At 40.6% G+C, this 144,179-nt stretch overlaps 1 protein-coding gene across 3 annotated transcripts; it reads right to left on the bottom strand.

Moving 5' to 3' along the window:
- Positions 1–55,073: 55,073 nt before the first annotated feature.
- Positions 55,074–100,839, bottom strand: LOC138803564 (intracellular hyaluronan-binding protein 4-like). Of its 3 annotated transcripts, XR_011364971.1 has the most exons (4): positions 100,656–100,839; positions 91,523–91,616; positions 88,933–89,095; positions 81,465–81,601 (listed from the first exon to the last, which is right to left on the bottom strand). XR_011364971.1 is itself a non-coding variant. In XM_069987637.1 (3 exons), the coding sequence occupies exons 1-3, from the start codon at positions 100,708–100,710 to the stop codon at positions 81,529–81,531; spliced, it is 291 nt and encodes a 96-aa protein (XP_069843738.1). In that variant the 5' UTR covers positions 100,711–100,839; the 3' UTR covers positions 81,465–81,528. The 3 variants fall into 3 exon arrangements, 1 of the variants encoding a protein (XP_069843738.1); XR_011364970.1 differs by lacking the exons at positions 81,465–81,601; positions 88,933–89,095; positions 91,523–91,616 and adding exons at positions 55,074–56,708; positions 58,723–58,905; XM_069987637.1 differs by lacking the exon at positions 91,523–91,616.
- Positions 100,840–144,179: the final 43,340 nt, after the last annotated feature.

The following is a 144,179-nucleotide window of genomic DNA, read 5'->3' as shown; positions in this document are numbered from 1 at the left end:
CCACCCAATTGGGAATAGGGAGGGAGCCTACGACTATCAAGGGGACCTGAGTCAGAGGGGGTAACTTTCACCCTCGTTTTGACTTCCACTGTGCATGTCTCAGTGCATTCTCCCTCCAATTTGACCCATTCCTTTTCCTTCTCAATTCCCAAGTCCTACTTTACTCCTTCTAGGCCTAATGTTGCCTCCTCCTCCTTCTTCTGTGAGATAGCATTACCCATAGTAAGGGTTTCACTTACCCTGAGAGACTGTTTTGCCTTGACCGGTGTCTTTTCCTTTTGTGCCCTACTTGTGGCGCCAGATGTCGGATATTCCTCTGTCCCACAAAAGACGGACGGGGTCCAAGGAATGGTAAGTCCCCCACTAGCTGGTTCTCCAGCCTCCCTTAGCTCGGGAGACAATCAGACACAGCAAGGAGTCAACTCAAGTGAGGAAACCTCGTTTATTAACACAGAGCAAGCAGTTTTTAAAGCAAAAAAGACCAGGTGGCATGGGAGGGGAGGAAGAGGAACCAATCACTGTCAAGGTCATACCCTATCATGCACCTAAGCTTCCACAGGCTGGTTACGCACAGAACATAAAGCAAATTGGGCTCTGCCCACCAACTCCCTCTCAGTGCCATCTTTGCTGCCCATGTGCTCTACAATTAGTAATTGTATATATGGCACGATCAGGATTAGTTTGAGAGATCACATGCCAGAAATGATAGTGAGAATAGGATTAAGGATTAGTAAATAGGCAGATACTATCATTTGTGACCGTTACTCCTGTACACCAAACCACAGCCTCATGTTACCGCTGATAGTCTCTGGCTTATTCTTAAACCCAGTTCTCCTCCACTCCTAAAAGTTGGTCTAAACCTTCCAGCAACACGAAATGATTGAGAATGTTAGAGGAATCTTGTGTTTGGGAAGTAGAACCAATTTTTGCTTAAGGTAAGAAAAGCTAAAAATATTTCCCCCTTCCTGTGACTTTCTGCATCTTCTCATTAGGACTTGTCAGAGTTGACGAGGTCTGTCCTTTGAGGAGGTTAATTCCTTTTCATGGGGTGCCCCCCTTCCAACACTGGTAGGCTTCATTTCTACAAATACAGAAAAAGCACACACTACCATAATATGTACAACTGTCTGTAGTCACAAGGTCGTGTACAATCATGTATGTACTCAATCAAGGAGCACTAAGAAGGCTAACAAGGCAGGAGCAGAAAAGACACACCTGTAGGAGAAACAACACAGAATACCAAAATAAAATTGCAATATAAGAAGACTCCAGGCAGACACACAATTCACAACATCACTAGAATTGTTACCATGCTCATGTTACAGCTGGGCAAAGTGAATAAATTCACATGGGTTAACAACAGAATCCCTTGGTCATGGAGTTTAAACAAAGCTCTTGGCTCTCTTAGTCTGGAGAACCATTCTTTTCAGTTGTCTGCATGCACATAGTCTACTGGCAATGCAAACTCATGAACTGCAAATCATTAACCCCAGAAAGGAGTAACACATGGAGTGTAGACTCAGGTCCTACACCCATCTTAGGGTTCTCACCTCACATTATTTCCAGAGCCTGAGATTCCTTCAAGTTACAGTTGTCAAGGTCCCCTGAAGACTGGCTGGGCACCTGCCTCGCTACTCCAACTATGAAGTGCAAAACTGTACTTCATAGCATTTCCAGCAGCAACGAGGGAAAGAAACGAATTTACAGAGTGAAAACAATGGTGGGTGAAGAGGCGCACCCCATACTTCCAAAAAAAAATCCCAACCCTTTCAAAGCATCTGTGCTTCAATGGACACTACAATTCCCACAATGTGATAGGCTACCCTAGAGGAAGTTGGTCTTACATAGGTTGGACCAGTGTCAGACTCTAAGTCTGAGGAGTTCCTTGATGCATAGGGAAATTTATCTCCTAACTGTGTCAGCTAACGTGAGTTTCTACTTTAAAATCACCATTTGCCTCTTGAAACATTGTGAGACCAATCAGATAATGGAAATATATTGGGGAGAATTACATAATTTCACATTTTAATTCTTAGTTATGATAATGTAATTGTGGTTATGAGATTACATTGCTTTTGCTTCTGTTTTTGCTTACCAGGTATGATTTGCTGACTGTAAATTGCTCTGTTTTTTTTTTTCCTTAAAATTTAGAATATCTTCCATCGCATCTTCAAAAGGTTTACTGACACTAAACTGATTCCTTGACCAATTTCACCTGTTCTAATATATACATATATATATATATATATATATATTGAACTCAGTTATTGAACATAATAATTGTAGTTAATTCTTGTAATTTTCTAAATAAAAAATAAGGTGAGGTTTGGGAGCCAGTGGTTGCTGCCTGTAATCTTCACTGCTCAGGAGGCTGATTTCTGAGGATTGCAGTTGGAAGCCAGTCCCTGCAAAGAAGTATATGAGACTCCTGAGACTCTTACTCCCGTTAACCATAAAAAAACCAGGGGTGGAGCTGCAGTTCAAGGGGTAGAAATCTAGCTTTGAGTAAAAAGCTCAGGGACAGAACACAATCCCTGGGTTCTAGGTCCAGGATGACATAAATAAAAGATAATGTTATCTTCACAAAAGATAATTACACTCTTTCCTATTGACACAGAAATGGACATTTCTATTGTCAAATTGATTTTCCTTGCAACTCCATTTCCTTCAACTTACAAGTGGTAACAGTAGATAAGGATATCTTGTTGCTGATTTTAGGAGATTAGTATAGGAATTTTCACCATTAGGTAGGATATTGGTTATCAACTGTTCTTTTTGAAAAACAGATATTTTCATTAACATATTTTCAGTACACAGGGTAGCCTCGTGGTCACAGTTTAATGCAAGAATATAATTTATTTCATTGACCTCACTCAATCATACTTCCTCATCCACTCTCCTTCCTAATATAATTTTAACCTACTTCATTATATTGTTTTTGTAAATGCTTTTAAAGAATTTTGAATGAAGAGAATAAACATGGTCAACATTGTTACTTGTATGAGAATAAAACAATGAAACATGTCCAAACTATTTTACATCATGATGAAGGGAGGGAGATGTACCAAATAGAATACATTATAAGCATATATGAAAATGTCATATACGAAATCCTACATATATAATTGTTAACACTTTCTTTTGTTCCTGTTTGAAGTGTCTTTTACCTTTTTTCCCCCCCTCTGGAGTTGCTCTCTACCACTTAATTCCATTATTTTGATCACTTTATTAGAGATTATTTTGGATTTTACTATCCAGCTTGATTTTAATCCCTGGTCTTCAGATCCTATCCTACTGACAAGCTAGTATTACAAGCATGAGCCACCAGCATATGAGTCTACATGAACTTTATAAATGTACATTTTAAACCATTTTCTCTCCCTCTGCCACTGGGGTTATCTTCCAATAGCTCTATTTCCTGTTTAGTAGTAGTAGCAGTAGTAGAAGTAGTAGTAGTAGTACTAGTAGTAGTACTACTAGTAGTAGTATAGTCCTTAAAATCTGTCTATTAAATCTGAAATCGGGCTTCTCTCCCAATAGATATACATTTCCATTGTGGTCACACTTACTGACTATTTGCATATCTCATCATTGTTAATAAAATAGAACCTGTAAAGTAACAAAGAATAACAACTGTGGACAGAACTCATTTATTTCTCTGGTTCCACTAAGTTAGACTATTATAGAAAAGTTTACTTTTCTACAGAGCTGTTCCAAGGACCAAACATGAGTATGTCCACAGGCTTTTCAGGGTTTGCCTAGCAAGGTGCTGCTTCTTTGGCCTTCAGCACACTGAGAATTTCCACTAATATTAGCTTATTGTTGTCTTGTTTATGAGAGAAATATGGGAGCCTAAGATGAGAGATACTTGTTCCCAACCTTGGAAGGCAGAAATATGTACAATTATAACTAAACGGACGAGAGGCCTCTGTGCCTCTCTCCAACTGCTCTGTGGAATTTCTGTCCTTTGAAGAGGGAGGATATACGTGTTGTGTTTTTAAAAATTATGTTCTTTAAACATAAACATAAAAGCTCTCTAAAAACTCAGATATCTTACTAACCTTTAGTATTTTCTTCATTTGCTGTCTATCCTTAGGTTACTTCCAGACTATAATTGGTAGTTGTTGTATTTTTTAAACATTGGGGTATGCTGCATGCATTTTATCACAATCACCACTACTAAACCACTGCTGCACTCTTTCTTTCTACCCTAACTCAGATGTGCAGGTTTGAGTCACTCCAGGGACAACAAGTCTGAGTAGAACATGTCTGATTTTGGAATTTCATATGCCAGAGAACGTATAATGGTCCCTTAACTTTTGCTATTGTGAGATAAGCTCCATGGCCTATTTCTTAAATGTATTTTCGGTCCTCTAATCCTACAATACTACATGACACTGAATGGAAGATTTCTTCATATTGGATGAGAAAATATTTGAAATGATATTGCTTAAGTGGAAACTTACAGGGTCTAGTGGAAATGGAGATAGGACTGATACAATGGTTTTCTAAGGTCCCAATGGAATATTCTGTTTTATATTCAATTTTTTTCCAATTAAAGTACACACACACACACAATAGTCTAAAAGTGAAAAAAAAACAAGAATGATAAACGATACGTGGGTTGTGAGAGAACAAGGAAGGTAAATTTGGAGGTAAATGAAGTTAGCAACTGTGATGGTTAATCTTGAGGATAAACTTAATTGAGATTGATTTGATTGTGTTTAGATGCACCCACCTAACTCTGGGTGTGTTTGGGGGGTTTCCAAGCAGACTAACTGAAGCAGATACACCTCCTGCACATGGGTGGCACAGTCCCATAAGCTGGCTTTCCATATGGAATTAAAGAGGAGAAAAGAGAATCCTCCCATGGAAGCACTCCTTCTCCCTCTCTTACTCCTTCCCCTTCTCCATGTCCACCATATTCTGCTCTGCCATGACTGCCTGAAATCTATGACACTGAGCAAAATAAATTCCTAAGATATTTCTGTCAAGTATTTTGTCATAGCAAAAAAAAATTCATGATTAACACACAACCGAATTTTCCACTTCTACTTCTTGATTGATTGATTGATTGATTGAGCCCTGCCTAGAACTGGAGCTCAGTTGTAAGCACTGTCCCTGAGCCTAATTTGCTCAGTCAAGGGTAGTGCTCTACCCCTTGAGGAACAATGCCATTTCTAGCTTTTTCTAAGTACTTTATCAGACTTAAGAGTCTCATACACTTTCCTGGCCAGACTGGGTTAATCCACCATCCACAAACCTTAGCCTCCTAAGTAGCTAGGATTACAGGCTTGAGCTGCTTGTGCCTGACCACATTCCACCCCTTCTTCCTTCTTCTTGGTTCTTCCTCCTCTCCCCTCACAACCTTCCTCCTCTACACCATGCTAAATAAGTATAGGCTTTACCACTGAACTGGACAACCAGACATAGGCTGCCATCTTTACTCAATGAAATAAAGAGTTGACGTCAATGGGTTGCTGACTGTATGCTAGGCACCAACCCACCTTTTTCTTTGTGAACTTGGTAATAAACCTATGAGATAGGTAATCATTATCTTAGTCTTACAAACCAGGACACTGGAAGAGAACTAATGATTTGCCAGGGCCAGCATCACAAAACTTAAATCCTGGTCAAACAAACATTTCAATCCAATTTCAGTAGTGAAGATCAGACTCAGACCCAGGCACTCTCCTCACTAGACAGCCATGTACTTAGTCACACCTCTGGGCATTCTTGATTCCTTGTTACAGGAATGTGAGGGTAGGGGATAACAAAAGCCACACACTAATGGAGTATTATTTGAAGGTGAGTTTTGCAATTGGAAAGTCCAGGAGAAAAGTCCCAGCTCCAGCATTTACTAACGTTTGACATCACATACAAGTAATTTCAAATTGTTTCCTGTGTTTCTGTATCTGGAAAATGGAGATAATCAGAACCCCTTCATTCATGAAGGAGCAATTCACAGCAATGTGTAATTGGCTCAGCTGCAATCCTAAGTACTAAAGAGGCTGAGATCAGAGGATCAAGGTTCAAGCAGTCTGAGCAGTAAAGTCTGTGAAACTTTATTTCCAATTAATCACCAGAAAACCAAAAGTAGTGTAGTAATTCAAACTGGTAGAATGCTAGCCTTAAGCAGAAGAACTGAGGTACAGTGCTTGGGCCCTAAGTTCTAGCCTGACAACCAAAACCAACAACAACAAAGAGCAAGTTCCAATCATTTGTTTAACATAGTACATTGAGGCTGAAATCTGAGGATTGAAGTTCAAAGCCAGCCTAGGCAGCTAAATCTGAGAGTTTTATCTCCAATTAACGTACAAAAGCCAGAAGTACAGATGTGGCTGAAATGATAGAGCACCAGTGACAGACAGCCACTCACTGCTTTTTCTTCAACCTGGCATAAGTCCAGCACAAATGGCCCAACAGCAGATGTTTGTTGGTGAGAAACAGAATGAGTGAACACTAAAAGAGGCCTCGCCTCCTCCCATCTTTTCATGTCCAGGCCCCCTCTGGCTGCACTGTTATCTGTTCTCTCATCCTGGGAAAATAACCAGAGCATAAAATGTGTCATATGAACCAGTTATAATTGTACACTTCAGTAGCTTTAAGTTTATTCACATTTTCATGCAGCCTCACTGATACCAACCTCTAGAACTTTCTCAGAATCCAACCTGAAATTAAGCACTTATTAAACAGCACCATCCATCAATCCATTTCCCCAGTCTCAGGAAACCTACCATTCTACTTCCTTTCTCACAATTTGACTGTTGCAGATCTCCTGTGAGTGGAGTCATGATATTCTAATGATAGTGATGGTCATGGTGTGTATGTCTATGTGCGTGTGTGTGTGTGTGTGTGTGTGTGTGTGTGTGTGTGTGTGTGTGTGTGTGTGTGTGTGTGTTCATGCTCATGCACACCCCAGTGTTATTGCTTGTACTCAGGTCCTGGGCAATATCCCTGGCATCTTTTGCCATTTCTACCATAAATTCTCATTAGTTTTCTAAGGTAGTTAATTGGAAATGAGTCTCATAAAACTTCAATCCTCAGCTCTAAACTTCTTGAATAGCTAGAATTACAGCCTTGAGCCAACAACACATGGCTAGAGACGGTCTATTTTAACACATTATTTCTGCTAGCATGTAGTGCTTCATTTTTTAGTAAAACATTAGTGTAAATATTGCTATGAAAATATTTTTGAAGGTGATTACCATTTTAATCACATGGGTAAATATAAACAGATAGATTTAAATAATTTTTAACGTTGAGTAAAGAAGATTTATTACGGGCTGGGAATGTGGCTTAGTGTTAGAGTGCTTGCCTAGCATGCATGAAGCCCTGGGTTTGATTCCTCACAACCACATGAACAAAAAGCTAGAAGTGACGCTGTGGCTCAAGTGGTAGAGCACTGTCCTGGAGCCAAAGAAGCTCATTGACAGTGACCAGGCCCTGAGTTCACCCTCCAGGACTGCCAAAAACCAAAACCAAAACAAAGCAAAGCAAAAATGATGATTACCCTTCCTAAATAGAATGGACTTTATCCAATGATTTGATGAATTTCAGAATTTGAGCATACTCAAATTCTGCCACTTAGCTGCAGTATAGAAATTCTGAGTCTCCATCTACAGGCTGAATGATGCAAAATTTTTCTCTTGCTTGAGCTATCAGGCCTGATATCCCCCAATCAGCATATACACATGTATGTATACTTTCATGCATGTGTATATATGTGTGGACACATTATATATACATATACATATACGTATACATATACATATACACACAAGTTTATAGTGGGGAGGGGTTGAAATTAAAGTGTAGACACTTTCCCCTAGCTTATTCTGCTTGAGACTAGTACTGTACCTCTTGAGCCACACCTTCGGGTCTTCGTTTTTTTTTGGTGTGTGGGAGATAGTCTTAGGTGATGGTTATGAGCCATTTTTATTGTTGTTGTTTGGTGCCAGTACTTGAGCTTGAACTCAAGATCTGGGCACTATCCCTTAGCTCTTTCACTCAAAAGTAGCACTCTACAACTTGTCCTACAGCTCCATTGCAGGCATTTTAGTGGTTAATCAGAGATCATGGCTGTAAACCGTGATCCTCAGACCTCAGCCTACTAAGTAACTAAGATTACAAGCAAGAGATACCAGCACCTGCCTCAGATAGTATTCTTATCGTCATACTATTTTGATTTTGAGCTGTGTGGCTCTAGTCAGTGGCTTAATCTCTCTGAATACCATTTTCTGATATGTGAAATGAAGATTAAGTAAGCACATTAATAATAATAAATACTCTATGGGGAGGGTATGGACATTTGATGGGGTAAAAATAAAATAAATGTAACCTTCATCTCTCAATACAACAGTTGTTAGTAATCAATATTTATTATTTGTCATTATTATTTGGCCCGACCTTGATTTGAGAATCCTTATAAGGTACAGGACACAGAGAGAAGTCCCAAGGCAGCCTCATCCCTGCCCCTATCTCACTGGCTCCCTTTGAGGTCACCAGAGGCCCCCAGCAATGAAAAATGTTCTAGCTCTACATGTTATGAGTTGCTCCCAGATTTGATTTTGACTTTAATCATTGGTGCTCTGGCTGTGATTTTAAGGAAAATGGCTAAATACTATTGGTGCCAATGGGGACATAGCAGCCCATTCTATCTATACTCGGTCTTTGAAGGTTCCCCCAGAAAATAGAACGAGAGAGAGAGGGGGGGTTGGTCCACAAAGTTGTTTAGTCTACTAATCACGGTTCTGGCAGAGTCTGTGCTGGACTAGGACTGGCAAATGGGGTAGAGAGACCCACCTATAGCCATTGAGGGAGTTTCCTTTCTTTTCCTGGTGATTTAGGTGATTTTTACATCTTTCCAGGCTACCAGAAGATAATAGGATAGGAGAAGGATCAGAGTGGGCATGTCACACAAAGGATCAGATTCCAGTGAATGGATACCCATGTCTTCTTCTTCTTGCTATGAGAGGTCCTTGATGTCCTTGGTTTCCTAGTCTTTACAAGTGAAGCAAAGGCTAGCTCTTCCTTCCCACGGCCCAGGGAGCATTCAATAGGCCTGAACTAAAGCGCAGGATGGGCTCTGTAGGGGGACTCTCATCTTTAGCACCAGCCAAGGATGTGTTGTTAAAAAACTGTGCCTCCTGGTTCTCTGTAGGTTCCCAGATACCTAGCAGATTTTATTTCACTCAACTCTTGAACTAGTTCATTCCTTCCCTCCCTTTTTTCCTCCCTTTCCCCTTCTATCCTCTCCCTCTCTTTTTTGTCAGTCTTTGTTATTGAATACAGGGCCTGTCCCTGAGCTTTTTGCTCAAAGCTAGCTCTCTACTATTTTGAGATACAGTTCCACTACTGGTTTTCTTGCTAGGATTACATAACTGAGCCACTAATTCCATAATTCTTCCCTCCCTCCTTCTTTCTCCTCCTGCCCCCACTCCTTTTCTTTTTTCTTTCTCTTTCTTTCATTTTGTGTTTGTCCTAGGGACTGCACTGAGTACCTGGACACTGTTTTTGAGCTCTTCATTCAAGGCTAAAATTCTACCACTTGGGCCATAGTCCCACTTCTAGAGTCTTACAGTCTTTCCTGCCCATGCTGACTTTGAACCACAGTCCTCAGATCTCAGCCTCTTCACCAGCTAGGATTAAAGGTGTGAGTCACCAACACCTGGCTTAGTTGTCCTTCTCAAGAACTTTCATCTCAGGCAGAGCAGGAATTGCTGTACTGAAACACCAGCCAGACACTGTAATAAGGACAATATATGTCTCAACTGGCCTAGGATCAAACATTATTGAAACTAATTCATACTGAGGAAAACTAGGTAAGACAGGTTTACCCATAAGGGTGAAGAATCCATGCCTGATGCCAATGGTTCACATGTAGACTCCTAGATACTGAGAAGGCTGTGATCTAAGGACCATGATTCAAAGCCAGCCTGGGCATAAAAGTCTGTGAGACTCTTATCTTCAATGAAAAACTAACAACCACGAAATGGAGCTGTGGCTCAAGTGGTATAGTGTGCCAAACTTGAGAATAAAAGCTAAGGGACAGCACCCAGACTCAAAGTTCAAACCCTAGGATTGGTGTGTGCATGCACGCACGCACGTGCACATACACACACACACACACACACACACACACACACCACAGAATGCATGTAGCCTGTCTTTTGGGCCACAGGTTTTTTTTCCAATGAAAGGTACTGAGGCAGGGGATTGGATTTAGGGTCTGGTGTCACTGATTCTCCAGGAATTTTCTTCCTCTGTAATATGGAAATAAGGATAACTGAGGGATATGGTTGTTCGGAGCATTAGACGAGCTAATAATAAGTGGTATATGTGTGTTTGTGTGTGTGTGTGTGTGTGTGTGTGTGTGTGTGTGTGTGTGTGTGTGTGTGTGTGTCTGTGTCTGTGTCTGTGTCTGTGTCTGTGTGTGTGTGTACCATTCCTAGGGCTGTCCCTGAGCTTTTTTGCTCAAGGCAGGCACACTACCACTTGGGACACTGGTCCAATTCCAGATTTTTTGATGTTTAATTGGAGTGCTGGCATTGAACCACAACCATCAGGTTGCTAGCCTCCTGAGTAGCTAGGATTACACATATGAACCACTGGCTTCAAACTATAATAAGGTTTTCATGAAGGGGAGTTGGAGGTATTCTTCAGTTACTATTTCATGGTGACCTCCTCTGAGGCCCCCAAAATGCAACCAGATGGGGCTCTGCCTTCAAGGAACCAGGATGAGTCAAAACCAGCCAAGTAACGCTGCATTAACAAACAGCCCAGCAGTATTTCTACTCACAACATGAGTTTAAGTTGAGTCAGTAGGAGCTTCCTTTCTTCCTGTGAAGGACACTCTGCTCTGACAAACTTCTAAGATCACTGGCAAAGGAAATCAACTTAAGCTTCACTCTGATGTAGTTTCTACATATGTTGTAATCATGTGATTGTACCTAACCTTTTTTTGTTGTTGTTGTTGATTGTGGGGCTTGATCTCTGGGCCTGAGCGCTGTCCCTCAGCTCTTCAGCTCAAGGCGAGCGCTCTACCACTTGAGCTACAGTGCCACTTCCGGTTTTCTGTTGGTTTATTGGAGATAGGAGTCTCACGGTTTCTCCTGCCCGGGCTAGCTTTGAACCGCGATCCTCAGACCTCAGCCTCCTGAGTAGCTAGGATTACAGGCGTGAGCCACCAGCGCCGGCTAGATTGTACCTAACCTTGAAATGAACAGAAATGTTTAAGTCTATCATGTTGCATGTGTCCCATGGTGTAGGAAGGCAGGCGTGTATGTCAGCAACTACTCACAAGTGTTTTAGTCCCATAGAAGATAAGTTCCTTTATCATTTTTTAATATTTTTAACCTGGTAGTGCAGAGTGGGACTTGAACTCAGGGGCTGGACCCTGTCCCTTCGCTATTTTTACTCAAGGCTTGGATTTTACCACTTGAGCCACAGCTCGATTTCTGGTATTTTGGGCGGTTAATTGGTTAGCATTCTCACATATTTACCTGCTCAGGCTGGCTTGAACCATAATCCCCAGCTTCTAGCCTCCTGAGTAGCTAGTATTACAAATATCAGCCAACAGTGCCCAGCTGACACTTATAAGTCTTTTGTTTATTGGCCTAGGAAGGTGGCTCCATGATAGAGTGCTTGCTTCTCATGCATGAGAAGCATATCCATATCGTGGAGTTCCTTTCAATGTGTATACTATTTTAGATAAATATGAAGAGGCACTTAAACACCTTATCTTTTATGTAGGTAAGAGTTGTGTTTTTCTGGGATGAAAGTCTTTAACTTACCTTATGTAATGGTATGTGTGAGTCATCACCAAATGGTTTCTACATCTTTGTCATTCTCCTGAAATTTGCCTTGGGTTCTTAGCAATGTTCAATGATCAGGCCATGTCAACAGACACATTTGGCATTTGTCAAAAATGACAAATCCAAGGGAGGTACTGGTGGCTCACAGCTATAATTCAGTCATGAGGTTTGAGATGAGAGGATTGCACTTCCAAGCCAGCCTGGGTAAGCAAATCTGAGTCTCTTATCATTAATTAACAAGGAAAAAGAGAAAAACAAAACATGGAAGGAGCCCGGCACCAGTGGCTCATGCCTGTAATTCTAACTACTCAGGAGGCTGAGATCAAAGGACCACGGTACAAAGCCAGCCAGGGCAGGAAAATCCATGAAACTCTAATCTCCAATAAATCAGGAGAAAACCAGAAGTGGCACTGTGGATCAAGCAGTGAAGTGCTCGCTTTGAGCTGAAGAGCACAGGGACAGTGCCCAAGCTGAGAGTTCAAGCCCCATGCCCAACCAAAAAAACAGAAAACTGAAAAAACAAAACAAAAATATCCACAAAGAGAGATGTGGCTCACGAAAAAGAGCACCAATTGTGAGCAAAAACCAGCCAATCAATAATATGAGCTGGGTTTAAGGATTTAGCTCAGGGAGGAGCATTTCCCTGGCAAGTACAAGGTCCTGAGTTCCATCCTGCCTACTCAGGATGAAGAGATCTCAGAATCTTGTTTCTAAAGCATCCCTTGCAGGAAAGTCTGTACGACATTTTTTTTTTTGTTTTTTTTTTTTGGGGGGGGGGTCCGGTCGAGAGGCCTGAACTCTGGGTCTGGGCGCTGTCCCTCAGCTCTTCAGCTCAGGGCTAGCGCTCTACCACTTGAGCCACAGTGCCACTTCCGGCTTTTTTCCTTTTTTTTTGCTTATGTGGTGCTGAGGAATCAAACCCACGGCATCAGGCATGCAAGGCAAGCGCTCTACCACTGAGCCACCTTCCCAGCCCACTCTACAACTCTTAACTCCGATGAATCATCAAAATGCCAGAAGTAGAGCTGTGGATCACGTGGTAGAGCACTGGCCAAGAGTGAAAACTAAAAGACAGAACACAGGCCCTGAGTTTAAGACCAAAGATCTGAACACATACCTACACACACACAGACACACAGACACACACACAGACACACAGACACACACACACACACACACACACACACACACACACACACACACACACACACAAAGAAATATTGATAATTTAGTCCAAATGCACATAAACATATTCAGGTACATGAGTAAGTTTTAAAGAGGCAGAAACAAATATGATCACAGTTTGGAATATAAAAAAATGTCACGTGCCATCGGTTCATAGCAGGGAAGGAAGGCATGTGTCATTTCACCCTCAGGGAAATCCTCTAGGGGATATTTTGGGCAATCTCTCCACCAGGATATGTCTGTACTACTGGAGAGTCAAAGGTGGCAAGTTCCTCAAGAACCAGAAATTCACATTTCACCCCATCCAAGGGACCTACATTTCCAAGAGGATCTTTGCACTCACTCCCCAAGGAATCAACAATACCTAAAAAACAGATAGGATGGATAACAGTGAATTGGGAGAATGAGCGGGGAATCCTGGGGTCCCTGTGCAAATGGTTAAATGGGAAAGGGACTGACCTGAGTAGAGACACAAGGATAAGTAGGTGGAGGTGAGGCAGGGAAGCAGAGATGATGAGGGCACTAGTCCTACAGGAGGCATCACATCCTGGGACACAGGCATGTGCAGACAGGGTACTCCCCAGAAAGAGAATGCTGGATGAGGTCAGGGGACAGGAGAGGGCAACAGAAAGAACTGATTGTAAAGTATGAAAAGTAGAAACAAGGGTCCCATACTGGGGCACCAAGGGGCCTGGGTTCTATTTCTGACTCTACTGAGTGGACAAATCCCTATGCTCACAACCTCAATTGACCCCACCTGGGAGAAAAGTAGGAAGAAGCACAGACTGCTCAGGTGCTGCCACTGAGGACACCTACCAGATGAGGAGGAAGGAGAAGGAGTCACAGGTTTGGAGTAAACCCACACCAGGGTGGGAGACTGGGGTGCAACATTCTGTCTGCACCATACCTAGGCACTCAGCTGTCTGGCTCCCGGCCCCTCAGGGTTCCATCAGGCTGCAGCCTACAGTGCAGAGCCCACAGCCCCACATTGGGCAGGATGACCAGAGCCACCAGTAATGGAGCCACCGCCTGCACAAAACACTTCTCCTTCTGCTTCTTCAGAGCCAGTCAGCCCACAGTTCAAGCAGCCTTGCTCCAAGCCCTGGCATATCCAAATGGTGGTAGCAGCAACAACTCAGCAAAAGGGAGTTGCCCAGGCCCAACCCCAATGCATCCCCCCTTCACGTCTGCTGTTCATAGGCTAGCAAACCAGATGCTACCACTTAGTCACCACAGCAGGGGGTAGTCGCTGCCACCAATCCCAAAGTAGTCGTCAGACCCAATATTCCCCCTTCTACACTTGTTAGAGAATGACTCTATCTGTCGACCTTGGCCTTCTTCTGGAGAGTTCTAGTCTATTCAGGTGAGATCTGTGGATCTGATATCAGATATCCCCCTCCTCAACCAAAATGGTGCATCCTGCTACTCCATAGCTCCCTCACCTTCCCACCCAAGTGTGGTGAGAAAGAGCTAGAAATGAGTTGTTGAGCTATAAGTGGTACCTGCTTGGTGCTAGTGAGCATGTAAATTTTGGTAGTTGAAGTGTACGCCAGAGATCGATTCCTCCTCACAACCTCCTCTGAGGGTGTGAGCTATCCTGGGGGAGTCGAGCTTGTCAGGCTTTGCAGATACTGCTGGAGCCCTGGCATTGCTTTATGCTCAAGGCTAACACTTTATCATTTTGAGACACAGCTTTGCTTGTGGGGTTTTGTTGCTGGTGCTGCTGTTGCTGTTGTTGTTGTTGTTTGTAGATAATTGGAGATAAGAATCTCAGGGACTTTCCTGCCCAAGCTGGCTTCCAATCTTGATCCTCAGCTATCAGCCTTCTGAAGAGCTTGGATAAAAGCTGTGAGCCATTGGTGCCTGGTTAATCTCTTTTGTTAAATTTGATAATTTTTGCTTTCTTCTGATTTCATAGTCTATCAAAATATGTGTGGAATACCTTTTTCTGCATACTGTCACCGTGATCCTTGATTCTTTACTGGGGGCTGTCCGCAGAAGTGCCGTCAACCCTTATGAACTCTATGAGGGGACTCTATGGCAGCTGAGTGTCCAGGGCAAAGTTGGCAGAGGAGGCAGTGGCACCCGCGGGGATTTGGCAGAGTAAGGGAGGACACAGAAGAAAATGAGCACTGCTTATATGGGCAGCCTGAGTGGGCAGCCCCGGGAGTTGATGGTGTGGGTGCCCCTAGGCAGCTGAGGATGGCCTGGAGGCAGCGGTGCTTCTGCTGCAGCTCCGTGGCTTCCATCACTGCCATTGCCTCTGCAGAGCAGGTGCATTGGCTCTGCCTTGAGCCTGGGGTTATAGGGCAGCTGCTGGCCGGCCAGGACTTGCTTCCGGGCCTCTGGCTCATCCTGCGGCTGCCTGAAATTCATGTAGGCCTGGTGGAGGAGGTAGGGCATGAGCACAGTCACTGGCTGTCTCCCTGAGGCCCTTGACCTGGTGGAGAAACCAGTCCAGGGGTGCTCAGCTGCTGGAGCTCAGCTGGCAGTGTGGGACTCAGGCTGCTGATGAGCAGCATCTGGTGCTCACAGATGCTGAGCAGGGTCCATGGGCCAGTCCACAGGAGACGTCAGCAGGGGCGAGGCATGGGACAGTGGGCCAAGGCTCCTGGGTCCCTGAGGCTTCGCCATCCCAGTCTCTGCTGCTGCTGGCGCCTGAGCCCAAGGAGCACCCACTGCTAGTTGGAGGTTCACAGCATGTTAGCTACCCCTGCCGGCGCGGGGCTTCCCAATGACTCAAGCCTGAGATGGGTGCTGGGCACCAGAGGCCTCAGGTGCAGCCTGCCACCCTTTCAACTGCAGCACAATTGTGTACCACAACAAGCTGTACTGACTTGGCTCCACTCTGCAGCTTCGGTGCTGGAAAGGCTGTGCCCCACAGACCCTCATAGCAGCTGCATTGAAGCCCAGGAGGCAGTGTCCTTGGTGCCCCATCTTGGAAAAAGGACCCAGCGTGGTGGTGGCGGCTGGGCTGGAGTGGCCTTGAAAATGATTTAAGTACACTTTATTTGGGAGTTTACTGTCTTCTTAGTGTGTGTAAAGCATTAGTTTTGTTAGGTGACTAGTTGGACATGTCTACATTCTGACCAGGTTGGTCTAATTGAACATTTTTCATTAATTTACTTTATTGGTATTATAAAGAACATGTACAGAGGGATTACAATTAAATGAGTCAGGTAATAAATACATTTCTGTTTGTACAGTGTCTTCTGTTCCCTCACTCTTTCCCAGCACCTTCCTTCCATTAATTAAACATTTAGGGAATTCCCTGAAGGAAATATAGACTAATGTAAAATAAAATCATGTCAGTAGAGACTTAACCCAATCACATTTATTTTTTTGTAGAATAGACAAATCTATTTTCTGCAATGATGAAACAGCCATGAGGTATCCTTGGAGACTGGAGGGAAGTTGCTGAGCTACCTAACCTGGGCACTAAGGAGAAGATCAATTGGCCTGAAAGGATGCCTGAAAGAAGACAGAACTGCAGCTACGTGAGATGATCAAGCAGGTCCAAGCATTATAGAGGTGACATTAACTTACTTCTCTGCACACCATACTTAGTTTTATTTGCTGTATAAAAGAAAGGAAAGTTTAGAAAATTCATTATTGTGAATTTTCCAATGAAAAGGCAAGCCTTACGAACATTTATGTTTTGCTCATTAATAATACAGAATGGAAAAAGGTTCAATGTTGAGTATATAAATACTTTAAGTACTGTGAAGATATTCTTTGATGAGTCATGAAATTTGGTCCATGGAGCACAAATCTAACTTTTATTTTGAATTTTAATTTTTTGTGAACATACTGTACAGAGGGGTTACAATTACATGGGCAAGATAATGAGTACATTTCTTATCAAGCATTACAGCCTCCTCCTTTGTTTACCCTTCACATCCCTTCCCAGCCTCCCTCCGCCCGCCCACCCATTCCCCCCCTGCCCCTCCACACCAAAGTTGTAAAGTTTGTTTTTGACATGACAACTTGTACTTCTCATAGTTGCATATGGTCAAACTGTATCCTTAAACGACTCGTTTTTTCCCATCTCCTCCACAAATTATACCGACATCAAATACAGTGAAAGCAGAGGTTATACTGGGGGGGAGAGACATACAAAGCTACAAAGAAATAATCTTATAAATGCATTAGAAACAAATGCATTAAAGAAAATACATTTAAATACATATCTAAGGGTTCGTTTTCCTAACATCACATTATCTAACCTTTTCTGCTTGAAATACATATACTAGATATTGCAAACAAGGGAAACCATGGGACCTATGTTTCTTTGGGCCTGGCTTACTTCACTTAATATAATTTTTTCCAAGCCTTTCCATTTCCTAACAAATGGGGAAATGTCATTCTTTCTGATGGAAGCATAGAATTCCATTGTGTATATATACCACATTATCTTGATCCATTCATATACTGATGGGCATCTGGGTTGGTCCAATATCTTAGCTATCATAAATAATGCCGCAATAAACATAGTTGTGCTGGTAGCTTTAGTGTGGTCTTGTTTGTAAAGATTTGGGTAAAGGCCCAAAAGTGGGAATGGTGGGTCATAGGGGAGGTCTATGTGAATTCTTTTGAGGAACCTCCATACTACTTTCCAAAGTGGTTGAACAAGTTTACACTCCCACAAACAATGAAGTAAGGATCCCTTCTGTTCACATCTTCTACAGCATCTGTTGTTGTTAGAATGCATGATTATAGCCATTCTAAATGGCGTGAGGTGGTATCTCAATGTTGTTTTGATTTGCATTTCTTTTATGGCTAGGAACGTTGAGCATTTCTTCATGTGTCTATTGGCCATCCTTCTTTCTTCTTCAGAGAAGTTTCTCTTCAAGTCTTTAGCCCACTTATTTATTGGGCAGTTGTTTCTTTGAGGATTTGTTGTTGGGGGATTTAATTTTTTGAGTTCCACGTATATGTTAGATATGAGACCCTTGTCCATTGTATGGCTAGTAAAGATCTTCTCCCAATCTGTGGGCTTTCTATTGATCTTGCTAGCTATGTCGTTTGCCATGCAGAAGCTCTGCAACTTCATGCAATCCCATTTGTCCAACTTTTCTTTGTTGGTTGTGTTTCCAGGTCTCTAAACAGAAAATTTCGGACTGAGCCAAGGAGACCTAGGTTTTCTCATATTCCATAATGTAATGTTTTCAGAGTGTCTGCTTTGACTTCGAGGGCTTTGATCCATTTGGAGTTGATTCTGGTGCAGGGTGATATATAAGGATCTAGCTTTAGTTTTCTACATGTAGTTAACCAATTTTGCCAGCACCATTTACTGAAGAGGCTCTCTTTCCTCCATTCTATTGTTTTAGCTCCATTATCAAAGATTAAATGGCGATAGGTCTGTGGGTTCATTTCTGGGTTTTCAATTCTATTCCATTGGTCCTGGGGTCTGTTCTTGTCGCTACCGCCTCGACCAGCAAGGAAGACGCGCCACCGAACTCTTCTCTCTGCAGTTTATTCAGGGCCTTTGAGTAATCTTCTGACCCCCAACCCCGGGGAGAATTCCCCACAGCCTTAAGTACCCGCTGGGTAGCCAACCCTGATACGCCACGTGGGAACCACCAATAGGTTCAGTCGCGTGGAAGCAAGCCAGATTCTTTGCCTTAGCCATATAAGGAGTTGTTTACCACAGAGAGCACTCACCATCGGGAAGGCGGAGGGCGGAAGCCGGCGCCATCTTCCAGGTGCGGCCTCTCGTAGCTCTCTACAGTTCCCCATTTTTTGTTTAAAGAACACAGATAAGAACAGAGGTCTGATCCCTTTTGTGCAATGCAAGGACTGCATACAAGCCTTCTCCCAGAGGGTACCTTCTCTAGGGATGACTCAGCCTGTCCATTGATTCGTTTTTCACAAGGACAGGAAAAGGCGAATTGAACCCGTGTGCAATCAAACATGCTCTCCTCGAGGGCAAAACTCATGCCTCTCGACTGCAGTACTTTGGCTTTGCAATCTGTGTTCATTGTTTTAGGGTGGCAAGCCACGCTTGGGGGAACTGACCTGCTCCAATGACTGTAAAGGCTTGGATAATCATGGCTGCACTGCGACGCTGAGAACCTCTAATTTGGCAAATGCACCACAGACAAGGAGGCTAACACCAGAAGGCCTGTCAGGGCTCCTAAACCCGCCCATTCCTTAAGATGATTCATAGCAGCGGAGATCCATGAAGATAACCCCTCCACCAATCCGGCATCCACTCGGGTCGAGTTCACCATGACGATGGCAACCCTGAGCTGTTCCATCAGGCTGTTGAACTCCCCAGTTCAATTACTTAAAAGATAACTAGACAACTGTTTAGACAAATTTGCAGCGTTTTTTAAATAGGTTTTTTCCTGGGCCTGAACTCTGGGCCTGGGCACTGTCCCTCAGCTCTTCAGCTCAAGGCCAGCGCTCTACCACTTGAGCCACAGCACCACTTCTGGCTTTTTTCTTTTTGCTTATGTGGTGATGAGGAATCGAACCCAGCGCCTCATGCATGCAAGGCAAGTGCTCTACCACTGAGCCACCTTCCCAGCCCCGCTTCTTCTGGGTTAATTGCACCACAGCAGCAGCTAATCCAGCATTAGTTAGTGGTCCACCCAGCTCTCTGCACACTTTCATCCATGCTTCTATTCCCCTATTCCTATATGTGGTTATGGCGGCTCTGCATTCCTTAGTGCACTGCTCGTAAACAAGCTGTTTAATTAATGGCATGGCTGCGTCTGGGCACCAAAAATTCTGCCATCGTCCTCGACCATACGGGCAACAAAGTCCGAAAACGGCTCCATAGAGCCCTGCAGGATTTTGGTGAGATTGCCAGTCACCTCGCCTTTATTTGGTAAGGCCTTCCATGCCTTTATGCCAATTTTATTGATTTGTTCATAAACTTGAACCGGGTAGCCTATCTGCTGATTGGCGAATCTCCCTTGTCCAAGCAGCATATCTCTGTCCCAAGCTGGGTTTCCCCCAGCCTGATTGGCCGTAGCCTCTTCACTAGCAAATTCAATCAAAAAGGCCTTCCAATCTAAATACTGACCTGGGCTCAAGCAAGCTTGTGCGAGCCCACTCCAATCACCGGGTGTCATGCAATGTCTGTTTAGGGCCTCCACCTGGGCTACAGTAATGGAGGCTGTGATTCCGTATGTCCACACAGACTCAGCTAAAGATATTATAACCTTAAAATCTAAGGGTTCATGATACCGCTGTCCCTGTGGATCCTGAAATATTGGACAGGCTAGATGTAACTCGGTTCTGACCGCTTTCCACACGCCTGGGCTGAAAGAACAGCTGGGGCTGCCACTTCCGGAGTCCTCCGCATAGAGCGGAGGGGCCGAAGGTGTGGGGCGGTGCACGGAGGGCGTGCATTCGTCTTTATCTGGGTCCTCTCTCTCCTTCCCTTTCCTCCTCTTTCTTATCTTTGTTTTTTCTATTTGTTCTATGAGTGATTGTAGTTCCTCTGAGTATGTAGACTCAGAGGTCTCTAGTTCGGCAAAATCGGGGTATAACCCCCCTCTGCTCTCCTCCTTTTCTTTCTTTTTTTTTTTAAATTTTATTTTATTTTATTTGAGAACATACTGTACAGAGGGGCTACAATTACATGGGCAGGATAATGCATACATTTCTTACCAAGCATTGCAGCCTCCTCCTTTGTTTACCCTTTACCTCCCTTCCCAGCCTGCCCCTTCCCCCCACCCAATTATACCCCCCTCCCCCCCACACCGACATTGTAAACTGGTTTTGACATGACATTTTGTACTTCTCATTGTTGCAACAGGTCCACCTGAATCCTTAAACGACTTGTTTGTCCCCATCTCCTCCACATGTTATACTGACATCAAATATAGTGAAAGCGGGGGTTACACTGTGGGGGAGGGACATACAAAGCAACAAAGAAATAATCTTATCAATGCATTAGAAACACATGCATGAAAGAAACGAAAACATTAAAATACATATTTAAGGGTTAATTTTCCTAACATCACATTATCTGACCTTTTCCGCTTGACTCATACCTATACTAGATATTGCAAATAAGGGAAACCATGGGCTCTCCTCCTTTTCGCTGTCTGCCCTTTCCGATCTTTCTTCCTGCAGCATTTCTAGGGTGGCCTGACCATTCTCTAACACCTCACTGCAACGCTGGTCCTTGAGAAAGCCTCTTATCAGTTTCCATATTGGTCTCACTCCGCTCTTAAGCGTTCCTTGTTCAGAGGCAAAATCTAGGTCCCTCCCTAGTTTCTCCCAAGAGGCCACCGTGAGGCTTCCGGAGACATCGAACCACGGGGCAACGATGTCACATTCATTCAAAAATCTCTCTAAAGTACTCTTTTTTATTTTTAACTGTTTTGAGTGCAGTAGCTCATTGAGAGCCAAAAAAATTGGGTGCGAAGAAGAAGCGCCCATGTTTTAAACATTTAAAGCTGGTAAACAAACTTTTACTTTCACTTTTGGCTACTCTACTGACTAGCCCCGGGTTCTTGCTCTCTCTTTATCTACAGAGAAGAGGAAAAATCCCCCCACTCTTGTCCCAGATTCCCCCTTTACCTGGGAACATACCCCCGCTCTTGTCGCGGATTCCCCCTTTTACCTGGGAACTTACCGGTGCACCACCCTGACCACAGAGAGTTCTGAGTCCTCGTTGGGGTTATGGCTGAGTTCCCTGTATGGGCCACCACGTGTCACTACCGCCTCGACCAGCAAGGAAGACGCGACACCGAACTCTTCTCTCTGCAGTTTATTCAGGACCTTTGGTAATCTTCTGACCCCCAACTCCGGGGAGAATTCCCCACAGCCTTAAGTACCTGCTGGGTAGCCAACCCTGATATGCCACGTGGGAACCACCAACAGGTTCAGGTGCGCGGAAGCAAGCCAGATTCTTTGCCTTAGCCATATCAGGAGTTGTTTACCACAGAGAGCACTCGCCATCAGGAAGGCGGAGGGCGGAAGCCGGCGCCATCTTCCAGGTGCGGCCTCTCGCAGCTCTCTACATGTTCTAATGCCAGTACCAAGCTGTTTTGATTACTATGGCTTTATAGTAGAGTTTGAAATTTGATATTGATATTCCTCCAGCAGTGTTCTTTCTGTTGAGGAGAGTTTTTGCTATTCTGGTCTTTTGTTGTTCCATATGAATTTCTGGATTGCCTCTTCCATTTCCTTGAAGAATGAGGTTGGAATTTTTATAGGTATTGCGTTGAATTTGTAGATAGCCTTGGGAAGTATTGCCATTTTCATGATGTTAATCTTTACAATCCAGGAGCTTTGGAAGTTTTGCCATTTTCTAAGTTCTCTTTTGATTTCCCTTTTCATGAATTTAAAGTGTTCATCATAGAGGTCCTTCACTTCTTTGGTTAAGTTAATTCAAAGGTATTTTATTTTTTGAGGGGTATTTCAGATGGAGTTACTTTCCTAGTTGCGGCAACACTTTTCTCATTGTTGGCATACAGACAATTCATTGATTTTGGGGGTTGAATTTTATACCCTGCTACTTTGCCAAAGTTTTGAATCAGCTTGGATAATTTGGGAGTGGATTCTATGGGATTCTTTAAATACAAGATCATGTAATCTGCAAAGAGGGAGTGATTTATTTCTTCTTTCCCTATTTGGATCCCCTTTATGTCTGCATCTTGTCTTATTGCTGTAGCTAGGCATTCTAATACTAGATTGACGTGAAGAGGAGAGAGTGGACATCCTTGTCTTGTTCCTGAGTTCAGAGGAAATGGCTTTAGTTTTTCACCATTAAGTATAATGCTGGCTGTAGGTTTGTCAGATACAGCCTTTATTGTATTGAGGAATGTTCCATGGATTCCTAATTTTTCCAAAACCTTCATCATAAAGGGGTGTTGGATCTTGTCGAATGCTTTTTCTGCATCTATTGAGATACCCATGTGGTTCTTATTCTTGCTGCTGTTGATGTGATGAATAATATTAATTGATTTGCGTATATTGAACCAGCTTTGCATCCCTGAAATGAATCCTGTTTGATCATGGTGTATGATTTTTTGGATGAATTGTTGAAGTCGATTGGCCAAAATTTTGTTGAGAAGTTTTGCATCAATGTTCATCAAAGAAATGGGTCTATAGATCTCTTTCTTTGATGAGTCCCTGCCTGGTTTTGGGATGAGGGATATGATGGCTTCATAGAATGTGTTCGGTAGTGAGCTTTCTATTTCAATTTCATTGATGAGTTGGAGGAGTATTGGTGTAAGCTCAGCTTTGAAGGCCTTGTAAAATTCTGCTGTAAAACCATCTGTTCCTGGACTTTTCTTAGCTGGGAGGTCTCTTAATGCTGTTTCTATTTCAATGCTTGATATGGGCCTGTTAAGATGGTTTAACTCATCTTGGTTTAGTTTTGGCATGTCAATATTTGCTAGGAAAAGGTCCATTTCTGTCAAGCTCTCAAACTTATTAGCATAAAGTTTTGAGAAGTATTCCCTCATAATGTTCTGAGTCTTGGTTGTTTCCGTGGTGATGTTTCCAATCTCATCTCTGAGTGTGTTCTCTTCTTTTACTGATAAGATTTGCTAAGGGTCTGTCAATTTTGTTGAGTTTTTCGAAGAACCAACTCTTTTTTTTTGTTGATTCTTTCTATAGTTTTTTTTGATTCTAATGCATTTAATTGTGATTTAATTTTAATTATTTCTTTCCATCTACTGGATTGTGCTTTATGTTGCTGCTCTTTTTCAAGGAGGTTCAGATGTCTCATTAAATTTTTGGTTTCATATCTCTCCAATTTGTTGATGTAGGAGCTCAGAGCTATAAACTTGCCTCTCAGTACTGCCTTTGCTGTGTCCCAGAGGAGCTGGTAATTTGTGTGTTCACTTTTGTTGAATAGCATGGACATTTGAATTTCCTTTCTAATCTCTTCCATGACCCACTCATGATTCAGCATTGTGTTGTCCAGCCTCCATATGATACCGGACTTTCTTTGTTGGTTTTTGGTTTTGAGTTCTAATTTTATTCCCTTGTGGTCAGAGAGAATGCAAGGTATAACTTCAATGTTTATGAACTTAGACAATTTGCTTTGTGGCCTAAAATGTGGTCTATTTTAGAAAATATTCCATGTGCTGCTGAGAAAAACGTGTATTCTGATGCTGCTGGGTGAAATGTTCGGTAGATGTCTGTTAAGTCTAGTTCATCTCTGCAGCTGTTTTGATCTGCGGTCTCTCTGTTGAGTTTTTGCCGAGTTGATCTGTCTAGTGGGGTGAATGGTGTGTTAAAATCCCCAACAATTAATGTCTTTGGATCTATATGGGATTTGAGGGAAAGTAGTGTTTCTTTGATAAATTTGGGTGCTCCATTGTTTGTGGAATAGATATTTAGAATTGTAATATCCTCCTGAAGGAGAGATCCTTTAATTAGTATGTAGCGACCTTCTTTATCTCTTCTCATGAGTTTTAATTTGAAGTCTATTTTATCTGATTAGGATTGCAACTCCTGTCTGTTTATGAGAGCCGTTTGCTTTGTAGATTTTGTTCCAGCTTTTAACATTGAAAATGTGTTTGTTTTTACGGGCAAGATGTGACTCCTGAAGGCAGCAGATAGAAGGGTCTTGTTTTTTAAACCAACTAGACAGTCTATGTCGCTTAATTGGAGAGTTCAGTCCGTTATCGTTAAGAGATAGGACTGAGAGGTATTTGGGAGTTCCTGCCATGTTATCCACCTTCTTGGGGGCTGCAAAAACTCGGTTCTTCCTATGGTTCTTGGCTTCTCAGTTTGGGTGCGGTTTCTTGGCCTTTATTGTGGTTTTGTTGGTTTTCTATGTGTAGGACTTCTTTAAGAATCTTTTGTAGGGCTGGTTTGGTGGAGATGTATTGTTTCAATTTTTCTTTGCTATGGAAGGTTTTTATTTGGCCTTCAGTTATGAAGGAGAGTTTAGCTGGTTACAGTATTCTTGGTTGATAGTTGTTTGTTTTTAGGCATGGCATACGTCATTCCAGGCTCTTCTTGCTTTGATTGTCTATCCTGAGAATTCTGAGGTGATTCTAATTGGTTTCCCTTTGTAGGTGATTAACCTTTTCTCCCTGACAGCTTTAAGGATCTTTTCCTCTTTCTGAGTTGATTCTGTGTGGATTATAATGTGATGGTGGGATGTCCTATTGTGGTCTGTCCTATTTGGGGTTCTAAATGCTTCTTGTATCTGAATAGGCCTATCTTTTTGTATGTTTGAGAAGTTCTCTGCTAGGATCCTGTTAAAGAAATTCCCTAGACCATTAACTTCTGTTTCTACGTTCTCCTCTACACCCATTATCCTTAGATTAGGCTTTCTGATGGTGTCTTCCTAGTGTTGGATAGATCTATCATATTTCTTGGACTTGTCTTGGATGGTTGCATGTTCTTTCTCTATAATATCTAGGTATCTTCAATCCCCGAGATTTGATCTTCTGCATGGTCTAACCTGCTGTCAAGACTTTCTACTTTGTTTTTTATTTCTTTTCCTTCTAGTTGGTCAGCTTTTATCGCTTCAAATTCTTTGTTGAATTTTGTTTTAGATCTTATATGAACTTCTTTACTTCCTTAATTTGGTGTTCAGTATTTGTTCTCAAATCACTTAGTTGATTGGTTATGGTTTCCTTGGACTCCCATTCCTTCTGTTGGGTTCCATTCAGCATTCATTTTGTGGTCTCCCTAATTTCCTTCAGCTCTTTCTTAATGGATCCCATGAATGCCTTTAGTGATCTTTGTGTATTCTCATCCTGGTCTCTCAACTCCTGTTTTACTCTTTGGTTAGCTTCCTCCCGTTCATGCCATTCTTGTAGTTCTCTTTGAGTGTTCTCAGCCTGTTCATGCCATTCCTGCTTTTCTCTTTAAGTATTCTCAAGCTGCTCATGCAAATCCTGTATCAGTTTTTGAGTAGCTTCCTCACTCTCATGATATTCCTGTATAAACCTTTGGATTGCCTCCTCTCTCTCCCTCTCACACTCATAGAGTCCTTTGTAGGTTTTCAATCTTTTTCTGCATTGACCTATTGTTTGCATCCTCTCTCTCCCTATCACACTCATACAGAACCTTTTTTAGGTTTTCAATCTTTTCTCGCATTGACCTTTTGTTTGCCTCCTCTCTCTCCCTATCATGCTCATACAGAGTTCTTTGTATGTTCTCAATCTTTTCATTTATCATGTTTGCCAGCAGTTTTTGTAGAGCTATTTGGGAACTCTCCTCTGGATTATTCATTATCTGTTCTGTCCCCTGATTATCATGAGTGGGTGTGGAAATACCCGAACTTGCCATTTTTCTTGTGGTTTTCCGGCTTACTCTGCCCATTTGGGATGAAAGTAACACCAGTTTTGTGCTAGAACAGTAACTCAAGGCAAGCATCAACCAAAGTCTGAATTTGAACAGTCAATAGTCTGCAGATACAATCTAGTTCAACAGGTACCTCTATTCAACATCAAACAACTATATATTAATGGGCTATGAACCGCAAAGAAGAATTTGGTAAACCAGAAATTATTAGGGCTAGGGAGAGATGTTGTTACAAAATAGGAATAGAGTGATGTGGGAAGCTATAGGGAGAGTTAACTTAACTAAGTCCTAGTCTCAAAGCTGGAAATTGATTGGATAGGATGAAAGTAGAGAGAGAGAAAACAAGAAGAAAGAGAAAGAATAAAAAAGACCAGAAAAAATAGAAAAATAAAAATGAATAATATGCAGAATCGAGAACAAATTATTCAAAGAACGTGAATATAATGAGAGCAGGGGAGGGATATAAAGGAGATGTGAAATCTTAAAAAAATACTTAAAATATTATATAGGTATAAAGAGGTAGTACTGCTTTTAAGGAATTTAAGTCTCAGAAGTTTTGAATTGAGTAATAAATTTGTGGATTAAGTGTGTACACAATGAGGGGTAGCTTCTAATAATCAATTACGGGTTTATCTGAGGATGGGCAGAACAACAATTAAGTCCCATAAAGAAGAACAAAAGAGAGGAAAAGGTGAGAAGGATGAGGACGAAAGAAAAAAAAAGATCAGAAGTTCAGTGAAGCTAAGCAAAAAACAAAAAGAATTAAAAAAAAAAAGAAAAAAAAAGAAAGAAAAACGCACACACGCATGTATCCCAAAAATAAAGATTATAAGGGGGAAAAAATACTAGAAAAAAAATTTTTTCATAAAGAGGTAAAAATTAAAAATTAAAAAGTTTTAGAAAAGAAAAAAATTTTTGTAAAAGTATTAAAAAAAAGAAGAGGAAAAGAAAAGTTATTTGATTTTTTTGGAAGGGTTGGGGAAAAATCCTGTATCTCCCTTGTGTTTGTAATCAGCCTCTGGTTGGAATCTCTGGTCTGCTTGTGGTCCTGTGGCTTGGTTGGTTTCTTAAGTCAGTTTTTTTGGACAGGCAGAAAAATGCTCTGCTTAACCCAGGATTTTGCGATCCTCCTCCCAGGTTAGTTCAATGGTAGGGAAATCTGCTTTGATTATCACAAAAGAGGGAGATGGCTTTTTCCTCAAGTTTGGAGATGCTGTGATGAGGCTAGGTTCTGGGTTGAGTTGAGCCCAGCCTGGAGCCACTCTCGCGGTTTCTTTTTACTGATGTCGAGGCTGCTAAAGGGAGGGGCAGCCTCTGGCTCTTATTACCCAGTGAAGAAAGCCACTACTAGGGCTGGTGCCTGAACTGAGTGACTTTTCCCTGAGTGGAGCTGAGTCTGGCAGGTCACACTGCCATTAAGTTCTTGTGACCTGCTAAATGACGCTAGTTTTATTCCAAGGCCTGAGTTGGAGCTAGCAGCTCTGCTGAGCTTTATCAGTATACAAGATGGGGGGGGGGGTGACCTTCCCTCTTCTGCTCCCTGAGAAGGAGTGAGGATGTTAGGCTTCTACTCAAGCCGAGTCTTGGTTCCTGGGTTGTCTCTGGTCTGCGAACTGCAGCATGAAGATGTCTGCTCCTTGTCGGTTCTTGCTGGTGTTGAGTAAAATCCGCTCGCCTGCCGCATCTGGCTCTTTCGTCCCAGCCTCTCTCTGTTTCAGGTATGGAGGTACTGCCACTGCCGCCGCTGCCGCCGCTGCTGCCGCAGTGGCAGCTGCTTTCAAGACCTCCGATCTGTCTCCTTGCCTGGATTTTCCCTCTCTGGCCTAACTCTCTGTCCTCTGATGGCACACTTGGTATGATTCTCTGGCTTAGGACTGTTCACTGGAACTCTAAAACTGTTTTCTATGTGAGAGCTTGTTTTGCCTCCAGCTTCTCCTCCACCATCTTTCCGGAACTCCCAAATCTAACTTTATATGTTTTACAGTCCTGGGATATAATACATGAAGTGAAGCTGAAATTTTCTGCTATCATTAGAAAAGATACCTTTCCACACAGTGAAATCCTCCATGATTTAACACTCATTAAGAAGTAAAATGTTTTATTCTGTGTCATTAGTAGAAAAATGATTGTTTTTTTGGCTCAAAGTGGCAAATTTTTCTCAATGATTATGAACTATTTTGAACCTAATAAAGCGGTTTTGAATTTGAGTTCTTTTTTTTTCCTGCCAGTTCTTCTGGGACATGAACTAAGTGACTGGGTGCTGCCCTGTAGCTTTGGACCTCTTGGCTAGCATTCTACGGCTTGAGTCACAGCTACAGTTTTTTTTTTTGCCAGTTGCTTTTTACTGGTTGAGATAAGAGACTCATGGAGTTTTTTGCACCATCTGGCGTCAAACCATAATCCTCCAATGTCAGCCTCTTGAGTGGCTTGGATTACAAGTATAAGTGAAGTCTAATTATCACAAGAAACTGCATTTATTTTTTGTGCTGGTCCTAGGGCATTAATCAAGGCCTAAATACTGTCCCAGATTTGTTTTTAATTTTAACTAAGACTATTACCTGATGAGTTTAGCACATAAGAACAAATATACTCATGAAGGTGAGATATAAAGACCTCTGATTGAGCCCTGCTTGGCCTAGAAAATGAATGGGACACTTCTCTCCCGAAAAGAGATGGAAGTGGTTCTGTACTTCAAGGGGTAGATCAACAGCCTTGAGAGAAGAAGCAAAAGCATCTTGCCAATTCACAGTGTTCAAGTCTAAGTATTGTTATATGTACACCAGAGTGTGTGTATAACACACATACACACACACAGACACACACAGACACACACACACACACACACACACACACACACACACAAAGAAAAAAGAAAAGGAAAAAAAACCCTAATAAGGTAATTAAGACACCTAATGTGATAAAGAGGAGAGAGCTTGAGGATTAATTTTTGTATTATTAGATTATTAAGCCACAATCTACAGGTGATTTAAAGTATACATATATAGCTAGGACACCAGAGTTTCATTCTTGTTAATGTGTGTTTGTATGCATGTGTGAGCTCATATACCCCGTACTAGTGCTTGAATTCAAGCCCTTATTCACTTCATTAGCTTTTTCTCTCAAGGATGATGCTTCCCCACTAAAGCTACATCTCCAATCTGGCATGCCTGTAACTCTAGCTACTTAAGAGTCTGAGACATGGGAGATTGTAGTTTCAAGCTCCATAAAGTAGAAAAGTCTGTAAGATTCTATCTCCAATTAAACAGAAAAAATAATGAGTCCAGAGGCCTGTCTCAGTAATTTTTCTGAGGTAACCTTTAGTCAGTCCTTCCTTACATTTCTCAGTGCTTATGTAACATACGGAGTCATATAGCTACAAAATATACTCAACCTTTAGACACATATGAGCATGCATATATTTTCATAATATGTACATCAAGAGAAAATATACATGTTTTTGTTTCTATGATCAGTCCACACATCTCCTAGAAGGTGGTGAGTTCATCTTGCACCCATTGCTGTGCATATGGTATTACTCTAGAAAGACGAAATAGTAGAAAGAGGCAGCATATGTACCACATAATTATCAGAATATCTTTCTTGTTGTAGGACTCTAGGTGTGCACACATGCACTGTGTACATATATTAAACTCATTTACTTGCACTGTTTGACAAGTGTTAGACAGCTGGCCCTGTTTTTAGCAGTTACTTTGAACGAATATCATGGGTTCCCTAAGTTGTGTTAGAATGCAGTGCTAGACTCTGAAAACATTAAGGATGGAATAGGAGAAACCCTAGGTCACCTTGGCATAAGCTGAAATTTTCTTTTCATTTTTTTTCACTTTGACAGATTTATTCATTTTAAATTTGTTTTAAAAGCATTCACGTTAATTCTTTGAATATAAGCTATTCAGTTTTATTATTTTATTGTGAACATATTGTACAGAGGGGTTACAATTATATGGGCAAGAAAATGAGTACATTTCTCATCAAGCATTGCAGCCTCCTCCTTTGTTTACCCTTCACATCCCTTCCCTGCTTCCCCCGTCCCTCCCACGCAATCGTTCCCCCCCCAGCAAAGTTGTAAAGCTCGTTTTCTATATGACAACTTGTACTTATTGTTGCAACGGATCCACCTGTATCCTTAAATGACTTGTTTTTCCCCTTCTCCTCCACAAATTATACCATCATCAAATATAGTGAAAGCAGGGGTTATACTGTGGGGGAGGGACATACAAAGCACCAAAGAAATAATCTTATAAATGCATTAGAAACAAATGCATGAAAGAAAAAAACATTTAATTACATATCTAAGGGTTCATTTTCCTAACATCACATTATCTGAACCTTTTCTGCTTGACTAATACATATACTAAATATTGCAAATGAGGAAAACCATGGGACCTATATTTCTTTGGGTTTGGCTTACTTCACTTAATATAATTTTTTCCAAGCCTTTCCATTTCCTAACAAACGGGGCAATGTTATTCTTTCTGATGGAGGCAGAGAATTCCATTGTGTATATATACCACATTATCTTGATCCATTCATTTACTGAGAGGCATCTGGGTTGGTTCCATATCTTAGCTATGGTAAATAATGCTGCAATAAACATAGTTGTGCTGGTAGCTTTAGTGTGGTCTTGTTTGTAAATATTTGGGTAAAGGCCCAAAAGTGGGATTGCTGGGTCATAGGGGAGTTCTATGTGAAGTCTTTTGAGGAACCTCCATACTGCTTTCCAAAGTGAACAAGTTTACACTCCCACCAACAATGAAGTAAGGTTCCCTTCTGTCCACATCCCCTCCAGCATCTCCGAAAGTTTCTTAATAAAGACCCAGAAACACAACAAAGCAAAGAAAGGCTGGACAAATGGGATTGCATGAAATTGCAGAGCTTCTGCATGGCAAAGGACATAGCTAGAAAGAGCAAGATAAAGCCCACGGATTGGGAGAATATCTTCACTAGCTGTACAACGGACAATGGTCTCATATCTAAAATATATCTTGAACTCAAAAAAATTAAATATCACAACAAGAAATCTTCAAAGAAACAACTGCCCAATAAACAAGTGGGATAAAGACTTAAACAGAAACTTCTCTGAAGAGGATAGAAGGATGGCCAATAGACACATGAAGAAATGCTCAACCTCCCTAGCCATAAAAGAAATGCAAATCCAAACAACATTGAGATACCACCTCACTCCAGTTAGAATGGCTAAAACCAAGAACTTTAATAACAACAGATGCTGGAGTAGATGTCGACAGAAGGGAACCTTACTACATTGTTGGTGGGAGTGTAAACTTGTTCAACCACTTTGGAAAGCAGTATGGGGGTTCCGCCACATAGAGCTCCCCTATTTCCCAGCAATCCCACTTTTGGGCATTTACCCAAATGCTGACACACAAGACCACACTAAAGCTACCAGCACGACTATGTTTATTGCAGCATTATTTACTATGGGTAAGATATGCAACCAACCCAGCTGCCTGTCAGTAGATGAGTGGATCAAGAAAATGTGGTATATATACACAGTGGAATTTTCTGTCTCCGTTAGAAAGAATGGCATTGCCGCATTTGTTAGGAAATGGAAAGGCTTGGACAAATTATATTAAGTGAAGTAAGCCAAGCCCAAAGGAACATAGGTCCCATGGTTTCCATTCTTTGCAATATCTATTATATGACTGAGTCAAGCAGAAAAGTTCAGATAAGGTGATGTTAGGGAAATGAACCCTAAGATATGTATTCAAATGTTTTTTTTTCTTTTTCATGTGATTGTTTCTAATACATTTATAAGATTATTTCTTTGTTGCTTTATATGTCCTTCCCCCACAGTATAAACCCTGCTTTCACTGTATTTCATGTCGGTATATTTTGTGGAGGGGAAGGGGAAAAACAAATCGTTTTAATAGGGATACAGGTGGACCCATTGCAGCAATGAGATGTACAAGTCATTATGTCGAAAACGAAACTTACAAATTTGGTGGGCGGGAGGTGGCGGGGAGGATTGGGTGGGGGGCATGGGGAAGGATGGGAAAGGATGTGAAGGGGAAACAAAGGAGGAGGCTACAATGCTTGATAAGAAATGTACTCATTATCACACACATAAAAAAAAGAATGCAGTGTTAGAATGCCTCTCATACATACCTACATACCTGGAAGAACTAGTACTTACTTCTTGATTGTGAATGGGACTTTTTTTGCCCGTTGTGGGGATTGAACTCACATTTGAGCACTGTCCCTTAATTTCTTTTTTTTTTTTTTTTTTTGCTCAAGTTTAGTGTTCTACCGCTTTTGCCGCCTTTTCTGTTTAGGTGGTACTGATGAATCAAACCCAGGGCTTCATGCATGCTAGGCAAGCATTCTACCACTAAGCTAAAATTCCAGCTGAGAAGGGGATCTTGATAATTGTTCCCTATGCAACCTTGAACTCTGCTTTCCAAGTAACTATTTTATATGTTTGAGACACTACACTAATTTTAATTTTTAAATTTTTATATATTTCATTTTCCCCCTTTTTATTGGTAGTTCTGTGCCTAAAAGTGGTTCATCCCATGTATAAGAACTGTGTTTAAGGGAAAATTGGTTTCAAGAATTATTCTGGGGTATTTTTGTTTCTGTTTTGTGCTGTAATGAAAGATTTATTCCTGGATGGTAGAAATCTCTCATGGTGGGTAGTGAGTAAGCTGTGGAGCATTGATGGGGTGATGTGTGTTACTTGTTTTGTCCTTTTAGATTTTCATTTAGATGTGTTATTCCTCAAAGTAATTCCTTTACTATAGCAAGATTGTCCTTTTATTTTTGAGACATATTTTAGCCCAGGCTGATCTTGAACCCATGATGTTCTAGTTCAACTTCTTGAGTGGTAGGATTCCAAATGAGTAGCATCACACATAGCATGGATGCTCTGTAATTAGTACACACTTCTACTCAACTGCCAGTAGTTTGATGCCATGCCCAGTGTTTACAAAGTATTGTTCTATATTGGAAGATATCTGTAGAAAAAATATCCTGCTCTAGATAAGTGAGTTATTTAGAAGCGCAGTGAGATGCATAGTAAACTAATTACACCATTTTCCAGGGCAGGACAAGAAGACTGTTAGGAAGTACACAGGTAAAGAATAGTGTGAAATATTATCTTGGGCTTTGAGTACAGTGATACAGAAGAGGACTTATACAGGTAGAGTCCTGTGAGGATTCTGGAAGTGGAACAGGTGTTTTCTAGGTAGATCAAATGTGAGGATGTCCAAGAGGAGGGACCAGAATTTTCTGAACCTTGGGGGGCATAGCAGAAGAGTACTGGATGGATAGAAGCAGAGTGGAAAACAGAATACTCTTTGGGTGTTTGTATGTGTACTAATTTGTTGATGGCACAAAGCCTTAACCCCTGCCAGCAGCAGAGGAAGCTGCCCAGCTCAATCCCATGTGTGTGCTGGAGTGTGTGAGGCTACTGAGGGAGGAAGATGTGGAAACTCAGTCCACACTTGAGCCTGGGTCATTCTATAAATTCACTGTGGAAGAGTGTACCTAGATTTGTCACATATGAAATTAAACTTGTTAGGGAAGAACTGAACTGACAGCCCTTTTAATAATACTTATGTTGTGCATAGGTTCTTGTAGGTTTTTCCTGGGCAACAGCCCAGAAAACTAGCTCTGCTAGTTATGCCTCCCATATAAACTGGAATGACAGATTCATGCCATTACACCTAGCCAATACTGATTGAGATGGTTACTTGGTTAAAAAGTATTTCCTTGAATGGTCTTGCACCATAATACTCTCATTGTGTCTTTACAATACCACTAAAGAAAAGTTTAATGAATGTCTCCTTGTCCTCAAGTTAATCATGATTCTACCAAGGATTTGCGTTCTCAAAGCAGGATGACACCTCATAGAGAGAAGTGTTATGTCAGGACAAAAGTACCACCAATGACTAATCAGCAGGCAGTTAGAAAGAATATGAGCCTGGCTCTCTTGGCTGGGAGATCTTGTTCTTTGTAACAGAATTAGGCTTTACTTTTCTTTTTTTAAGGTCCGTTAGCAAAAGATCAATACAAAAATAAATAATTTGCATTGAGCCTCCTATATAGAAGATTCTAATGACAATATCTCCTCATGGGTTTTGAGAACCCAGTCTTTGATGTGACAAGCTTGGTGGGCTTGGAGAATTGTTTTCTGTACTTACAAAAGCAGAATCTGTTTCCCATGTTCCCTTGTAAGACTGTTACACTTGTATGTGATTTTAGAAGACAAAAATATGTTTGAAATACTAACTTTCGCAGCCAGTTGATTTACCAGTTTCTATTTTGGCTTCTTTTTTCAATGTTATGATAATTTCTTAGTAAGCAAGTGTATAACAATGGTACCCAAGGAACTTGAAATACAATAATAATTTTCCACTCCCTACTTTATAATTGTATTCTTTCACTATCTTATATTCAATCAACAATTATCTGATAGCCTTCAATGGCTTTGTCAAAGACCCCAGTACCTTAATCTTTGCCAAGTCTGTGTCAGCTCCATTCTTCATGTTACCTGACTTTGCTGTGGCAGGTGGCTCCCAGTTATCTCATCTTCTTTCCCTGCTCAAACTTTTTGGCTATTTCTTCCCTTATCACCCCAGATTCTTTGTCCTGGTTAAGAGGTCTTCTGGCACATTTGGACATGTTGGAGGCTTCCTTGATTTCTCACTTCCCTCCATCTGCACTCACACCAGCAATCTTTCTGGCCACGTGGCATTAAATGATAATTGCAGGTTGCCAGATTCCCATTGTGTATTCCCTGCCAGGTCTTTCCCTTCTAATTCACACCATACATTAAGATGGGTGAAATGTTTTCATTTGCAAGTAAATGGATAGAAATGGAGACTATCAGGCTGAGTGAAGTAAACAGGTTAAGAAGGATAAAGGTCACATGTTTTCTATAATATGTAAATGCACAATCTAAAATATAAGCATGTGTAAACACATAGAGAATCATATATAAATACATGTATAGAATCTGTCTGTACGTTTAGGAATTTTTAAGAGGATTAGTAGGATTGGGGAAGGATAAATAAATTTATTTGTCATCTGTGCATGGCAATGTTGACAAAAGGAAACTCACCGAAATCTATTGAATATTGATGAGTAGGCTAGTTGGGGAAAGGGAGACTGAGGTCATCAATATCATTAAGATTACTCAATAAGAGTTTGTAAACTTTTATGGTGAAATCTCTTAAATACTATTTTCATGCAATTTAAATAAAATGAGAGATAGGAATGCAAAACAGCTACTATCATAGGTGCGTGTTTTAATGGAAGTGAGAAGGACAAACAGAATACAAAAGTAGGCAAACATGTTCAAAATATATAGTTTTTAAATAGGTGTGAAAAATAAACAACACGGCATGTTGACATTGACTTGAGAAAGGCTGAAGATGTGTGGGAGTGATGGAGAGATGAGTCTCATAAAGATACATTGTTTGAATATACAAAAATGTCATAATCAAATCCCTTGGAAAAAGTGAGAAAAAATTACTACAGATATATGTGCTATTTTTCTTATCTCATACGCTAGTAAGTCTTTTTTAATTTTTAAAGTAACAGACTTTAGTTGTATATAACTGTCATAATTGAAATCTAGGGTTTAAATTATTCTCCCCACTCTATCTGCACAATCATATATGCCGTTCCCAAAAGAATACCATTGCCAGATATATATTGCCAGAACCTTTCCCATGCATATACAAACATCAAGTGTCCATGAGTATAACATACTCACATAAGATTTTACCGATTATATCATATATAGGTTTCTTCTCACTTGACCGAGCAACCTGCGGTGTTCACTATATATGAAACATTGTACTTAATTAATCAGCCTGTACATGATCAGTGGAAATTTCAATGGTTTTAAATTATTTTAGACACATCTCATTACTGCTAATGTCTTTCCACTAGTGAAGTGTAAGAATATCATTAGAGCATAAGGAAAGTGGCTATAGTTTCCCATTCCCTACCCTTCCCCACCATTCTAATTTGTGATAGAGACTGCCAAAGAAGTATGGCTATAAATTCTTTTTAAAAATGTAGGACATTCTGCCAAGGAAATAGTCCCCTTTAAGAAAATGTGAAATTCAGTGGGACTTAACATTTGTGAACATTAAATGTTGACACATGACTGAGTTTTCTAATACATAATTAACTTTGTGTGTGTGTGTGTGTGTGTGTGTGTGTGTGTGTGTGTGTGTGTGTGTGTGTGTGTGTGTGTGTGTGTGTGTGTGTGTTTTCTGAACCTGAGAGTGAATTCAGAGCCTGAGTGCTGTCCTGGAGACTTTGTACTTGAACCACAGCTCCATTTCCTATTTGTGGTGTTTCATTTGAGATTAGTGTCTCAGAGACTTTCCTGCTTGTTCTGACATGGATCCTCACAACTCAGGCTCCTGAGTAATTAGGATTACAAGCTTGAGCCACAGATGGCTGGTCATTATAATCCTCTGGTTCTCAGAATGACACTTCTCTATTTTTTGCTGTTAAAACTGGCAGTTGGCACTTCATTGGCCTGGTTAGGGTAGGAGCATCTTCAGGGATTGTGGTCGCGGCCTTAGAATTGAATGTAAGTAATACCTTCCCCAGTAGCTAACATCCGTTCTCATCACTGTCTAAATAAAATTTATAAATTGAGAAATTGGCTTTCAAACTTGAATTTCTATTAGACATATGGTCTTATTATTAGACAAATAATGGACTCCATTATATTTTCATGTTTTTATACTACATATTTTGATAATATTCACTTTCATTACCCTCTTTTGCCTGTCTCTTCCCAGGTTTTTACATTTTCCCTCTCTCTCCCTCCATCTCTTACCCTCCCTCTCTACGTCTCTCCCCTCCCTCTCTTTCTCTCTCATTCTCTGTCTGCCTCTCTGCTAGTATTCGCTTTTCACTTTTTGCCTTCATTCCACCTTTTAAACAAAGCCTCAAGTTCTAGCTTTCTCCTGGTTAATTGGAATTAAGATTTTTAGCCAGGCATCGGTGGCTCTTGCACGTAATACTAGCTACTCAATTTGCTGAGATCTAAGGATCCGGCTTCAAAGCCAGCCCAGACAGGCAATTCCATGAGACTCTCATTTCTAATTAATCACCAGAAAAGCAGAAATAGCTTTGTGGCTCAAGTGGAAGAGTCCTTGCCATGAGCTGAAGAGATGGTGGGTAGTGCCCAGGCCCACAATTGAAACCCCATGACCGACCAAAAAGATAAATAAAACAATTCCTTAGATTTTTCTGTCAAACCATGGTCATAAATTAAATGTATTCATGTAGATAATATAGGAATTTAATGTTGTTGGCTTATTAACAACTATTTAAATTATTTTTGACAAATATAATGAACCATGCTTTATGAATCTCATCTTATTCTGAAATACTACAAAAATAGTAGAGTTTTCGGACCCTTCCTAACCTAATAGGAAGCCCTATTCTATATCAGAAGTATATATCAACCATTTCTTTCTCCTGTGTTCACCTTAATTTACATCTATTCCTTTATTATTTTTATTTGTTAATTATCTTTAAGTAGTTGTAGAAAAGAGGTGCCATGTGACAAAGCAGTTTATGAATACAGTGTCTATTAATCCATGCCACCCCTATAACATTCCCACCCCCCTCTGACACACCCCTTCCCTTATTTTTCGTAGTTTTGTAGTATATGAAATGAATTCCTTTTTAGAAAATTAATTTAGTTTATAGTTATGATAAAGAGGTAGTGTAGAGGGAATACAATTGCATGAGTCAGAAGAGAACATTTCCTTTCATGAAGCATCTTCTGTTTACTCACTCTCTCCCAATGAGCTCAACTACATTCTGCCCCTTCCTCCCTTCATTTATCTACCTTTTCCCTACCCTCTTCTTTGAGGTAGCCAATTTCTGCTAATATTCTCAGGCTTTGACCTAGTCTTTCTAAAGGTTATAGAATTTGGGCAACATTGGCAGCAGTGATGGTGCAGCAGGAAAGCTCCCACAATGAAGCCCACAATCACATGCAAGGTAAGGTGTATGGAGAAGGGCGGACAGGACACAGCACACCAGAAGTACTGGACCCTCTTCTTCAGATAAATGTCCCTCTGAGGCCCAGGAGCTCATGTGCTCATAAGCATACTGCTATTCTTCCCTCATGGCCAGCCAGCACAACAGCACAGCAGCACTGTACATGCTGGTGTTTGAGTCCCCAAAGAAGGCAGAAGTGTATGTGATGTCTGGCTAGGGTTTTGTTTGATGGACCCCACTTCTCCACAGCCCTGAAGTGTTCCCGTTTGGGTTCCTGGAAACAGTTACACTCCTGGCTCCATCCGCTTTGGGCACTGACCCTATGGAAAGAGAGAACTCCTGGGAATCTTGATTTTACTTCCTACCCTCCACAGACGGTGTGAGCTGCACCAACATCCTGGTGGAGGACTCCTGGTGGAGGAAGCCCACAGCTTCCAAGGCAAGTGGACATGCTTATGGCCCAGGCAGCGCTGCAGTTTCTCTATTGGAAAAACAAAAGCTGGACTGTGGTCTTCATCATGTATGCACAGAAGCATCATCCATCAAGCACGGGTCAGCCTCTGTATAATCCCTGCTCCACTTCATCTGGTTTCTGCTGCTGACCATGGATGGTGGCAAACTGACCATATTCATGTTGTTGTGCTAGCAGTGCCAGCCCTCCCTATGCAGGCACCCAATTCATGACAAGTACCTTGACAGGACAGGACAGAATAGGACAATTCTACCTCAGGGTGTATCCCAAGCTTTTGTCTTCCTATGGAGGTGCTCAACCACCTCCTGGCCTCCCTTACTCGTCACCTAAAATGTTCTTTCTTACTTATGCTCTATGTATTAAAAACTTATTCAAAGACAAGTTAACTGTTCATGGCTTTCATACTCACTGCTCTAAATCCTGAGATGTCTACAGTATGTCATTCTGCTTTGAGTAAAAACCCTCCAAATGGATTTTATGGAAGCTTCCAACTGTTATACAAAAAACAAGGACTGAGTAAATGAAGAATCAAGTACTTAATGATTAGACAACTCAATGTCCTGAAAAAAATTGCCCTTCATTGCTCAGGACATGGAATATAATTCCAGACAAAATTCAGCCAGGTATATTTTTAAAGAACCTTTAATAGGGCAACTACTCTTTCTTCACTTTCTAAAGAAGTATTTTGTAGAATCAAAATGATCTCTTCAAAGTTTTAGGAAAAATCAATAATAAATTTATTAATTCCTAGAGTTTTCTTGATTGGAATGCATTTAAATGTAAAATAATGAAATATGCATAGATTCCATTTGTCTCTTTATTCCTTAAGTAGGCTTGATAAGTTTCATCTTTGAATAAATCATCTGAAGTTATTGATTACTTCACTTTTTAATTTTACAACTGTAGGATTTCTGATAAAGTACTCATTTGTTTTGGTTATTGGCAACTGGTTTCTTCTCTGCTTTGTTATTATGTATTTTGATCAGTCTTTTTAAATATATGTCCATTTATTGATCTATTCAGACACAGCTTCTATTTTCATTGATTTGTCTCTGCTGTGTTCAAAAGCAGGGTTTTTAAGCCACTTAACAAAATGATTCTTAAATATCCATAGAGGAGCAAAAGAAGAATAGAAGAGAATAGAGGAATAAAAGAGTATCAGTTTAAGCTTGAAATCCTAGCTACTCAGTAGGCAAAGAGCTGAGGATTTTGTTTCAAAGCCAGCCATGGGAGGAAAACCTGTGAGACTCCTATCTCCAAGTAAAAACCCAAAATGCTGGAAATGGAGTTTGTGGCTCAAGTAGCAGAGCCCTAGGCTAGAATTATTGATGTGAATTCCCAGTGTCCTGGTAAATTGTGCTTTTTTTAGCAGTATAAATGTGTACAGTTTTTAAGCCCTTAATATAACCCACTTCATGTAGTATAAAGTTACACATGCTCTGATAAGTCTGTATGGTAATCACTGAAATTTAAAATTCGGTCTTCCCGAATTTTTCAGTTTTCATATGGTCATTTCTCATTTAGAAACAAATTATTTCAGATTTTATTTAAAGTCTGAGACTGGGACTTGTATTTGGTGTTTGATGCTGTTGCTCTTCAGCTAGTACTATATCAACTAAGCTATGCGTGTAACTCATAATTTCAGATTTTTCAAAATGCCAGAGAAGGTAATAGTGATAATGCTATTAAGTCCTTCACCCATCTAGATACCCACATTTGGTTTGTTTGGGTTCCTAGTTTATCAGTATATTTATATGTCATAACTTTTGGTTTTGATTTTGTGCTGTTCCTGGAGCTTGAAATCAGTACCTTGCCCTCTCCTTGAAACTGGACATTGTTAGCACACATAATTATCCTAGCTACTCAGAGAGCTGATATCTGTGAATCCAGGTTTTAATCCAGCCCAAGAAGGAAAGATGAGTTTTTTTAATCTCTAAGTAATCTCCCAAATGAATTTGGAAGGGAATCTGTGGTTCAAGGGCAAAACACCGCCCTTGAGGGAAAACACGTGAGTGAGAAGGTAAGGTCCCGAGTTTAAACCCCAATATCAGCATTCAACAACGTTGTTTTCCTTGAGCTTGATATTAAATTGCTCAGAAAATAATCAGCATTGTAGTAATGTTTAGCACTACTATTACAAACATCAGTTATATTTATTGATGTTATTCCATTATTTTCCTAAATTTTACTTACACATTAATATCCAGTAATGGAAAGACATGATTACTGTTTCACAAGTATTTATGGCACTTGAATATATGGATGAGAGGGGCATACAAGGAGTTTGGATTGAAAATAGATATTTACAAGCTCTTCACATGAGTAAATGATAGCTGAAGAAGCTGTGAGCATGTATGAAATAAGCTAAAGAAACCAGAAAGGAAAGACAAGGCATGATTCCGGAAAGCAAACAATTTTGGAAGGATAGAACACAAGGAAAGTATGTAGCTTTTGGTAAGAACTTTGTAACCCACCTACAAAGTGAGCACATTTGATTCCTTATTTCTAGTAGAAGGCATTTCAGTTAACTTTATTTTACAAAGTTAAACATGATTAACATTTAATTTTAACTGATCTCTCAGTTAAGCAATTAGTCTAGCCAGGCGCCAGTAGCTCATGCCTATAATTCTACCTATTCAGAGGGCTGAGATCTCCAGATCCTAGTTCAATGCCAGGTTGGACAAGAAAGTCAGTGAGACACTTCTCTTCAATTAACCAGAAGAAAACTACAAGTGTCACTGTGGCTCAACATGGCAGCACTATTCTTGAGTAATAAATCTCAGAATTTGAACCCAGGCCCTGAGTTCAAGATCTCTGAAATTATTCTTAAAATAACTTGTTCTTAGTAATTATTTAACTTGTCTAGAAGAATGTTTTAAACTTTGGGATTTTTTATTTCATGTTGACAGCATGGTTTTTTAAGATATGCAGAGAAAAAATATTTATAGTCAGAATTGGTTTGGTTTCCTTTGTATTATAGATTGCTTCTACACCCAAAGATCAGGTGGAAAGCAGATGGCCAAATCCTGGCTCTTGGCAATGGAAATGGATTTGTGTTTCTATTATCAAAGAAACAAACTTATGAAATGATAGTCTTTATATATAACACCTTAATAGTAACTTTAAAATTATCATTACTATTATTATTAATATTATTAGTTTTTGTTAGTTGTGGGGCTTGAACTGTGGGTCTGCACGTTGTCCCTGAGCTCTTGAGCTCATGGCTAGTGCTCTACCACTTGAACAAGATTACACTTCACATTTTCTGAACGTTTAATTGGAGATAAGAGTCTCATGGACCCATAGTTCTCAGCGTCCCAAATAGCTAGGATTACAAGTGTGAGCCACTGGCTCCTAACAGTAAGATTATTTGGAAAAAGACAAAAACCCATGATTGTACCTTTACAATATCACAATCTGACAATTGTATCTGTAACGATAGTTGTATGAAGTAACCATAGGCAGCAATCAGTTGTAGATCTCACCATGTCCTGTCCAATGCTAGATATTATTTCATTAATTTATTTTACTTTTTCCTAACAAAGTTCATTATGAATGTCCAACAACACAATTTGCTATTGAGCACAAAGAACTCTTCAGCATATTTATTCCAACAAACAGCATTTTGCACTTGTTCTTTAAAAAAAAAAACTTTGCCAGTCCTAGGGCTTGAAATCATGGCCTGGGCAATCTCTCTGAGCTTCTTTTGCTCAAGGCTAGCACACTACCAATTGAGCCACAGCACCACTTCCAGTTTTTCTGTTTATGTCATACTGAGGAATCAAATCAAGTGCTTCATGCAGGCTAGGCAACCATTCTAAAATTAACCACATTCCCAGTCATTGGGAATTATTTTGTTGTTGTTGTTTTAAGATAGGGTTTTTCTATGTGTCCTTCTGTTGACCTAAAACTTGGGGTGGTCTCAAGATAACTTCTAAATTAGCCTCTCTATTTAAATGATTTATTGTTTCCCATCCCCTCCACAAACTATATCAACATCAAATACAGTGAAAACAGCGGTTATAACTTTGGCCGGGGGGTGGTGGCAGGGGGTGGGGAGCAATGGGAGGGATGGGAAATGGGAAGGGATGGGAAGGGGAAACAAAGGAAGCGGCAACAATGCTTGATAAGAAATATACAAATTATCTTGTCCATTTAATTGTAACTCCTCTATATTGTATTTTCACAATAAAAAAAATCAGCCTCTCAATTTCAGAGATATCAGACATTCACCAACATATTCAGCTCAGGATTCTTTGTAAGAGAATTCTTTCAGAAATAAAGTTATTCTGTCTTCCTTGGACTGGATGTCTTTTTGCATTCGGCACTGGTAATCACATTTCTTGTACTGGTGTGTTTCTCCTGCTAGATCAATAGAAATATTTCAGGCTCCCAACTGGAAACGGAGCTGTGTCACCAGCAACATCACAATCTTGTGAAAAGTAGCAGCTGGCATCATGTGTATGGCAGCCAGCTGGACCTCAACTATCTGATATCTTTGTTCTCCAACAATTCAATCATTTCTATGCACAGTCTGAAAACAGTCATAAGTATTTTTTTATTTATTCCATCCTCTTCCCAGCTACTTGCCATTCTGAGCTATGTATATTTTAAATTCTGTTAAACATTAATTACTATTTCCTGCCACTTTCAAAAGTAACATATATGTCTTAATTTAAAATTCATTCAAACATGACAAAAACGTTAACATAGTTGCTGTACACCATTGGTTCATGTTTTAACTCTTAGCTACTGTAGAGGCCAAAAATGGAGGATCCTGGTTTAAAGCGGCCTATGCAAAATAATCTGCAATATTTCTCCAATTAAGAAACTAAAATCTGGGTTGGGAAGGTGGCTCAGTGGTAGAGCACTTTCCTTGCATGCATGAGGCCCTGGGTTCGATTCCTCAGCACCACATAAGCAAAAAGAAAGAAGCCAGAAGTGGTGCTGTGGCACACGTTGTAGAGAGCTAGTCTTGAGCTGAAGAGGTGAGAGTGTCCAGGCCCAGAATTCAGGCCCCACTACCGGACCCCCCAAAAAAGAAAGAAAGAAAGAAAGAAAGAAAGAAAGAAAGAAAGAAAGAAAGAAAGAAAGAAAGAAAGAAAGAAAGAAAGAAAGAAAGAAACCAAAATCTAAGCTGGTGCCGGTGACTCAATCCTGTAACCCTTGCTACTCAGGAGGCTGAGATCTGAGGATCACAATTAAAGCTAGCCTGAACAGGAAAGTCTGCGAGACTATCTCCAATAAACCACTACAAAACTGGAAGTGGCACTGTGGCTCAAGCAGTAGAGTGCTCGCCTTGAGCTGAAGAGCTGAGAGATAGCACCCAAGACCAGAGTTCAAGCCCATGACCCACAAATAAAAAGAAAGAAATCAAAATCCAGAAGTGGAAATGTGGCTTAAGTAGTAGAATGGCAGCTTTGAGCAAAAAGACTAAGTAAGAGTAATATGTGTAATTCAGACTCCATTATTTACTCATGGAACACACACACACACACACACACACACACACACACACACACACACACACACACACACACACACACACACACACACACACACACAATCTACATTCTCTTAGACTTCCATTCTTGAGCAGTATTCCATGCCATTAACTTAATGCATATTTTCTCCAAATCCTTATGGTAGGGAATAAAGTACTTTTGTACATATGATAATGCAACTTTTGAATTTTTGGTTTTGAACTTTTTTTGTACTTATGTGAGAAAACAGCATTTTTTGAACACTAAATAGAAATCACTGTTGTTGGTAAATAGGTGGGTGACAGATTGACAGATGCAGATAATACCACTTGAAAATTTTCTTCTTTAAATTTAAATATATAATATATAATACATATACACACATATGTATGTATTTAAAATTTGTGCCAAGATTTTATTTCCATTATAATGATCTATTTGTTCCATTATATAAATTTAACATATTGTATATTTCACAGGAGATTAATATTTATAAAATTTTCTTTTTTTGCGAGACTAAGTCCTACAGTGTAGACCAGACTTACCTCAAATCTTTATTCTTCTCTGTTTCAGGTTCCTGAGTAATGGCTGGAATTACCATGTGGTAGCATAGTACCATATCCACCTATATTATTTATATTTTGTATACTTGAAAATTAGTGTGAACAGCTTTAAGCCATAGTATCATCATGAATTTGAATGAATTTTATTCTGAGGGAATTCAAGTATGTTAGACATACCTGTAATCCCAGTACCCAGGAGGATTTAAGTTAAAGAGCAGCCTGAGCTACCCAGCAAGTCCTTGTCCACAAAGCCAACAATTTGTGTGTGTGTGTGTGTGTGTGTGTGTGTGTGTGTGTGTGTGTGTGTGTGTGCGGGCCCTAGGGCTTGAACTCAGGGCCTGGGCACTGTTCCTGAGGTTTATGCTCAAGTCTAGCACTCTACCACTTGAACCAAAGATCCACCTCCAGCCTTTTTAGAAGTCATTGGAGATGAGTCTCATCCACTTTCTGTCCAGGCTGACTTAGAAACAAGATCCTCAGGTGTCAGCCTCTTTTTTAAGTAGGATTACAGGTGTGAGCCTGTAGTAGTTGTTGTATAACTGTTAAGTAATATGGTAAACATCATGCCATTTTATACCCCCCCCCAGCAGGGTTTGAGTGTTGCACACACAACTAACACACAACCTGCTCCATGTTTGATGACATCCAGGTCTCATAATCCTGTGAGATAAGTATTGTTATGCTCACTTTACCTATGAAGAATTTGAAGTCCAGAGACTTTAGTTAACTTTCCATCCCCAGCTAGTATACAGTGCAGCCTGTATTCAAATTCAACTATGGTTTTTTTTTTTTTAAATTTCAGAAATCATGGCGTCAGCATGTGTTCTAGTCAACACGTATTCTAGCTTGTACTGCTCTTTACAGGTACTGTTCTCTGCCTGATAGATTAAATTTCTCCTGTATGTATGACTTATTCCTCACTCTTTAACTGTTTACACCCCCTCTCATAAGCTAGGGAAATAAAAGTGATGAGAAGAACCATTTTTGAAGAGGAAATTGATAATGGGATTTGAACTTGCTATTACATATTAGTCTGAACTTATTCCATGTGAGTTATGCCTCCAGCACTATTTCTGTTTTTTTTCTTTTATATTGTTATTATAAAGATGATTTAAACAGAGGTTATAGTCATATAATTTAGGTATGAGTATATTTCTTTTTGGAAATATCAGCCCATCCCTTGCTCTCTCAGTTTTTCTCTCCCACTGATTTGTTTTTTAAATTAACTTCCTTATTATTATTATTTTATTAATATTGTGATGTAGAGAGCTTTGTTACATAAGTGAGGTAATGACTACATTTCTTTTGTCTTTATTTTTGTTATAGTCAGTCATGAGGCTTGAACCCAGGGCATGGGCACTGTCCCTGAGCCCTTTCGCTGAAGAATCGCACTCATCTTGAGCCACAGATCTATTTCCATGAGTGCATTTCTTTGTGGACAATATCACCCTTTCCTTTCGTCTCTTCCAGTTTTCCTCTACTTCCCTGTCAACGTCTAGTGCGTTGGGGTCCCTGGATAAGGGTCGTGAAATCAAAAGGACATAGGGGATGCAGAGTGCAAAGAACAATTGTCACTGCATGCTGTGATTTATTATTAGTGGGTATTTAAAGACAAGCAAGCATGATCTTTGCCAAGATTTGGTCAGAAGACATTCATACAAAAAATTTCAACAGATACATTTTTATTTGACCTATGAGACAATATCTTGATATATTATTATCTAAACTATTTTAGAACAAGCTCAAACCACTTCTCCAATCTCAGGAAAATGCTTGACCAGCTGTTCATCTATGCTTAAGCAGCCAGAACATCTACTTCCTCAGCTCCCAGGAGTCTATGACATGTGTTTTGAGATAGGGAGAGAAAACATTTTCCTTCTCTAGCCCGGCATACCAAGAGCTTTCCTAATCCCAAACACAGTCCTCAGATAATCCTGAGGCTGAAGCCTGCATCATTCTGCCCCTTCAACATAGACCCTGAGTCTTCACACTTCCCCACCAACAAGTTGCATAGTGCACTTTCAACATAGTCTCAACTGAGTACCACTGCTCCATATGTTCATCTTTTGTGCCTCCATTTCTCTGCCCCCTTTACCTTCCCAAAGAGAAATAAATGAAAAAAAATGACAAATATGTCTAAGACAAGCAAAAAGGTGAGATAAGTTGATGTTAGGTGAAATGAACCTGAAGATAAGGATTCAAATGTTTTTGCTTTCATGCAATTGATTCTAACATACTTATAAGATGATTTCTTTGTTGCTTTGTATGTGCCTCCCTCATGGTATAAACCCTGCTTTCACTGTATATGATGTAGGTATAATTTGTGGAGGGGAAGGGAAAAAACAATTGTTTAATAGGTGTACAGGTGGGCCCATTCCAACAATGAGATGTACAAATCGTTATGTCGAAAAATGAAATTTACAACTTTGGCCAGTGGGGGGGTCTTACGGAGAGGGGGGGCTGGTGGGAAGGGGTGGGAAGAGGAAACAAAGGAGGGGGCAAAAACGAAAGAAAATAAAGAAAATTATTATCTTGTTTCTGTTTCCTGGTCACTGGTTATTTTTGAGGTAGATTGTGTGTGTGTGTGTGTGTGTGTGTGTGTGTGTGTGTGTGTGTGTGTGTGTGTGTGTGTGTGTGTGTGTGTATACTGGGACTTGAACTCAAGGAGCTGACCTTTAGCTTTTTTTAGTCAAGGCTGACACTCTACAACTTGAACCAAACTTCCACTTCTGGAATTTGAACTGTTAATTGGAGATTAAAGTTTCACAGATTTTCCTACCTGGGGTAAACTTAAATCCACTTTCCTCAGGTCAAATCCTTCTAAATAGCTAGAGTTACAGCTAGATGTGAGTCACTGGTAGTGCTTGGCCTAGCTTCTTTTTATTAAGGAGTTGAAATGTAAAAGAAATTTGCAATAGTAGAACAAAAGAAATCAATATAACTTACGCAGCTTCATTAAGTTTTAATAATTTGTCATATTTGATATGTACAGAACAACATTTTTGTAAATGCCCCTGAAATTTTGTTTTTATCTGGGTTTTTTCCTCATCATCAACTTGATTTTATAACTTTTAAACTAATAAATATTGATGAGAATATGCCCAGAGGGCATTATATTTTGTTGGCTTTCATTAGGAAATGGTGCAAGCTAACACATGTCATGATAAATTCTTGTACTGGAACCTCATGATACATTCACATTCTTAGTCAGAAGGCATCAGAGCCTGTTACGAATCATCTAAACCTGACAAAACCCAGACTGAGGTCTTGTGACCACTTTCCTCTATGTCATTGTCTTAGAGAGCAATTCTGAGTCTCCAGTGACCATGACAGAGTCCTCCTGGACCCTCTCAGAACACAGCCAAGATAATCATTCAAGCATGATGGGAGACTGGTGTCTGCTTCCTATGAGGAACAGCACAGGAACTGTTAGTTCCTTAAACTGTCCTCTGTACTGAGGATTCCTCATTGAGCATGGAAACCTAAGAATTAAGGAGACATTAAACTCTTTCTTCCTTCTGCAGGTTGTGGATCGGTTTTCCTTCTGCTGCTGTCATCTTCTGTGGAAAGAAATGATCTAGAAACCATTTTGCTTATTCTAGGCCCTTAGTTTAAGTCTGGGATTTATATTTAGACAAAAAGATATGTAGTGATAAAAAAGTGAATTAATATTTTTTCTATTCTATTTATTACTCAAATATATTTTCAAATTATACCAATAATTCTTTTTTTGTGTGTGAAAATACCGTACAGAGGGGTTACAATTACATGGGCAATGTAATGAGTATATTTCTTATCAAGCACGGTAGCCTCCTCCTTTAATTCCCCTTGCCATCCCTTCCCATCTCCCACTCACTGCCCCTCCCCCCAGCCAAAGTTGTAAAGTTCTCATTTCAACATAACTAATTCTACATCTCATTGTTGTAATGTATCCACCTGTATCCCTATTTAAATGATTTGGTTTTTTTCCCTTCCCTTCCTCAAATTATACCAACATCAAATAGAATGAAAGCAGGGGTTCAAACGTGAGGGAGGAACATACGAAACAACAAATAAATCATGTTATAAATATGGTAGAAACAATAGCAAGAAAGAAAAACCATTTAAACACTTATCTTGGGGTTCATTTCACCTAACATCAACTTATCTGAGCTTTTGTGCTTGTCTCAGAAATATACTAGTTATTGCAAATAAGGGAAACCATGGGATCTAGGTTTCTTTGGGCCTGGCTTATTTCACTTAATATAATTTTGTTCAAGTCGTTTCATTTCCTAACAAATGGGGCAATGCCTTTCTTTCTGAAGGAGGCATAGAATTCTATTGTGTATATATACCATATTTTCTTGACCATTCATCTACTGTGGGCATCTTGGTTGGTTCCATTTCTTAGCTATGGTAAATAATGTTGCAATAAACATAGTTGTGTTGGTAGTTTTAGTATGGTCTTGTTTGTGGTCATTTCGTTAAGTGACTAAAAGGGGGATTGCTGGGTCTTAGGGGAGCTCTATGTGGAGCCTTTTGAGGAAGCTCCATACTACTTTGCAAGGTGGTTGAACAAGTTTACACTCCCACCAATAATGCAGTAAGGTTCCCTTCTGTCCACATCCCCTCCAGCATCTGTTGTTATTAGAGTTCTTGATTATAGCCATTCTATCTGGAGTGAGGTGGTATCTCAATGTTGTTTTGACTTGCATTTCTTTTATGGCTAGGGAGGTTGAGCATTTCTTCATGTGTCTACTGGCCATCCTTCTTTCCTCTTCAGAGAAGTTTCTCTTTAAGAACTACACTGTATTTTTTTAGAAAAGCTAACTCACAGCCCAACAAAATAAGCACCCAGAATTGAGTATTCATATGTGGGAGTTGAATCAAGTGCTGAAAGGCACATTAATGAGCACATGAAGGGTGGAGAAATACAGTTATAAAATCAAATTCATAATTAAAATGAATGAATATGTCATTTTAAAATGCATTTAATTATACATGCATTTAGTTTTATAACTAATCTTTACATGCCTCTTGCTTTTTGTACTTTTAGGTCATCTTTCAATCTCTTTTATGTAGGCAATGCATGGACCATGTCACTGGTACCTATCCCTCTTATGTTGCTGAGATTAATGGTATGAGTATTCATGCTTCACTTGTTTTTGAGATTGGTATGCATACCTTTTTGGCGAGGATATGTTCACATTGTGATGCCGTAGATCTCTGACTTCTAACAAATATTGATCATAGATGTGAGATAGCATATCAGGCAATTCAAAGTCTTTAATCTCATTTTCAAGAAATAAAGTATGTTTTCAAAAATTACATTCAAAATGACAAACAGCAAAATAACTCCTTACATTATCTGATTAGTGAAACTATATTTTCACACTTACTTACCCTATATTTTAACAGGAACAAACCTATTTTAATATTTATGCCAGTGATTAAACTCAAATTGTAGGCATGCAACAGTGCCTGACATCTGTAATCGTAGTTATTTGAATGCTGAGACCTGAGCATAGTGGTTCAAACCCAGCCTGAGCAGGAAAGTCTGTGAGTCTTTTGTCACCAAATCATCACAGAAAAAAACAAAAATGTCACTGTCGCTCAAGTGCCTTGAGCCAAAGCATCCTAGTTCAAGCCAAAGTTCAAGCCATAGGAATGTCAAAAAAGAGATTAAAATCAAATTGCCTTCAATCACTCATTTAGACAATCTGTAGTAGGGCAGGCTACTGGAGTTCACATCATTAACTGAAGAGATAGAATTTGAGATGATCACTGTTCAGCATCAGTCAGCAAGGAAATTAATAAGATCTGCACATCGAAAACCAGGCATGTTGGAATGCACTTTTGATCCCTCAAATTCGCTGACAGAGGTGAGGAATTCAGACTCTGTTTGGCCCTCAGCAAAACTGATAACCTATGAGCAAAGTAAATCAAAAAAGGAATGTTGTTTAGCAAACAAAATAAATTCATAGTCATGTGCTAAAGAAGGAAAGGAAAAAGAACGAAGAAAGAGAAAAGAAAGGAGGGAGGGAGGAAAATAAGAGGGAGGGAAAAAAGAAAGGGAGAAAGAGAGGTATAAATAAAAATCTCAGCATGTGTTAGATGTTAATAATGACACTAAATCTTTTTAGCTATTATGCCATCATTTATTTATTTGGCAGAAACATTTTGTGTGAAGCCTACATAAACCCCAAACTGGACTTAGACATCTAATAGCTATCTCATTTTTATGTTTCCTGTTTGCAACACTGCTATTTTATCCTATTGATTAGTGTGAATTCTATGACCAATATAAAATCACATTTGGAATAAAACAGTTACTAGGTGAGACCTTCCTGGATAAGGTTGTGTGGGGATCCTGGTGGGGCCCTGTCAGGTTCAAGCGAGAAGCTGGTACTTACAAAGGTTCTGTGGTGTAACTGGGCAGGGCTTTGAGGGGAGAGGTCAGTATGGGTAGGGCTATGAGACAGTAGGGAGGGGACCGGAAAGACTAGACTTGTTCGGGGTGGAGTTTCCAGGGGAACAGGGCATGGCTTTAGGAAGAAGGCCGACAGGTGGCCTGTTTTTCAGTATAAGAAGGCAGGGCAAAAGGGGAGCTTGTTATTTGCAGACAGGACTTTGAAATGGAAGAACAAGGCTACAGGGGAGGAGGGTTTCTGGTGGAGCACTGAGAGCCTCCACGGGATAGGCAGGGTGGGGTTTCCCGTGGAGCAGGGAGGGGAATTGAGGGAAGAGGCTGAAAGAAGGCAGTGTTTCTGGTGGAGGAAGGCAGGGCTATCAGTGAGAGGTTTTTGGGGGTGTGGCTTTGAGAGGGAAGGGCGGTGCTCCGAAGGAGTGGGCTAGTAAGGGGTAGGGTTTCTATTAGAGCATGGTACGACTTTGAGGCATGTGGTAAGGTGGAAGTGATGTTTCTATGGAGCAGGATGTGGTAGCAGTTGACAAGCCTTATTAGGAGGGCTTTGTGTAAACAGGGCGAGAATCCAATGGACTAGACTAGTGAGGATGAGGTTTTCAGTAAACCCAGCCACAACTTGCAGACAGGGAGTACAGTTGGGTGGGTATTTCAGTATTGCAAGGCAGTACCAAACCTACTGTGGCTGGGTTTCCAGTAGGGCAAGGCAACCTTAAAAGAAGGGACTAGGGAGGGACAGGGATTTCCAATTGAGCCTGACGAGGATTCCAGAGGGAAGCCAATTGGTACAGTGGTTTCAGGTGGAGCAATTTGGGTGTTGAGAGATCGGATAGAGTGGTGGGTGTTTTCTGATGGAGCAGGGCAGGGCTTGAAGCATTGGGGCAAGCTGGAGGTGGAGCTTTGGGAAGGAGTGGAAGGGTTTCAAGGGTACAGGATAATTATAGGCAGGACATCTGATAGAGCAGAGTGTGGATCCGAGGGAGGAGCCCAGAAGGCAGGTTTATCTGGGGAGCAAGGCAGGGCATAGAGGGAGTGGATGTGGGAGGTGGGGAGGCATGTGGTGGAGCAGTTTTCCAGGGAGGTGGTGAGCTGTGCGAGAAACTTCAGGTTTAGCAAGGCAGAGTTTCAAGAGCAGGTATAGGGAGATGGAACGTTTTTGGAGTAGCATGGTAGGCTTTGTGGGAGGAGGTAGGTTCATTATTGGGCTTTGAGAAGTAGGCTAGTAATAGAGGGGGTTTCTGATGAAACTGGGAGGAACTCCAGGGGGAAGCCTGGTTGGGGACAGGGTGTGAAAGGAAAAGAGGGTCTTGGAGGGACAATTATATGGGAGGGGCCAGACTGGGAGGGGCTAGGGTAGTTAGGGGGTTGTATCCAGTGGATAAGGGAGGGATTCTTGGTGAACTAAGGCAGTACATAAAGGGAGGAGATAGGGATGTGGACTGGTTTCTGGTAGTGCCGAACAGACTTCTAGGAAGGGGTGGAGTGGAAGAGGGATTTCCCTGTAGCAGAGCAGGACTTTCAGGAAGGGGTCAGGTTGCAGTCAGGGCTTTGAGAATTCATAGAAGGACTACCAGAGAGTAGGTTAGTTAAGGGTGGGCTTTCTAAGGAAGAAGATGACTGGAAGGGCGTTTCCAGTGGATTAAGTCAAGTTTACTGGGAGGGGAGGATAGGAAAGTGAAGAGAAGGGCTAGAAAAAAATAGTTAGTACTAATAAATGCAACATAAGACTACCATTTTCTGTCAGTGTAGAATTAAATTACTTTTATGTATGAGAGAGATACTGGATAAACTAACCAAGTAATTCCTTCCTAGTGAACTTTTTCTAATAAAACCACAGATCACATCAGGCTCAGGGGAACAAAGTAGATTAAGACATATGAAGCACTGGACTTGATTCCCCACCACCACCTTTGGAACACAAAAACTATAAACTGTCTCATTTAGTCATAATGGACACTCTATTGTCCTCAAATTATGAATTAATAGAATTTTTCCTCTGAATATTTTAGAAATACTAAAATCAATTAAATAGTAATGATTTAACTTTATGCTTCTATATTGAACCTAAACTAAAACTAAATACTTAGCAAAATATAAAATATACAGAATGTTCAATCTTCCAGCATTAATTTTAATCTAAAAGAATTTAAAACTAGAAAATTGTCATATGGTGAGATTGCAGTATGGTTTTCTTTTCAATCATCCAAATGGTGACTTGAGCAATTATCATTGGATGCACCAATACTTAAAACGTATCCAAGAATATAAAGCAGTACTATGCAGACCCTGAAGAAACTCAGAGGGCACCATAAAATGATTTTGGAATAAAATTAATGACTGCTTCCACTAGGAATTGATCTTCATGAGGCCCACAAATATTTTCCAGAAGAAAGGTCTATATTGAAAAATAATGTAAAGAAATCAGGCAAGCAGACCATGATGTAAACATTATCCAATGAACAACATCTACTGAGGCATGATTGAGACCCTTCATTTACCTAGGGTACAGTACTGAGTTATGTTCTTCCCTGAAGGCAAATAACAGGCAAAGCAGCGAAAATACAGTAATTATTATCAAGATATTAAATGTACAGAATGAACTCAATGAATGTATTGCTAGAAAGTAAAGATATATTTATGAAATAAAGACTAAATTTAATATTCCCAATATCTGGCCCTCTGCTCTGAGAGGGGTACAGGCCAAGTCACAAGGAGAATGGAGTGAAGTAAAATAGTATATATCAGTAGTTCCCAAATACAGTGATGAAAGCAACAGGGGAGAAAATCAACATGACCATCATAGGATTTACAACAATGAAAATCAAAGGAGAATTACAAAGGATGCCCTTGCATATTTGGCAGAACAGTGAACTCATATATGGTCAGAAAAGTGTCTGGCAGTGACTTCTAAAACATGTGGAGTGATTACAGGAAACTACCTGGTACCCACATAGTGCCACAAGAAGAGATGAACTTATGAATTACAGGATATTGAATAATCATAAAGGTCTTGCTTCAGTAGTACAGAGATAAACTTTAATAAACTGTTGTGAAAAAACTAACACATTATAAACCAAGACAAGGAAAATTATATGTATATATATATATGACTCTACTGTGTGAAACAATAGAATTCAAGAAATCAAATTAAGTAATGTACATACCAAGTAATAAAAGTAATGCAGAAGAATAGCATAATTAAGGTAATCTTTCAACAATACGTATTTTATTTGAAGAGTGCTGTTTATGAATAATTTGCTTTCTTTACAGATTTTGAATGAACAAAAACAACAGCAAGAAACAAAACAAAACAAAAACACTTGATAATAAAGGTGGATGCCAGTATCCCATCAATATTCCTATATAAACAGGAGGCTAAGATTGAAAGATCAAGGTTCACAGCCTTTTGCAGTAGCAATCCATGAAACATTTATGTTCACTTGTGCAGACAAAGGCAGAGTGAAACCTTGGCTCAAGTAGTATAGCTTCAGTCATGAGTGAAAAAAACAAGCAAGAGTTTGAGGTTTGGAGTCTAATCTTATTACTACACACACACACACACACACACACACACACACACACACACACACACACATATTTGAGGCTTGGAGTCTCTCTTTACTACAGAGAATAGAGGGAGGGGGAAGGAGAGAGAGAAGGAAAGGAAGAGGGAGAGGGATAGAGAGGCAGAGGGAGAGAAAGGGAATATTAAGCTTATAAAGTGAATCTATTCTATAAAAATATCATTTTCAAAATAATACATCTGTAAGAATACATGTGAGGATTTCTACAGTTGAGTCATGAGACCTGGAAAGGGATAAGAGATCGAAAAGCCATCTCAAACAGCACTCAGAAGAATGAAAGCTATGCCCTGGAAGGGTCAAACAGTCAAGTGAAGACAGACACATAATTTTTTGCCTTAAATTTATTTAAGTTAGAGCTGTTAGGACACTAAAAGATTAAGGCCTTGGAGATAATATTGTTGTCTGTGTTACGGTTGATATGATTATTGCTCCCTTCTGCACCCTAACAGTAAGGGAGTTACATACACAGTGACAACTATGTATACAAACAATACCTCATGTTAATGACTAGATTATGCCATAGTTTGTGCACATACCTCTAACCACTGACCAAAACCCTGTAATAAAATGAATATAAAGCATATTAAGAAGGATTTTGGGATCCAGAACAATGAGCCTTCTGATCCCCAGGTGTCTTCTTTCCTATCCCTCTCTGTGATTTCTCAGTTCTTTGTCCAGGTATCCCATCATCTGTGCTGTTCTATTGTTGCAGTTAGTGACAGTACTGATATTCAGAACACCTCAAAATAAACTGTGGAAACACACTTTCCCAACTTTTCTTTTTCCAAAGAAGATCCTCAACAGTAATGATATGAACACCTCTAAACAAACTGTTGATACACTTTTTCCCAAAGAAGATACATAAAATTATATGAGCATCTGTACATTTCTGGAGTATTGTTACTTCTGCTAATATAAGAGATGGATAAGTGTCCCTTTTATACATTTGGTATGTGGTTTTGCATAAATTTTCACAAAAATATATACATTGTGAAATAATATGATTTATTTCATAGGTCACAAACTGACTGGAGTGAATGACCCTAAAGTCTTATCTCAGTTGCCTGAATCAGACTTAGATTAATCTGAATTGGTTAATTATTAATATTTCTCCATGAAACTCAACAACATAGAATGAAGTTTGAGGGTCGGGTCATCCCATACCTCTAAGGTTTATATGTGTATTAGAGTAATACACACCTACCCTGCTCACTGCTCACACTCATTGCACACAGAAGTGTTATAATTGTCTTCAGATCAGAAATATGCTAGAGCCTAAAGTAAAATGAGATGAGCTGTACATTCTCAACGCAAGAGGGAGGATCACCCCTGCAATTTTTCTCAGTGGAGAATACTTCCTATAACTTTTACTGACTTAGCTTCGACTCTGTACACTACCATTATTAGGGAGGGTCACACTGAATATGCAGCAACAATACTGCAGCAACCTTAGCTGCCTTTGAATTGTACCTCCAATGTTGAGACCAAGGTCAATCCTGCAATTTAATCACATATTTAATGACATCTGATCATTTCAAGCCCTGGTTTAAAATCCAGCTATCAATGCTCTTACCAGTGTGAAAGGTCTCACTCATTTAGGTTTTTTGTTTATCTTCTTGTATTTCAGATACTGATTAGATGTTGGTTTTTGAGATCGAGCTTTTAGTTTGCATTTGATTTGTGGAGGTGTTAGTGATTCCAGGTGAACTGCATATATTGTAATGTAAATAATTTGATGTTTTGACATATAAATTTAATTTTGGCAATTGAGGAAGTGAATACACATCACTTACAAAAGTTTCTTTATATGTGTTAGTATTGCTTTATTGTGAACTTCCTTAAAAGCAGTCATAGTAGCACATATCCTTAATCCCATCTCTTCTGTCACTGAGACAAGGCTTGAAACGTCTAGATCATTTGTCACTTCATAGTGAGAACCTTTCTACAAAGAAGGGGGAGAGAATAGCAAAAAGAGCAAATTAACCTACCATCAGTTTTGTTATATATTCCTTACACTTTGTCATTAAGACCACCATAATAGTACTTTTTATTATTCCTTACAATGCTCTTTCCCTGTTCTGAGCTATCCTTTATGGGTCTAAAAGAAATTAGAAATATACTTCAGGAAAGTATTAAGCATATAATATGCAATGTTTGCCTAAATTGTCTTGTTATTGGAAAGACACTTGTATTTTTTATTCTGGTAACAAAGATTATAAACTAAGTTACAATTGTATTCCAGATGGAACACAGACTAGAAACATGAAGGGCAGCACTAAAGAATGCTACTGGTACCACTAACATAGTAAATAAATTTAGGCAAACCTCCTTCAGAATAAAAGCCACAGGACAGCCCCAACATTACTTTCATTGTTTCATGTGAAGAATAGAACATTTTTTTTAGTAAAGACAAATTTTCACAGATATTACCATCAATTGGGTAAATATTTCTGAAGGCATTCAGAAAGGATGCTGTGACCATGGTGAGAGAAGCAGATTTATCTGGGACTTATTCAAAACACCATTCCAAGCACTGCACCTGCACTAGAGTATTTATAGTCCTCATGACAGTTCTGCAATTTAGGAAAGGAATTCAATATATCACTCAAAAAGACCTAGCCAACAAGGCCAAGCAAATTTCCCAAGTACCTAAGACTGACCATAATTCAAATCCAGTTTTCCACACGGCATATCTGAGGCAATTTTTTAAATGTCACATTCATTACCTTTTAAGAACTATGGAGTAGATGAAGCCACATTATCTTCTTCATTATGGTTATAATGGCAACAAAATTGCTACAGAATATAAATATTTTTAAATGAAAAGGGTATGGGTAATGACTTTGTATCAAATGATCTTTGTATCAAATAAAGATCGGTTTAATTTCTAGAGATATAGCTGAATGAACATCATACAGCTTTCAATGTTTGTGGAAGTAATTGGTGTAATAGTTTAAGGAGTAACAAATCCATGTCAACGACACCTATGCTTATGAACACAGGCTTTTATCATTAAGTACCTTGAATGCACATGGAATAGTTTGTTAGTGATATATAATCCAAAAGGAATATTTTTTTGTGAATAGGTACTTTGTTGTACTAAAAAAATCTATTCACTGTTCTAAAACATGTATTAATTTAATGGATAGTATTGTTATTACTATAATGTATGTATAATATATGTAATGTTATTATAATATATAAATGATATATGTATAGTATAATTACTGATATTCTATTACTACTATAAATTATATATGTATAAAATTTGTTTTATTATTATACTGTGAAGGATACAAGGAATGACTTTATTTAAATAAACATATTTGTATGTTTTAGGTGCATAAGTTATTTTTGTGCCAGTACTGAGGTTTGAACTATGGCCTGGTGTTTTCCTTGAACCATTTTGCTCAGTGCTAGCAGTTTACAACTTGAACCCCAGGACAACTTCATAATTTTTTCTTGGCTAATTGTCTGTATGAGTCTCAGAGTTATTTTCTGTTTGGGCTAGCTTCAAACAGCTATCTTCAGATCTCTACCTACTAAGTAGCTGTGATTATCCGTGGCATGTTCTTAAGTCATTATTATTGAGTGTTCAATAATATTTTGATATTTCATTTCTAAACCAATTCAGAATAAACAACTACTTATTGGGTAAAACTTTATTTTGCAACAGAAACTGTAAGGACCCTTACTTTAAAATCAGTTTTCAAAGGTATTGCTAGTATAATTCTTTGTCTTACAAGCAGAAAAATTACATAAACATCCCTATCTTAACCGTCTCATTTTCAACAGTATACAAACTACAATATAAACATTCATCTTCCAGAAATCACACCTCTCTAATTACATATTCACCTTTGATTATTCTCCACATGATTATGAACATCCTCTAAGATAGGCTAAACTTATCCACTAGAGTCAGCCTACCACAGCAAACACATTGTAATACTTACTGAATAAATTTGCTTGTCCTCATCCTTATCAGATTTGCAGCTACTTCAGTAAAGAGTATTTTCTGCTGCTTTGCTTGTAGAAAACATCATCCTGTTCTATCTTCCAGCAAAGAAACTGTGGTTGGCAGGCTTGAGAACTGTTAGATTCAGAGGTTCTTTAGTTTTGAATTTTTCCTTTTCTTTCTTGGTAGGTAAGTTGGAATAAGAAAAAAAATTAAGCAGTGTAATTTAGTTTAAATGAAAAGACATTTATTTGAAAATGTATATGTCTGAGTCAAGCAGAAAAGTTCAGATAAGTTGATGTTAGGAAAATGAACCCTAAGATATGTATTCAAATGTTTTTTTCTTTCAGGTGATTGTTTCTAACACATTTATAAGATTATTTCTTTCTTGCTTTGTATGTCCCTCCCTCATGGTATAACCCCTGCTTTCACTGTATTTGAGGTTGGTATAATTTGTGGAGGGGAAGGGAAAAAACAAATCGTTTAAATAGGTATACAGGTGGATTCATTGCAACAATGAGATGTACAAGTAGTTATGTGGAAAAACGAACTTTACAACTTTGATGGGTGGGGAGACTAGGATTGGGGGAGGGGTGAGGGGAGGATGGGAAGGGATGGGAAAGGGAAACAAAGGAGGAGGCTACAATGCATGATTGGAAATGTACTTATTATCTTGACCATGTAATTGTAACACCCTCTGTACAGTATTTTCACAATAAAAATGAAAAAGAAAGAAAAGAAAGAAAATACTACAAGTTATTGTTATTTAAATTAATTTTTAATTCAAAAAGAATAGGGTTGGGTTTAGTGGTGCTTGACTTACTATTTAGAAGGCTGAAAGTTGAGGATCATAGTTTCAAGACAGACAAGCTAAAATGGACCATGGTACTCACAGAGAAGGTGAAATGGACTATGGTACCCTTACCTTCAACTAAGAACCAAAAAGCTAAAGGTGGATCTGTGGCTCAAATGGAAGAATGCCAACCTTGAGCAAAAAAGAAAAGCAAAAGGACCTGAAATTAAGTCCTAGCTCTAGCACATAGATAATATATATATATACATATATATATATACACACACACTATATGTATATATATGTATGTCAATATGTAAATTATATATGTATATGTATGTATATATAATTATATAATAAATTATTTGCAAGTGTCAACTATATAAAAGCAAGCATTTAGTCTTGCTCTTAAAAACAGAATCATACACAATTATGAATCCCTGTGATTTATAGGAGCCAACATATATAGAAATGTAAATGACTAGATTAGGAAATTAATAGAATGATTTTTGTTATAGAATAGACTGTATGCACAAGATTAGGCAAATGATACTAAGTCTTATAGTACAAGAAATCGCATTTAGATATGGACTATGCCACTCAGTAAACAGGTTAATCAGGAAAATATGATAGCTATATGCATATAAATATGCATATGTGTGTATAAACATTCACAGTGGAATTTTATTTATCCATTATAAAGAATGATAATGCATCATTTGCAAAGAAAGGAAAGAAATTGGGGGAAATCATGTTAAGTGAAATATGGGAAGAAAGTCAAACCCAGGGAGATATGTTTTCTTTTATATAGGAAGGTAGACATGATCAGGATCAATACAATATGCACACTTTGGGGTGGAATCCAAGTATACACCTAGTTATGAACTGAAATATGGTTGGTTCAGAGAATTTAAATAATGTAATTCCTTAGACTAGCTAACTAACCTTCCAACAAAATAAACACCAGGAATCAAGTACTCAGAAGTAGGGCTGGGATCAAGGTAGGGAGAAATAGATATATGAAGCAATAAAGTGGGGATAAATGCAATGATCTAACTTAATGCATATCCCATAAAATGAAGAAATTGAGGAAAAGTTGGTAGTGAGAGCATTGGGGAAAATTATGAAAGAGGTGACATTGATCAAGATCCAGTGTACTCATGTACTCATGAATTGAATGTCAACTCCTATGTACATGTTGAAATCAAAATAAACTTTAAAAGCCCAATATTCGGTATGCTTATGGAAATATTACAGTGATGGTGGTTCTCTGAATAACTAACCAAGAACGAAGAGTTCAAGAAAGTAAGTAGCAGAAAGGAAATCATGTTCAGCTGGGGAAGAAGTTTAAGATGGGGCAGATTAATGAAAACAGGAAGGGATAGCAAATACAATCATAATATTAATGATACATATGTAAAAATGGAACCAGGTAACTTGGAGGATGGGTAGTGTTGGGAAAGATGGGGTAGATCAATGTAACACTAATCAAGATGCATTATACTAATAAACTCATTGAATTGAAACCTCTTTGCAAAACAACTTTATGATAAATACAAATGAATGAAAACAAACACAAGAATTGAATTTGTATTCCATTTCTTATAGCACAAGTAATATATAGTAAGCTATAATTTGGACAAAATACAAAATTAATAAACTACATGACAAAATAGGAAACTGGAAATATGGGTAATATTGCCTTTGGAAATATACATGCCTTATACATTTCAAAAATATCAATATTGTGATTACTTCGATTTTCTTTTGAAAATAAAGTGATCTATAAACTTTGACACACGATTATCATAATGTTTAATAATACATAATTTAGCTAGATTTCCTAAGAAAACCATTTTTATTTATCTTATATTATAAAATATAAGGAACTGTTATGACACCACTATACTGTAACACAGATACTGAAGGTTCGCTCTTAAATCGCTCCACAGGAGACTGTTACATATAAGCTGCTACAAGTTGCAAAATCCCAAATATAAGTTAAATTACTTAGAAGGAAATGGTAGGAGGACAATTATTATCGTTCACAATCAATATCAGCCTTGGACATCCTGAAAGAGAGTAAGTCAGAGACAAATGTGTTTGTTTCACCAGGCCTCTACTTCCAAACTAGAAGTGTTGGAAAGACCCATCATGTCAACCTACGACTAAAAGCCAGACCACTAGATAGTCAGATCCTCTAAGACTCCTACATGGAAGACTATCTCTGACCCGCATGCTCTTCTTTTCACCAAAGAAACAGTGCATTTAGTAATTTATGTTTTTTGAATTTAGATAATGAATGAACATTTTTCATACAAATCAAGTTTGAAATACCTTTGATATATTTTCCCATGCTTAAAACTAGCAATACAATAAATAATAGTAGCCACAACTTGGAACTTTTATGCATCAATGGAAAAACAATCTTGAAAAAATGGATTCTGGGAAGAACCTATTAAATCCAGGGATGCATCTATTTTACACACAATTGTTCAAGTGGAAGGAAGGCCAACATAGTTTCATTAAAGTAAGAATTAGTCAAAGGTCTGCACATCCACACTTAAAAAATATTATATTTGTTTTAAACTTGCTGATTGTACTCTAGGTAGACTTTGTAGACTTGGTTATTGTTGACAGACAAAATCTACTTGAGTGAGACATAGGAACCTTAAGCAAGACTTCCTGATAAAGCACATGGTAAGTTAGAAGAGGAAACCAGAGTCAAAAAATGAAACTTACTTTTTGTTGGTCACAGCGCATGAACTCAGGGACTGAGTACTGTCCTTCAGCTCTTTGGTTCAAAGCTAGCCCTCTCCAACTTTGGTACAGAGTACCACTTCTGATTTTTTGTTGGGTAACTAGAGAGAAATCTCATAGACCTTCTTCTCAGGCTAGCTTAGAACCCCCATCCTCATATCTCCGTCTCTTGCATATGTAGGATTGTAGTTATAAGCCATCAGTATCCACCACCCCCAAACGGAAACGTTTGAGATTCTAATAAGTTCAATTTTCAGTGAAAACCTCAAAAAGTATGGCAAGGAAAGACCTCCTAGAATTGTTCTTGCTACTAAAGAATTGAAGCTACAGAGTGAGCAACCAGGAAGTTGTCTGTTTGTATAGATGCAAGTCTAGAAGGGTGCCATTAATTTCAGTTATTTTTTTCAATATGATGATCTTCAGTACAAACCTGAACTTGTTGTCACAATGCATCTACCTCTTGGCATGAGCTGAGCCTGGACCTATTCTACCTCAAATGCAAGAGATGCAAAAGAATAGCTCACAGTTTTGGAATGAGTTTCATCAATGTACACCAAATATGCATATACTTCAGTCGAGTTGACCATGCAGATGAATCTGTTTTTCTAACCTTCTTCCATCTTCTATCATTCACCAGCTTTTGATGAATCTCATTTTGTACCTCTTTATTCAACTTCTCAAGATAATTTCTTATTAAGCTTCTAAAATTGTCTTTTCCCCCAATTGTTGCCTTCTTAACATTGTCTCAAATTATAAATTATATATGATTGTCCTGTATGTGTTTACTGATATATTTAAATTTTGGACTACCATCCACATATTATAGGATATCTTTAACCTGCTATAACTGCTCTGAAAATCATTATGGAGGTTCCTCACCAAAGCAAAAACACAATGCCATAAAACCAAGTGAAATTAAAATTGTGTATATCCAAAAATATTTTTGAAATGAAATAGTAGAAGCATTCACTTCTCTTATATCCCAGTATATGTTTATAGCTATGAATATTACATTTTCTTTATTCCCTCTTTCTGGTACACCTAGGTGGACTGCAGAGATTGATTGTTATGAATGCTCCTGCCATGAACATGGATATTCATGTTGAATCATATTCCTTCAATATGTATCCAAGTTGTTGTAAAGGTCATTAAAATATGTGTCTTTTTTGGCATTGTGTAAACTTCCATTCTGAGCTGCTTATGGGTTGCACTAGTTTATAATGACACACAACTGAATATTCCTGATTTATTTCAACCTCTCCAGCATTTGTTTTTATTTGTTTGAGTTGTGATAAGTATTCTGATGTGTAATATGGAATCTCAGTGACTTTTTGATACATATTTCCTTTGTGGATAAGAATTTCAAATATTTCATTTATTTATTAAACATTTATATTTGTAATACATTCCTAATCAGTGACTTTCTTTTTTTTTGTTATTTGATCAATTTTTAAGTTTTAGAATTTGTGATTTTTTTTCCCATTCCAACTATTCACCTTAGTAAAAAAAAATTATCACTACAGTGCACAATTTACTAAAATCAAGCGATTGTACATTTATAACACTGTTTTTGTTTTGTTTTTTTTACAACCAGACAATTATTTCAATAAAGACGCCCAACTTCTTTCACTAGAAAGATAGATTGAAAGGATAGTATCTCATATTAGCCCTAAGCTAATCTCAGAATTACCAGTCACAGGGAAGGCCCCAAGAGTTGGGCTAAGTAAAATGCACTTACACAGTAAAAACAGCATTTCAAGTGATCAAAGGGCTTCATAAATTTTTTAAAAGGCACCACCTTCAACAAGCAAATGGTGCAGTTCACAAGCAGACCATAGGAATCTGAACATCCAGAAGATCCAAGGATAAAAGTATACAGAAGGGGGGCTGAGAAGGTGGTTCAGTGGTAGAGCGCTTGCCTTGCATGCCTGAGGCCCTGGGTTCGATTCCTCAGCACCACATAAGAAAAAAGAAAAAAGCCGGAAGTGGCGCTGTGGCTCAAGTGGTACAGCGCTAGCCTTGAGCTGAAGAGCTGTGGGACAGTGCCCAGGCCCAGAGTTCAGGCCCCACAACCGGACCCAAAAAAAAATTTATAAAGAAAGACAACTTTAGAACGTTGACTCAGAATTGGGGGGGGGGGGACAACCACTAGATACCAAAACTCAATGCTGAAGTGAAGAAGTGTTTTACCCCAAACCTCAGCTGTGTTTGATTCTCTCACATCACACAGACACAGACACACACAGAGACACACACACACACAGACACAGACACAGACACACACAGACACACACACACACACACACACACACACACACACACACACACCCCTCATGTACACAAAGAACCCTAGGGGCAGTTGTTTCTGGGACAGTGAAGCTTTTTTATTCTTCCTTTTAGATAATCAAATGTGATGTTGTGGTTGGCTTCACAGCCACCCCACACCTGAGCAGGAGGGAAAGGATTCCTGAGACTGCAGGATGGCCTTGTGTACCCCTGGCTTCCTGTGTAAAATTGTAGTTCGTGGACCCCTAGGCCAAGCTGAACAGCGGGTACAGTTTGGCTGGAGGATGGCACCCCAGAGCTCTGCATGCATGCATGGGAAGCCCTGTGAGCATGTCTGGGATGGCCTTTCAGCAGTGTGGAGAAGTTGACACCTGTAGTTGGACATGGCAGCAGGCAGGAGAATAGCAGGAATCCTAAAGACAGGAGAGGCACAGGAGTGAATGCGCTTTTCCATGGAGAAACCTAGACTACACGAATGAAGTTCCCAGCCCACACAAGACGGCCACCGCTCAGGTCCCCAGATGCCCTATCTGGTCTTGTCCACAAAGCCTGGTCCTGATCTAGAGCTGGAACCTCCCCGGCTGTCCTGGGCTCAGTGCCGCAGGAGCAGTGAACTCCAGATGTGCTTCCTACGCCCAGTCATTGCAACTCAATGATTATAGTCACAATTCTTCTTTCCCTGGTATCCTAGTTTCTGCTACTCTGTTCTACTACCCATAATTCATAGTACCATGGCTCCAGCCACCTGATTCCCTGACACCCCTGACACTGATACTCCATTCCCTAAGTAAAAAAGTGCAGAGTGGGCACAGCCAGTCGACTTTGGTACTCCTGGCATCTTTCAGGCACATTGGGACCAATTATTCCTCAGGTATTTAACATGAGCTACTAACTGCAGGTGGAAAGGGAAAAAAGTTATACGGAGGTGACTAAAATGTAGAGTCATCAACATATCATCGGTTGCTAGGAAAAGAAGGCCTTAAGGTAAAAGTTAATGAGAAGAGAAAATTTTACAAAGAATATTGGGGATGATGAAATAGGTTTAGCTTAGTCTCATACTAGTGATCTGATTTATTTTATGACACAGATATGCAACTTTTGCATTTTAAAAATTGATGAAGATGCATATATGTGGTACTTATATTAATTTATGGAATAGTTGCATATAATTAATGCTATTCAATATTTTATGTTCTATGATAGTTAACTCATGAGTCTACCATTGTCAATATGAATTGAGCTATTAACAAATGGAATTTCACTGTCAAATACTACAAGGAGATTACTGGTGCTAGTACCGAAATGAAAGCTAGTAAAACTGAATAAAGCTACAAGTTTGAAAGGAGGGGGTAGTGTTAAGGACTTCTTCACCATGGAATCTGGGAAGACTAGAATGTGTTTTCTTGAAATACTTGTTTTTTTAACCTTGTTAGAAATCAGAACATTATTATTTATTCTTGCTTTTTGGGACCTTTTTAGTGAATGGTTTACAAAAAATTATCAACATGACTTTGAAAATTCACTGATGTGAATTATCAGATGAACATTATATGCAAAGCTTCCCTGAGATGCAGGCAAGCTGGATTCCTTTTCTATTAAATTAATGAAATAAGCTTAGTTTTGAATGGATGGACAGTCCATGACATTTGTTCCCAAATAAGAAAAGTTACAGGAGAAAATAAAAGAGAAAGGAGACCCAAGCCTCCTGAAATTAGCGGAAATATATAGAAATATAATTTAAAAAATCATGGTTCAAAGTAAACCATGGTTTTAAAGGTTGAAATAATATAGTTAATATATATTGCTGTAATAAAACATAATATTTCTATGTTCTGGTTCTGTTTATATCACTGAAGGAAAATATTAGAAAATAGAAAGTATATGTGGCACATGTTGCTTCCGGTCCCAAGAAGGGGAGTGGAACTTCTGAATGTGTGTCCTGGGAAGGTCCCCATCACCAGCCCACGAAGACCCATCAGAGGTCCGTGTGGTGACCTTGCAGGGGCTCCAGGGTACCACAAGGATACTGCATTGTATCTCTAAAGCCTTCACCTTTGTACTACACTGAGATTTAGGGAGTAAGAGGGTAATGGGGCTTAGAAAAAGAGTTGTGATATTCTAAGAGAATACCTAAAACACCAGTCCACAAATCCACATTTTCAGTAAGGTACCTTTCTACCTGAATATAGGAAAAATACAGTGAACCAAAGAAAGTGGGCCCTAGAACTAAGCAAAAGTTACTAACCAGATATGACTGAGGCAAGCAAATTTAACCTAACACATAAATATGCAAAATCTGCACTGTTTATATGAATACACTTGGAAACAAAATGCAATAGAAGATAGATACCTTGTATTAATACTTACTCAGCTAGGCCACGGTGGCTCGTAACTACAGTCCTATATAGGAAAATTGAGCTTTTGTGAATAACAAGTATACAAGATTCCATTTCACAAATAACCAGGAAAAGATTAGCTGGACCGGCACTGGTGATACATACCTGTAATCCTCCTTACTCAGGAGGCTGAGATCTGAGGATCGTGGTTCAAAGCCAGCCCAGGGAGTAACGTATGTTAGACTCATCTCCAAATAACCAGTAAAAAAACCGGAAGTGGCACTGTGGCTCAAGTGGTAGAGCACTGGCCTTGACTTGAAGAGCTCAGGAACAGCGCCTAGGCCCAGAGGTCAAGCCCCATGACCAACAAAAAAAGCTAGGTTGGAAGCACGACTTAAGTGGTAGAGTGACAAGCAAGCAAGCTGAATCCTTGAGTTCAAACCCTGGTACAAGCTAACAAGGAAGGAAACATATTCCCAACATTTTCTTTTCATGAAGGGAAGGAATGAGGTGGTTGTTCCATCAATCTTATCTAGGGAAATAATCAGTGATCCTTCTGGCAATCCCCAAGATGACAGAACCGATATCTTCTCTTTTTAAGAGAAGTTCTCTCTTCTCTCTCTCTCTCTCTCTCTCTCTCTCTCTCTCTCTCTCTCTCTCTCTCTCTCTCTCTCTCTCTCTCTCTCTCTCTCCCTCTCTCTCTCTCTCTCTCTCTCTCTCTCTCTCTCTCTCTCTCTCTCTCTCTCTCTCTCTGCTGTGTGTGTGTGTGTGTGTGTGTGTGTGTGTGTGTGTGTGTGTGTGTGTGTGTGTGTGTGTGTGTGTGTGTCCATTGTGGGCTTGAATTCAGAGGCTGGGAGCTGACCCTGAGTATTTTTGCTCAAACTAGTGCTCTACCAATTTGAACCAAATTGCCACTTTCAGTTCTGGTGGTTACTTCAAGATAAGCATCTCATGGACTTTTCCTGCCTGGGCTTGTCTTTGAATATCAATCCTCAGATCTCAGCCTCCTGAGGAGCTAGGATTATAGGCCTGAGCAACCTGTGCCCAGCTAAGGGAAGTCCCTAACAGGATGATCATCTGAATGCCAATGAACGATTCCTACCATTCTCTGTCTGATGTACTGTTAGACTCAAATTTTGTCTGAGTACTTACTAATAAGTTGTTTAACCCCTGTGCTTCCATGTAAGAAAGTTAACAGTTAACTGCTCAGAGCAATCCAGAGTTCAGTGAATTAATACACAGAAGTTCTATAAAGAGAAGATGTTGGCACACAGTAATACTTAGGAAATGTTATTTTTTATAACAAAATACAAGTAGTGACAGTTATCCTCACATATTATTGAACATATGGGACAAGGAACATTTCAACTTCCTCTAAGGAAGCAACATCAAAAAAGAAGAGCAACTGTGATTGTCAGTAAAAAGAAAACAGTATCCATCTAGAATTTATATAACTGAGAAGTGCACATTATATATTATTGAAAGCAGCAATGTTAAATCAGTATTAGGCAAGACTGAGATCAGCCAGTGTTACTGTCATTTGATATAGTTTTTCCAACTTTCAAAAGCTTGACAAGGGAGTACAGAAACAAGGATTTCTCAGCATGGTTGTCCAACGTGGCTACTCTATAGGGCAGCACCAGGAGTTCAACTAGATGCTTAGTAACAGCTATAGTCAGCAGAGATTTGTTGACTAGACCTCATGGAGATTGCCATCTCTCAGATAGATCACACAATCGTTAGTCTTTTATGAATGCTACAGTATCTCCATAAATATGAAGGTTAGGATGATGTTATAATTCATTCTGTTACTCACCCTTATATCACCCAACTATATATAAATGTTCATTGGTTCAGAAAGAATATTATGTGTTCCCAGAGGTATCCAGTTCACATAATTTCCCAACATTCATATAAATTTATATCTCTTTAGACAACTCATGGCTTAATTCATCATATTAAATATTAATCCTATTTTTCCAACATATTTTGTAGTTTTTGTTAAGAAAAATAGAAAAAGAGATAGGAGCAGGTTGGACTCTCCATCTTTTCAAAAAATATTTACAATATTTAATATACAAAAAGTAATAAGAATTAAAGATTAATTTTATAGTTGTTTTCCTTACTCTGATGTCTTTGTTTTTAATGGTTTCCTTTGTACAATTTAAATCTATTGTGTTATCCTATTTATTTAGGTCTGATACTTAAAAATGTTGTTTCTTCTTTCCTTGTATATAATTCAGTGACTGTGAACTCAGTTTTTCTCAGGTTTTCATGTGTTTTAGCCTTTAAAATTTTTCAGAAGTTTAATTTAGAAGTAAAACAGAAAGATCCTTGATAGAAGTCAGTACTATATTTTCATGTTTAGTCATTCTCAGAAAGAAAGTCGTCAATGAAAATATGTATTATGCAAAGTTATGATATGCTTGAGTGTCAAATTTCTGTACAAACTGGGGAGATGTTTAGGTTATTATGAAAACTGACATGTGCCATGCATTCACTTGATTTCAATCTCCTCCCACTCCAATCAGTGCCAAATTAAAACATCCTTTCTCTCCCACATCATCTGAATATTTCATATTTCTGATTTTATATCAAAACATACAAGTAAAAGAAGTGAAGTGAGAACATCATGTGTAATAAATAAAAGGATATCTGCTAATCATTTAGATAATATAACCAATTTCCAACCTCAAAACAAAATTGTTTCTTATAGTGGCATGCAAAATTCAATATATTCTGGCCAGATACAATGGATTGAGGCTTATGTTTGTTTTTTTTTTGTAACACTCAGGGACTTTTACATGCTAGACAAGAGTTCTACCACCATGCCATACCACCAGCCCACAGGGAATAACCCTTGCTTTCATTGTATTTGATGTTGGTATGAATTGTGTAGGAGAAGGCAAAAACAACCCATTTAAATAGGGATACAGGTGGACCCATTGCAACAATGATATATACAAGCCATTATGTTGAAAACTATCTTTACAACTTTGGCCGGGCAGAGGGGCAAGATGGGAAGGGATAGGAAGGGGAAACAAAGGAGGAGGCAACAATGCTTGATAAGAAATATACTCATTACATTTCCCATGTAATTGTAACCCCTCTGTATGATATTTTCACAATAAAATCTTTAAAATAGAAAAGAAAAAAGAATGTAGTAAATCTTAAAAGCTGATATAAACTTATAACAGCTCTTACAGCCTCACCCACTCCTTGTCGGCTGGTGGTATGGCATGGTGGTGGACTCTCCATCTTGACAGGCTAGGACTACTTACTGAGAATCAATAAGGGGCAACCAAACTTCCTGGAGGAATGGAGGCTACAAGGAGGTGGGGTTGGAGGTGGACTTTTGTGGAGTCTCAGTCAGGGGGCAGAGGTTATCAAGGAGGTTATCAAAAGGCTATTAGGGCTGAGAGATGGGGACATTCAATCAGCTCACAGTGGAATGTTGGAGGCCAGGCTTGGGTCAGACTGCCCTGCCTGCACATCAAGTCCACACATACCTGGGTTTTGCTTGGTGTCCATATGCACCTGGGACAGTAGGGGGGTGGTCAATCTTTCATATTCCATCCTTAGGTATATAAGAAGTTTGGGACAAGACGGGAGAAGTAAGTCCTTAATATAGGTCTTTGGATAGATAAAAGGATTGGGCTGGAAGAAGAGATCAGGAAAGAGTTGTTATACTCTTCTTGGAGATCCTTCATCTGGTCCTATTGGGGATTTATTATCCAAACTGTTCTGTTTGGAATTTATATTCCATTTGGGATTTTCTAACTGAGGTATCATCCTAGTCGTGAACTTCCCTTTGCTTTTCTTTTGTCAGTCATAGGGCTTTAACTCTGGGCCTAGGTGCTGTCTCTCAGCCCTTCAGCTCAAGGCTACTTCTCTACCACTTGAGCCACAGTGCCACTTCCGGTTTTCTGGTGGTTAATTGGAGATAAGTGTTTCATGGACTTTCCTGCCTGAGCTGGCTTTGAATTGTGATCCTCAGATCTGAGCCTCCTAAGTAACTGGGATGACAAGAGTGAGCCATCAGTGCCCGGCTTTGGTCTTGCACTTCAGATGGGGTCAGGGATGAAGTACTCCTGAAAACCAGGAAGGACCCGGAGGTGGGAGGGGTGGGAGGTGAGTGATCATGGGAGAAATGTGGAGTTATGAGAACAAAGCAGCTTCCCATCAACTTTGAATAGCAAATTAATTCTTCTGATAATCACCAATCATTGTGGCCTTTTTATTCTTATAAGTCACAGTGATAACATTGTTATTTCTATATCTATATCTATATCTATCTATCTATCTATCTATCTATCTATCTATCTATCTATCTATCTATCTATCTATCTATATATATATATATATATATATATTCACAGTGATATTTCTATAGTGCTAACCAGATGCTAGGCATTATGTGTACATTCTCTCCCTTACACATACACACACTCCTTATAACAACTCTGTAGCATAAGTACTGTATTATTACCATTTTACAGATGAAGAAAACAGAACTACTGAAGAAAGATTAAATACATTTTCCAGTCTGGTGAGTGGTGGAGCTACAATTTGTACTCAGCACTCTGCATCCAAGTCTATGCTCTTTAGACACGCTTCCTTAAAAGTTCTAATGGTTTGAAGGTGAAGATGAGTGGAAGAAGTATAGAGAACAGGAAATCAATACTTGTGAAAGCATGTCAGATGTGAGGATAGTAGGAGAGGACAGGTATATGTCTGAGATTAAAAATAGGAGACATGAGGTGAACCCAGGGAAGGCACGGGTGGAACTGCGGGTCCTATGGGGGAATGACCATGTAGGACTGTGTAGGTCAGGTCAGAAACTAAAAAAGAGAAGGAAATCACTGGGGGGAGGTATGCAGTGAGGTAGAGGGAACAGCAGTCTGAATGCCACTTTGGTACACAAGGTGAAAATGCAGGGAGCCATGTGACAGCCAGATGACTGTGCTGTTGGAGGTATGGTACAAATCACACAGAACAGAGGGACGGATTGAATTTTGGAGAGGGAGTCACAAAGGGAGTTCCATAGGTTATTCCTAGGCTTCTACTTTGTGGAAACAACTGAGGAGGCTCAGAGGCTTGTAATGAAAGTAATTTGCTAAATCCTGGAGATGTGGAGTACAAGGAATATATGGCATCAGGGGAGGTGGCCAGAATTATACTGAAGGAAGGACTCAGAGATAATTCTGGAGATATACATGACAGTTTAAGGCACAGGATACATAAGATCCCACAAACGGGCTCTAGAAGAAGAGAAGCTGAAAGAGATGGCATTTTAAAAGACCTACAAGGCAAGGATGAGCCTTTAAAGGAGATGTTGAGACACAGAAGGAAAACCAGTACTGTGATATCAGAAGCCAGTTAGAGGACATGTTTAAGAAATCAATAAAGTCCAATGATTCTGAGAACCAAGAAGACTCAGGTTGAAACATCCATTACATCAGGAGACATGGTGACAGCTTCCAGAACACAAAGAGGGCAAGAGTGAAGTGAGGAATGAAGATGGGGTATGTAAATGAAGAAAGAGTGCACACAACTCAGAAAGAGGGAATCATGAGAGAATGGAGGCTCAAGAGAAGGGTCAGCAGATTTCTGAGTGCCAAGCACCAGTGCCTCACACCTGTAAGCCTAGCTACTCAGGAGGCTGAGATCTGAGAACCACAGTTCGAAACCAGCCTGGGTACACAAATCCTTCAGACTCTTATCTCCAATTAACCAGCAAAAATAGCAAAACTGGAGGCATGGCTCTAGCAGTCATGAGCAAAAATCCAAGTGACAACACGCATCTCTGAGTTCAAGTCCCAGAACCAGCATGAGAATGACTGTGTTTAAACTGTTGATTCCAAGACCAGAGCAGGGAGAAATGAGATGAATACAGAAGGGAAAAACCTGACATATGAAGCTTCTATGAAGTAGAGAGAGAAGACCAAAAGCTCTAAGAGCTGTGAGAAGATGGGCTTTTACCAGGAAGGCAGGAACTTAGGAGATGAGTGGCTATAGACAGGTTTGTACCTTTGACAGGGAAAAAACTGTGAAGTTCCCATCTGATGACTCCCACCTTGTTTATCACACAAAGCTGCACAGGGAGAATGAAAGAGGAGGTGTGGGGCAAAAGGGAAAGGGTAGTGTCAGAGTTCTGAGTAGATAAGAAGGACTAAGCTGTAAGGTGGTAAAAGTGAAACCCTGAAACAGATTGCTATGTGGAACTGAGGACTCATTTTAGAATACTGGGGGTCAAGCCTTGCAGAGATTTCAAATGATTACAGTGCCTGCCTGTGGGTACAGGCACGTAGGACAACTGTGAGAAGTCATCCTGCTGGGGTTTGGCTAAGCGAGATCCCATACGAACTCCAAAGGAAAAGTGGACTTAAGGTATAAACCTGCTAGATACGGACCAGGCACCTAAGCAACAAGAAGTAAAGAGAGAAAAGAGGGACTTGGTGATAATAACAGGAACAGAAAAAAATGAGTTGAACAGCTACTGATGGAAAGAGGTGGGTAAAGAACAGAATATTTGAATTTAACCCATTAATTTCATTAAAACCCATTAGAAGTAGACACAAGTGGGTCATGCTTCATGTTAGCTCTTCAGAAGACAGATACAGAGGATTGCGGTTTGAAGCTGGCCCAGGCAAAAAGTCTACTAGACTCCATCTCCAAAATAACCACCAGAAACCAGGAGGTACAGCACTAGCTGTCAGCAAGCTGAGCAAGAGCTCAAGGCTCCAGTTCAAATCCCAGTACCTAAAAAAACCACTCATTAGCAATTGTGTAGATTTTAAGTCAAAGCCCAGCAAAATAAGAACCAGGAAATGGGTGCTAGTAAGAAGGGAAGGGGGAGGGGAGGAGAAGGAAGGGGTTGATGAAGGGGGAAGGTTGGAGAATGCAGGCAAGAATCCAAGCCACAGAATTGAGACATAATAAGGGAAAGGGTGTGTCAAAAGGGTGTGTGTGAAGATGTGACACAAATCAAGATGCAGAGTACACAAAAACAGCATTGGTAAATTGCAAAACTTTCCATACATAACCTAGAATTAAGATAAGTAAAGGAAGGGGTGGCTTGGAGAATTGGGGGAGAATGCTGAAAAGGTAACATTGATCAAGACACATTGTATTCATCAACTGCTTTGTACAACTACCTAAAGATAACAAAAATATTTTTAAAAGGAAACTGAGAATGACTATGGTCATAATGCAAGACACAATGCTATCTACTGTTAAGACAGAAAAAAATGGGAATGCAAGTTTTAGAACCCAAATAAGATGATTATGCTAAAAAAATTACTCATTAGATAGCTTGAGCTGGATTGCTCCTTATTAATACATTAAGATGTATGAAAAGATTACAACCTAATGAGGAAAATACGTGAAACACCCTACTTAGTTGGAGACTCTTCATCCAGGACACACAGGGTCTCCTCCACTGAGTCCTCTTCCTTCAAGGCCATTAACTCCACGCCATTGAAAAACAGCAAAAGCCTCTGCAGTCATATGAATGCGTTTACACTAATGCTTTTACAACCATAAGATTGCAAAAGCAAATTTTAATGGCCCATTTCTTCTTTTTCTAAAAAATGTTTTATTAAATTTTAAACTTAAGAGCATTGCACTGAAGCAAAATTTTCCTACTTATGCTTTCTGCATAGCTGAGATTACAGATGTATATCCCCATGTCTGGCTTGTTGATATTCAGTCTTTTCCCCCAGATAACCTCAAACCATGATCCTCCCAAGTTTCTAGAAATTACAAGTGGGGGTCACTGAGCTCAAATTTAGTGTCTTATTTCTTAAGTGTTTGCTTTTCAAGGAGTTATGTGCACATACAGTTGCCACAGTAAAATGAATTTTTCATCCATATAAATTTCCAGAATATGAAAATTAATTTTATCACTAGAAAATTCCATAAAATAAGAATGGGCTATATGCCAGGCAACAGTGGCTCATGCCTATACTCCTAGCTACTCATAAGGCTGAGATTGAGAATCACAGTTCAAAGCCATCCAGGCAGGAAAGTATGTGTGAGTCTTATCTCCAGTTAATCACGAGAAAACTGGAAATGGAGCTGTGGCTCAAAGTGGTAAAGCACTTGCTTTAATGCACTAGCCTACGTCCTGAGTTCAAGCCCTACAACCAAGAGAGAGAGAGGGGGAGGGAGAATGGACTATAAATAAATCAAAATTCTTATCTTAGAAAATTCCAGCTACTTAAAGCAGTCATAAACTGAGGTGTTCACACCTGTAATCCTAGTACTCAGGAAGCAGAGGACTGCAATTTGAAGCTAGTCCAGGCAGGAAGGTTTGTGAGACTCCAGTTAATCACCACAAAGGAATTAGAATGGTGGCTCTAGAGGTAAAGCACTGGTCTTAAGCATCCAGGTCCTGAGTTCAAGCACCATGGTCAACATGAGAGACAGAAAGAGAGACAGAGAGAGGGAAACAGAGAGGACATCATAAATATTATTTTTTTGGTCAGTCCTGGAGCTTGAATTCAGGGCCAGAGCACTGCTTCTGAGCTTCTTTTACTAGCACTCTGCCACTTGAGACACAGCACCACTTCTGGTCTTTTCTGTTTATGTGGTACTAAGGAATCCAACACAGGACTTCATGCTAGCTAGGTGAGCACTCTACCACTAAGCCACATTCCCAGCCTCAACCATAAATATTCTTAAACTACAAGTATTAAAAATACTTCCTAAAAATAAGACTATGTTGGGCCTGGAACTACAGTAGAAGACCAACAAAATGCTGTGGCTTAAGTGACAGAGTGTTTGTTATAACAAGCCAAGTTCAATTCCCAACACTGCTGTAAAAAATTTACAGTCACATATGGAATGCAGCATTTTTTACAACCTGGTTCAGAAAAAAAATTTTCAGTGATGGCTTTTTAAGGTTTAAAAGTACATATAAATTATATTGCATTAATAAAATACATCTCAACTTAAATATTTTTTGTTCTAAGTATGTAGAAACAACATTCAATTTTTAAAAACACTCACAATTAAAAGAGGTATTCTTAAGGAAGGGACCCAAAGGTGCAATGAATGCCTCTGTGCCAGTGAACATATAAAATAATATTTATCAACAGGAATTTCAGGAAATTGCAACAAGTTTTTAATATATTTTTTCCTCTTGTTGATGAAGATGGTGTTTTTTTCTTTTTTCTTTTTGGTCTTTGTTTCTTGCTTTTTGCCTGTTTTTCCTTTAGCTGTCTTTGGTGGGTAATAGGAGGCAAAGCAATGGAAGAACCAATGGTGAAAAAATGCAGCAGTGGTACTCAGTAGACACTAACAGGAAAATGAACTGTGGAACTATACAATTTGTAGGTAGAGATGGGAGAGGGAAACGGAGATAACAAAGGAAGGGGTGAAATTGCCCCCAAAGAAAAAATTCATTACATGCTTATGAAATGGTAACCCTTCTATACAACTCTTTAATAATTAATAACAATTGCTGGGAAGGTGGATCAGTGGTAGAGTGCTTGCCTTGCATGCATGAGGCCCTGGGTTCAATTCCTCAGCACCACATAAGCAGAAAAAGTTGGAAGTGTTGTTGTGGCTAAAGTGGTAGAGTACAACCCATGAGCTGAAGAGTTGAGGGACAGTGCCTAGGCTAAGGTTACAGGCCCCATGACTGACAAAAAATTTAATAACAATTTTTTAACCTCACAGTTTCTTTTTGCCATGAACTTTGATAAAATTCTACTTTAGTTTTGTTTTTCTTTTGTTGTATGGGTTCCGAGTCTTGAATTTAGGGTCTCTCTCTCTCTCTCTCTCTCTCCCCTCGCTCAGCTTTTTCTCTCAAGGCTGGCACTCTATCACTAGAGGTACACTTTCACGTCCAGCTTTTTATTTTTTTTTCTTGTTTAACTAGAGATTCGAATATCTATCTCAGTTTCATTTGCCTGAACTGGTTTCAAACTTTTAATTCTCAGATCTCAACCTCCTGAGTAGCTAGGAGTATAGATGTGAGCAACAAGTCCCTTCCTTTAAAAAATTATTATATATTAGTTATACAAGGGGAGATTTTGTTGTGACATTTCCACACAATGTTATCCTTCTCCCTCTTCTTAAAACAATTTCAAAAAGTTTCAGTTTTACTTTGACAAAAATCTACTTAACCATATTCATTCTCTTTCCCCTTAGTTAGCCAACCTTCTTGCTAGTTCTCTGCCTCAGCCTCTCTCTCTCCCCCCAACTTTCCATTGATCAACAGTTTTCATGTTATGTTCATATATAATTATAATGTATCTCAAAATTATTCACTCTCTTTTTCCCTTTCCCTTCCCCTCTTAAACAGTCCTGTAGACTCAATTTGTAAATCTGCCCATATACACAAAGGTACAATCATGTCTATGAATATATATGCTCTTTAGGCCTAGCTTCTATATCGGAAACAAACACATATCTTGTGTTTTTTTTTATTTTTATTTTTAGCTTGGTTTATTATGATGTCCTCTGTTATATCCACTTTTCTGAGAGCGACATGATTTCATTTTCCTTCATGGCTGTGTAACATTCCATGGTACATCTATATTACTTCTTCTTTATCAGTTCAAGAAGATTCCAGGTGTCTGATTCCATCATTTGGCTATTGTGCACAGTGCTGTAATAAACATGAGTTATGCTGGCATCTTTCAGGTATATTGATATATTCTACTGACATACGCCTCATATTGGTATAATGGAGTCTTTGGAAGGGTCTGTTTCTAGACTGATATCCATAGTGGTTGCACTAGTTTGCATTCCCACCAAAAGAGTATAAAGATTCCTTTTCTAATTCATCTTACCACATTTTCTTGGTGGCTGTCATTCCAACTGAAGTAGATTTAATCTTATTGCAGTTTTAATTTGCATGTTCTCTATTATAGCTAAGGCTGTTGAACATTTCCTCATGACTTTATTAGCCATCTTTTTCTTCTTCTGAAAACTATGTAATTAGATTATTTCTGGGTTTTTTTTGCTGTCTAATTTCAGCCCTTTATATAGGATGGATATCAATCCTTTATTTGTTGAATAGCTGGCAGCCCTAGGAAACTCCAAATTGTCATTACAGTGTTTTCAGCATGAACAAGGGATGAACTGCACATCTCTTGGCTTTCACTTCCGCATGGATCCAAAGTTCACATGACAGCACTGACTGCACATTAGCTGATTAAAAACAACAGGAGGGCCTGGGGACTTGCTCAGTGTAAGAGAACTCATCTGGCAAGTGCAAGGATTTAAGTTCAGACCTCAGCTCTGAAAACTACAGAAACAATTAAACAACAATCAAACTCAAAACCACAAAAAGTGAGTCTTACCTGATGCTGGTGGCTTATACTGGTAATCTTAGCTACTTAGGAGGCGGAGATCTGAGGATTGTGGTCCAAAGCCAGGCTGGGCAGGAAAATCAGTGAGACTCTTATCTCCAAAAATCCAGAAGTGAAGACAAGGCTCAAGTGGTAGAGTGCTAGCTTTCAGCATAAAAGCTCAGGGTGAACACCCAGGCCCTATGTTCAAGCCCCAGATCCTTCACACATTAAAATGTCTTACTCTAAGACTGATTTATTAACTATCAACACCTAAATTCCTGTCACAAAGAAACCCAAAATGAATGCCAACACCACTCCTGGAAGCCCCACAAGTGACACAGCCACCTCTTCATACATACATATAGATATTATGTGTATATGCGTATATATGTATATCTAGATACATACATACAATTGAAGTAAGAAAAAGATCATTGAGAATATGGAATTCCAGATTGAGTAACCACTCAAAAAGTTTCTCTTCAGGTTCTATAGAAGAGAATGGTAGTAAAACTAATGTTACATTTGGCATTATTATTTTATACATTTGTCTTTTAGAACAGATACTCAAAGAAGTATAGTTCTGCCTGGCATTGTGGCACATGTCTGTAATGCTAGCATTTAGGAGGTGGCAGTAGTAAGCTAACAATTTAGAGACCAGCCTGGGACACAGAGAACTCCAGGTCACCGTGGAACTGTCTGTATCCAGAATAATACTAACAACAAATAAAAACAAGATTGCATAAAAATTTAGACTCTTTAAAAGAAGAAGAATAGAAGTACAGATGCATCAAGTTTCTAATTTATGGAAAGCTGGTCTTGCACAGTTCCTTGCTCTACATCATCCCTTACCCTACAGTAAATCCTACCACTTGGTCAGCAGACACCATGAAGGTCAACACCCCTGTAAAACCAAATACATACCTACTCTAGCAGAACTGGCAAAGATCGAAAGTATCATTAAACCATAAAGAAATGTCTAACAGGAGGAAGATACAGGAGAAACTTCTCTTGGAGCTGCAACCCACATCTACAAATGACTATAAAGTAAGAAGCAATACCAAGAAGCTAAAAGGACTCTGAAAGGTCTCCAAAAAGTATATAATATGTGGGAATTAAGAAAGCTTATTAAGACATACATAAATATGCCAGGCCATATACTTGTTTGGGCATCAACAAGTATGTAGACATCTGTCACAAATCATTAGCTAATATAAAATACGAAAAGATCCTTAAAAGCAGTTTCAAATCTAAATGCAACAGAGCAAACTTGTTTTAAAAAGTTATCACCTAGAAGCTGGGCACCGGTGACTCAGGCCTGTAATTCTAGCTTCTCAGGAGGCTGAGATCTGAGGATTATGGTTCAAAGGCAGCCCAGGCAAGGAAGTCTGTAAGACTCTTATCTCTAGTAAATCACTGAAAACTGGAAGTGGCACTGTGGCTAGAGTGCTAGCCTTGAGCTGAAGAGCTGAGGGATAGCACCAAGGCCCAGAGTTCAAGCCCCACAACCAAAAATATAAAGTTATCACCTAGGTCCTTCACCAAAAATATTATGTCAGTAAATCAAAGCCCCAAATCAGTCTCTGCTTAAGGATACATAATTATAAAGCATAATTCAGTGATCACAATTCTCAATAAAAGCAAATAAAGGTACATAGATTTACACTACATCGTAGGCTCTCAGAAGACACACATTCACCCCTTACCTGGTCTCTTTACCTAATCCCCAGGTACAAGCTCCATATCTACCTATGCAGTCTTCAGTTCTAATAGCTCTAGAGAAATGAATAGTATTCCTTTAAGCTACTACTGACGCTCTAGTCAATTTCTACATCAGAAAAAGCGATCATAAAAGTTGTCCCAAGATAGCCTTTCAAAAAGTAATAGCATAATAGCATACTGATATGAATTTGGCTAAATATTCATACATAATGAACAGATTCATATATTATTGAAATTTATGTAGAAAATAGCACATATAAAATGACTTACGTTTTATCATTCCCACTGTATGTTTCAAAATCTTGTTTCCGTGTGTGGTCAAATGCATCAAAACCTCTATTCCTGGGACCGCCTCTCCCTCTGCTTCTCATGCCCCCTTTTGGGCTTCCACATCCTTTCAGCGGCCTGTCTCAATCAAACCTGTCCACTGGTCTAGTCAAAGATGACAATGCAATATGATAAGAGAGCCCAAGCCTCTGCCCGTGTTCTGCCTCATCCAGGCTCCTGTATGGTGTGGTACACTACCAGGATCTGGTGGTGTAATCACCTGCCCGCTTTCCCTTCTGCCCATCCTTGTGCTTTCTGAGGACCTACTTTTTTTCTACTAGACTCCAAGATGTAGTTCTAAATGAATACATCTTTTTAATCATTTTAACACCTTGTTTATTAACTTTTTTAAATTTGTATAGGCTTTCCAAAACATTTTCCCTAAAAACAAATTACTTATTTAAAAGAGATCCTGGCTGGGCGCCGGTGGCTCACGCCTATAATCCTAGCTATTAAGGAGACAGAGATCTGAGGATCAAAGTTCAAAGCCAGCCCAGGCAGGAAAGTCTAAGAGACATTTTATCTCCAATGAACCACCAGAAAACTGAAAGTAGAGCTGTGGCTTAAAATGGTAGAGCACTAGCCTTGAGCAAAGAAGTTCGCAGAAAGTTCCCAAACCCTGAGTTCAAGCCCCATGACTGACCAAAACAAAAACGGATCCTGAAATCAAGTAATCCGGATTATTAATAGCTTCAATACTTGCACCAGTAAATTATCCTACCATTCTCTCATGGCTAAGAAAAGCCATTCTTACCACAATAAAAAAAAAGATCGAATTTACAATTTTCTTTTTTTGAAAACAAATGCAGAAATGAAGATTAATCTTACATTTTTCATATAAAACATTATGCTAAATAAATTCTCTACATTGGCTTTTCTACCTTCTAACAAAACCCAAACCAATTTTAAAACAGAACATTTTTTTCTGATTTAAAATTCTATTCTTTTCCAATTTTCTTTATTAGCATTTAATGTAATTTTGAGAAAAGAGAAATTATTTTTTTTAATTGTATTTTATTTTATTTGAGAACATACTGTACAGAGGGGCTACAATTACATGGGCAGGATAATGCATACATTTCTTACCAAGCATTGCAGCCTCCTCCTTTGTTTACCCTTCACTTCCCTTCCCCGCCTCCCCCCTCCCCCCACCCAATTTTACCCCCCTCCCCCCACCCAAATATACCCCCCTCCCCCCCCACACCGACATTGTAAAGCTGGTTTTGACATGACATTTTGTACTTCTCATTGTTGCAACAGGTCCATCTGAATCCTTAAACGACTTGTTTGTCCCCATCTCCTCCACATGTTATACTGACATCAAATATAGTGAAAGCGGGGGTTACACTGTGGGGGAGGGACATACAAAGCAACAAAGAAATAATCTTATAAATGCGTTAGAAACACATGCATGAAAGAAATGAAAACATTAAAATACATATTTAAGGGTTCATTTTCCTAACATCACATTATCTGACCTTTTCTGCTTGACTCATACCTATACTAGATATTGCAAATAAGGTAAACCTATCAAAATTCCTTACGTAAATTATACTAGACATAGAAATACAGAAAAAAATCATAGCACATTATGAATTGTTAGAATATAGTCCAAAGGCTAATAATTTTTAAAATAATTTTTATTGAGTTTCAGTGATTACATAAAATTCACAAATTTCACAGTATTGTGGGATAGTAATACTTAAAGTCATATACACATTTTAACCTTTACAAGGCAAATTGTCATTATCATGGTCTATAAAGTTTGTGAATTCTATAAGTTTTGACAATACAACTATTTCTTCCAAATCGGTTGATATGTACCTTTCTTTCCTTTTGTTTAGTGTAAGCTGCTCCCTCTTTCCCTCTAATTCTCTCCCTTCCATTGCTGCCCTTGAATTCCTTAGTTCATTTTCATTCAATGTCCAATGTAGCTGATGTGCCCCTCTGTTATATAGTCTCCTATTTTCCTCTGATTCTGTGTCCTGCTCCTAGCTCCCCTCAGATGTGCACATATATATGGTAAATATATATGGTACATATATATGGTACATATATATGGTATCTATCTATCTATCTATCTATCTATCTATCTATCTATCTATCTATCTATCTATCTATCTATCTATCTATCTATCTACCATATATAAGGTCGAGAACATGGAGTCATTTAGGAATGATATGACAAATTAAGTAGAGGTCCTTTGTTTCTTGAATCCTGTTTATTTTGTCATATCTCTTTGCATTTTGGATTTAACATTCACATATCAGGAAGCCATGTGCCAATTGTCTCTCTGATCTTGGCTTACCTTGCTTGAAATGATTTATTCTAATTCTATCAATTTCTGGTGAATACCATTATTTTATCCTTTCTAATGCCTGCATATTTCACTGTATGTATGTACTACAAATTTTTGATACATTCATCTGTAATGAGGCATCTGGGTTGTTTCCATATCTTAGCTATTGTGAACAGTGCTGCAATAAACATGGAGGTGCATGTGTCCTTGTATCCTGGTTCCTGTTGCTCAGGGTAGATGCCTAGGAGTGGTATGGCTGGGTCATATGGGAGGTCTATATTTAGCTTTCTGAGGACCCTTCAGACTGCTTTCCAAAGTGGTTGTGTTAGTGTACATTCCCACTAGCAATGCAAGGGTTCCTCTTTCTCCATATACCCTCCAGCATTTGTCATTGGCTGACATTAGGATGTGTTCCATTCTGACTGGTGTAAGGTGGTATCTCAGTGTTTTTATTTGCATTTCCTTTATGGCCAGGGATGATGAACATTTCATGTGTTTCTTTGCCATTTGTATCTCTTCTTCTGAGAAGTTTCTCTTTAGCTGCTTTCCCATTTAATATTTGGTTGTATTTGGGAGGATTTAGTTTCTTGCGTTCCCTGTATATAATGGATATTAGGCCTTTCTCTGATCTATTGCTGGTGAATATTTTTTCCCATTTACTTGGTTATCTTTCTAGTTTGGTTTCTATTTCTTCATCGATGCTGAAATTTTGTTTTAAGATAGTCCCATTCTTCGAGTCTCCAATTTGTTGTGACCCGGGGACTTTGTTCAGGAAGTTCCTGCCTGTGCCTGTAAGTTCAACTGTCTCTCCTACTCTGTCCTGCAATAGTTTCACAGGTTCAGGTTTGATGGGAAGGTCTTCAATTCATTTTGAGTTGATGCTAGTGCATGGAGACAGGTTGGGGTCCTCTTTTAGTTTTGTGCATGTGGCCACCTTGTTTTCCCAGCACCACTCGTTCTTCCACTGTATGTCTTTGGCTCCTTTGTCAAGTGTCAGATGAATATAGGTATGTGATTTTACTTCTGGATCTTCTAGTCTGTTCCATTGCTCTTTGGGTCTGTTTTTGTGCCAATACTAAGCTGTCTTTGTTATTATGGCTCTGTAGAAGAGCTTGAAATCTGGTATCGTGATTTGTCCTTCATGTTTCTTTTGCCTATAATTGCTTTGGCTATTCTCGGTTGTTTGTAACACAAATCTTTAAAAAAAAGTCTACACAATACTTGAACAGCAAACACATACATGGGAAACAACATCAGTGAAAATCAGTCCTACATTTATAGAAATCTAGATCAGATAACAACAAAACACCAAAGTCTTCTCAAATATATTAATGATAGAAACCAAGCCTAAAATCATCCCTGTGTATATTGTAATCCTTGAAAACAGTATATATTCCATATATTTTTTTCCCATTTCCTTTGTTGTTGTTGTTGTTGTTGTTGTTGTTGTTTTGAGTTTGCATTTTTTGAAACGTAGTCTTCCTAATCTAACCCAGGATACAAACTTGCAATTATCCTGCTTCAGCCTCATAATTACTAGAACAACAGGTGTGAAGCAGCACACCAGGTCTTCTGTATTTTAAAACTTGATGAAAATTAAATAATCTTGTACTCAAGAAGTTTAATTCTTGACAAACTCCAACACAAAATGCAGAAGATTAACATATGGATCATGAAACCTGAGCTGGGTGTCAGTGGCTCACACGTGTAATCGAGCTACTCAGGAGGCTGAGATCTGAGAATTGTGGTTCAAAGACAACCTATGCAGGAAAGTTCGTGAGACCCTTATCTCCAATTAACCACCAGAAAACCAGAGAACACTGCCATTTACATTTGGTAGGAGTATCAGAAGTTGTGTCCTCTCAATGGGTCATGTGAGAAATACGTATGCTACAAAAATAACTGGTCTACACTTTATTCCAGATTAAAGAAGATAGAACACTTCGTGAAATTTGAATGCAAATTAAATAATTTAAAGAATCAGATAATAGTGCTATATCAATATTAATTACTTTAATAATTCTCTCATGGTTTTTGGCAAATACATAAAGTATTTAGGGATAAAGGAACACTCACAAATCTTATTTCTAAATGACAAAGAGAAAACTGTAGAAAAGGAGAGAATGGTAAAGCAAATATGTTAAGAAGTTGATATTCAGGGAATCCAAATGAAGGGTATAAGAGAATACTTTATGTAATTCTTGCCATGTTTTTATAAATCAAATTACTTTAAAAGAAATAAAGAAAAGTCACTTCATTGTCTCATATCCCTGTGCCCCTACCATTACATATGTTATTTCACTTCACAGACAGATTTTCATGTCACAAAAATCTATCTTTTTAAGCCTACCATACTTATTAAAAAAAGAAAAACTGACATGTTCAATTATACTTTTTAAAGTTCCATACTTTTTAAAAATGATGGCAACGACGGTTTCTGCATTTGAACAAAAATTTCATTTTTTCCATAGAATAAAAGTCTGAGTAGAGAAAAAATACATAAACCTTTCAAAAATTTAGTTCTGCTCCAAGAAGCTTTACATATAAAAGTGGCCATTACAGAGAAAATTTGAAATAATCACCAAAAATAAAAAATAAAGTGAGCTTTTCCAGAACTTTCTCTAACCTTGTGAGAGATCCACCAGGTTGTGCATTGCTGTTTTATGTGTCCCTTCTAGTTAGTCACCATATGCACACCACTTCAGATGTGCTGCTCTCTGCTACAGGTCCTTTATTTACTTATTTCTAATTGACTCTAGCAGGGATGAGGTACACTTGACCCATGGGCCCTATAAGGCCTGAAAAATCATTTAGTACATGACAGGTTATAAATATCCAAATAGCGCTTGGTGGAAAATGGTTCCTTACTCCAGCCTTATAAAGCCATGTTCTTTGACTAAGACTTTGTTTCGGACAGGGTCCTAAATGAATTTGGATGGCAGGAAGTCAAAACACTTTGAGAAACTTGACTCCCTGAATACAGAACTATCTTACTAACAGGAGGCATAAGCAAAATAATAACTACGTTTGTAGAAGGCTTTGCTCTGACTCAGGAGACATGGTAGAATGCACCAGTCCTATGCATTACTTCACACCAGAGAACTTTCCAGAGTTTGGTATCATGTATCATATTAGACTTTTCTTCACATGTCTCATGATAGCCTACTTAGCTGATCATAGAATTAAGAATCTGTTTCAATCTATTTAAGAGACAGAATTCATAATGCTAAATCAAAACCCTAATTATATCCCTACTCTAAAATTAGCTCCTTAGTGTAAAACTTCAAAGTAAAATTTTAAAGAATCCAATATACTCACCTGTTTTGGTTTTGTTTTGTTTTGCTGTGCTGGGGCTTGAGTTAAGGACTGTATGCTTGCTACAAAGGCACTCTACTTGAACCATGCCTCCAGTTCCTTTTGATTATTTACTTGTTTATTTTTTTCTGGTGTCAGTATTGGTCCTTACACTCAGGACCTTGAGCTTTTACTTACCTTTTTTTGTTGTTGTTTACAGCTGCTGCTGTATTAGGCCTCAGTTCTAATCTGGCTAATTGGAGAGAAAATATTATGGATTTTACTGCCTGGGCTGACTTCAAACTGTGATCCTCAGATCTTAGCCTTCTGAGTAGCTAGTACTACAGATGTGAGCCACTAGAGTCCAGTTATTTTGTTACTTTTGTATACTTGCTTTTGATTAGGCCAGCCTGGACCGCATATTTATGCTTCCCACATAGGTGAAAGGCATGTACCAGGACACTCAGCTTTTTATAAGTTAAGGTGGTGTCTCGCAAAACAGCTATGTTAACTCGTGTGAAACACTGCACTGTGTGCTTCTCATATTATGGAAAATATTTTTTTCCTTTGCAGTGGAATTAGACATTGATACTAGGGCCTTGTATATTCTAAAGAGCTCTCCCAATGCTCTACTGATAAAGTACATTCCAAGCCCATGGTTAATTTATTATTTATTTATTTTTGTTGTTCATGGGGTTTGAACTCTGGGCCTGGGTGATATCTTTCAGCTCTTCATCTCAAGGCTAGCACTCTACCATTTAAACCATAGCACCACTTCCTGTTTTCTGGTGGTTAATTAGAGATAAGAGTCTCAAGGATTTTCGTGCTTGGGGTTGCCTTTGAACCACGATCCTCATATCTCAGCCTCCTGAGTAGCTAAAATTACAGGCATGAGCCAACAGAACCCAGCTCCACATTTAGTTTTAATTATACAACTGGCCCTGAATCTTTTTTTTTTTTTTTTTAAATTGTATTTTATTTTATTTGAGAACATATTGTACAGAGGGGCTACAATTACATGGGCAGAATAATGCATACATTTCTTACCAAGCATTGCAGCCTTCTCCTTTGTTTACCCTTCACTTCCCTTCCCTGCCTCCCCCCTCCCCCCACCCAATTTTACCCCCCTCCCCCCACCCAATTATACCCCCCTCCCCCCCCCCCCACACCGACATTGTAAAGCTGGTTTTGACATGACATTTTGTACTTCTCATTGTTGCAACAGGTCCACCTGAATCCTTAAACGACTTGTTTGTCCCCATCTCCTCCACATGATATACTGACATCAAATATAGTGAAAGCGGGGGTTACACTGTGGGGGAGGGACATACAAAGCAACAAAGAAATAATCTTATAAATGCATTAGAAACACATGCATGAAAGAAACGAAAACATTAAAATACATATTTAAGGGTTCATTTTCCTAACATCACATTATCTGGCCTTTTCCACTTGACTCATACCTATACTAGATATTGCAAATAAGGGAGACCATGGGACCTATGCTTCTTTGGGCCTGGCTTACTTCACTTAATATAATTTTTTCCAAACCTTTCCATTTCCTAACAAATGGGGAAATGTCATTCTTTCTGATGGAGGCATAGAATTCCATTGTGTATATATACCACATTTTCTTGATCCATTCATCTACTGAGGGGCATCTGGGTTGGTTCCATATCTTAGCTATGGTAAATAATGCTGCAATAAACATAGTTGTGCTGGTAGCTTTAGTGTGGTTTTGTTTGTAAACATTTGGGTAAATGCCCAAAAGTGGGATTGCTGGATCATAGGGGAGATCTATGTGAAGTCTTTTGAGGAACCTCCATACTGCTTTCCAAAGTGGTTGAACAAGTTTACATTCCCACCAACAATGAAGTAAGGTTCCTTTCTGTCCACATCCCCTCCAGCATCTGTTGTTATTAGAGTTCTTGATTTTTGCTGTTCTAACTGGAGTGAGGTGATATCTCAATGTTGTTTTGATTTGCATTTCTTTTATGGCTAGGGATGTTGAACATTTCTTCATGTGTCTATTGGCCATCCTTCTTTCTTCTTCAGAGAAGCTTCTCTTTAAGTCTTTCGCCCACTTATTTATTGGGCAGTTGTTTCTTTGAGGATTTGTTGTTGGGTGGTTTAATTTTTTGAGTTCCAAGTATATTTTAGATATGAGACCTTTGTCCGTTGTATGGCTAGTAAAGATCTTCTCCCAATCGGTGGGCTTTCTATTGATCTTGCCAGCTATGTCATTTGCCCTGCAGAAGCTCTGCAATCTTATGCAATCCCATTTGTCCAACCTTTCTTTGATTTGTTGTGCTTCCGGGTCTCTATTCAGAAAATTTCGACCTGAGCCAAGGAGACCTAGGGTTTCTCCTATTCCATCCTGTAATGTTTTCAGAGTGTCTGCTTTGAGTTCAAGGTCTTTGATCCATTTGGAGTTGATTCTGGTGCAGGGTGATATATAAGGATCTAGCTTTAGTTTTCTACATGTAGTTAACCAATTTTGCCAGCACCATTTACTGAAGAGGCTGTCTTTCTTCCATTCTATTGTTTTAGCTTCCTTATCGAAGATTAGATGGCTATAGGTCTGTAGGTTCATTTCTGGGTTTTCAATTCTATTCCATTGGTCCTGAGGTCTGTTCTTATGCCAATACCAAGCTGTTTTGATTACTATGGCTTTATAGTAGAGTTTGAAATTTGGTATTGAAATTCCTCCAGCAGTGTTCTTTCCGTTGAGGAGCGTTTTTGCTATTCGGGGTCTTTTATTGTTCCATATGAATTTTTGGATTGCCTCCTCTATTTCCTTGAAGAATGAGGGTGGAATTTTGATAGGTATCGTGTTGAATTTGTAGATAGCCTTGGGAAGTATTGCCATTTTCACGATGTTAATCTTCTGGCCCTGAATCTTGATATAAGGTCATCTCTGAAATACATGAAGATCTTTCAGGTGTCATCTAAAATAATAATGACTTGTTGCCTAAACTATCAAAATGTTCCTAAGATCTGTAATATGGAAAGGTCACAAAGGGTTATGGCTGTTCTGAAAAGTCCTCTGGTTCCCCAACCAACCCAGTTGAGGACTGTACATACATTTCAGCTGAAAACTTCTCAGCTGTAAAGTCGGCCTGCCTCTTGGCCTCAAATGGTCCATATTCCCTGTAGGATCTCTGCTCAGCTCTATTAAGTATCACCTCTTTTCTCCAGCTGTCATTCCAGCATTGTTGCTCCCCTTTTCTAGGAGTCCATTTCTGGCCTGCCAGCAGAAAACCAAAGCAGAGGGCTAAAACACAACATCCATGAAACACTAGGTACAATTCTATAGGTTCCTTAAGATTTCATTTTTCCAAAAACCAGTTGGAATACCACTGGATAAATGGGAATTTCAGGGGAAAAAGTTGCTGATGTTATTTTCTAGAATTTATTCATTTTAATAAAACCTTATTACTATTATGACTTCACTTATGTTTTAGAGAGTATACAATAAACCATATAATTATAGGTATCTTTTTCTTTCTTTTTGTTGTTGCTGTGTTTTGAAATAAGGTCATTACATATGTTTGAGATTAGCCTGGAACTCACAATCATTCTGTATCAAGACTCCTGAGGGTTAAAATCATAGGCATGCACCACACCTGGTTAATTATAGATGACCTCTATTAACACAATTTAATAAACTAACTACATTTCACATTTCAAAAGCAGCTTTATGAAACCATAGTTCTAAACCTCATCCAGGAAAGTAGTACATACCAGTACCTTTGATTGTAGTTTAAAGTACAATATTAGATTGTACTTAACATTGTATTTTAAAAAGATTTTCCTTCCCTTGAATGGGATTTATATATTTGCTATATGTCTCTAGTGTGGGCCTCAACTCAGTTTTCAACTCACTCAAGAAGGTATCTTTTTTTTGTCCATTTGAGAATCCAGCATCCAGGTGAAACAAGGACAAAGTGCTAACCCTCTTTTGTCTTTTCTCTTCTGCTGCTTTAGAATATGCAATCAAATCCTGTATTTTAAGCCATCTAATAAGTTAGTAAATAAATTTTGAACTTTGTCATTTCTTAAACTGTCTTCCAAAATTGTCTTTTTCCCCTTAGATTTAGAAGGGTCCTCAAATATTATTTATAGCTTTTGCTATACTTCTTTGATTTTCCTTAGGAGTAATTACACCACGCTGATAGTACATATAGAAAAATATTAAAATTTATTCAAATAATGGATGTACATCTCATTAAATTCCTCTCATGTATCCACAATAAAAATACAGGCATAGAGCTGGGAATGTGGCTTAGTGGTTGCCTACCATGCAAGATGCCCTGTACCACATAAACAGAACAAGGCAGAAGTGGCACTGTGGCTCAGTGGTAGAACACTACTCTTGAGCAAAAGCAGTTCAGAGACAGTGCCCAGATCCTGAGTTCAAGCCCCAGGACTGGCAAAAATTACAAACTTTAAAAATACAGGGATTTTTTTTCAGTTTTCTCATTATTATTTCCTAACTAAACTTTATACTCTAACACAAATAAGTAAGTACTATCAAGTCTTAAAATAAAAATCCTGTTTGTACATCACGAATATAAAATTATGTAATTACCTTGAATATAAAATATTTTTGAGTGTCAAATATTGCACAAGGGATTTAAGTTCACTCTATGGCTCTAATATCCTATAATATCAATAACTATTTAAATCTAACTTACATCACTTTATGATATTTTCATAGAGGATTATACTTCTACTGTAGAAACAAATCAGATCAACCAAAATAGAAGGGGTAGTTGAAATCAGGGGGAAAATGTCACTAAGTTGTTAATAAGTTGAGCCAGGCACTGGTGGGTCACACCTGAAACCCAAGCTACTCAGAAGGTCAAAAGCTGAGGATCATGGTTCAAAGCCAGCCTGGCAGAAAAATCCATGAGGCTCTTATCTCCAATTGAGCACCAGAAAAACTGAAATTAGCACTGTGGTTCAAAGCGGTAGAGTGCTAGGCTTGAACAGAAGATCTGAGGGACAAAATCCAGATACAGAGCTCAAGCTCCACAACAACAAAACAAAACAAAACAAAACAACAAAAAAAACAAGTTGAAGGTGAGTACTGGTGGCTTATTCCTGTAGTCCTAGCTACATGTAAGAATGGAATTTGAGGAGCAGAGTTGGAAGCCAACTTAGGCACAAAAGTTATGTGATCTCTAAGAAAGCCAGAAGTGGAGCTGTGGCTTCAAGTGGTAGAGCACTAACCATAAGCAAAAGAAAAAGCTAAGGGACAGAGCCCAGGCCTTAAGTTCAATTCCTAGAATTAGCACCTACATAAATAAAGTTAGCAAAGTGAAAAATTAAAAGATTTGCTGTAGATTTTCTATTTGCAACCCATAAGCATTTGTGTTTTACCATTATAGTATCTCCATTCAACTACAGAATTACTTCATTGATTATTCTACCTTCTTTCTGCTATCTCATTTTTAACTATATCAATTAAACTTGCTTTATAGTAAAGTCATTTCCATCATTTCTGTATGTATATTGAAGTGTTAAATAGAATTGGCTACTTACTAGGATATTTACCAATATCCTGCAAATACTATATTCTCCCTCTAAATCTCCAAAGACCAAAGCTAATAGTGACAGACATTTTCCCCCCAAATCAGTTGTAAGAGGCCAAAACTGCAATTGAACCCACCTTGCTTTTCCACACTAGAACAGCAGCTTGCATTTCACCAGCCTTTTCCAATAAAAGGCTTGCATTAGCATTGGATCACTGATCTAAACACAAGCTTAGAAAAGGAAAAGAATACAGTAAAATTTCCAGCAAGAGTTCCCATAAAATAGTTGCATTTTGGCTCAAAGGGTTTCTAGGCTCTGAAGAAAGCTGAGGAAAGCGAGCTGAAACAGTCTCTGATGGTTCGAGAATATACTGAGCAAAGGGCCTCTCATAGGTTTCTGTACAGCTTTGGATAGTTTAGTACAGTAAAACTTCCAATTCCACGGGGCAAGCATCTAATTCCCACATTCTGGAGGATTAATGTTTCTGGTGTATGTCAAAAAGTGTATTCCCAAATGCTTGACATTTCTCTATTCTAAGCATTCACTCAATCTTCAGACTAAATTTAAAATGTTTCATTTTGCCTAACATCAACTTATCTGACAGTTTCTGTTTGTCTCAGACATATACTAGTTGTTGCAAATAAAGGAAACCATAGGATCTATGTTTCTTTGGGCCTGGCTTACTTCACTTAATATGAGTTTTGCCAAGCATTTCTATTTCCTAACTAATGGGGCAATGTCATTGTTTCTGATGGAGGCATAGACTTCCATTGTGTATACATACCACATTTTCTTGATCCATTCATCTATTGAGGGGCATCTGGATTGGAACCCCAAGATAAGGATTCAAATGTTTCTTCTTTTCTTTTTTATTATGAGAATACCGTACAGAGGAATTACAATAACATGGGCAAGATAACGAGTACATTTCTTATCAAGCATTGTAGCCTCCTCTTTGTTTCCACTTCCCATCCCTTTCCATACTCCCCCCTCTCCCCACCCGACACTCCCCCCACCCCTCACCAAAGTTGTAAAGTTCGTTTTTTGACATAACGATTAATACATCTCATTATTGCAATGAGTCTACCTGTATCCTTAGTTAAACGATTTGTTTTTTCCCTTCCCCTCCACAAATTATACCAACATCAAATACAGTGAAAGCATGGGTTATACAGACAAGGGACTCATATCTAGAATATACCTAGAACTTAAAAAATTAAATCCCCCAAAACCAAATCTTCAAAGAAACAACTGCCCAATAAATAAGTGGGCTAACGACTTAAAGAGAAACTTCTCTGAAGAGGAAAGGATAGTCAATAGATACATGAAGAAATGTTTTTTTTTTCTCTCCTGCGGTTGTTTCGAACATATTTGTAAGATGATTTCTTTGTTGCTTTTTATGTCCCTCCCCTATGGTATAATCCCTGCTTTCACTGTATTTGATGTTGGTATTGAAAGGTTAAAGTTTTGAGGCAGTGACCACTTGTTGCTTGTTTGTAGCAAAGCAACAAATGGGGCTAAACTGCACTGTTGTGTGCCTTTATAAGACCTGAAAATCCTTAGCTCAGGGCTCTCCTCCTGGGCTCCGCTGTGTCGGAGTTGAAGACGAGGCCCAAGCTGCAGCCTGTTTAAATAAAACAGCTGTAGAATCTGACTCTCGGTGAGAGGTCTATTAGGGATCTAGTAGCCGTGGCAAAAACAGGAAAGGAAGGACAGAAAACATGAAATTGAGCGTGAAAAGAGAGACTGGGTAAAGGAAAAGAGGCCAGACTTGTTGGAATCGCCACTATCACATGCTGAGCATACATGGTTCACAGAGGGCAGCAGTTTCATTTGAGATGGAACAAGATACGCAGGCGCAGCAATCATCACGGACACTGAGATAGTGTGGGCAGAAGCACTCCACCAGGGAATGACTGCACAAAGAGCAGAGCTAGTGGCACTAACAAAAGCCCTACAAATGGGAAAATGGAAGAGACTAAACATTTACACAGACAGTCGGTATGCTTTTGCCAACGTGCATGGCCATGGAGCCATTTCCCAAGAGAGGGGGCTGCTGACAGCTGAGGGAAAATATATTAAAAACAAACAAGAAATTTTAAGCCTCGGCTAGATGGGAACCAGCAAATATTGCCATTATGCACTGCCCTGGCTATCAAAACGGAACTGATTCTATAACCAAAGGAAATAACTTGGCCGATCAGGCAGCTAAGGAGTTGGCCCTCCAGCCCAGAGCTGACTCTAGTAGACCCAGGGCCACGAGCTTTGCCTCCTGAGCCTCAGTATCCCCAAGAAGACTTGCAGTGGATAAAGAAAATTCCCATGGCCTATAAACCTCTGGACAGAGAAGGAAAACTGGTGAGGGGAAAGTTATCTTGCTAAAAAGATTGGGGAAGGGGATTCTAAAGAGAATCCATTGCGTCCCTCACATGGGAACACGAAGACTGCAGGACATGCTCTAACACTCCAAATAAAAATCAACTCATCAAGGACATTGTTAAAAATTGTGAAGCCTCATAGCTAGCAAGATCAATAGAAAACCCACGGATTGGGAGAAGATCTTTACTAGCCATACAACTGACAAGGGTCTCATATCTAAAATATACTTGGAACTCAAAAAATTAAACCCCCCAACAACAAATCCTCAAAGAAACAACTGCCCAATAAATAAGTGGGCAAAAGATTTAAAGAGAAACTTCTCTGAAGAAGAAAGAAGGATGGCCAATAGACACATGAAGAAATGTTCAACATCCCTAGCCATAAAAGAAATGCAAATCAAAACAACATGGAGATATGACCTCACTCCAGTTAGAACGGCAAAAATCAAGAACTCTAACAACAACAGATGCTGGAGGGGATGTGGACAGAAAGGAACTTTACTTCATTGTTGGTGGGAATGTAAACTTGTTCAACCACTTTGGAAAGCAGTATGGAGGTTCCTCAAAAGACTTCACATAGAACTCCCCTATGACCCAGCAATCCCACTTTTGGGCATTTACCCAAATGTATACAAACAAGACCACACTAAAGCTACCAGCACAACTATGTTTATTGCAGCATTATTTACCATAGCTAAGATATGGAACCTACCCTGATGCCCCTCAGTAGATGATTGGATCAAGAAAATGTGGTATATATACACAATGGAATTCTATGCCTCCATCAGAAAGAATGATATTGCCCCATTTGTTAGAAAATGGAAAAACTTGGCAAAAATTATATTAAGTGAAGTAAGCCAGGCCCAAGAAACATAGGTCCCATGGTTTCCCTTATTTGTAATATCTAGTATATATATGAGTCAAGCGGAAAAGGTCAGATAATGTGATGTCAGGAAAATGAACCCTTAGATGTGTATTTTAATGTTTTTTTCTTCCATGCATGTGTTTCTTACGCATTTATAAGATTATCTCTTTGTTGCTTTGTATGTCCCTCCCCCACAGTATAACCCCTGCTTTCACTATATTTGTTTGATGTCAGTATAACTTGTGGAGAAGATGAGGAAAAACCAGTTGTTTAAGGATACAGGTGGACCTGTTGCAGCAATGAGAAGTACAAGTTGTCATGTCCAAAACGAGCTTTACAACGTCGGTGTGTGGGGGGGAAGGAATAGGATTGGGATGGGGGGGAGGGGGGAGGCTGGGAAGGGATGTGAAGGGTAAACAAAGGAGGAGGCTGCAATGTTTGGTAAGAAATGTATGCATTATCCTGCCCATGTAATTGTAACTCCTCTGTACAGTATGTTAACAAATAAAATAAAATTAAATTTAAAAAAAATTGTGAAGCCTGTCAGCTCACCAATGCCACCAATCAACTGGTTACAAAGGGAGCTTGCCTCCGTGGAGATAGGCCAGGTGTGTATTGGGAAGTAGACTTCACAGAAATTAAAACTGGAAAATTTGGATATAAATATTTGCTAGTTTTTGTAGACACTTTTTCAGGATGGGTTGAAGCCTACCCAACAAACATGAGACTGTGAAAATCATGGCTAAGAAGATCCTGGAAGAAATCCTACCCAGGTATGTCTTCCCATCCACTGTTGGGACAGATAATGGATGGGCCTTCATCTCAAAAGTAAGTCAGGGAATAGCCACAGCACCTGGGATGGATTAGAATGTGCACTGTGCTTATAGACCCCAGAGTTCAGTGCAGGTAGAAAGATTGAATCAGAAAGGAGACCTTAAATAAATTGGCCTTGGAGACTGGCGCAGATTGGGTATCACTCCTTCCTTTTGCCCCTGTTTAGAATAAGAACTTCACCCTATCAGTTTGGCTTTACTCCTTTTGAAATAATGCATGGACCCCCTCCACCCATTATCCCTAGTCTTCAGACTGAATTGCTTGCTGATTTGGATGATACTGAATTTCTGTGTAAGCTTGACTATTTACAGCTGTTGCATAAGAGTATGTGGCCCCAGCTTAGAGCATTATGATTCTGCTTCTATTCCTACCCCCCATTTGTTTAAACCAGGGGACTGGGTGTTTGTTCGAAGGCACAACTTGAGATCTCTGGAACCACGGTGGAAGGGACCTTACATGGTGCTACTGACTACTCCTCCTGCCCTTGCTGCTTGGATCCACTGCTCCCATGCCAGACCAGCTGAACCCTTTGCCCTGGATGACCGTGGGGAAACATGAGAAGTCTGCAAGCATCCTACCCAACCACTCCGCATACACCTCAAGAAAAGAAAAATAAACTGATTGTTATTGATATTATTGTTTAATATTATGGCTAAGGTCAGAGAGGGACTATACCCGTTCAAGTTCGAGAGGTATTGGAATTTAGTTTTGGCCCAGAGCTACAAGATTGTGTCTCAGGACTATAAGTCAATGGGGGGGGAAATGAAGGGTTAAAATTTGGAGGCAGTGACCACTTGTTGCTTGTTTGTAGCAGAGCAATAGGTGGTGATAAACCACCTGGTTGTGTACCTTTATAAGACCTGCACATCCTTAGCTCAGTGCTCTCCTCCTGAGCGCCACTGTGTCAGAGTGTAAGATGAGGCCCAAGCTACAGCCTGTTTAAATAAAACAGCTGTAGAGTTCTTCTTAGTGGGGGTCCTGTGACCTTGGCATAACATGTATAATTTTAAAGGGGAAGGAAAAAAACACATCGTTTAAATAGGGATACAGGTGGACCCATTGCAACAATGAGATTTACAATACATTATGTTGAAAAATGTACTTTACAACTTTGGCAGGGGTGGGGGTGGGGTGGATAGGGGAAAGGACGGGAATGGGAAACAATGGAGGAGGCAACAAGGCTTCATAAGAAATATACTCATTATCTTGCCCATGTAATTGTAACCCCTCTGTATGGTTTTTTCACAATAAAATAAATAAATAAAATATTTAAGTAGAGAAAATCACAGACCTTCATAACAGGGCTTACAGAAATTTGTGTAGAACTTTAACACTCATTACAGATAAATTTAGTACAGTAACTACATAAATGGAAATTAATGAGGTGCTTTCTTCTATTATGCACCTTGAAAAAAACTACAATGTTATTCTACCTATAAAATTACCTCAAGATTTGTAAATATATATCTCAAAAGCCAGATTGCCTAGACTCTAAATGGACAGAAAAGTTGGTAGTGCACTGTCAGGCAGGAAGTGGACTGCATCCCAGATTATATCACTTAAGTTTTGAAAAAAGAAAAAGCACTGTGCATTTATGTAATTAAATTTGTGTATATAAATTCACAGTGCTGATGTCAGGAAAAATAAAGGGTGTTCATTCAATGTCATACATGTTTAAAATTTCCACCACAGGGTAGGACTATAGTTCATTGATAATGTCCTTTGGCCTGGCTTGCTTGAGGCCCCAAGTTTGATCCTCAATACTATAAGAAAAAAATGACAAAAATTTATTTTAAAATTGAAAACTGTGAAAAGTCAGCTTATTAGCAATACTAGCTGCAGTGTCACACTCTTCTAAAGGACACAACATTTTCATTTGTTTAAAAAAATGAAGCTAGACATGAAGTCATGATGGCATGCACTTCTAATCTCAGCTTTGTAGGAAGCATAGGGAGACAGCTATATCTAAAAATTAGTGAGGCCATCAGTTCAAACTATTACAGCAAAAACTACGTAGATCAGTAAATAAATGGAGAATCCTTGCCTCATTTAATTTTATATTTCTCTAATTTGAGAAAAAAAGTAAGGTAAAAGTGCATTATCTCATTTGATTAAGTAAGGTCATACACTTACTGACATACCGAATAGCATTTGGTTTTCAGCATCTTTATTTTACAGATTTTATTTTACAGACTTCTGATTCTCAAGCAACAAATCTTCTCCACACAGATAAAGGTAGAGTCGCGATTTTCACAAGTCAAGGTGCTAGCACTTAAAATTTTCTGACAGGGCATGAACTCACACTTTGTGTGTGTATGTGCACACATGTATATGTGAGTGTGCACGCATGTCCATGCTCAGGCCTGAGCACTGTCCCTCAAGATTTCTGGCTCAGGGTTGTCACTCCACCAATGAACTGCAGCCCCACCATGGTTAACAGGAGGTAAGTGTCTCCTGAACTTTCCTGCCAGGCTGTCTTTGAACCTTGATTCCGTTTTAGCATCCTGAAGACCTAGGAGAACAGGCGTGAGCTTCTGCTGCCTAGAAAGCAGTGGATGAGTCTTGACCAAGCCAGGAATAGGCAAACAAGCTCTGCTAACGATAACAACTACACACCTAAGATCACTACTCAGAACATTGACAACTACACACCTAACTGCAGTACTCAGAACAGTGACAACTGCACACCTAATCTCAATACTCAGAACAGTGACAACCACACTCAAAACTACAATACTCAGAAAACTGAATACAGAACACCAAACCTCAATACTCAGAACAGTGAAAACTACACACATAAGCTCAGTACTCACAACATTGACAACTGCACACCTAAATTCAACATTCAGAAAAGTGACAACTACAAATCTAATCTCAGTAATCAGAACAGTGACAACTGTACAGCTAACATCAATAATTAGAACAGTCAAAACAGTGACAAATGCACACCTAATCTCACTACTCAGAAAAGTGACAACCACACACCTAACCTCAATACTCAGAACAGTGATGACAGCACACCTAACCCCAACACTCAGAACAGTGACAACTACACACCTAACCTCAACACTCAGAACAGTGACAATTGTACACCTAATCTCAACTCAGAACAGACACAGCTACACACCTAATCTCAATACTCAGAAAAGTGATAATTTCACAGCTAACCCCAGTACTCAGAACAGTGAAAAATACACACCCAACCTCAATACTCAGAACAGTGAAAACTACATAGCTATACTCAATACTCAGAATCGTGACAACCACACTACTAACTTCAATACTCAGAACACTGACAACAGCACACCAAACCTCAATACTCAGAAGTGACAAATATACACATGAACTCACTACTCAAAACAGTGGCAATTACACACCTCATTTCAACACTAAAAACAGTGACAACCAAACACATAACCTCAGTACTCAGAACAGTGACACCTGCACACCTAACATCAATACTCAGAACAGTCAAAACAGTAACAAATGCACATCTAATCTCAATACTCAGACTAGTGACAACTGCACACCTAACTTGAATACTCAGAACAGTGACAACAGAACACCTAAACTCAACACTCAGAATGGTGACAACTACACATCTAACCTCAACACTCAGAGCAGTGACAACTACACTCCTAACCCCAGTACTCTGAACAGTGACAACCACACACCTAACATCAATACTCAGAACAATGACAATAGCACACCTAACCTCAGTACTCAGATCAGTGACAACTGCATATCTCAAACACTCAGAAAAGTGACATCCACACACCTAACTTCAAAACTCAGAACAGTGACAACTGCACACCTAACATCAATATCAGAACAGTCAGAACAATGACAACTGCACACCTAACCTCACTACTCAGAACAGTGACAGCTATATACCTAACCTCAGCACTCAGAACTGTGACAACCACACACCTAACTTAAATACACACAAAAGCAACAACTGTACATCTAACTTCAGTCATCAGAATAGTGACAACTACATACCTAAACTCAATACTCAGAACAGTGACAAATACACACCTAACCTCAGTTTTCTGAACAGTGACAACTACCACATAACCTCAGTACTCAGAACAGTGACAACCGCACACCTAACCTCGACTCAGACCAGAGATAACTACCCACCTAATCTCAGTCAGAACAGTAACAACTACACACCTAACCTCAACACTCAGAATAGTGACAACTACACATTTAACCTCAGTACTCAGAACAGTGACAACTACACACCTAACTTCATTTCTCAGAAAAGTGACAACCACATACCTAACCTCAATACTCAGAACAGTTACAATTGCACATCTAACCTCAACACCTAGAACAGTGACAACCACACAGCTAACCTCAACAATCAGAAGAGTGACAACCACACACCTCACCTCATGAAAACCACTCGCCTCACTCAGCACTCAGGGAAGAAGTGGGAGGCAGGTGCAGATGCCTCAGGCCAGGGCGGGTCAGGTGGAAGTGTTTTCTGAGGTGCCCTTCCTCTTCCTGCACCAGGCCATGGTCTGATGAGGCAGGAGACATCTAGAAGCTTGGAGGTGCCAGGGTTAGGAACGCCTGTCTTAGAGCAGTCAGGGGTGATTCAGGAATGCAAGTGCAGCCAGGCCAGCGCCAGTTAGAGAAAGGCAACCCCACCCCCCGTCCTCTGTGGCCCCCCACCGGCCACCCCCTTCCCTTCATGCTGGTAGCACCAGCCCGCTCCAGACTTGCTTGCTGGCTCGGTGGCACCCCAGGACCACCTGGGGCGCCAGCCAGGCTCCCCGTTTCATAGGCTCCCACCTTCCTGGCCAAGAGCACTCTTGGCACATGAAATGCCTCCAGGGCGCTCATCCTCGCTGCACACAGTGCCTTGGTCTCATGCCGAGGATCTAGGCAGCTGGCCTGGTTGTCCTGCACCCGGTGCCCTTCCTCTCCTCTCCTACCCATGTACCTGGTGGCTGAGGGCCTGGGCTGTCCTGCCAAGGCTCACCGGGCACCGGGAGGCTCTTGAGCTCCTTCTGAGACTCCCTGTGGCTGCCGCCAGCGTCCGGCCTGGGAACCTAAGTTCCTGTGTAGCTCCACCGGAGCTGCAGCCACCATGGCGGTCTTGTCTTGCTTGCGGCTATGCAGCTGCTGCTGCTGGCGAGAGCGATTGGCATCGCACAGGATGTGGAACTGGTCCTACTCACCTTCCAGCAGCTGGTAGAAGCGGTTGGCCACGACCCAGCAAAAGCTCTCCTGCATAGAATCGCTGGTGGTTGTCACAGGGCACCAGAACACCCTTATCCAGCTTTGGTCACTGCAGGTCTAGGCTGGCAGCCCACACAAGCAACGTTCAGCACATCCTGTGGCAAGGACCCATTCCGCCTGCCTCCTCCCTCTCTGCTGGGCTCTGTCCAGTCCCTCCAAGCACCTGCCCCTGCCACTGCTGCTACCGCTGCCTACCCAACCGCAGTGAGACAGCCAATCAGCACCCAGAGACATTCCCCTTTCCCAACCGGCGAGCCAGAGAGCCCAATCACAGGCCGGTGGCTGTTACTTCACTTGACCTCTGCACCCCACCCCCGGCCCATTCCGGAGAGATGGGGCCAGAGGTGAAACCACAACAGATGGACGCAGGTGACTTGCACTGCCAACCAGGGGGTCAGTCTTGGCTATCCTGTAACCGCATGGAATTGGGGTACTTTCCATGTCTGCCACACTTCTGTTAAGGTTACACATTAACATAGCCATTCAACAGCCATGTACTTAGCATTTAGTGTGTTGTTGAAGAAGCACCAGCTGCTTCTTGTTATGGACCTTAGACCTTAGTCTGCATACTGAGAAAAAAGAAGGAATCCTTTCTAACTTCCAGTCCAAGGTTCTACCTTGAAGATGTGATTCCTAGTGCAAGGAAATAGCCATGAGGACATGACTCCCAGCACAAGTGCAAGGATCTAATCATGAGGTCGTGACTCCCAGTGCAAGGATTTGACCATGAGGATGTGATTCCCAGTGCAAGTGTCTGACCATGAGGATGTGACTTCTAGTGAAAGGGTCTGACCATGAGAATGTGACTCCTAATGCACGAATGTGATCATGAGGATGTGACTCCAAGTGCTAGTGTCTAGCCATGAGGATGTGACTCCTAGTGCAAGGGTCTGAGCATGAGGACATGACTTCTAGTACAAGAATCTGACCATCAAGATGTGATTCCTAGTGCAAGGGTCTTACCATGAGGATGCGTGGGAAAGCTTTCCTTTGGAAATGAAGGTTAAGGTGAAAGGGAAAAGTGATAAGGGGCAGATGAAGACGTCTTGAGGTGGGATGGAGTGCAAACCTTATTAAGCTCAAAGGAAAGCAGTGTGACTGGGACTAGAAGGATTAGACAAAGACCTAATTTTAGTCTTTCTTCCAGGAGCAGTGCCTTAAACACAACCAATTTATATTTGAAAGGACCACTCTAACTGTGCTGTGAAGAAACTACAGTGGATTATCCAGGGAAGAACTGATGAGGTCACTTGGACTTAGGATGGTAGCAGTGGATATAAGTAAGAGTGACTAGATCAGCAGGACTTGGGACTGTGTTTGGTATGGATGATAAAGCTGATGTGACGATTCTTTTGCTGGCATGGGCATCTGAAATGGGAATGCTTGTCACAACTAAATACAACACTGGGAAGGGACCATGAGTTTCATCTTGGGCAAGTTGAGGTTGGTGATTGGATAGTTTTGTTTGTCATTTCAGACATTCAGTTAAGGCCTGGAGCTCAGAACAGATGGGTTTCTTTCAGGAAATCTTTCCCACATACTAGTGGCTGCCCCATCTTACAGACATCACTTTCTCTTACATTTTGGATTTTGTTCAGGTATCAGGTAACTGTGGACCACAGGGGAAACAGGGCCCCTTCCAGCCTCAACCTTCATTAATCTTACATCATTCATTGTAATTCCATTTCTTTGCCAGCAACTGCTGAGGAATAGGTTGCCTTGAATATCTGGCAGAGCAGATTGGAGGGGGAAAATTCAGGGCAAGCTTTTCTTATACGTAAAAAGAAATTGAAGCTGGGTACGGGTGGTATGCCTAGCATCCTAACTACTGAGAAGACTAATATGTCAGGATCGTGGTTCAAAACCATCCTGGGCAGACAAGTCTGGAAAAAACTCTTCTCTCCAACTAACCCTTCATTGCAACTACACATATGGAGAAAGCCTAGATCCTGAATTTTTTGGTACTTCCAACTTAACCCACTTGGGAACCTCCCTACCTCCCTACTTGTCATTAAATAAGTTCACCAATAAAATAAAGTGGGAAAAAGATAATATGGACAGAAGGCGTGTTTCATTTTTTAGTTTTTTGTGGTCATGGGGCTTGAATGCAGGGCCTGCTTGCTGCCCTGAGCTTTTTTCTCTCATGGTTAGTGCTCTACCAGTTTGAGCCATACTGGCACTCCTAGCTTTCTGGTGGTTAATCGGAGATAAGAATCTCATAGACTGGGGTTGGGAAGGTGGCTCAGTGGTAGAGCACTTGCCTTGCATGCATGAGGCCCTGGGTTCAATTCGTCAGCACCACATAAGCAAAAAGACAAAAGCAGGAAGTGGCACTGTGGCTTAAGTGGTAGAGCACTAGCCTTGAGCTGAAGAGCTGAGGGACAGTGCCCAGGCCCAGAGTTCAGGCCCCATGACCGCACCAAAAAAAAAAAGAATCTCATATCTCAGCCTTATGATTAGTATTACAGAAGTGAGCCACTGCCTTCTGGTTGGACAAAAGGTTTTGATAAATGCAGTGACATAGTTAACCTCCCAAACACTGTATTAACTAAAAGAAGCCAGAGGTAAAAGGCCATTTATTGTATGATTCCACTGATATAAAATATGTGTAGAACAGGCAAATCCATAGAGACAGAGTAGATTGGTGCTAACAGGAATTAGGAGCAATGTAATGTTGGAGAATTACTCCTTAATAGGTCTTCTGTAAGGTAATAAAAATACTCCAGAAATAATGCAACAGTAACACAAAATTGTGAATTGCTAAATGTCACTGATTTACACATTTCACATTGTGAAAATAATAATTTTTAACCACAACTTAAGGAGAAAATGTACTTTGTACCCAGATCAAGATTTGAACCCTGTCCTGCCACCCATTAACTCTGTGATTTTGGACACGTATTTCTTGGCCTTGTTTTCTCATCCATAAAATGGAGACATCACAGTCCCTACCTCCAAGGGCTACTTTGAAGTTGGAATGAGATCATTCATATACAGTGATCAGCACAGTGCCATCACATAATAACTCATCATGAGAAGTCTTGTTATTAAATGTTATTAGTGTCATTCATCATCGATCACATAATTTTCAGTCAGACTTAATAGCAGATAGAGTCATCTTAAATTTTCTTAAGATTTGTTTTTGTTTCTGTTTTGGGGCTTGATCATAGAGCCCGAGCGCTGTCGCTGGACCTCTTTGTGCTCAAGATTAGTGTTCTACCACTTGAGACACAACTCTATTCCCAGTTTTTGAGTGTCTAATTGGAGATAAAAATCTCATGGGGACTTTTCTGCCCATCCAGCGTCAAATCTCAATCCTCAGACGTCAGCCTCATGAGTAGCTAAGATTAGAGGTGTGAGCCACCAGCACCCAAATTCTGAAGTTTTCTTTTTTGAATTGTGCTGATACTGGGTCTTGAATTCAGGTCCTCTCATTCTTGCTTTGCTTTTTTTTGTGAAGTTTGACATTCTACCACTTGAACCACAGCTCTACTTTTGGCTTTTTCCTGGTTAATTAGATATAATAGTCTCACGATTTTCTACAGAGGCTGGCTTCTAACCTTGATCTCCTATCTCAGCCTCCTAAGTAGCTAGGACCACAGGTGTGAACACAGGTGTGAACTACCAGAAGATTATTTTTTTGGTCTGTTCTTTTTTGGTTGTGGGAATTGAACCCAGGACACTGTGCTTGCTAGACAATCACTTTGCCACTGAGCTACATCCCATCCTGAAGATTCTTTATGCAACAACATTAATACCTGTACAAGAGACCATACTTTGTGAAGAACGGTAGCAAGCCAATGTTGTCTCTGGTACCTTTAAGCTGTCACTATACTACCATAAAACCATCCACTTGAGAGAAGGAGTTATTGTTTTATTATTGGACTTCTGGAATCAGACAACGTCCCCCAGTTATTCCTATTTTCCTTCCAGCAAGGTTAGCATACAAGTTCTTAGGGCTTGTCCTATGAGCATTGAATCTTAATGTCCAAATCACAAAGGACCATAATAAGTGTAAGTAAACCAATCCTATTTGCTTCAGAACTAAGAACTGCTTTAAGATGGCTGAAATGGAGATAAGTTGTCTCTTGCTGATATTATCTGGTCACTGGTTTCTGAATTTACTGTAGACCTTATAATAATAGGTCTCACCTATTTTACTGATCATTTTTCTGCTGGGAGATTGCAATCTTAAATACATTCATGAAATACAATCAGACTGCATTAGCATGAGTTACTTACAACACTGTGTTTGATGTGATCAATTTTGCAAACATCAAATAACTCAAGATGTGAAAATGATCTGTAGTAATTATAAATAAATACACACATCCCCATGAAGTAGAAAATATATATATAATATTATATATATCCCAGTGCTTATTACAACCAATGGATACACAGTTAAGGTAAACTGTACACAAAATGTAAAATGCTTTGAGTTTCAAAAGTTTCATTAAATATAATATAAAATTGCCAAGTACCAGTGGCTCATGCCTATAGTCGTAGCTAATCAGGAGGCTGAGATCTAAGGATTGTAGTTCAAAGCCAGCCCATGGCAGAAAGTCTATGAGACTTTCATTTCCAATCAACCACAAAAAAGGCCCCAAGAGGAGCCATGGCTCAAATCTTAAGCTGAAAAGCTTAGAGGCAGTGCCCAAGCCTTACATGAAAGCCTTGGTGCCAAAATCTTCAGATAGACTTAGAATTTAATTCAATTGAGAGTTCAACTCTCAATAGTTAATCCTTGCAATTACATTTTGGTGAAGCCAACGAAGAGCAGCTTCAAGCGCCTTGAAAGTCACCTTTCTTTCTGTAATTATTTATTCTCTGGATGAATGAATTTCTTGTTTGTGTGTCTTTGCTCAAGGCAAATATTTTTAATGTGTTAAAATTATATAAAGGGCTAGGTGCCTGTGACGTATTCCTGTATCCTAGTTACTCAGGAGGCTGAGATCTGAAGTTTAAGGTTCAAAGCTAGCCCAGGTAGGAATGGCCATGAGATTCTTATCTTCGATTAACCACCAAAAGCCCAAAGTGGAGTTGTGGCTCAAGTGGTAGAGCACTAGTCTTGAGCACAAAATCTCAGGGACAGCACCCAGATCCTGAGTTCAAGCCCCAGGACAGGCAAAAAGAAAAAAAGCATAAAAATTCAACAAATTAATATATGACAAACAAGATACATAACAGGATCAAGTGGATGTGATACTGTTTATTTTTGCTGGTAATTGCAGCTGAATCTTATACAGTGCCTACTAAGTGCCAGTCATACTTCTGACCTGCTCGTGGAATACATGTATCTCCTTAATGACATGGATGCCTTCATTTCCCCATGTTCTGTGGCATGAGTGTTCTAAGAAGAAGAGCTAGGTTTGTCAGTCCAGGGAGAGTGTACTGAGTCTTCTCTCCTGACCTGGTGTTTTAGTGATAAGCACTGAGCTAAAAGTTGGGGTTTTAGTAGGGCAAGCTCTTCTTAAAGACCTATTTACAATAATAATGGGAACCAGTGCTCAAGCCTGTAATCCTAGCTACTTAGGAGGCTGAGATCTGAGGATTGCTTGTGCAGACAAGTCCATGAAACTCTTATCTCCAATTAACCAGAAAAAGAAGTATGGCTCAAGTGGTAGAACACTGCCTTGAACAAAAAAGCTAAAGCCTCACAACCAACCAAAAATAAAAATGGAAATGAAGGAGGAGGAGGAGGAGGAGAAGGAGGGGCAAGAGCAGGAGGAGGAGGAGGAAGGCCTATGTAAACAAGGAACAAACAATATTGTTAGCTGGAGGTACTGTTTTTCAGAAACACCTTAAAAGCAGACTTCTGTATAGATCCATAATTCTATCATTAATCCAAATTATATAAAGGAGCTAGTGGGTACAGACAAGATACTTAGATCCTCCAAAATACTGTTTTGCTATCTGAAAACTATACCAGGTCACTGCTAATGCTGGATTGTCTAAGATGCTGAAATATAGCTGCCATTCTACATCTATTTCAAATTTGTGTTCAGAAGTAAGCTAATACCTTTCTCCTCCAAGGATGATTTGTTGACCGGCAGAATTTCAGGCCTACCTTAAGAGCTGCCAAATATGAATTTATACTTTATAACATCCCTAGGAAATTCCAGTGCTCTGTAAAACTTGAGAAGCTTTTAGCTAGAGCAAAAAAATACAAAGTCAGCATTTGGATCTCTCAGAACCATCTTTTGGGAGCCCAATCATCATGTACGGCTGAGATATTTGCGTTGGTCATTTTTGTGTAGTTATATCCATGGTATTAGAGATGTTAGTTCATCATGGTTGAGGGTGGGATAGAGTAGAGCAGCCCACATCACGAAGGCCACGATGCAGAGAAAGGAGAGGAAACTGGAGACCCTGTATAACCTCAAAGCCTCCGCGCTGCCCAACTTCCCCTGTAACCTACTTCCTCCAGGCAGTCCTCCCTCCCAAAGATTCCATGGTCTCACAAAACAGCAGCACTAGTTGAGCACTATGCCTTGAAAATATGAGCTGGTGGGGGACATTTCATATTAAGGTATAACATTCTGACCCTGGGCCCTGCAGGCTCATGTTCCTCTCACAAGGCAAATTCTCCAAGACTCTCCAAAGTCTTAACAGTTCCAACAATGGTCAAGAGTCTAAATATAAAGTCTTTTATAAGGCTCAGGGAACTTTAGACTCCTGTAAAAAAAAACAGTAAAATCATAAATACTTCTTCTGGATTCTGGTGCTCACATCTGTAATCTTAGCTACTCAGAAGGCTGAGATCTGATGCTACTTGTGGTTCAAAGGTAGCCTGAGCAGGAAAGTCAGTGAGACTCTTCTCTTCAATTAACCGCCAAAAAGCCAGAAGCAGAGATGAGTCAAGTGGTAGAATGATAACCTTGAGTATAAAAGCTCAGGGATAGTACCCAAGCCCTGAGTTCAAACCCCAGGACCATTACGTACATGCATACACACACACACACACACACACACACACACACACACACACACACACACACACACACACACACACATACTCACACACACACACATACAGAAGAATTTTTGTTTTTGGCTGGGCAATGGATGGATCTGATGTGCAGCAACCAGGCTCAGAAAGATAAGGAGCTCATGTCTTCTCTCATATGCAAATCTTTTTAAACTTCTTTTTTGTTGCCAATACAGGACCTTGAATTCAGGGTGCTGTCCCTAATTTTTTTCACTCAATGCTAGCCCTCTACCACTTGAGCTACAACTCCATTCTTAGGTTTTGGCTGGTTAATTGGAGATAATAATATCACAGACTTTCTTGCCTGACTGGCTTTGAACTACAATCAGACCTCAGCCTCCCAAGTGACTAGAATTATGGCCATAAGCCACTAGTGCCTGGAACACATGTGGGTCTTACACCTAAAACAAATATATATAAATACATACAGGTCTTACCAAACTTACTATGGTATAAGCTGGCATGACATATATCTAAAACATAAACATATATATGTAGATATCTATCTATCTATCTATCTATCTATCTATCTATCTATCTATCTATCTATATATATATATATATGTATGTCATACCAAATTGACTAGAGTATGGTACAAGCTGTAGTGAGATTCCATACCATAACCCCATCAAAAAGCTAATAGTTTAACAAAAATGACTATCAAGAAACTGAAATGTGTCTTGACTAGAGCAGGTGGATGCTAATGGGAGTGGAAATGAATATAAAGAAGAATGGTGGGAGAATGTACATATCAGTCTCAATAGATGTATGTGAAAATGGAACTTGGAAACTGAATGAGATAGGTGAGTTTGGGTTTGGGATAGGTGCAGGAACAGAAACTGATGGAGGGAGAATGATTGTTGAAGAAGCGCTATGCACATAAATCAAAACTCTTCTGTAAAACTATTTGAAGGTAGCAATAAGAAACATGGTAAAAATTAGGCAAAATTCATCCAACAGGTCAAAAAAGACCCTGTGGATATTATGAGAGGTACAGGGAGAACATGCCCAACACCAGTGATTAGGGAAATGTGGATCCAAATTAACATTAAATTCATTAAAGTGACAAAATCAGAGAGGACTGATTGTGCTAGATTCTAAGAGGTGATGTGCTTAGAGTTTCCTGGAGGTTTACAGAGCAGAGGCTTGTTTTCCAAATGGCAGTGCAGGGAGATGGTATGCACCTCTAGCTCCCAAGTGCATGACAACAGCAGAAGGCAGTGACACACACCTATGTGCATACTACATTGCTCACCATAGTCAAAGAAGCCAGAAGCACCCTAAGGACCCCTTGGCAGGTGACTGTGCACAGAGAACATCACATGTATGAACAGTGGAGTATTTAAACGCCATGGGCTGTACACAGAATATGTGCCCACACTGGAGTATTGACACATAGTGGGCTATACAGAGAACATGACATGCACACACAGTGGATTATTTACACATAATGAGACTCGGAGAACATGGTATATGCACACAGTGGAGTATTGACAAACAGTGGGCTGTACACAGAGACATGGCATGTGCACACAATGGAGTATTGACACACAGTGGGCTGCACACAGAGAGCACAGAGTGTGCACAAGTGGAATATTGACACACAGTGGACTGTACATGGAGAACACAGCATGTGCCCACAGCGGAGAACTTATACACAGTGGACTGTACATGGAGACATGACCTGTTCACACAGTGGAATTACAAACTGTGGACTATACACAGAGAACAGGGTGTGTACACACAGAGGGGTATTGATACACCATGGGGTGTACATGTAGAACACGGCCTGTGCATGCAGTGGAGTATTTACACACAGTGCACTGTACACGGAGAGCGTGGTGTGTCCATGCAGTGGAGTACTGACACACAGTGGGCTGTACCTGGAGGACACAGTGTGGGCACACAGGGGAATACTGACACACAGTGAACTGCACACAGAGAACACAGCATGTACACCCAGGGGAGTATTGACACACAGTGGACTGTACACGGAGAACATTACATATACATATAGTGGAGTATTTACATACAATGGACTATACACAGGGAACATGATTTGTGCATGCAGTGGAGTATTTACAAACAGTGGACTATACCCACAGAACATGACGTGTGATTGCAGTGGAGTATTCACACATAGTGGACTACGTGGAGAACACAATACATACATGCAGTGGAGTATTGATTCTGGGAAGAAAGGTAAGAGGCTGACTGTTGGGCCTACAATGGCCGTTCCTGAGAATGGTTGGCACTGAGGACCTCCTGGACTTCTCGGAAATCCTGTCTCCTCAATCCGGCTGCCTGAAACCTCATTCTGGCCCTCAGCCCCTCATCCCAGCTGCCAGGGGACCCCTGTTGGCCCTGGTCACTCATCTCATGGTACCTGCAGATCCCACTGGCCAGCCTTGGGCCACTTTCCCTGGGTGGCCTAACACCCTATCTGGACCCCAGATCCTCTGCCCAGGTTGTCTTGAGATGCTGTCTGGCCCTTAGCCCATGACCTCCCTAACACCAGAGCTGGAAGACCTTTGACCCCTTGCCCTGGAGTTTTCCCAGTCTCAGCCAGCTGGCTCTTGGCCTCTTGCCAAGAACATGTCCAGCCCTCAGCCCCTAGACCTGGTCTGCCCAGACACCCTGCCATTTGCATTCCTCCTATTAGAGGCTCAGCATGCTCTGAGCTGTGCACTCCACATTGAAAGGGTTACCTTGGGGCTCAGGGTAGCCCACTGGGAGCTTCTCTCAAGTATGTAGACTCATGAAGGTACTGGTGTGGCCAGGCTGTGGCTGGCAGGCTTCCTGGCCATGTGTAGATGTTTTCTATGAAAGACATTTTGTTTTATTTTGTGAGAAATGAGACAGTGTCTCAATCAAGCCCAGGCCATCCTTGAACTTACATTCCTCCTGAGGAAACCACCACACTGTGCTCATTTCTTTGCCACATTATAGGGGCAGTGTGCCTAACTCCCAGTGTGCTGCTGAGGAAATGCCTTGGGCAGTTGGCAGTGGGCAGGAGAAGCCACAAGGTCTCTGAATTGATGAAGTGGATGTGCAGCCTGGCCTGGCACCTTGTTGCAAGACTAGAGGGATCAGATTCCTGGAAGTTGAACATGCACAGTGTTTTGTTCTGGTAAGTTAGCCCAGGCAGGTGTCAGTGATGTGTAGGATAGGAGGACTTTAAATGTGGTTTTCATCCGGTCTTGACAACTGAATGGATTTAGGATTAGAAGGGGGGAGGGGTGACAGAGTTCAGTTGCCTCTGACCACATACATGTGCTCATGTGTCTATCCTCTCTGCCCACCCCATTTTTTCTTTGTGCTGTGTATGGGGAACTGATGCTAAAGCTCTTGTTAAATGTGGAATTCAGAGGTAAACAATCATTCTTCTCTTAACTATCTTGAGAACAGGTCTTGCTCTGTGCCTTAGGCTGGACTTTGGTGTAGCTTTCCTCATGCCTCTTTTTCCCAAGTGCTTGGATTATGGGGTGGCTGGCTCATTTATTTTAATTTTTGGCAGTACTGGGGTTTGAACCCAGGGCATTGCCTTTGGTATATAGGCATTTCAACCTTAGCACCACACTTCCCACCTTGGCCCTTTTTCCATTATTTTTCTTATAGGTTCTCACTTCCCCCTTCCTTCTACCTATGTCTCCCAGGGAGCTGAGATTACAGAAATGAACTGTCATACTCAAAGGAGTGTAATTTTTAAAATCTTTTGAAGTATCCTGGTGAGAGAAGATTTTAGGATACGATTCTTTGTATTTTACTCTAAGCTTGCTGATTAGCCTAGCTTCTTTTGCCTTCTGATTGTTTTCATTAATTTATCAGAGATAGCAGGAACGAATAACCAGATCCTACAATGGCTACAAGATCTTATACATCTGACCTTACCTCTGCTCTTTCTTCTCTACTTCTACCTCTAGTTAGCCTGCTTTGAGCTTGAATTATGTTCCAGATTGGCTTTTTCCACTTCTGTTAACACAGAGCTATAAATTAGGCATACAAGTTTTGCTTTGACTTCAGTAGCAATAACAAAAATCACTTTTCTTGCAAAGATTACTTGTGTCAATTTTTCCTTGTTGTGGCAATTTTTAGGATGTAATATCACTTAAGTGTTAATACCGTTCAGTGTGTCAGCAGCAGCGATTCCTTTGCTTTGATCATTGTTCTAATTGTCTATATTGGATTTGGAACATTTCGGTGTTCATATTGTTGAGTCTTGAAGTCTTCCCTGTGTTCTAGAATTTCCTTAATCTACACCTGAGGTTTAGTTTTTGTGAGGCTTGTTGATCATGGATGTGTAGTTTTAAATCAGAAGGAGTGGTGGACTGGCTGTTGTTCACATTTAACCACTGCCCTTGTCCTGCCTTTGCAGGCATTGATTCTGACTCCCAGAGGCCATACATTTAGTGGGTATTCCTGTGGGGGTTGTGCCACCGGGTTGCTGACCACCTCTTCTGTGCCCCATTCTGTGCTTGGACTTGGTGGCACGCTTGTTTTCCTAATTTCTCTTTGGACACAGACAGTTTTGGCTCAAATAACTGTGAAGATTGTACCTGTGGGCTCAAAGGGGGTTTAGGGGAAGAGGTTATCCAAAACTCTGATGTCTGCAACAGTTGATGGGGTGTGGAAGGTTGGCTCTGACCTTTCTTTGCCTTCCAGAATGATGTTAGCCATGGAAGACTTAGGGGGGAAACACTACCATCTTTTCCAGCACGAGGACTTGGAACTTCATTTCTTAGACATTGGAACAACTTTTCCACTTCTGTTCCAGGTTCTCTACAGATGCAGTAGCAGCAGAGCAGGCAGGTGAACTGTGTATGCCCTGTGAGATGTCTGGGTAGATACATGGGCATAGAGAGGCCTGGCAAGTCCTGAATAGCTCAGGTAAGCAGCCCAGAGGGATAGGCTGGTAAGGGTAATGTTTAGGGAGAAACTTGGGCCTAAGTAGGGCTTGTTCCCATACTATGTCATTGAGGCAGCTATCTGTCCTCCAGATCTCATCCTGGTATACTGACATATTTTGGGTGATTGTAGGAGGCCAGGGAATGATGTAAACAATTGTTATAAAGGCTTCCTCACCCTGATGAGTGCTCTTTTCCTCATGAGTGCTCTTTTCCTGGTGAGTATGTGCTCTCCTCCTGGTGTATATGTTCTCCTAGTGAGTGCTCTCCTCCTGGTTGAGTGTTCACCATTTTACTCCCACTCGTGGACTAGTGGATGCTGATGACATTCTTGGAGAGCCTGGGAGGAGGAGCATCAGTGTGTCTTCCTCTTCTTTTTTTTAGAAACAAAGGACTTTATTAGTCACAGTAATAGCAGTGGCCCAAGAACCCCCATCTTCTTGTCCTGGTTCTCTGAGACCCAATTCACGCAGCAGGGTAACATGAAGACAGCTGAGTGATCACTGCTCATGCAGTAAGTTGTATGGTGAGAACGGAACATCAACTTTAGGAAACCTGAACACTTTATAATACAAAATAGTATAGGTGTTCTTTATCCAAGGAGAGACAGTGTCTTCTATAGTGGTTCACAATACAAAAATATTTTAGAAGTTAGTTCCGGACTAAAGCAGTCATTGCCTTTTGTGGCAAAACATGGACATTGAGAGCTATGTGAAGAACTGCCTCCTCAACAGATGTTTCAAATAATTTATTGAAAAAAACTAATAAATTCTGTGTATCATATATGATACTTTCCCATAAGAAAAATTTTAACTTGATTTTTGAAAATTTCACAGAACTGTAAACATTTTTATTTTTACTTTTTTTTCTTTTGCCAGTTTTGGGGCTTGAACATTGGGCCTTGGCACTGTCCCTGAGCTCCTTTTGCTCACAGCTAGCACTTGAGCCACAGCACTACTTCTGGCTTTTTCTATAATTAATTGGAGGTAAGAGTCTCACAAACTTCTCTGCCCGGATTGAGCTGGCTTTGAACCCTGATCCTCAGATCTCAGCTTCCTGAGTAGCTAGTATTACAGGTGTGAGACATCGGTGCCCGGCAAAAGTTTGTATTTTTAAAAAGATGACAAAACAGTGAAACTACCACAGTGTTATATGTGTTTTCTTCATTTTTCTTCTTAGGAAAAAGGCTAAAAACATTTAATATATTTTCTCATGATTTTTCTGCTAAAAGGATATACAAAAGTGGATGAATCTATCTTTTCTTTGTTCAAAATATTTTAAACATTAAAGTCTAATGACATGTTACAATACATATATTTGTATGATGTTCCTATTTCTATAACAGTTTCTCTACACTCTATGAACAGTGCATACATGATTCAGTGTAAATCCTTACAGTGTTTCATTGTTACAGAACTTGAGTTCAAGTCAAATAAGGGAAAGACTAGGTCTAAGTCAGTCCTCACCTGTTTTCACAGCCATAATGGAGCCTGACCAGGTGATGTGCTGTCAGCCCAGCTTAGGAGGCCTAGAGGTAAGTCAAGCCACCCTTTGAATTGCAGATTCACCTTGTTGTTAAACACAGATAGGATATGCAGATATACTGTGATTAAGCCCCTGGGAAATCCTGCCTCTCTTGGTGCCTTTTGTTTTATGTTGGGGTTTTGTCACGACCCAAGCATGAGGTTTTGGTCTTTAAAAGTTTGGTGTAAGCTCTAGTCTAGGCTGCTGGTCTATGAGACAGGAGTCTACCATGTAGACACGGGCCTTTAAATAAAGATTCCTGATTTGAGCTTTCAAAATGTGGCTTATCTGGATTTGCATCTGAGATACCTTATAACACAAGTGGATGTTAATGAACATGACCAAAGTCTTTGTTAAAATATTATTATAGCACCAGTAGAATTTGACAAAATGTGAACCAAATTCATAATACGTTCTCTAAAATCCTATTCAACAACTTGAGGTTTGTTATGTTTGTATATCTCCTGCGTATGAGAGAAAATAGGTTAATTCTGTAGCAGGACACCACAAAAAAAAAGAAAGAAAGAAAGCATCATTTTTTTCCATATGTAACTAAACTATTGTGCTAATATATGTGCTATTGTGCTGTATATGTGCATATAATTCAAAAGTATTGAAGAAAGAATAGCACCTTAGAAACAACCCTAACATAAATAGTATAACAAAAAAATTTAAGTCTAATAATCTCTTTACAACTCTTTTCTTATTTGTTTCCTGGACCTAGCTCATTCACTTACATAAAATTATTTACGGAGCCCTATATTATAAATCAAATGTTTGTATAAACAAAAATCACATTAGATGTTTGGCAAACAAAAATAAATTAATTTGATTAAATTACCATAGCTAAGATATGGAACCAACCCAGATGCCCCTCAGTAGATGAATGGATCAAGAAAATGTGGTATATATACACAATGGAATTCTATGCCTCCATCAGAAAGAATGACATTTCCCCATTTGAAGGAAATGGAAAGGCTTGGAAAAAATTATATTAAGTGAAGTAAGCCAAGCCCAAAGATACAAAGGTCCCATGGTTTCCCTTATTTGCAATATCTAGTATATGTATGAGTCAAGCAGGACAGGTCAGATAATGTGATGTTGGGAAAATGAACCCTTAGATAAGTATTTAAATGTTTTTTTTCTTTCATGCATTTGTTTCTAAATCATTTATAAGATTATTTCTTTGTAGCTTTGTATGTCCCTCCCCCACAGTACAACACCTGCTTCCACTATATTTGATGTCGGTATAATTTGTGGAGGATATGGGGAAAAACAAGTTGGTTAAGGATACAGGTAGACCCGATGCAACTATGAGAAGTACAAGTTGTCATGTCAAAAAGAAACTTTACAACTTTGGTGCGGGGGGGGAGGAGGGTTAGGATTGGGTGGGGGGGTGGGGGGAGGCTGGGAAGGGATGTGAAGGGTAAACAAAGGAGGAGGCTGCAATGCTTGATAAGAAATGTACTCATTATTTTGCCCATGTAATTGTAACCCCTATGTACAATATGTTCACAAAAAATAAAAATTAAAATTAATAAAAAAAGAAGAATGACCAAAGATTATATTCAGAGAACAACATTTCTTCATTTGAGTGGAGGTTAAGTGTTATGTATACATATGTTAATTGTATTACTCTGTATTTGCTGATGCCCAAAAAATTTAATAATATAAAAACAAAACAAAACAAAAAAGCAGTCTGGAGATTGACTTTGTGGATATTCACCAACATTAGACTTTCAACCAAGCAAGGAGAGACATAAGAATCATGAAGCTCTTCTCAGAATGATTTCCTCCTTCAAAACTAACTCCATTATCCTGGGTATCTAAGCACATTCACTTTGTTCTGAACAATAAATGGGGTTTGTCTTTTCTGTGGAGTGAAATGTGTGGAACAGCCTTTGCTGAAATATTGAGAATTATTTCTACTATAACCCGATTTTTTCTTCAGAAATAGAGCAATATCCAGTGATTGCATTGTTTGTGGTTATTTTAAAATTGATTAAAGCTTCCACTAATTATGTCACACACAAAAAAAAAACCAAAAAAATCATTTAGTGCCAGGTGCCAATGGCTAATGCTTATAACCCTTGCTACTCTGGAGGCTGAGATCTAAGGATCATGGTTCAAAGCCAGCCTGGGCAGGAACATCTTTGAGACATGTATCTCTAAATAACCAGCAAAAAGCTGGAAGTGAAGCTGTGGCTCAAGTGGTAGAGCCTTGAGTGAAAAACTAATAGATGGCACCTGAGCTCTGAATTCAAACTCAAGTACAGAAAGAAAGAAAGAAAGAAAGAAAGAAAGAAAGAAAGAAAGAAAGAAAGAAAGAAAGAAAGAAAGAAAGAAAGAAAGAAAGAAAGAAAGAAGGAAGGAAGGAAGGAAGGAAGGAAGGAAGGAAGGAAGGAAGGACGGAAGGAAAGATTTACTCAACAGCTGATCTGTGTATAGATAGATGATGACAGAATGGACCACATGTTCACGAACTTGTGGTAAAGGGATGCAGAACAGGCAAGTGGCCTGTACACAACAACTAAGCAATGGAACTCTCATTAGAGCCCAGGAGAGGGACTGTGTGGGACCAAAGCCAGTCTCCGCCCAGCACTGTGAGGGCCAGGACTGCATGACTGTGTGGGAGGCAGGAGTCTGGTCTGAGTGCTCAGTCAAGTGTGGCAAAGGTGTTCATCATCGGACAGTGAGATGTACAAACCCAAGAAAGAAATGTGCCCTCTCCACCAGACCGAGGGAGGCTGAAGATTGTGAGGATTATTCAAAATGCTATGTGTGGCAGATGGGTAACTGGTCTAAGTGCTCAATTACCTGTGGCAAAGGAATGCAGTCTCGTGTTATCCAGTGCATGCATAAGATCACAAGAAGACATTGAACTGAATGTTTCTCTTCAGAAAAACCTGCAGCATATAGGCCATGCCACCTTCAGCCCTGCAACGAGAAGATCAATGTAAATAACATAACATCACCTAGACTTGCTGCTCTGACTTTCAAGTGCCTAGGAGATCAATGGCCTGTTTACTGCCGAGTGATCTGAGAAAAGAACCTGTGTCAAGACATGAGGTGGTATCAGCGATGCTGCGACATGTGCAGGGATTTCTATGCCCAAAACTTCAGCAGAAAAGTTAACCTCTAGGAAGCTGGCCAATCTTTGCAATTACATTATTTATAAACACCCCACTAGCATGTTCTTCCTCTTTCACGAGGAAGCTATGTTGTAAGCACAGTGAGAAAACTGGGCCAAGAAGCAGGCATTTCACCACATGAGCCTGTGGGGGCCATTTGTGTACTGTGCAGTGATTCCAACTACAGGTTGGCCCTGATTTGAGTTCTGTTTAACTTCACGTTCTTGGGAATGCTTACAAAGTGGGCAGGTCTCCTGGAGGAGTCCAGATTCTAGGGATGGGGGTGGGGTGGGTGGGCTCAATCCCAGTTGAGACTAGGTCATTGGGACTGAAGGGGTACTGTGTGTCCTGGGTACCACTGCACTGACTGCTGTACCAGACCTCTCCCTGGCTTTGCCTTCAGCTCCTATTCTTATCACCTTCCCCTTCATGTATGGAGCCATTCTGCAGTGGTGTCCTAAAGCAGATGAGGAACAGAGGAGGTTTATTTGCACTGCCTGCTTAGTGATGGAGTTAATGTTCCTTAGAGCTCTGTATTTTATACTACCCTTCACAACAAGCACTGTCTTCTGATGAGAGGTCCTCTATATTTTTTTGGTGTTAAAACATTTCTATGAGTGATAGTTGATAGTTGTGTGATGACTTGTCACTGAACTAATTGGTAGCCTTTATCTTAAAAAAGTCTTAAGTTGATGCAAATATCTGGGGATTAGTGGCCTAGCTGGTAGAGCCAGAGGATCCTGGAACCTGAATTGGACTGTGGTGTTCCTCGCTGCTCATTGCCAAGCATTCTGCAGGTTGGCACCAGAGACCTAGTGCAGTACCAGAGAGGGGCTGTCATGTCCATAGGTCGGTGCCTGGCTTTGGCTGTGTCCTGTTGGATTCCTGGCTTTGGCTGTGTCCTGTTGGATGCCTGGCTTTGGCTGTGCCATTCCCGGATGTTATTCTTTCTTTTCCCATGGAGCTCCCTGAGTGGCAGCAAGAACCAGAGGACAGAGCTGGTCTGGGGAAGCTGAGCTCCAAGTGTGAATGGGTGTCTTGCCTTCTTCCTTTTGCCTTGTACTTCCTTCTTCCTTGTCCTTCTTTCTCATTTTAGACCCTTTGAGTTGGAAATGGACGCATATACTCTATCATTCTTCGGTGTGTGTAAAGAGAAAGAAAGTGCAATTTCTTTGGGATATAGTTGGTGCTCTAGAAAGATGGAGCAGGTGTGCCTGGGCTCCTGACACATCTGTCATCACTGTGGGGTAGCGTCTACCTTACTCTGTCAGAGGCTTAAACTTGCCATGGAGTGGCAGCTGAAGGCTGATGAAGGTTAAGGGTAAACTTAAGATCCCCTGGATAACAGTGAGGGAGGCTGAGATGTGTTGGATGTAGGAGGACTAAAGAAACAAAGATCATGCATAGGTGGTGGGATAGAGGAGATGTTGGCTGCTGGCCCTCAGAGGCCTCAACTCCCACCATTATATTGGTCTGGGGCTTCTGTGAATTGGCTTGTGAACTCTGGGGTGTGCAGCAACACCCCTAGCTTCTACCCACCATGTGTCAGTGACAGGCAAAGGCTACTGCTCCTCTGTGGCAAACAGAAGTGCCTCTAAAGAGTGCCCAGTGTCCTTTCTTATGGGGAATTGCTACAGTAGCCCAGTGGCTCTCCTAAGTCTTCTGGTAATGTCTCTAGGAGGTCCTGAGTTAAGTGAGCAAGTGTGATAGAGTCCAAATTCTGTGAGTTTGCCTTCCCAGGAGTGTATGTACCTGGGTGACACTGAACGAACCCCAGAGTCCTTTCAAAAATTGTGGCCCTGGGTTAGGTGTATTGTTCAATTGATGCAGTGAAAGCCTAGCAAGCTTAATAGGCTGAGTTTTAAAAAATCTTAGTATTACCAAAAAACTGTGGTCCAGCTAAGTATGGTGATGCATACCTGTAATCTTCACATTTGGGACCGAGCAGGGTCTGTAAGATGCAGTCTGGACTTTGTAATAAGAGCTTGTCTTTTTTTCTTTTTTGTCAGTCATCGGCCTGAACTCTGGGCCTGGGCACTGTCACTCAGCTCTTCAGCTCAAGGCTAGCACTCTATCACTTGAGTCATAGCACCACTTCTGGCTTTTTTCTGCTTATGTGTTGCTGAGGAATCGAACCCAGGGCCTCATGCATGCAAGGCAAGCATTTTACCACTGAGCCAACTTCCAAGCCCAGAGCTTATCTTTTTTTAAAAAAAGCAAGAGGTGGTTTGGTGGGAGGGGAATGGAGAATGACTGGATGTAACTTCTTTTGCAGCTCTGTTACCTTGACTACCTTCAAGTCTGATTCATCCTCCATGGGGCTGCAGTCCTATGGGTGCTCTTATTAACCTTCATTGGTCTGGGTCTGGAGCATCTTGGATATGACATAACGTCTTACTCTGAGTCAGACTTGAACATGTTTCCTAGTGTGATAAAAGCTTCTTTTCTATCAAACGTACGTTTATTATTTTCTGTCAATCTTGTGAGAATAGTTTTTCTGGAAAATTTCCTTGTTGTCCAGGTGGCTTGGCCTTTATTGATTACATTTTGGTTATATTTTTGCCTGCTGCACTTGAAGAATCCTATTCAAAGCTCCTTGAATGTTTGTGAAATCCTGTTAATTCACATCCTTTTGCATATTCTGTATCTGAACTCAGCCAGTGTGAGCACATGGGCAAGGTCTCTTGGCTTAGGGAATAAGAGTGAGCAGTGCCTGCTGTGTGTGCTTACTGGCCAAATTTTTGGTTGATGGCACACCCTTCTGCAGGAGTAAATTTTGTCTTGCTGAGTTCCTTTGGAGTTGATGTTCTTATTCCTACAGGACAGCCCAATATCCAGAGCCATTTCTAACAGTACTGACTCTAGGATACCTTCAATGGGCAATTTTCATGAAGACTTTCAGGGAGAGAGCAGCAATACTGGGTTTGGCTGACCAGCAACCACTCTTGTTCTCCTGGAATCCAGGACCTGCCCTTTGCTCCCTTCCTTCTCTGTGGCTGACATAGACTCTGTCCGGTCCCTGTAGATCATGGAATGAGAGCAGAGATTACAGTTCTGTCCCCTCCTCCCCAGCTTCTCCAAGCTCAATGGTGGGTTGTGGCTCTTAGGTCTGTATGATGTGCCCATTGCAGGCCCAATATAAAGTGATTGTGTCTGCAAGTCAGTGAGTGTGTGTGTGTGTGTGTGTGTGTGTGTGTGTGTGTGTGTGTGTGTGTGTGTGTGTGTCTTGTGTGCATGTGCACAGACTAATACTGATTCTTCAACTAAAGGCCTCTTGCTCTTGCTTAACTTTGTTGCTCAAGGCTAGTGCTCTATTACTTGAGCCATACCTTCCCTTGACTTTATGCAAGTTGCAATGCTCAGATCTCAGCCTATTGATTTCTCCATTTGTAGAGGTGGTTTTCCTGTCTCCTAGAGCTCACTGTCCCTGTCCTTTTTTCCATGCCTTGCACGGGACCTGAAGCAGAAGCCATGCCTGTTAGAAGGAGCAGGATGCAGTTGTCATGAGAAACATGAAGACTGAGATACTGTGGCAGCACAGGGTGTATGGGAAGCTGAACCCACTCCAGTAGAATGTTTGCCTGTGTCGAGGAGCTTGGTGTGGCTGTGCTGCTTTGGCAGGAACAGAACCACTTCAAAAGTCAAGATATTTGGCTTGGTCATTGTCACCATCAGTTTTACATGGTATTTGTTTGGCCTGTGGTGAGGGGTCTATAGTTGTTGTCTTTTCAGAAGCTGCTGGTGAAGCTGTGGATAGGGGAGACACTGGAATAGACCCTGAGGTTGGGCCTCAGGTGGGTGGGCCTCAGCCCTTGTCTCCTCTCCCCTCAGGTGGGTGGGCTGCTGCCCTCACCTCTGCCTTTTGGCAACCAGCATCCACCGTAGTTCTGCCCTGGCAGAGAGCCTCAGCACCTCATCTAGAGGATTTTTCTCTCTCTGAATGAGGCAGGGGCTTTTGTTCCACACTGCCCAGGTTTCTTCTGACAGCGGGAGGGAAGTAGAGCTGAGGTATGCAATTTGTTCAAGTCTTAGCAACTTTGTTGAAAACTCCCACAGTGGTGAGCAGTGTCTGGCCTGTGCTGCTCAGGACTGTGTTTGCTGAGGAAGCTACCACTCTGGGAGACAGTCGTTCCTTTTAGCAATGATAATCACTGTGGATAGAACTATGATTTAGGATGAAAGAATCTTATCACAGTGAAGATTCTTGACCCACGTTGGCCCCTGTAGCAGACTGTTGCTGATTGACAGCAGGTAGGTAGAGGGATGTACAGTGGGATGTAGGCTGGAACTGTTGGGTGGCTTGCCCCTAAGTGCTGGTATTGTGATACAGCACAGGGCTGTTCTCATTACCCATCCTTTCTGCCTGCATTTGCATCCTTTTGCGGGACACAGTTTATGTTCTCCAGCTTAAGTTCTGCTTTCCCTTCTGCTGTGCTCTGCAGACAGGTCACCTCCCATCATGACTACCCTGGTCTCAGCGAGGTGGAGGACTCACCATTCCAGATGAACCCTTGAGCAGGGCCCAGGCCCAATGAGTTTGTCTGTGTTCACGGTTATAGAACCCCCAGATTCCTGGCTCTCTTTCCTGCTGTTCTGGGAAATTGAGATTCTTATAGAGATGTGCAGTCTTTATTTATGGTGTTCACCACTGGCTCAGATATCTGCCTCTGCCCCATGGCAGAGCTTCCTTCAGTTCTCTGTCTCATAGCTATACCTCTTGATTTTCTTTTTGCCTTGAGAGCTCAAAGGATACAGGCTGGGCCAGCATTCCCTTTGAACTCCACCTGTGGAACAGGCTCGTGGATGCTGTCCCAGCAGGTTGTTGCTGGGGGCTTCCTCTTCTTCTCTGTGAAAGTCAACTACCCACAGGTGTTCCTTCTGCTCCTGGGGCCACTCTGGTCTGGTGAGAAACCTCTGAGTCTTGTTTCCTGTTAGGAAGAGCACAGACCCTTTGTGCCCATCTGGACCAGCCATGTTGAATAAATGGCATGCTAGTGTGCCCAGTGTCTGCCACATGGCAATGTGCAGCAGGCAGTTCGAGCTGCCGCTCTGGCCAAAGTAACATAGGCTTCCAAAACTAGCTGGAATTTCCACTTTCTTCTTGAGTCCTTTGCAACTATTTCTATGCCCAAGAACCCTGTTATAAGCATAGCTGGTCCTTAGGTGGCCATGTGTAGCATCAAGTCTTATGTTCTCCCCTCAGTCCTGTTCTAGGCTCTGAGTGGAATTGCCTGTGTGTCCTCCAGGACTGAGCAGGAGAGAGGAGCTGGATTTTGTACTGCACTTCTTGTCTTCATTAAGAAAAGGGTGTCTTTTATGTTCTGGTAACACCTCCCTGTAATCCCAGGAGACTGAGATATGTTTTTATGTTTTTATGATTGTGTTTTAAAGCCAATCAGGACAGAAAAGTCAGGGAAGCCCTGTCTCCAATGAACTATCAAATCTTTTGGTACTGGCATCAAAAACAAGACAAAGGTTTCATCCTCAAATGGAGACTCCCAGGTGTCAAGACCCTCCCCGGGCGATGAGACCTCTCCCACTTAATCAGGTTCCCTCAGATGAGATGAGACACCCCCTCCTTGGATGGCTTACCTGCTTCAGTGGCAGGATGAACACGAGAGCACAGTATTGATTCTGCTGTGATGACCTGGCAGGATTACACCCTGTACTAAGGAAGTTTCTCCTGGTTGACTGGTCTTTCAGGGAGGCAGAAGGAGTAAATCTGAGGTGGTCCTTGTCTCTGGAAGCTCCTTGGGGAGAGGATTCTATGTAGGAAAGATTCTCCTGTGCTTCACCTGTTGTACTGAAGCATTCCGGCTCACTGTGGGGAGCTAGTATCTTGGAAGCTTCCGTGCTGTGTGCTCATCTCCTTGTGTAACCCCACCATGTCATACTTGTTATAGGTCAGCTTTGAACTCAGTAGAATTGGGCTCCACTCCCATGTTATACTCTTCTCATGGTGGAGGCAGATCTACTAATTTTAGTCTCACCAGAATCACTTTGAGCTTGAGGGAAGCCAGGACATGTGCATAGCATGTGTGAGGCCCTGAGTTCAAATTATGTGCTTCTTTCACAGCACCAAGAAGGGAAATGAAAAAGATTTCCACTTTTAGGTAGCGTACCTGAATTTACCAGCTACTTGGGACACTGAGTCAGGAGGACTGCTTGAGCCCATCTCTTCCCTGCCAGCTGGGGTGATACAGTATTGAGTCCTAGGTACTCCCCAAACAAACAAATCCCTTGGAGTTTGGAGAAAGAGCAGATTTTTCTTCTTCCTTTCCTTGGAGGTGGAAGGTTGGCAGTTTGAGGACACCTAATAGAACCTTCTTGCAAGGAGAAACCTGTACTAATGAGATTGAACATGGTTCTGGGACTGGGTGGAAGGAGTAGAAGCAGGGAAAAGTTGGTCCCTCTGCTCTGGCTTGTGTCCCTGCAAGAAAGCTTACACATTAGCAGGTTTGCAAGTCACGCACAGGTATGAGTGACTGCTAGTTCAGGTACCCACTCCTAAAGCTACCTCAGAGAAACTTCATGAGGGGCCTGGGAATGTGGCCTTGTGATGTGTTTGTGTATCTTTGTGTGTGTGTGTGTGTGTGTGTGTGTGTGTGTGTGTGTGTGTGTGTGTGTGTGTGCGCGCGCGCACGCGCGCGCATGCGTGCATGCTTATGTGTGCCAGTACTATGTCTTGAACTCTGGGCCTGGGCAATCTCCCTTAGATTTGTTGCTCAAGGTTAGCACTCTATCACTTGAGCCTTTTAGTTTTTGTGGTGGGAAATTGTATATAGGAGTCTCACAGACTTTCTTTCCTGGGCTGGCTTTGAGCCATGATTCTTACATCTAGTCTCCTGAGTAGTTAGGATTACAGGCGTGGGCCGCTGGCACCTGGCTCTCTTTCATTCTACTTATGTTTTTTTTTTTTTTTTTAGTTGTCAAGGGTCACCATTCGTTTTGAGTACAGCACCTCTTATTAAGTGTTTTTAGGTCTTTCCCTCATTTGGAGTAGTCTGCCCAGCATTGTGGGTTCTGAGGTATTACTACCAATAGGTGGTCCTGTGATCACAAAGGCACAATAGGTGCCTTTGTGATCTGGCTTTGTTACTGTTGGTTGTGGGGCCTGAACTCTGTCCCTGAGCTCTTTTGCTCAAGAGCTACCATTTTAACTAAAACACCACTTCAGGTTTTGAGTGGTTATTTGGAGACATGAGTCTCACAGACTACTGGCCCAGGCTGGCATTGAATCCTGATCCTCAGATCTCAGTCTCCTGAGTAGCTAGTTAGGATTACAGGTTTCAGCCACCAGTTCCTGGCCAATGCAGCTTTCTTAGGAAGACTGGGATTGCCTCTTACAAGCCTTCCTCAGCCTCATCTCTTTCCCACAAGGAATTTCTAGCTAGCTAAATTCAGAGTCAGGCGGAACCCCGGATTTTTGGTTTTCATGGTGGCTTCATCATGTAGGCATGAGCAGTGATGTGAGCCACTGATGATCAACTCTGCCTTGGCCTCTGTTTCTCCTGGTGAAAAGCCCCAGCCTTTTGATGCCGCCTTTTGCTGTCTGGGGACCAGCCCCAATCTGAGTCTTCATGAACTATCAACCATCAGCCAGCTTAGCAAAACACAGCAAGTGTCATCACTGGGATCTCAAGGGTTGTAGCAGCTGATCAGAGAACGGCTCTGCCTTATCGTATCATAAGAGTCTATGTTTATGTAGTGGATGTTCAGAGCTGCCAGAGTGGCAGTTTATTAAACTATTTCCTAGATGGCTTTTTGGAATAGAAATGAACAAACCAATTTCTAAAGTTTCTATAGATGTGCATAGGATCTGGAATGGGCAGGATAATTTTGAAAAGGATCAAGTTCAAAAAATGTTACAAAGTGCTTAGGACAATGAAAGTTTGGGACATTGACAGACAGGTAAATGAATAGAACAGAATGGAAAATTGAGAAGTAATTGAAGAATATAATGTTCATTGATTTTTTTAAAAATGAAAATGTCTTGATGAGAGAGATGGTTAATCCAAATCACAACTTGTGTGGAAGGAGAAGTGCCTGAACTGTGGCCTCTACACCAAATATAACTCCACGTGGCAAGTGAGACTATGGAGGGAAGCCAGAACTCTGAAAACTAATGTTTGACAAGAAGGACATACAGAACATGAATTAATAATACTTCGGAAAAAATAAGATGCATTGGACTTTAGTTTGCTTTCAGAGAGCTAGCAAAAGGACAGACTATAGAGAACCTGTTGTCAATGTGTCTATATCTACATATTTATCTGCCTGAAGAAGTATACAAAAACCATATAATAATTTCTTTTTCCTAGTATTGAGGATTGAACTCAAGTCCTCAGCACTTTCTGAGGCCAGATTAGAAAAGGCAGAAGATGGGGCTCAGTGGTGGAGCACCTGCCTAGAGTGTACATGGTCTGGATTTTGAGCCCTATCACTGCCAATAAAGGACAAAAGCTTTTTTTAAACAGTTTCTATATGAGATGTGGTATATGAATGTTAAACGAGGACACAAAAAGCTATAACAGCAGTATTCATTAGAGAAGTCACGTGTTAACATCACAGGGTGCTCAACTGGGATGAGTGTCCCTCAAAGACTCATGGTGGTAGTGGAAGGGGTGGGATCATTGAGATGTAGGGCTTGGTGAATGGATGTTACATTATTGGGGTGTGCCCATGTAGGGGATACTGAGGCTCTCCTCTCTGTCTTTACCATGCAGCTTCTGGGAATTGAGCCATCTCACTTCTGCCAGGTTGTAATGTGTAGTCACAGGCCCCAGAGGAGAGGTGCCAACTGACACAGACTGACACCATGCTCAACATGCAGATTGCTGTTGAGCAATAGAAAATGGTACAGACAGTCACTCTGGAAATGGACAGCTTTTTGTGCACGTAGAATGTAACAGCTATTTTGCTCCTAACTATTGGTCCACACTACAGTGTGGCCTCATGAGGACTTGTTTGAAGATGTTTATAGGAGCTTTATTTGTAGAATCAGCCAAAGCATGGAATACTCAGATGTGTGCCTGCAGGCGACAGGAAATGAGTGGATGGTACATCTACACTATGGGGTAACATACAGAGCAGTGAAAAGCAACTTGTGCTGAATAGTCTAGCTTGAATTCAAAAGGGTTGTGATTCCATAAACCTGAAGTGTTATAAAAGGTCACACCAACCTAGAGTGACAGGAAATCAAAGTTCCTTGAGTCCATGCTGGGAATCTTCTGGGTTGTTGGTACTGCTGTCAGTAGAGGCATGAGGTACAGCTTTAAAACGGGCTTCATTGAAAAGTGTTTTTATCAAGGGTGAAGTATACCTCCAAAAGAGACGTTACCCAGAAAGAACAGAAAGACCACTGCAGTGACTTGGATTGGTTTAGGGAGAGATAGGGTTAAGCCAGAATACTTGGGGGAGGAGCTCATCCCTTGAGTTGTCAAAGGCCTTGAGGAACCTGAACCTCTTAGGCTTTTGAGATGTGCCCAACACTGTCAGCTGACCTGCATCTGGGTTTGCTCCTTGGCACCAGAGGCATCAAGGTAGAGCAAGAGGCAGTCATCGCTTGGAGAGGAAGAATTTAACTTCTGAGGTGGCAACACAATACTGTCTCACTGTGGAGATGGCTGAGGAAGATTAGCAATAAATTTTTGACATGTGCAAACTCCTTTTCAGTTCTGGGTACCAAATAGCCCTCCCAGAGTGAGGGAGGAGGATCAGGCTACCACCTTGGTTGTCAGTGCACTGCTGTTCATCTGCTTTTTAACTGACAGGAATTGTTTAAGAGTCTTTGTGGAAGACATTCAGATGTAAAGTTCTCTGTATTCCCATTTGCTCCCTCTGGCTTTTAGTTTTTTTTCCATCTTGCTAGCTGTTCAATTTTGGAGTATCATGCCCCAGTCATCTTTTAGACTAGACAAGTTTAGTAATGTTAATTTTAGTATTAGTTTCATTTAAATCAGATTTTATGTATTTTTTGACTTATTAAAAATTGAAGTTAAGAGAGTCACTCACGCCGGGCGCTGGTGGCTCACGCCTGTAATCCTAGCTACTCAGGAGGCTGAGATCTGAGGATCGCGGTTCAAAGCCAGCCCGGGCAGGAAAGACCGTGAGACTCCTATCTCCAATAAACCACCAGAAAACCGGAAGTGGCGCTGTAGCTCAAGTGGTAGAGCGCTCGCCTTGAGCTGAAGAGCTGAGGGACAGCGCCCAGGCCCAGAGTTCAGGCCCCACGACCGACCAAAAAAAAAAAAAAAAAAAAAGAAACAAACAAGAGAGTCACTCACTGCGCTGTGTTTCTGTAGTTTGGACATTTGTATTTTCTGCAGTCTAGCTGCATTTCTGTAGATATTCCAGTAGGAGTTGATACTAAGTCATCTACAAGTAATGGAAGCTTGGTGTTTTGGATGCTGAGACTTGAAATGTACTTTGTCTTGCTTGTTTCATCCATTTAGTCAGTTCAGTTTCTTTTTGCATTTTTGTAAGCAAGCATTGGAATATCAATGTTGTCATGAGTGCATTTAGGGTTGTGGCTGGCCAGGAAGTAACATTTCAAGTCTGTGTGGGCTTTCAAGTTTATGTCACAGTAGTGCAGAGTGGAGCTGAGGAGACTGTCTACCCTAAAACCAGGCAGCTGGGTGCAAAACAGGACCATGGTTATGCCAGTGGGATAACCATGTGGGAGTGAGTGGAAAGGGTTGTGTCTGTGGGTTGGGGATGCATACTATCTGGAATGTGGGAGGATCTGGATTTCATCCCCACTATTGGAAATAAACCACCTTGGGTTTTTCCAAAACAGATGAATCTGTTTGGCTCGAGGGCCAGAACATAACAGTAGAGTACAGGGCTGCCCATGTGGTTTAAGCCAGAGCAAAGCCTTGCTTTCTTTTTTGCAGCTGTGATCCCCCTTTATTTAGTGGGGTGTACTTCTGACTGAGAAGAAAGCCAGCAGTGTGTCTGCTGCAGTTTGTGAGGAACCCCTGCTCTGGCTGGGGTCTCGATGCTAGGTGTTGAGATCTTCTCCAGGGAGAAACATTCCAAGGGCTCTGATCTAGTGCCTTCCATGCAGGCCAGCATCCAGCCATGGTGGAGCATGGGGTGCAGAAGAGTGTGCCTCCACAGGGTTTCACAATGGGTTTTCTAATGCTTATTTAAGAGTAATATTTCACCGATCAGATGTTCCCTTAACTATGCACACTTGGAGATCTGTAAAAGCTACTTTATGATGTTTGCCAGATTATCTTTTATTAAGACAGTAACACACAGCATTTTTCAAGGTCCTTTTGTGCTTCCCATCCATGGGAAGCATTTCTTGTGACCATGATGGAAGAGTCATCCAGGTTCCAGCAGCTCCTGCTGTGCAACAGAGGTGCCCAGTGTGGTGAGGTGAGTGGAGTTGGGTAGACGGTCCACCATGCAGGGTGTGAAAGTGCACTGGCCTCTGTCATCAATAGCATATACTCCTCTCCACTTTTATTATGGTCTACACAAGGGCCAAGAACCTTTTTCTCAGCCAAGGGCCATCTGGATTTTTATAATATTTTTCTGGGGCTGAACAGATAGCTGTGAGCAGCCAGTGAAAAACATGTGTGCTGACCTGTCATATGTCAAGTGATTTTTGTGGCCCTTACATGACTGACTGAGTGTCCTTCAATTCTGGTCTCAAAGGAGGATTCTGGAGCAATAGTGGAAGGATGAACACTGCTTGCCAGTGGGACTTGGGGTGTTTGCAGAATTGTAGATAGCTCCCCCCACTTCCTGTATTAAGCTATTTGTTATTTCTAGTCTTCTTTCTCTCTGTTTTCCCTTCTTGTCTCTGGATTGCTTTCCTCTGTCCTCTCTCCACTACCCTTAACCTCAAGTTCTTTTCCTTTCCCTTCTCAGGTAGGCAGAATTCTCCTGAGAGTTTGTGTGCAGGGGGAAGAAGAGCATCCTCATGGCTGGGTAGGTATAGGCTGCAGCTGATTGGAATTCCTGCTGTCTCCCAGTGTCATCTCTTCTCCCTGTTTAACTTTCTCTATCAGCTCTAATGTGGGAAAGCAGAGCAAGGGGAGTAAAAACTAGAGACATGGCTGGGAGAAATTCCCTGGCCTGTTCCTGGTGAGGTTTGAGCGATCATGCACAGATTTTATTTAGTCCATTTAATATAGTGGCTGTGGAAGTTGGTAGCAGATGTCTTGAATCCTACTGAAGGAACTAAAATATGAGCTTGTGGCACCTTGATATTATACATGGGCCCAATTTGATTTCAGTTTATTTAATTAAAACTTGACAATACTGCTAGCTACACTGCAGTAGTTATAGGAAACTTCTGACTTCAGCTTACAAAACTGCAACGGACCAGCTCCGCCGGAGCACTGGGACCGATGGGACAGGGATCTGGGGATAGGTGGGCAAGGAATAGGCGAAATGACAGACACAGACTCAAAAGAGTTGCATCTGAGTGTATCTTTATGGAGGAGAATTAACATTTTCATACAGTGTGTGATTGTGACATAGATTCTTTTGTTATTTAAGCAAGTAATCAATTTTTAGGAAAAGAAAAACATTGATGGATTACATAAAAATTGATGACTATCCCACCAACTGTTTAAGCTAAATGGTGCGAAACAATGCGTCATCTAGTCAGCCTTTTTATGTTTAATAATGAACAAACCCAAGATAGGGCTGTACTTATATTGTACTCTTTTTATTTTTTTCATATATTTTCAAGCCCCTTTGAAACCATCCTAAAAACCACTTTCAGGTTGAATCAGGCATTCTCCGTTTTCTATAATTTTAATCCCAATGTTTGTTCACATAAATTTCTAATTATTATTTTAAACTATCTTGTTGTTTTGATAATAAACACCATAATGGTCCAGATCTACTTAATCTTTGCATAAAATCTAATGAGTTCCAAAACACCCTTTTTCCTTTTACATTAATCCATCTATTTTCATCTTTGTAAACTCCTGTATAAGGCAATGGTTCATGGGTCAGCTCAGGAAATGTGATGTCACTAACTTTATATTTTGTGGGAAATCACCATCTATTCCCTATAATGTAAGATGGACTAAAAGTAGTCATAACTGTTGGGGAATTTTTCTTTTCCTTTAATTATCAGGGGTCCCTTTTTTTAGAACTCTCTGTGCTTTTGGGATAACTCCTTCTGGCTTAGTTTAATTCATTAATTCTGCCTGTTGTAACATATCTAGAGATTTTAAATTTCTATATTTACTATGAATGAGCCACAAAACTGCTTGTGAAATTGTAGGAGTTCCTGGAGGCAGTGTCACATCAAATGATAGATTGATTGTGGCATTGCCCACACTTAATCTTTTGTCTTTATTATTCAGAGAAGCCGTCTCCATTGGATTGGAAAGAAACAACATGCTCTATTCATGGATCAATAGAAAAATAGCCAAAACGAGAATAAAGGCAATGAATGTACAGCCAAGAAGAATATAGTAAGAATAAAAGTAGAGGCTATAAAGGTGCAGCCAAGTGTATGGGAAGCCTTGAACCAACACCACCTTCCTGCATGAATGCTCCTTGAAGATTATGCTTTATCTGGCGTGATCTCTCACGCAGACTCTGAAGGAGGTGGCATGGCACAAAACCTAGACCTTTCTACCTACACCTTCCTATTTCATGCAGCTCAGATAGCACTGTCTCTTCCTAGTGGAGTTTTTGCTCATGAATATTGATGCTAACTGATGTGTCCTGTGTAAAGAACTTGAAAAGATTGCAGTAAATAAAGCAGGGTACAGTACCTTGGAAGACCTAGAAACATTGAAGTGGGTTCAGAGTTAATTGGAAGAGAAGAGAACTGGAATGAACGCTGGAGTCAAGGTGCCTTCTACATGTGAGCTTTTAGTTGGACTGCAGCCTCAGTGTGAAATGGAAGACTTCTTTGCCTCCAGTGGACCAAGAGACCCTTGTGGTCAGGTCAGCAGGAGGGTCCTGGAGTGATTTGTTAATCCTGCCCTACAGGGGGAAGGCAGATTCTCCATATCCCCCGTGGGAATGGGCAATTGGCACCACAGTCATGGAAGATCGAATGTAAAATGAGCCCATTTTATTTTATTCACATAAAATATTATAGGCTTGTTTAAAACTTAATTCTCATCCTGAGTATGCAAAATACAAATTCCAAAAAAATGTTCAATTTTTTTACTTTGTACTTTGCAAATATACAAAATAGAAGTTTGGTTAAATTTATATTACATATTTATTAAGGTGAAGAACTATGTAACATGTTAGCTCTGCTTAAGGCATACTTAGGAATAAACGATTGTACAAATTATTGTGCCTTTGAAACCACATTGCATAACAGACTGTCTCCGTAAAAAATGTTAAAGAAGTAAACCAAGTATAACTTAGTCATACATATAGATCAGAAGACAAATATATAGTCCTTGTCAGGGCTGGGAAGGTGGCTCAGTGGTAGAGCGTTTGCCTTGCATGCCTGAGGCCCTGGGTTCGATTCCTCAGCACCATATAAGCAAAAAGAAAAAAGCTGGAAGTGGCACTGTGGCTCAAGTGGTAGAATGCAAGCCTTGAGTTGAAAAGCTGAGGAACAGTGCCCCAACCCAGAGTTCAGGCCCCATGACCAGACCCCCCCCCCAAACATATATATATATATATATATATATATATATATATATATATATATATATATATATATATATATAGTCCTTGTCAAAGCATACAGCAGTTTGAGAACTTTGGCTTCCTCTTTTGTACCTTTAGAACCAAGACTCATCAAGCACCATCATTTAGGCTATTAGAACACATATTCTGTGAAATCTCTTCCTCTTCTTCTAACTAAATAATAGCTTTTAGAAGGCAAAGGGAATACAAGGTGTTCTTTATATTTATATTGCATCTGAGACAATCTGTGAGAAGCAGAGTTGGGGAGGGGTGTAGAGTGAGACTAACACCACCACAATGCCACAAGAGGCAGGCCTCCTGGAGCAGAGCAGAGGCCAGGCCTGTGGAGAGGAGAGCCCTGTGGTATAGAGAGGCCTGCTGGAAAAAGAGAGAAACCTGCCACCTGGAGGCTGCAGCTGCTCTTAGTTCTGAGGTAGCCCAGGACAAGGCAGTTATAGACCAGCTAGTAAAACTCCTTTGTCACCTTTGGCCATGGATTTTCCCTCCTCTGAGATCATTACAAATTCAAGGGAATTCTGGTCTTCCCTCTCCCTCACCCCACCCCAACTGATGGATCTAATTTGCACCCTGTTATCCACAGCTTCCAGTAATCCCATGGTGGTGTCTTGTAAATCCAGGAATACTCAAGTTGATTTAGAATTGGAATGATAGCTGATACAAGCTCAGACCCATCTGTTCAATTTTGTTTTTTTAATTTTGCCTTTGGATTCCTCCTTTCTCTTGATTATCCATTCCCAAGAGATATTGGAAACTTTCCCATGGTTGTAGTGCTTTGCCAACATGAGCTCTCTCACATGGGAAGACAGTATGAAGGATTTTCTACTGGCAGTATGTGACTCTGTATCCACAGTCAGGGATTTAACAGTGTCTCTGTGCATCGGGCCAGGGGACCCACCTGGACAAGGCTGTCTCTATGCATCAGGACAGGAGACTCATCTAGACAAGGCAATCTGTATGCACCAGGCGATGAGACCCACCTGGACAAGGCCGTCTATGTGTCAGTCCAGGTGAGCCCACCTGGACAAGGCCGTCTCTGTGAGTCAAGCCAGGAGACTCACCTGGACAAGGCAGTCTCTATGTTTCAGGCCAGGGGACCTATCTGGATAAGACTCTCTCTATGGGTCAAGCCAGGAGACCAACCTGGACAAGGCTGTTGAACTTGTGGCACAGGAATGGCAGCACGACTAGTGTTGCCTGGTCAGTTCATCAGAGTGGGCAAACTTCTACCCAAAGCCATCCCAGTCACAGTGGTAAGGTAAGGTGTCTCACCTGTATGGGTTCAGAAATGCACCTTGAGATGAGAGCTCCTTGGATAGGTTTGGCTGCAGCCCATGTGCTCACACGCATGGGTGGCCTTTGTGTGGCCATGACCTTCTTACTTCCTTTGGCTTTGGCTCCTCTGGCAGGTAGGAACCAGGTCACCTGCTCACGCAGGCAGGGTGGGTAGTTGGGCCCTCGATGGGCATGGGATATAGGGGCTAGCAGTAGAGTTGGGTGACAGTCCCTATTGACCAGAAATTCCTCATGACAGGCTAAGGTAGTCCTAATAGGGAGCTGTTGCCCCAAGGAGAATTCTTTTTTTTTTCACTTTTCCGCATACTTTATTTGTTACAAACATACAATTCTTTAAATATAGACTGTAACATTCCATTTGCAAAAGTCTGCTATTGTAAGGAGTGCACACCAGCAGGAAGGCTTCTTAACTTTTTCTATGAGTTTTCTGTCAGTTTTGCTAGTTAGTGGTAAGTTCGGGACCTGCTGTTTTACAGGCCTGTCCGAAGCTTCTGGCTGTATTCACATTGCTCTTTTGAAGCATTAATAGTTAGCCTTTGAAGCAAGGCAGTGGTATAATTGGCCGTCACTCCATAAGTCCTGACTGCCTCAACTAAATCTTTTAACTGGGAGTAGGAAACCGGCTCAAAATTTCTTTCAGCAGTAATGGGATTCTCAAAAACTGGAAAAGCGGCCGCTAATGGCGACCAGGTGCTGCCTTTTATAAAGTGACTCTTCCCTGCCGGCGGGCACGGCGGGGGGGCTGACGGGTGAGGGGCAGCTCCGTTTCCTCTCCCTGGCTGCTGCGGTACTCCCACCCCTAGGGGGCGCCACCCTCCATATCTGTCTGCCACGTGCTCCGCTGCAGCCTCTTCTAAGTCTTCACTATCAGCTGGATCGAGCTGTTCTCCCTCCTCCTCTAACATTTCTTCCTCTGAGTCACTCACAAGATTACTATATTCTTGGTCCCGCCCTTCCACATGTAGGGCTGAGAACCGGTTTGCTTTTAAAGAAGGGCAAGGGAGTCACCTTGAGACCCCCTCCTCTCTGAAACCCTTCTCCTTTTGTGAGGGCTGCAGCCCCTCTCGCTTTAATTCTTTAGGATCCTTCTGTCTTTTTTCCCTTTTTCTTTTAGGCCTCTTTTCCTCCCCATTACTGTATACTGACTCTGATAGACTATCCTGATGCTGCGTTAGTACTTTGCGTCCTTCCTGGATTAAATCAAACCCTCCCTCCTCGAGGCAACTGCGCACCATCAAAAAGACAAGCCACAAGGGAAGAAGCAATGCAAGCAACCAATAAATATCTAAATCTACAGTGAACAGCATACCGGGGGATATTTACCGACGTCTCCTCTCCGCGTGTTGAGTTCTGGCTCCAATTCGGCCTCTCGCGCGGGTCCCGTCCCAGGTTCGTTCCCGGGTTTCAGCACCAGTTGTAGTGACCGTCTACTCGACCAGCAAGGAAAAACGACCACCACTCCAGGAGTCTTCTCAGATCACGCTTTATTGGAGAGCCTTTTAGTTGTAGGAGAGCTTGGGCGCGAGAGAGCGTGCACCCGAAACACAGCCGCTTATATAGGGAATTCGAACACGGGTCTTTTCTATTGTTGGTCGCCTGCCTTTTACCGTCACCAGGTGTCATGGGATTGGCTGGGGACACTACCGGGCTCGCGCACGCGCACAGCCCAGGCGTCCCGCCAAGCACCGTCTGGAGTGGTAATCCTCAAAACTGCAAGGGAGTGGGCGGAGTCTCGCCTCGGCTCCCTACAAAAGAGCGCAAGAGAAAGTCTTTCCCTGGGGGACGCTGACTCAGCAATTCCCCCTTTTTGTTTTTGAAGCATCTCTTTTATGCTTCTATTAGCTCTTTCCACTATACCTTGTCCTTGAGGATTGTAGGGCAGTCCGGTGGTGTGGTCAACCTGCATTTGTGCACAAAAGGCGCGAAAACCATGGGAAGTATAAGCAGGGCCATTATCCGTCTTAAGTCTAAGGGGCTTTCCCCAAGCTGCCCAAGCTTCTAAGCAGTGTATTTTGACGTGAGACACCTTTTCTTCTGCCAAAGGTGTGGCATGAATGACACCAGAAAAGGTGTCCACAGACACATGTAAATATTTTAACTTACCAAATTCTGTCAGATGAGTAACATCCATTTGCCATAGGGCGTTTGGTCTCAACCCCCTGGGGTTTACCCCCACATGGGGAGGATGAAGAATGGTAACACAGGATTTACAGGCTTTAACAATATCTCTTGCCACATGCCTGGACAAATTATATCTTTTCCTAAGGGTATTAGTTGGTACATGATACAATCTATGAAAGTCTTTTGCCAATTCTACAGGATCAGCAGCGACCAGAGCCACAGCCCGAGTTGCCTGGTCCACCAAATCATTACAGCTTGCCATCGGGCCCGGCAACATAGAGTGGGCGCGAATATGTCCAATATAAAAAGAGTGTTTTCTGTTTAAGATAAGGGACTGAATCTGTAACAAAACATTAGAAATTGTACTGGCCTGCTTAATTGAAGCAGCAACTTCAAGAGAAGCAACGGCATTTACAACATATAATGAATCAGAAAATAAATTAAAAGGTTGATCAAATCTTTTAAAAACTTCAAGCACAATTAAACATTCAACAGCCTGTGGGACATTCGGCCGAAAATTAAAGACTACCGGCTGTTTGTTTCCTTGAACAAAAAGGGCACCTTGTCCAGCTTTTGATCCATCCGTAAAGATGGTCAGAGCATCAACCAAAGGCTCTTTGAAGTGACAACAGGAAAATACACTAAATTTTTGTTAACTATGGCAAGCAGATGATGCTTAGGATAATGGTTATCAATTACATTTGGAAATGAGCAAACAAGAATTGCCCACATATCCACTGTGGCTGCTAAAATTTCAACTTGCTCACGGGTTTATGGAATAATTAATTTATCTGGAATTTTTGCAAAGTGCATCAAACAATACTTTATACCCAAAATTGCCTGCTTAGACACTAATTCAGGAAAATATTGAACAGTTTTTGCTCCCACAGAATTGCCGTGGAGCCACCATAAGGGGCCATTTTGCCAAAGAACCCCCGTGGGATAATTTTTTGTTTTTAATATACATAAATCGATAGGTAATTTTAAATCAACCCGTGAAAGTTGAGCCCTAGACAAAGCTGCCTCAACCTTTTGTAGGGAATTTAGTGCTAAAGGTGTCAGGGATCTAGAGGAGGTGACTTCAGGGTCACCCTCCAAAATGGCAAATAAAGGTAACAACTCTGACCGAGGGAGATTAAGAAACCCCCTTATCCAATTAATATCTCCTGCCAATTGCTGAAAATCATTAAGTGTTTTGAGATGACCAGTTCGAATGGAAAGTTCTTGTGGTTTAATCACAGTAGGAGAAACTATGGTTCCCAGAAATTGAACAACACTAGTCTGTTGAACCTTTTCAGGGGCAATAATCAGTCCTTTATCAGCTAAGGTCTCCGTTACCTGCCCAAACACTTTATGAAGAGTCACTACCGAGGGAGCAGCCAACTAAATATCATCCATATAATGGACAATCCGTACTTTTGGAAATTTTTTCCTGACAGGGGTTAATGCATCCCCTACGAACAATTGACAAATTGTTGGGCTATTAGCCATCCCTTGGGGGAGAACTTTCCACTGATAGCGAGCATCTGGGGTTTTATGATTAACAGAGGGCAAAGTAAAGGCAAAGCGCTCCCTATCCTTTTCATAAAGAGGTATGGAAAAAAAGCAATCCTTAATATCTAAAGCTAAAATAGGCCACTCTCGAGGTAACGCAGAGAGCCATGGAAGTCCCCTTTGGATGGGTCCCATAATTTGCATCTGGGCATTTACTGCTCTAAGGTCATGTAATAATCTCCATTTTCCGGAGGCCTTTCTAATCACAAAAATGGGGGTATTCCAAGATGACACTGAAAGCTCAACATGCCCCAGCTGCAGCTGTTCCTGGACAAGAGTTTGAGCCACTTCCAATTTTTCTCGAGAGAGGGGCCACTGAGGAACCCACACCGCCTTTTGTGGTAACCAAGGTATGGGTACCACACCTTCAGTGGAAGCTTTGTTTTCAGAGGCCCCTAAGAAAAACCCAAACCCTTCCTGTCCTGTTTATGAAGTGGCTCTATCGTCTCCTTGCGTCCTTGGAGACGCCGACCAAGCCCCAAGGCTGGCACAAATCCTTGCTGTTTCATCATATTCTGATTGGCCTCAGAATAATCATTGGTTAAAGTTAGCTTTAGCTGTTGCTGCACATCTCTTCCCCAAAGATTGACAGGGATGTCTACCACAAATGGCTGCATTTTTCGAACTTGGCCTTCGTCTGTTCTCCAAGTCAATTCTTTTGCACTTAACTGTGGGGCATCGGCATAGCCCAGCCCTTGTAAGGTCTGGGAGGATTTCTGAGTTGGCCATTGCTTTGGCCACTCCCCTCTTTGGATGATGCTTCGATCTGCCCCTGTATCCACCAGTCCCTCAAATCTTCTCCCTTCCACTTGGAGAGTTAGCATGGGTCTTTGGTCTAAAGTTATGGACAGGCATGTAAGGTCGACTCCAGTGGAGCCTAGCCCTTTATCTCCTCTATCTCCTTAGCAGGGAAGTTGCCATGAAGAGAAGGCAAAAGCAGGAGCTGTGTGATTCTATCCCCGGGAGAAATGGACACCACTCCATGGGGGACATGGCAGAGGACCTTGATAGTCCCCGTATAGTCAGGGTCAATCACTCCCGGGAAAATTATTAATCCTCTCATTGTGGAGGAGGAGAGTCCTAAAACTATTCCTACAGTGCCTTCATCTAGGGGTCCTGTCATGTCTGTCTCCACAATCTGGACACCCATCTGCTGTGTTAATACCCGTCCGGAGGTGGCACAGAGGTCCAACCCTGCGGAGCCTGAGGTTGCTCTCTTTGGCTGGGGGGTTGTTGTGGGTGCTGTCCGGGAGCCAGAGTCTGAAATGCCCCGTAAATTTTCGGGCCCTGGGGACGAGGGCCCTCCTTCCCGTTTTTTGGCTCTGGTTCCGAATCAGCGTCTGGAGTAATTTGGGGGATAAAATGTCCATTGATGTCTCTAACTGACCTGCACTCGTTGACCCAATGCTTTCCCTTTTTACAACGAGGACACACTCCTGGAGTCCTTGGCAGCCTGGTTATGTTTTGCGCAGGACCACCATTTTGTGGGCACTATTGTCTAAAATGTCCCAACTGACCACACCGGAAACACCCTTTTCCTTTACTATCTTTTGCGGCCCCGGCAGCCAACAAGACAGCAGCCGCCAGCCCCGCATTGGTCAGGGGGCCACCGACTTCTCTGCAGGCTTTTAACCAAGCTTCTAGGCTTTGAGTTCTTACTGGGGTAATTGCCCTCTGACATTCCTTGGTGCTTTGTTCAAAAATGATTTGCTGTACAAATGGCATGGCTGTTTCCAGATTTCCTAACACCCGCTCGGCTGTCTCTAGCATACGGGCAACAAAATCAGAAAATGGCTCATTAGGGGCCTGCATGATTTTTGTTAGATTGCCAGCCATCTCTCCCTTGTTTGGGAGGGCCCGCCAGGACTTGTAAAAGATCTCGTTTACCTGGCGGTATACTTCAAAGGGATATCCTGTCTGGTCTACTGTGTAGGGTCCCTGCCCGAGAAGCATATCTACTGTCCAGTCCGTGTGCCCGTCACGGACATTTTGTCTGTATTGGGCTTGAGCCTTGTCTTGAACAATAGACCGGAAATCGAGGAACTGCCCATGATTGAGACAGGTACGGGCTACCTCAAACCAGTCCGTGGGCGTCATAGCATTGGCGGTCAGTCTTCGGAGCAGGGCAGTGGTATAATTAGCCGTCACTCCATAAGTCCGGACTGCCTCAACTAAATCCTTAAGCTGGAAGTAGGAAACCGGCTCAAAATTTCTTTCATTAGTAATTGGATTTTCAAAAACTGGAAAAGCGGCCGCCAGCCGCGACCAGGTGCTTCCTTTTATAAAGTGACTCCGCCCCTCCGGCGGGCAGGGCGGGGGGGGCCGACGGGTGAGGGCCAGCTCCGTTTCCTCTTCCTGGCTGCTGCGGTACTCCCACCCCTACAGGGCGCCACCCCCCATATCTGTCTGCCTCATACTCAGCCGCAGCCTCTTCTAAGTCTTCACTATGAGCTGGATCAAGATGCTCTCCCTCCTCCTCTAACATTTCTTCCTCTGAGTCACTCACAAGATCACTGCATTCTTGGTCCCGCCCTTCCATATGTAGGTCTGAGAACTGATTTGCTTTTAAAGAAGGGCATAGGGGTCTCCTTGAGACCCCCTCCTCCCTAAGAACCTTCTCCTTTTGTGAGGACTGCAGTCCCTCCTGCTTTAATTCTTTAGGATCCTTTTGTCTTTTTTCCCTTTTTCTTTTAGGCCTATTTTCCTCACCTTTACTGGATGCTGACTCTGATAGACTATCCTGATGCCGTGTTAGTACTTTGCATCCTTCCTGGATTAAATCAAACCCTACCTCCTCGAGGCAAGTGTGCACCATCAAAAAGACAAGCCACAAAGGAAGAAGCAATGCAAGCAACCAATAAATATCTAAATCTACAGTGAACAGCATACCGGGGGATATTTAACGATGTCCCCTCTCCGCGTGTTGAGTTCTGGCTCTTGCTCGGCCTCTCGCGCGGGTCCCGGGTTTCGGCACCACTTGCGGCAAACGCCTTCTCGGCCAGCGAGAAAAAACGACCTCCACACCAGGAGTCTTCTCAGATCACGCTTTATTGGAGAGCCTTTTAGTTGATGGGAGAGCTTGAGCGCGAGAGAGTGTGCACCCAAAACATGGCCGCTTATATAGGGAATAGGAACACGGGTCTTTCTATCATTGGTCGTCTGCCTTTCACCGGCACCAGGTGCCACGGGATTGGCTGGGGACTCTACGTGGCTCGCGCATGTGCAAAGCCCAGGACCCACCGTCCCGCCAAGCACTGCCTGAAATGGAGTGGTTACCTCAAAGCTGCAAGGGAGTGGGCGCCATCTTGTAATGGCGTTTACCCTGGCTCCCTACAGTGCCCTCTCTTATTTGTCAGTGGATAGCAGATATAGCATGGGGAAAATAAAAATTGCTCCCGGATGCAAAAATCAATTAGAAAAGTTGAGTTAAAAAATTTCACTATCATGCTAGTTTAGCTTCTAATAAAGTTGTGCTCTTCCTTTTACTAGTTTACTGTGGTAAAGCTAACAATATGGTATCTGCTTGCTTTAACATGGTTCTATCTGTCCCAATTGGAATGTCTAATTCCAAGAAAGTATGAGTTAGAGTCTCAAACGAGAGTAAGACTGTGAACAGACGTGGACAGTATATTCCATACTGCATTAGGAAATACAAAATGCATTCAGAAAGGCCTTGCTTGATTCAGGGGGACACATTGCAATTGGGAATCCCCAGGACAAGAAATCTTTACAATGCTGATGCAATTTTATTTTTCCATTTTCTGAATTTAACTTTCAGTACTGAAAACTGGATTGCACATGTTCCAGTAATGAAACTAGGTTTTAAGAATAAGGTCTGAGGATGACTTAGACAGTCAAGTCAGATATGGCAATGGAAATTGCTACTCAAGAGTCCAGTTATCTCAAGAAACTTCTGAAGCTAATATTAAAAATGAATACTTTTTTTCTAAATTAAAAGCAGAAGAAATGAGGCTGTAATTTGTCATTTCCACCTTGAGTATGGAATTTCAAATGGGACATATGGACTTTTTTCTTGTCTGTATTTTAAGGTAAACATGGTTCTTTTTTTCTTATTTCTTTTCTACAAACTATCTCCCCCCACCCTGCCCTACCCCCACCCTTACACCCATTATCCAGTATACTGAATGGGAATTGTAACTCTTTCAGAAGATAGCTAATTGATTTACAGTACTCTTAAAACAACCCTGAAAACTGATAATCTCATTCATTTACTGTAACTTCAGTGCTGTTGTTGACAGAAAAGAAAAAGTTACCTTAAGGCTTAAGGGAAAGTAACTTATTAAATTGTTAATGCAGCATTTTTTACTCTCCCATCCATTGGAAACTATCAAAATGTATTCTAAATCAACAATACAAACTTTCTAACGTTAGCAAAGATTTCTACTCTCCTGACATAAAGTTAGAATAATATTCATAAACAGAATATCTAGGGGAGCCTGAGAAACCATGATCCACATCACACAAAGATCCTATGCATTTCATGATCAAAAAGTGCTTTATCTTTGAGAAATATGTCAGGGATAAAATGGAAATATACAATGCAAAAATCACTTGACACTTTTTCACAACTGTGGATAAGGAGCAAAAAAGTCTGCTCTCTGAACAGGCCTTACTTATGCACAAGACTTTTAAAGTGTCCTAAATTAATATTGATTTAAAGAATTCATAATAGTGGGGATTTCACTCCACTATATTTTTAAAAAAACCTGAGATTGGACATCAAAGCTGTCAACTTTGTTATTCATCAGAGAAATTCTGATACATAGAAAACTCAATTGAATTAGCTCCAGGATCAAAACATTAACGTTCCCCAATCAAAAAGGATACAATCAAAAACATACCTAGAGTGTTATAGAACAACTCTCAGGAAACAAGTCATTTTCATATAAGCAAAAAGTCACTTCTTTCCTCTCCCTTCTCACTGATCAAGACCACACGATTTTCAAATGAATATCTACTTAGAGATCAGTTGTGCATTGGAAAAATTACATAATTGGGTTAAAAATGAAAACCAAATTTCCAGTGAAGAATACTTATGTGCATGGTTTACACACTCCAGCTTCTTAATTTTATCCACCTCAAGAGAAAGGTAGATGCACAGTCACCTTGTGTAGATTACATTCTACACCCCTGTAAAGCCAGTCAAGGTCATATTTAAGCATCTTCGTCAACAACAGTGCCTGAAGTGTGCAGCCATTTACAGACCACTCAATATGAGGGCATTATTGTAACCAGCCTCTTTTGCCCACAACCCTGCATTTTCAGATAAGACAAGATAATTGTTTTGTTTTGAGAAAACCGAAGCTTGAAACTCTTAAAAGACCTGCAATTTACTGCAACGTGACCCAGACGTAACAAAGGAAGCAGGAGGTTAATGGCTGCCTGCACCAAAAGTCTCTCAATCATTCTGCAGTAAATAATTATGGAAAGTGACATTACAAGTAGCCATGTGTGTACCACAGCTACAGCCAGTTGTACCACCTATATGCCTCAAACAGTTCCATAGGGTATTTGGGGGTTTGGGGTTTACTTTTCAGATTGATTTTTGGTGCTATACAGACTGACATTTTGTTTGGTGCAGCATATGCACTGAAAGATCTGCTCACCAGATTTGCCATTTCACTTGCTGAAATGATGAGAAGGGACAATAGAAACCTAGAGTTACATCTCTTCACAGAGACCGACTCTTTTGACTGTTTGAAAAAAAAAAAGGCTTATCTCTGTAGCTAGTTTGAAATAAAACTCAATTTTTTGAAAAGGAGTTTTAGTTCCCTATTTCTAAGGAATGTAACTATTTTCATTAGCTGGGATGTTTGCCAAATTTTAAAAACAACTTCTAAAGCGTTTGTAGTAAGCAGCTAAAAACAAAACAAAAAAGTTAGTTGCTTCCCAGAGTTTGTATAATGCCATTATCTAACTGGAACAAAGACTATTTCCTTTAATAAGCTAGTATTAATGAATGAATCTCCATGCTCTGCAGATTTCTATTGTCCCTAGTCACAGGAATGAGGATCAGTGAAATGCTACAATTAATCCACATCCTTCTGCAATCTTCCTACAGTGGAAGAGAGGCGAGGAAACACCCCTGCAGGAAAAATAAACCTCAGAGGTTGGTTTAAGACTAAAAAACCCACCACTAGGACATTCACCACTTAATCTTACACAGGCAGGTCAAAATTTTAATATAAATTACTTTTGCCATCACATAGCTTACACATTCTTTGCTCCTTTTTTTGGAGGATTCTCAAATTGATATCTAAAGACTTACATATGATATATAACTGTTATATGGTCTTATGACTAAGAAAATTTCTCTGGTAACCAAAGCTGATGCCATATATGGTAGTGTTCTTGGCATATACTCTATACGCCTCAGACCACTTCTACATTCTTTCTATTCAGCTAATTATAGCTTAGTAGCCACTGGTAAAGATTGTGAAGACCCTGTCATTTCTACAGAATAGAAAGGCAAGGCTAGTTACTGCAATTCAGCCAAATAAAAAGAAAAGAAAAAAGGTTAATAAACCACTCCCTTGAAAAGGAGAGGTACTGCACCTTTGCAAAATTGAACTGGCTCACTGCAGCTGAGCAACAGAATCACCACTGAAGCAAGAAAATAAGTTGGTCTATACAGGAATTGTACATGATTTGAAAATGCAAAAGTTATAGCGATCAACTAATAGCTGCAACCTTAATTTCCATTGCTGCCTCAGAGTTGAAACTTAAACAGTTTCTGCAAGCCTAATGCTAGCTTCTCATCTCCTTTACTAAAACTAGGAATTTGTTCTCCGCAGCAAAGAAACAAAACACTCAAAACACATGGGTAAATACAGCGAGACATTATTGAAAACAGCTGCCTTGTGGTACAAAATACAGTACAAGTATACGGATGTCATTAAAACATCAAAAATACTATTGCTCCCATACAATTTAGTAAACATTCTTGGCAAAGGAGAAAATTTGAAAAGAAAAGCTATAAAAAATGTTTAAAAATTCTAATGTGAATGATGTGAGTAGAGAAATAGTCTGAAAAGGGCACCAATGTTTGTGACTCTTCTATTTCTTTGAACCTAAGATCAACATTATTCTGAGTCATAGTCTAGTTTTTTTTTAAAGGCCTAATTTTATATACATAAGTATCTCCCTCCCTCTCAGCCACCCACAAATACATGAAAATGACCGTTTTGTATATTACTTATTTCCCAATAAATAGAAAACGATTGTATAGATTGAATAACAAAATAAGATAATAAAAAGGATATGCAATA

The sequence above is a fragment of the Dipodomys merriami genome, unplaced genomic scaffold (genome assembly GCF_024711535.1).
Source record: "Dipodomys merriami isolate MVZ:Mamm:240054 unplaced genomic scaffold, mDipMer1.0.p SCAF_340, whole genome shotgun sequence".
Taxonomy (NCBI): Eukaryota; Metazoa; Chordata; class Mammalia; order Rodentia; family Heteromyidae; genus Dipodomys; species Dipodomys merriami.
Note: the sequence above shows the minus strand (reverse complement) of the source record. Positions and strands in the feature narration are given on the sequence as shown.

Excerpts from the sequence above, each read along its gene's own strand:
- LOC138803564 (XM_069987637.1), bottom strand. The coding sequence starts at position 100,710 with ATGCAGGAGAGCTTTTGCTGGGTCGTGGCCAACCGCTTCTACCAGCTG. Across the intron at positions 89,096-100,655 it reads CTTCTACCAGCTGCTGGAAG|GCCAGAAATGGACTCCTAGA; the intron begins GTGAGTAGGACC and ends TTCTGCTGGCAG. Across the intron at positions 81,602-88,932 it reads GAGAAGTTTTCAGCTGAAAT|TGTAACCCCCGCTTTCACTA; the intron begins GTATGTACAGTC and ends CCTCCCCCACAG.